This window comes from Vigna angularis, chromosome 3 (genome assembly GCF_016808095.1).
Source record: "Vigna angularis cultivar LongXiaoDou No.4 chromosome 3, ASM1680809v1, whole genome shotgun sequence".
Lineage (NCBI taxonomy): Eukaryota > Viridiplantae > Streptophyta > Magnoliopsida > Fabales > Fabaceae > Vigna > Vigna angularis.
The window spans coordinates 10,044,635-10,188,813 of NC_068972.1; the positions used below are offsets into that span (position 1 = coordinate 10,044,635).

At 31.8% G+C, this 144,179-nt stretch overlaps 11 protein-coding genes, 2 long non-coding RNA genes and 1 other non-coding gene across 26 annotated transcripts in view; 8 read left to right on the forward strand and 6 right to left on the reverse strand.

Moving 5' to 3' along the window:
- Positions 1–12,571: 12,571 nt before the first annotated feature.
- On the forward strand, positions 12,572–26,602 carry LOC108326038 (pleiotropic drug resistance protein 2). Of its 3 annotated transcripts, XM_017559275.2 has the most exons (20): positions 12,572–13,150; positions 13,341–13,461; positions 18,880–18,968; positions 19,329–19,413; positions 19,679–19,969; positions 20,061–20,151; positions 20,279–21,179; positions 21,519–21,679; positions 21,822–21,925; positions 22,005–22,170; positions 22,241–22,321; positions 22,789–22,916; positions 23,088–23,420; positions 23,683–23,973; positions 24,063–24,146; positions 24,216–24,349; positions 24,460–24,687; positions 25,105–25,276; positions 25,523–25,777; positions 26,084–26,602. In XM_017559275.2, exons 1-20 carry the CDS (start codon positions 12,747–12,749, stop codon positions 26,351–26,353), a joined length of 4,389 nt encoding a protein of 1,462 aa, XP_017414764.1. In that variant the 5' UTR covers positions 12,572–12,746; the 3' UTR covers positions 26,354–26,602. The 3 variants fall into 3 exon arrangements, with proteins under 3 accessions (XP_017414764.1, XP_017414765.1, XP_052730602.1); XM_017559276.2 differs by lacking the exons at positions 18,880–18,968; positions 19,329–19,413; XM_052874642.1 differs by lacking the exons at positions 12,572–13,150; positions 13,341–13,461; positions 19,329–19,413.
- Positions 26,603–28,626: 2,024 nt separating this feature from the next.
- Positions 28,627–34,079, reverse strand: LOC108326048 (uncharacterized). The gene is made up of 3 exons (XM_017559288.2): positions 31,347–34,079; positions 29,798–30,108; positions 28,627–29,247 (listed from the first exon to the last, which is right to left on the reverse strand). Exons 1-3 carry the CDS (start codon positions 33,602–33,604, stop codon positions 28,880–28,882), a joined length of 2,937 nt encoding a protein of 978 aa, XP_017414777.1. The 5' UTR covers positions 33,605–34,079; the 3' UTR covers positions 28,627–28,879.
- A 2,547-nt stretch (positions 34,080–36,626) lies between these two features.
- On the forward strand, positions 36,627–38,212 carry LOC108325556 (uncharacterized). The gene is made up of 4 exons (XM_017558644.2): positions 36,627–37,159; positions 37,261–37,371; positions 37,625–37,705; positions 37,992–38,212. The coding sequence occupies exons 1-4, from the start codon at positions 36,917–36,919 to the stop codon at positions 38,073–38,075; spliced, it is 519 nt and encodes a 172-aa protein (XP_017414133.1). The 5' UTR covers positions 36,627–36,916; the 3' UTR covers positions 38,076–38,212.
- A 331-nt stretch (positions 38,213–38,543) lies between these two features.
- LOC108326423 (protein GLUTELIN PRECURSOR ACCUMULATION 3) lies at positions 38,544–51,609 on the reverse strand. Of its 5 annotated transcripts, none has more exons than XM_017559927.2 (16): positions 51,418–51,607; positions 51,238–51,335; positions 50,879–51,017; positions 50,773–50,801; positions 50,557–50,653; positions 50,404–50,459; positions 50,203–50,310; positions 49,438–49,494; positions 44,499–44,590; positions 43,489–43,573; positions 42,436–42,588; positions 41,969–42,066; positions 39,947–40,096; positions 39,748–39,860; positions 39,195–39,276; positions 38,544–38,724 (listed from the first exon to the last, which is right to left on the reverse strand). In XM_017559927.2, the coding sequence occupies exons 1-16, from the start codon at positions 51,477–51,479 to the stop codon at positions 38,668–38,670; spliced, it is 1,476 nt and encodes a 491-aa protein (XP_017415416.1). In that variant the 5' UTR covers positions 51,480–51,607; the 3' UTR covers positions 38,544–38,667. The 5 variants fall into 5 exon arrangements, 3 of the variants coding, with proteins under 3 accessions (XP_017415416.1, XP_017415414.1, XP_052730955.1); XM_017559925.2 differs by having other exon boundaries at positions 39,947–40,105; positions 51,418–51,606; XR_008247850.1 differs by lacking the exon at positions 38,544–38,724 and having other exon boundaries at positions 39,973–40,105; positions 51,418–51,609.
- A 5,223-nt stretch (positions 51,610–56,832) lies between these two features.
- Positions 56,833–64,461, forward strand: LOC108326261 (uncharacterized). The gene is made up of 5 exons (XM_017559649.2): positions 56,833–57,139; positions 60,321–60,441; positions 60,674–61,107; positions 61,944–62,262; positions 63,236–64,461. The coding sequence occupies exons 1-5, from the start codon at positions 57,105–57,107 to the stop codon at positions 64,301–64,303; spliced, it is 1,977 nt and encodes a 658-aa protein (XP_017415138.2). The 5' UTR covers positions 56,833–57,104; the 3' UTR covers positions 64,304–64,461.
- A 2,894-nt stretch (positions 64,462–67,355) lies between these two features.
- On the forward strand, positions 67,356–70,325 carry LOC108324138 (RING-H2 finger protein ATL5). The gene is made up of 3 exons (XM_017556981.2): positions 67,356–67,968; positions 68,535–68,632; positions 69,551–70,325. The coding sequence occupies exons 1-3, from the start codon at positions 67,810–67,812 to the stop codon at positions 69,975–69,977; spliced, it is 684 nt and encodes a 227-aa protein (XP_017412470.1). The 5' UTR covers positions 67,356–67,809; the 3' UTR covers positions 69,978–70,325.
- A 5,380-nt stretch (positions 70,326–75,705) lies between these two features.
- LOC108324877 (cytochrome P450 77A3) lies at positions 75,706–77,628 on the reverse strand. Its single transcript, XM_017557812.2, has one exon. The coding sequence runs from the start codon at positions 77,498–77,500 to the stop codon at positions 75,908–75,910; it is 1,593 nt and encodes a 530-aa protein (XP_017413301.1). The 5' UTR covers positions 77,501–77,628; the 3' UTR covers positions 75,706–75,907.
- Positions 77,629–85,676: 8,048 nt separating this feature from the next.
- On the reverse strand, positions 85,677–88,471 carry LOC108325126 (trihelix transcription factor PTL). The gene is made up of 2 exons (XM_017558137.2): positions 87,889–88,471; positions 85,677–87,037 (listed from the first exon to the last, which is right to left on the reverse strand). Exons 1-2 carry the CDS (start codon positions 88,335–88,337, stop codon positions 85,936–85,938), a joined length of 1,551 nt encoding a protein of 516 aa, XP_017413626.1. The 5' UTR covers positions 88,338–88,471; the 3' UTR covers positions 85,677–85,935.
- A 10,277-nt stretch (positions 88,472–98,748) lies between these two features.
- TRNAR-UCG (transfer RNA arginine (anticodon UCG)) lies at positions 98,749–98,822 on the forward strand. The gene has a single exon. It is a non-coding gene; the product is annotated as a tRNA-Arg (tRNA).
- A 1,084-nt stretch (positions 98,823–99,906) lies between these two features.
- LOC128195961 (uncharacterized) lies at positions 99,907–110,483 on the forward strand. Of its 7 annotated transcripts, none has more exons than XR_008247924.1 (6): positions 99,907–100,400; positions 100,673–100,746; positions 105,825–106,030; positions 107,254–108,483; positions 109,459–109,649; positions 110,156–110,483. It is a non-coding gene; the product is annotated as an uncharacterized LOC128195961 (long non-coding RNA). The 7 variants fall into 7 exon arrangements; XR_008247927.1 differs by having other exon boundaries at positions 107,254–107,420; positions 108,135–108,483; positions 109,459–110,483; XR_008247922.1 differs by having other exon boundaries at positions 109,459–110,483.
- Positions 110,484–117,241: 6,758 nt separating this feature from the next.
- LOC108324995 (uncharacterized) lies at positions 117,242–119,589 on the reverse strand. The gene is made up of 5 exons (XM_017557967.2): positions 118,958–119,589; positions 118,334–118,455; positions 118,204–118,244; positions 118,019–118,117; positions 117,242–117,736 (listed from the first exon to the last, which is right to left on the reverse strand). Exons 1-5 carry the CDS (start codon positions 119,412–119,414, stop codon positions 117,583–117,585), a joined length of 873 nt encoding a protein of 290 aa, XP_017413456.1. The 5' UTR covers positions 119,415–119,589; the 3' UTR covers positions 117,242–117,582.
- A 6,505-nt stretch (positions 119,590–126,094) lies between these two features.
- Positions 126,095–128,305, forward strand: LOC128195714 (uncharacterized). Its single transcript, XR_008247509.1, has 3 exons — positions 126,095–126,218; positions 126,367–126,438; positions 128,169–128,305. It is a non-coding gene; the product is annotated as an uncharacterized LOC128195714 (long non-coding RNA).
- Positions 128,306–129,113: 808 nt separating this feature from the next.
- On the reverse strand, positions 129,114–138,057 carry LOC108325926 (conserved oligomeric Golgi complex subunit 1). Its single transcript, XM_017559072.2, has 7 exons — positions 137,239–138,057; positions 135,587–137,074; positions 134,681–134,875; positions 131,649–131,929; positions 131,003–131,182; positions 130,588–130,762; positions 129,114–129,887 (listed from the first exon to the last, which is right to left on the reverse strand). Exons 1-7 carry the CDS (start codon positions 137,923–137,925, stop codon positions 129,714–129,716), a joined length of 3,180 nt encoding a protein of 1,059 aa, XP_017414561.1. The 5' UTR covers positions 137,926–138,057; the 3' UTR covers positions 129,114–129,713.
- Positions 138,058–141,692: 3,635 nt separating this feature from the next.
- The window catches only part of LOC108326586 (uncharacterized), a 2,879-nt gene continuing 392 nt past the window's right edge, over positions 141,693–144,179 (forward strand). Inside the window, exons 1-3 of the mRNA XM_017560170.2 lie at positions 141,693–142,086; positions 142,507–142,632; positions 143,902–144,179. The exon at positions 143,902–144,179 is cut by the window's right edge and continues 392 nt beyond it. Of these exons, the coding sequence (XP_017415659.1) occupies positions 142,003–142,086; positions 142,507–142,632; positions 143,902–144,179 (488 nt within the window). The 5' untranslated portion in view covers positions 141,693–142,002. The remainder of the gene's footprint in view (positions 142,087–142,506; positions 142,633–143,901) is intronic.

Genomic DNA, 144,179 nt, shown 5'->3' on the forward strand with positions numbered 1-144,179 from the left:
TTTGTAGCTAATATTATGCTTAGAAGAACCTCCACCAATGTATAGAGCTTAACCAACCACAAAAGCAAGTAAAACAAAAAGAGAGAATTTTGGAATGCTGTGGCTGGGGTGCAGCTGGCGTGCTGCTGAGCGCCAACTGATCCGACTTGCTACCGCTGAGCGGCACAGTTTTTGTGCAGCTGAGCGCCAGCTCTCTGGAATGCTGCTGCTGGGGTGCAGCTGAGCGGTGACGCTGCTGATGTGTCAAAATTGCCTATTTATTCAAGTTGTCTCGAAGCATTTGGGGTCTTTGGTTCTTTGGAGGTGCATCTCACTCAGAGGAGAGCTTGGAGGGCTGCTAGGGCTCGTGGGAACACTCCCTTCTTCCTCTTGGGTTCTTCATCTTCTTCCATGGCCATTTTGTAAGCTTAAAGACTCTCCATGGAAATGGAGAGCCAAACCCATCTTGTTGGGGTTAGTTGTAGCCTTTGAATCTTGTGTAATTGTTGAATGATTTGAATATATATATGCCTTTTCTATCAATTGCTAGTATTCTTGTTTCCGATCTTAAAGCTTGCATGCAATGGGGACGTTCATGACTTGATTTTGGGGTTTCATGGGTTAGGGGGACGTAAGATGAAACCTTGAACTGAAACAAGAGTCCTTGTGGTCATTGATTCTAGGGATAGAAGATGATTCACATGTTGTCTTAAGATCCTAGCTCTTTAATGCGGGTTTGCTTGTTAGATTGTCCAAGGGATTGGAGTTTGATAAGGAAAACCTAGGCTCTTTCACCTAAGGGATTAGGGCTAGAGTGTTTTAGTGGATTGACTTTAGTAAATTGATAGAAAGGAGACGAAATTGGTTATACACAAGAGTGCATTGGTGAAAACTAACCTTAACAATGTCATTTCATACCATTTCTAGTCTTTTCCATTTCCAAGTGCCTTCAATACCAAAGTCCAACCTTGTAATTACTTGTGAATTTATCTTTTTGCACATATTCTTAAATGATGAGTTGTTCTTGAGTCTAGATGAGTTGTTAATTGCACAATTTTCTAGTATTACGAGTCTCTTGGGAAAACGATACCTGGTCTTACCACGGTTTATTACTTGAACGATTCGGTACGCTTGTCGAAATCGCCTAACAGTGCGCTGTACGCCTCTCCACCAAATCTCACGAGGTTTGTGTGCTTCTCCAGCAAATTTCACGAGGTTCATGCGTTTCTCTATCAAATTTCATGAGATTCGTGCGCCTCTCCAGCAAGTTTCACGAGGTTCGTGCGTCTCTCCAGCAAGTTTCACGAGGGTCGTGGTCTCTCCAGCAAATTTCACGAGGTTCGTGTGCCTCTCCAGCAAGTTTAACGAGGTTCGTGCGCCTCTTCATCAAATTTCATGAGGTTTGTACACCTCTTCAGCAAATTTCACGAGGTTTGTGCGTCTCTTCAGCAAATTTCACGAGGTTTGTGCGTCTCTCCATCAAATTTCATGAGGTTTATGCGCCTCTCTCGCAAATTTCAAGAGGTTCGTGCGCCTCTCCAGCAAATTTCACGAGGTTCATGCATCTCTTCCACAAATTTCACGAGGTTTGTGCGTCTTTCTAGCAAATTTCACGAGGTTCGTGCGCCTTTGCAATAAATTTCACAAGATTCGTGCGCTTCTTTAACAAATTTCACGAAGTTTATGCTTTTTTCTAACAAATTTCATGAAATTTGTGTGTTTTTCCAACAAGTTTCACGAGATTCGTGTGTTTCTCTAACAAATATTCTGTCGCAATCACGGTTGCGATAATAATTTTAATTGTATAGTTTACTTTTAAAACGAAGTTAATTTGACTATTGTTTAAGAGTACCTCAGTATTAAGTGTTGTCGGAATTAAACGTAGTTTGAACAATTTTAACGCTAGCCATTCAATCGTAGTCAGTCTATGACTTCTATACTCATTTTCATTCGCTGCATGAGCCTACAATAATAAATTTTGACATTATCTCCAGACCTGCACACCAAATCAATGAACACAGAGACATGATAATGTAAAATATAAAAATGAAATAAAGTTGTTAATATTAAGAATAATTATTAGTCAACATGTGTGAGTTAATTTTCTTGTTCAATGATAAAGATTTTTATCTATTTTGAATATTAAATTTGACCTACATAAATGAAAATGTTTTCTAGAATAATTTAGTTTCCTTTTAATAACTTTATTCATCTTAATTCAAACTATATTAGGAGTTTCTAAGCAAATTATTGCTTTTAGCTATATTTAATTCTTTTCATTTACGAGATTGTCGAGATAAGCGTGTAAAACTTAACAAAGTTGAGTCGCATCATTTTCAAGCTTCATTCGATAACATTTTTCCAACTCAACTTCATTACATATATGGTTTGAAAGCTAATCAAGATAAAGAAGTATTCAATGTTTCACATTTATTGACTTACGTGTGAATTTAGAACTTCATAGTATTTTATTGTTTTATATGTGTCTGGTTGAAAAACATTGTTGTTTACTTAAAAAAAAATCCTTATTTCTTATTCATCCTAAGAATTATTTTAAAAGTAAGTATAATTTATTTAATAGCTATTTTAAGTTATAAAAATGGAGAAAATAGGAAACTCAGTATTATTAATGAAGAGGAGAATGGTTGGTGAATGGTTATTAGTTAAAACAGAAAGTTAGAAGTGGCAGTCATAAACAGTTAATGCATTAATTGGACCAGAAATGAGGCATAGTTGGGTTCTTCTAGCTATGACAATTTTCTGTCTGACGTGTTCATTTCTCATTTAATTTGTTTTGAGGTGTCACCTTTTCTCTCTCTTTCTCAATTTTGTCCTTTTTCTACAATTTCTCTTTTCCATTTTTTTTCTTCCTTTTCATCAAACATCATATAAATTAAGATGTGTAACGTCCCACGTTATTTAATATAATTATGGATGTAATATAAATATATATATATATATACATTTATTTTTAATATAATACCTCGATCTACAGAATCATATATAATGATAATATAAAACCTCTTAAGCATGTCCATGAGTGTTATTAGGACTTACAATTTGCGGCACAACAATAAAGATCATGGTAAAAAATTCATAATATGAAACCATAATAAAAATAAGTTATAAATTTTTTTATCAACAAGTATAAGTTAACATCAAACAATTTAAAATAAAGATATTGATATTAGTTTATAACATAATTCGTTACTTTACAATCTCTTAATCATAAATTATCATATACACATGGTCTCAATAAAGATTTTTATGAATTTTATTCCATTTTATATTCATTATTTGATTAGAAAATTATAATTCAACGCCTTGTGGAACACCAATAATATATGTTTCACAAAATATTAACAATTGATTTGTGAATCAAAATCTATTAGCATATCAATATCACCTTGATGCAGTAAGTTTTGTACAGAAATTTCATAATTTAAATAATTTAAATTTATTATACAAATAAATAAAAGAAAATAACTAAATTCAATTGAAATTGCTACTTTTCTTAGGTGAACTAACATGACTTATGAATTTTTTTGAAATGAACCTATCTATCGATTAAATCTTTGACGATTATGCACGACATACCAACAATTTTAGTACTTTATGTCGAAAAGGTAAATTTCTCTCGCTAAGAAATTTAAAAGAGAACAAAAACTCACCAAATTATTGATATTAATAAGAACACTAAAAATCATCACTTCTTCATTCTTAAGACATGCCAGAAATGACGTGTATATATATATATATATATATATATATATATATATATATATATATATATATATATATATATATATATATATATATATATATTTTGATATTTTTGTTCTATATAAATAAATTAATAAAAAAATAAACTTAATACTATTATTATAAAATGATTTAAGAGATAAGAACTTATCTTTTCTACAAAGTATTAAAATGTTTAAAAAATAAGTCTGATGTATTATTTCTAAGAGTAGAGTAGTATCTATATACACACAAGGATCCTATAATTATTCATCTATTAAAGGAATGACAGGTTTACAAATTTGTACAAATTATAAAAATATCTAAATTATAACTAATATAATATTTGATTGCTAATATCCGTTAATAGAATATTGGACATATCTTAACACCCTCACTCAAGTTGGTGCATGAATATCACACATTCCCAACTTGAATAGAGAGACTCATTAAACAATCTTCTTGACTTAAATGTCTATCAATTTCCATATGCTTTGTTCTATCATGTTGCATAGGATTGTGAGCAATTACTATATCCGAATTATTGTCACAATACAAACTCATAGCTTCCTTTGGTTTAAAGCCCAAATCTGATAGCACATTATTTAATCCACAAAAGTTCACATACACCTAGTGTCATGTTTCTGAATTCTGCTTCAGCACTAGATCTTGTTAGTACAGGTGGTTTTTTACTCCTCCAAATTACAAGATTTTCTTCTAGAAAAGTAAAGTATCCAAAGGTAGATCTTCCATCATGTTTTGAACTTGTCCAATCTGCATCAGTGTACCCTTCTACCTTTAAGTTTTCATTATTTGAGAACAAAATTCCTTTTCCAGGAGCGAACTTCAAATCTCTCAAAACCTCTCAACAACACCCATATGAAGCTTTCGTGGGTCATTCATAATTTGACTAACAACATTCACTGCATGAGTGATATATGGACGTGTATGGCACAAATAAAATAATTTTCCTACTAGCCTTTGGTATCTTCCTCTGTCTATGCTTACTGAATTTGAGCATTGAAAGAGTTTATGATTTTGTTCAATTGGTGTATCAGCTCGTTTACTCCCAAGCAATCCAGTTTCCGTTAGTATTATTTTCTTTGACATAGAAAAATACCATGTTTTGATCTAGCTACTTCAATACCCAAAAAATATTTGAGGTTTCCAAGTCGTTTCATCTCAAATTCATCACTTCTTCATTCTTAAGACATGCCAGAAATGATGGACCCAATTATATATATATATATATATATATATATATATATATATATATATATATATATATATATATTGATATTTTTGTTCTATATAAATAAATTAATAAAAAAATAAACTTAATACTATTATTATAAAAAGATTTAAGAGATAAGAACTTATCCTTTCTACAAAGTATTAAAATGTTTAGAAAATAATTTTGATGTATTATTTCTAAGAGTAGAGTACCATATATATACACACAAGGATCCTATAATTCTTCATCTATTAAAGGAATGACAGGTGTACAAATTTGCACAAATTATAATAATATCTAAATTATAACTAACACAATATTTCATTGCCTAATATCCGTTAATAGAATAATTGACATATCTTAACACCCTCACTCAAATTGGTGCATGAATATCACACATTCCCAACTTGAATAGAGACTCATTCAATAATCTTCTTGACATTACTTTGGTGAGAACATCAGTCAACTGCAATTATGATCTTACAAAAGGAAATGAAATTATTCCAGCTTCAAGCTTCTCTTTGATGAAATGTCTATCAATCTCCACATGCTTTGTTCTATCATGTTGCATAGGATTGTGAGCAATTACTATATCCAAATTTTTTGTCATAATACAAACTCATAGCTTCATTTGGTTTAAAGCCCAAATCTGATAGCACATTTTTAATCCACAAAAGTTCACATACACCTAGTGTCATGCCTCTAAATTCTGCTTCAGCACTAGATCTTGTTACTACAAGTTGTTTTTTACTCCTCCAAGTTACAAGATTTCCTCCTACAAAAGTAAAGTATCCAAAGGTAGATCTTCTATCATGTTTTGAACCTGTCCAATCTGCATCACTGTACCCTTCTACCTTTAAGTTTTAATGATTTGAGAACAAAATTCTTTTTCCAGGAGCAAACTTCAAATCTCTCAAAACCTCTCAACAACACCCATATGAAGCTTTCGTGGGTCATGCATAATTTGACTAACAACATTCACTGCATAAGTGATATATGGACGTGTATGGCACAAATAAAATAATTTTCCTACTAGCCTTTGGTATCTTCCTCTGTCTATGCTTGCTGAATTTGAGCATTGAAAGAGTTTATGATTTTGTTCAATTGGTGTATCAGTTGGTTTACTTCCAAGCAGTTCAGTTTCCGTTAGTAAGTTAATAGTATATTTTCTTTGACATAGAAAAATACCATGTTTTGATCTAGCTACTTCAATACCCAAAAAATATTTGAGGTTTCCAAGTTGTTTCATCTCAAATTCAGATGCAAGGTATTGTTGTAAGCTAGAAATTTCATCTTGGTTATTTCCTGTAACAATCATGTCATCTACATATATATAATCAAAGTTGTAATTTTTCTTTTTTCTCTCTTCAAAAATAAGGTGTGATCAGAGTTACTTCTATAGCCAAAAGCCTTCATAGACTTGGTAAATCTTCCAAATCATGCTCTTGGGGATTGTTTTAATCCATATAGAGCTTTCTTTAATTTGCAAACCTTCATTCCAATTGAATTTGTCATTGCTGGTGGAGAATCCATATAAATTTCTTCTGAAATTTCTCCATGTAGGAAAGCATTTTTCACATCAAATTGTAAAAGAGGTCAATCTTGGTTTGTAGCTAGCGATAGAAATATTCTCACAGTGTTGAGTTTGGCTACTGGTGCGAACGTCTCTTGGTAATCTACACATGACTGAGTATAACCTTTAGTCACAAGTCGTGTTTTATACCTCTTAATAATTCAATCAACTTTATGCTTAATTGTAAAGACCCATTTGCAGCCCACAATAGTTCCATAAACTTAATACTATTATTATAAAAAGATTTAAGAGATAAGAACTTATCCTTTCTACAAAGTATTAAAATGTTTAAAGAATAATTCTGATGTATTATTTTGAAGAGTAAAGTATCATATATGTATACATAAGGATCCTATAATCCTTCATTTATTAAAGAAATGACAGGTGCACATATCTACACAAATTATAATAATATCTAAATTATAACTAACATAATCCGTTAATAGAATATTTGACATATCTTAACACAAAAAATAGGTGCATTATAAATATATACTTATAAATTTTTTTAATTTCAATAAAAAATCTTCTTTTTAAACTTATAACTTTTTAAAATATTAAAAATGTAGATGTAAAGTGATACATGTACTTTTTAAGTAAGTTAACATATATTTAAAGTATATTAAATAAAAATTTACAAGTTTTATTTTATATTTAAATTTTTAATATTTAAAAGTTATAAGTTTAAAATAGGTATTTTTTTTATATTTAAATTGACAAATAAAATTAATTTGAATATTTAGGTGGAGTAATTTAATGTAAAAATTAAAAAAAATATATTTCAATTTGTATATATAAGTTGTAACTCAACTGAATTACTAATTTGATCTAACTTAAGAAAAAACAACATTATTTAATTTATAAAAAAATAAAATAAAATTGAGTCAAAATTTTAAATATAAAAATTAAATTATATTCAAGAGACGGAAAAATATACAACATAAAAATTAAATTATATTCAAGAGACGGAAAAATATACAACTATTATCATATGGTACGGTCATGTAACATGACATTAGCTTACATGTGAAAAAAATAAATAAATAAAAATAAATATATAATTTTAAAATATTACAAACTGATATGAAACATACCAACACAACATTAGCATCAATCTAACATAAATAACCTTATTATATCATTTTTGAAAACTAAATTCTTACTAAATAAAAATTACATATCTAATTAAAATTTTCAAACAAATAAGACAAAAGGAATTTCAGCCTTAAAATCTTTATCTTGAGAGTGAAAAAAAAAATCAATGCCTTAAGTCTTCTCATTCTGTTGGTAAAATCTCGTATTCTCCCTTCATTAACAATTAATAAATAATTAATACTTCTAATTATAGTGGGTCAAGCTCACACTAATAGGGTTGGTGTCTAAGGATGACGCAAATTGAGTTTGCTTACAGCGGTAGAAGGTGGATCCTGTTATGGCAGACACAAAATGGATTATAATTTGTTGTTAGGGTTGACTTTTTATCCATACATGGAATTATGAGATGAGAATGATAATATCACTTTTTCCATTTTATTAATTAACAATTGAATTTAGTTTAAAGTTTGATTCAATCAAGTGCTTATTCCTGCACTCCAACCCTTTTTCCTATACCTCTAAATATTTTAAAATTTTTAATCTAATCCTTCTGACACAAAGATAAAATTTTTTCATTAAGTTAATTTCTTTTTAATTTTTTTTTCCTATTCAATTCACAAGACATAGTGCCTCCAAAACTCTAATTGCTACTTTCTTCATCTCTCTACACCCATTTGCACCCTTTTCTTCCAATCCTTAGGCTCTTAAGCTTCACCCTTTCCACCTTTTTGCTACCCTTTCCTCTATAATGGTAGACTGTATAGTAGCACCTGGAAACTTCTTTGGTAAGTAGAAGAAGATGAACGTTGTTAAGCAAAACTAGGTAAATTGTTTCTCTCAAATCTGTATTTGAAAGTCTTGTTGGTTCCAAATCCATTGTGTGTTGTGGTATTGGAAATAAGGTTAAGATGTAAAAGAAATTAATATAAAATTCAGCGAAAGCTTAACCGATTTTTAAAATTCGTTAAAGATTTTGTGGAATTTCAAAATCCGATTAAGACTTCAATACATTTTAAAATTCAGTAAAGTTTTTATTGAATTTTGAAATTCATCAAACTTTTAATTGACTTTGATGAAGACTTAAACAAATTTTGAAATTCGGTGAGATCTTTACCGAATTTCGAAAGTCGATTAAAGGTTTGACGAATTTCTAAATTCATTGAATCCTTAACCAACTTTCAAAATCTGGTTAATAGTTTACCGAATTTCGAAAGCCGGCTAAAAAGGCAGTTAAGGGTTCAACAAATTGAGTTATTTAATGACATTCAATGTCTTTTGAGTACTTAATGTGAAGAAAAAGATGAAGAAGGCACTCACCACTACATAACACGAACTCAAAACTCAAGCAAGACGCTAGACTACCAATGCCAGATATCACGTAGGACCACCAATGTCGGGGACCACACAAGACCATTATGCAGAAGTCATCCCAGTTGACTCAGTTAGAGTTGATAAAAGCTGACTTTCAATTAGGGTTATCTCAATGACCTTTGACTAGGATTGTCTTGGCCTGACCCTACTGAGGTCAACTCGTACCAACATTCGATTATGACCAATTAGGGTTGATCTTCAATTAAGACTGACTCTAATGGATCTTTGATCAAGGTAAACTATTGACCTTTAATCAAATATTAGAAAGTAGGTTTAAGCCTAACTCAACCTCACAAAACTGGCTTGCAATGTGAGGTTTGCATCCCACTTATATATTATAATTTGGTCTTATCTCTAGTTGATGTGAGACTTCCAACACATCCCCTTCACGCTGAGGTATAGACATCTCAAGTGTGATAGTAGAAATGGGTGGTCCGATAGTGGCCTGACAACGGGTAGAATAGAAATGCCAAGAAACAAGAAATATCGCTAGGATAGGCTTTAACCAGGGCTTTGATACCATATTAAGAAGTGGACTTTAAGTCTAACTCAACCCCACAAAATCGACTTGTAAGGTGAGGTTTGCACCCCACTTATATATTATAATTTGGCCTTATCTCTAGTCGATATGGGACTTCCACAACTTGTGAAATTCAACAGCTTCTGTATTTGCTCCATGATTTGAAACAACCTCTACCACAACCAGTTCCTCTGTTTTGTGACAATCAATCTGCTATACAAATTGCACAGAATCCAGCCATACATGAGAGGACAAAGCATATTGAAATTGATTGTCATCTCATAAGAGATAAAATTCGAGCTGGTGTAATTAAGCTCCTGCCCATTTCTACTTCAGACAACTTGCAAACATTCATACTAAAGCTGTACATCCAACACAATTTCAATCTTTGTTGTCCAAGTTGAGCATTAAGGATATATATGTTGCATCTTGAGGGGGATATTGGATTTAATTTATTTTCCATTCATATGTGTGCATTTATGTTCATATATTTATATTCTGTTTTTATATTTATATTTCATTTTTATATTGTTTTAAACAGTTATATATATCAATTGTACTCTCTCCTTATTATTGAATAAGATACACAATTTTCATCCTTTCTTTTCTCATAAGATGGTATCATAAGAAAATTAATTCTTGATCACGTTTTTCCGCAACCAATTCTGTTACTTCCAAGATTTTCATCTTTTACCTTTCGTCCTTAGCTTTCCTACAATTTCTTCTCCTTCTATGGTTACTCCCTCTGTTACTCTCGCATCGTTATGTTTTATGTTTTGAATTTGCTTTCTAGGGTTTTCAATGAGAAACAATTGGGTGCTTTAATCACTCGTAGCTCTGGATTGATTTTTGAGGAATCTGGAGGAGTTTTCGGAGATTCGCATTGTGAAATTTTTGTTCAATTTGAGGTTGTGAAATTCAATGGCTTCTACAATTGTTCCTTCTTCTAATAATTCTCAAGGAACAACTGCAAAAACCCATTGAATTTCACAACCTCAAATTGGACAAAAATTTCAAAACCTGAATATCCGAAAACTCCTCCAGATTCCTCAAAAATCAATCTAGGATTACGAGTGATTAAAACACCGAATTGTTTCTCATTGAAAATCCTAGAAAGCAAAGTCAAAACATAAAACATAACAATGCGAGAGTAACAGAGGAAGTAGCCATAGAAGGAGAAGAAATTGTAGGAAAGCCAAGAACGAAAGGTAGAAGATGAAGATCTTGACAGTACCGGAATTTGTCGCGGAAGAATGTGATCAACAATCTGATAGCATGTTATGAGAAAAGAAAGGATGAAAATTGTGTATTTTATTCAATAATAAAGAGAGAGTACAATTGATATATATATATATATATATATATATATATATATATATAACTGTTCAAAACAATACAAAAACATAATATAAATATAAGAAGATAAATACACGTATATAAATGAAAAATAAATTAAATCCAATATCAAAATTGACTCGATTGAATTTCGACTTCATCATTGTCTGTCTTTACTCGATTTAGACACACATTAATTTTAAATTTTCTAAATATAAAAATAAAAACGGCTAAAATATCTAAATATAAACAAGTGATTAACTTTATTCATTAAATATAAACGTTTTAACATTCAGATTCCAAATTTCTAAACATTTAAATTAAATAAAGCTAATCTTTCTTAGTTATGTGAAATTGTATACCGTAATCTTCTTCTTAGGATATGGACACAGTAATATTTTTTTAAAGAACAAAAAATACCGGTGTAATGTGTCTTAAGCAATAAAAAAAAAGTAAAATATAACACAAAAGTAGAGTATTTCTCGTGCTTAGTGTAATTTATTCTCTTACTTTTATTATAAAAGAAGCTAAACTTTAATTTTGGTGTCATGTGATGTCACATGAGTAGGACTTATTCATCTTGTTTACCTAACAGGATTAAATAGATTGTAAGTGGGACATGCATAGTAATAACAAGTCAGTAAGGATCACTTTCTCAGGATGTAGCTTTCAGAGCTCAACCCTTAACCTTAATTTCTTTATACTCATAAGTGAAAATATATATGTGGGTCTTCTTTTCTCTATTAATAATGATGAAAAGACAAAAACTAATTTTTTTTATTAAGTTTATAAAAAAAAATATGAAAATAGAAAATAAATATAAAATAGATAATTTTTATAATTTTATAGTGCTAATTATTGAAATTAAAAAATAATTTTAAAATAAAAAGTTAAAATAATAAATTTATTTATATTAATGAAGATAAAATTTAAGGTAAAATGCTTACAGTAAAATATCAGTTATAAAAATAAATTTCCTTTATTAACACATAATTAAAAATTGCAATTGTTTGATTACAACCGTAACCAAGGAAATGGTGGTTTCATGACATTTCACTGTATTTGTTTATTATGCTATCTTAAAATATAGAAACTAGTCACGTATAAGGTTACGGGACCACTTGTTTTAGCTTTGTATGGACAAACTGAAGAAGTTTCGTTGAAAAAAACTTCCTCTAGTTACTAATAGCATTTGTGATCTATCTGTGTATGGAACTGTGTGCAAAATTTATTTGATAGATATGAGGATTATTTTATATTCATATGATAATATATATTTTACTTTTTTATTTGAAAATGTTGATATGTGATTATTAGTTAATAAAATTCAAAGATTTAAAAACTACATTATTTAGCGCTATTTAATAATTACTCGTATAGAAAGAACAGGGTGTTGTTGTACCTTGAAAAGCATAATTTTTAATAATTAGCAAGGTCAAAGACATAATTTTGAAGTCAAAAAGATATTTTGGTTTTATTTTGAATAAAAAATATCATTTGATCCTCATCTATTTTTTTTCTTTTATATTTAAAATAGTTTATATAAGAAACATTTTCTTCCATCTTCTGGCTTTGAAAATATATATAAATTAAAAGCAAAAATGGAAAATATATTTTGTAAGGAAACTTCCCTTGACAAAATGAACTAAAAAAACATAAAGTGAAGGCCCCACACATACCTTCATTTTGAAAATAAGAACAGATAAAAAAAAAAAGAGTTGACAGCCATTCATAGCAACTGAGCAATCAGAACGGTTGGTTTGAAGCAATCCAGTGGAAGCTTTTAAAATTGAGTCACAAATAAATGATTTGGGGCTTGAGAAAATTTCCCATCATTTTGGCTTCCCACTCACAAGAACTATCACTTTCACTCTATCTATCGGTGAAAGCTCACAGAGATGGAGGAAGGGGTGGATGCAGATGAGGTGGTGCGGTCAGTGAGCAGCTTGAGGATGAGCATAGGATCTCTGAGCAGAAGAAGCTGGGTGTCAGCTGGTGTTTCTGAGGTGTGGGGTGCTGGACATGGTGGTGATGTCTTTGACAGAAGCACAAGAGTGGATCATCATGACGATGATGAAGAAGAGCTCAAGTGGGCAGCCATAGAGAGGCTTCCAACATTTGAAAGGCTAAGGAAAAGCCTCGTCAAAAGGGTCTTAGAAGAGACCGGAACCTTCGATTATGAAGAGGTCGATATATCCAACCTAGGTTTTCAGAACAAGAAGAAACTCCTCCATGCCATTCTAACCACCGTTGAACAAGACAACGAGAGGTTTCTCCGTCGCATGAGGGAGAGGATTGATAGGTCAGCTTCTATTATTTTCTTCATCATTTCACCGACATAAGAAGGTGTTTGTTTATTCACTTTTTTTTCCGCAGTTGCTGTCTGTCTGTCTGTCATGTTTGGACTAGAAATTCTTCGTATGTTAATTTGTTGTGTGGCTTGAAAGGATGTTGATTACGAAGTTTCATGTTAAATTTGTTGTGTTGATCAGGGTGGGTATAGAGATTCCAAAAGTTGAAGTCCGATTTGAAGATTTGTTTGTGGAAGGAGATGCATTTAATGGAAGCAGAGCACTGCCAACCTTGGTGAACTCCACCATGAATGCGATGGAGGTATATTGTTTCTTCCCTTTATAGTTTTGATACTAACTAAAAACCATCCACACTGATACATTCAAGAAAATTAATACATAACTTGTGTTTTATACTTGCTTCTCTCTATGCTCTTCATTTTCTAAAAATACATTATTTCATCAGTTAATGATAAACTTGCTTAAAGGGATGTGGATTCAGAAATCCACAGATAAATTCCTTAAAAATATTTTTTTTTCTTCACAAAACTAGGGTGGTAAAAGATTAATGGTACGGTTACCCAATGTTACATTCATTCATTTTATACATTATACAAAAATAAAATAGTCATAAAAAAATAAATTTTTTACATTTTTTTAAAAGAAAAGAATAAAAAATAAAATAAATAATATTAAATAAATATAATAAATTTATGTGTGTGAAAATATTTTTTTTATTAAAAATGAATTTCACATGATCAATCGAATATATACTTCAGTAAAATGACTTGTAATTTGAAAATTTTACTTAAACTGAATCCAACTAATTTAAACAAATTCAAGATATTAAATGTGCGTAACCAAACTAAAAAAATACTTCAAAGAATCCAATTGTTTTATACCACACTGTGATTTAATTTATTACTTTTAAATTTATTAAATATAAATTAAAAACAAATGAACTAGCATATGGAGCTAGTCGTTGAATCATAAAATATTACGAAAAAAATTCAAATTAGGTCAGGCTAACCCACTTTCCACCTTTAGCTAATCCATTTCACAACTCCATATGACATTAACTCAAATTGAAGAATTTAATTAAATGATTTAAAATATATTAATAACTTACTAAAAATTTAATCTTAATATATATTTTCTATTAATATCAAAGAATTAAGTTTATAAAATAAAGAAACAATATTCATAATAAAAATGGGTATCTTTTTATATTTTAAGAACACGTAAAACTAATAAAATAAATAGTCAAACCCTAAACCTAAATTCACCGGTTCCTTAACTATTACTTAATGTCTAGTTAATATTAACTATACAAATTAATAGTAATTTTTTAACTCGAATGTTTTATTAAAAGAGACAGAATATAGTTACAGATTAGTTAAATATTTATGAGTTTGACTGTTTAAATAAACAAACAGCAATGTCAATAAAATCAATTAATGTTTTTTGGCTTAGTTTTTGACATAATTCTTTTAAATACATTAAAATTCTTAAAGTGATAAACAATATAGGAACAAGCGAGTAATTATAACATTTAATAATGTGGACATAATGTTTCTCAATTAATAACAAATAGTGTTCCTATATTGTCGAAATATTGTTGTAAAGTTAAGATATTTTTTTAATGAGATACTTGAAAACTTATTCTTTGTAATTTCGGTTTAATTATACATTTTATTACTCAACAATTGTTATCAAATTGAATAATTTTCTATTCATGCTTTTCAAATTTATTATGAGTTTTTCAATACATTTTATTACGAAAATTTCAATGTTTAGACATTTTATCATCTATTTTTTTTTTGACACATTTTATCATAATACTAGTTTAATTTACACAACGACATCATTAAAAAAACTGATAAAGCAAAGTATTTTTTAGAAATATGTAAATACCTTATTATATTTTTAATATATAAGTAATATGTGTGCAATTTTTTAAAATATAATAATAATATGTACAAAGAAACAATTCAATTGTAAAATGGTTTTAAATATGATTTTTAAATACGCTTTTATATGATTTCTAATCCTTTAATTTAACCAATAGTTGTGACGTCGGATAATAGTTAATAAGATCTTAAGATAAAAGCATTAGATTAAAGAAATAATGAACAAAATTTACAAATAATTATGGATAATATTTTATTTAATTTTAATGTTTTTATTAATTATCTTCAATACGTTAGTAATCATAAAATACTGAAAAATGCTTTGATATACCTTGTTCTTAACACACTTTCTTTTTCTCTGAGAATGATTTTACTCACTGCAAATCTGACATCACATACAAAAAATAAACTAATTGACATGATTTTACTCTTTTCTGAAAGTTGTCTTACAATCAAATCACAGCATCAAATTTTTGTTTCCTTCTCTCAATAAATATCAAATAACTAGAATTTCAAAAAACTGAATACGGAAACATACGACTGAACTTATTGTAAATTATAAAAGTATATATAACATCAATTGATGAATTAAGTAAAAAAGGTTTCATTAAAAATATTTTAGATAGTAATTTTACGTCTATATATAAATACTTTTTACAATACAATCTTTCAATTTTATTTTCATAAGGTAAGTCATTAAGACTGATTAAGAAACCATTTAACATATTAATTTTTTTAATAAAACTATTTAAGGGAATATAATTCTAATTAGATTTAAAACCAATCATACGTTCAAGAATTCATAAAAAAGAACATATATTTTTTAGACAGTATAAAACTATTATGAGTGCATTCATTACCAACTACCAAGATAGGTTACTGATAGTAATAAATTCTGATTCAACAGGTATGATGTGATCATAATAATACCTTCTTCTAATGGTATTTACTTAAAGGAACAGAACTTTTTTTAGCACTCTTAATTATTATTTTTTATAGAAAAGAACAGAAGCAAAAGCAAGACTTGTTCTTGATAATATCTAGTGCAAGAATTTTGTCGTGAAAGACCATGTCGGCAAGCATTATATATTTGAATTATTGGTTCTGACAAGAAGCTGATAATGTTGTGTTTGGTTCTTCTTTTCTCTTAGCTAAATGATTTTCAACAAATTCCCTTGCTAGAGTCATGTCATTTTAGAAGATAATGTTCCAATTTTGTAGCCAAAAGATATTACATTTCTCATCAAGGGGACATGATGAGTTGATGTTGTTCACTTCTGAATCAGCTGAAGAAGTTTTTTCCATCTGACACATATAAATTTAGTATTTATTAACTAAAGTTAAAGTTTCATTTAATAATCTGTATAATATATTACCTCTGAAAAAAATTAGAATCATATATTTAGGTGTGTTTTTAATATTTTTTAAATTAAAACTGAAATTTCATAGGATAAGAGTTAGTATTAAGGGTCAAGATGTTATATTTAAATATATCAAAAGAGAGGTTCTTTTTTGTATTCACATGCATTTTTCTGGGTAATGAGAAATGAATAAATGGGTGAAAATAAAAATAAATAGGAATAGTTGATGGAGGTAGTTTGAAAAAATAAATTTAAAAGTGGTGTGGCTTATCAGTACTCTTTTATTCTATTTTTTATTTTTATTTTCTTATTTCTTCTTTTTTCTTTATTTTAAAGACGTTTTTTCACTTATTTTCATCAATACCTTTTATTTCTATTTCTATTTATTGATAAATTTCTATTCTCTCTGTCAAACAAAATGTTTAGTGTGATAACATTATAATCAACTGAAAATTTTAAATTGCTTTGGAAAATATATGTAATTCTTTGATATCGCATAACAAATATCTTTTCAGTAAAGACTTTCTTTTTAATTTTTTTATTAACTCAAAATTTTTACACAAATTTCATCAACTAACAAATAATGGTTTTAAGTTAGGAAAATTCCAATAAATTTTCTATTTAAAGACAATGAAGTAAAACATTAATCTTTCTATTTAAAAATATGATAATATAATGCTTAAAATTCATTAATTTTAACACATAATAATATCTAACATAAATTTAAAAATATTAAAAAAAATGTTTAAGACGAATCAACTAAAAAAATATAATCTTCAGTTTTTCAATTAAATTATTATATTTTTACAAGTTTAAGGAATTTGTTTCTTTTTCTTCATGTACTATTTTTTTAACTTGAAAATTATACAGAACAAATATCTTTTTATATAAATAAATTTGCGATAAACAAATTCTTTCAAGTACAAAATATTAAATATAAAAATCATGATGTCTAAATACTAAACACGTAAGCCTAAATAAAATGTGTGGACTGTTTTAGAAAATCAAGAAACAAAAGCGATAGTACTTAAATATATTTGAATGAGTGTCAATGTTTATGAAAAAAAAAAAACTTTAAATGAGACTTAAGAGTGTTGGGTGTTACCTGTTATTACCAATAATATAATAGTTTTCTAAAACAATATATATATATATATATATATATATATATATATATATATATATATATATATATATATATATATATATATATATATATATATAATGACTTTATATAGTTTAACACACAATCAACAAGTTGGATTCATAGATTTATCAATCCAAACTAATTAGATCATTTTAGATAAAAAAAGAAGAAGAAAAAAGTATACAGTAATTTATACTCTTTAACATCTATTAAATCATCACATGTTTCTCTATGGTTAAATAATAAAAGTTAAACTACGGTTAACAGTACATATGATATTTTGTTTTAATCTTTAACTAAAAAAGTTATTTTCCACAATTCTTTTTTTTCTTTTCCATATATATATATATATATATATTTGTTTTTTTTTTTGTGGAGAAAGAAAATAGGAAGCTAAGAAAAAGTAGTTGAGGAATAACCTTTTGTGTTGTTGGGTGTGAATAGTTTTAAATAGTTGAACATTACATGTTCCTAACTTTGATCTTGAACCCTCCTTTAATGGACCTACTCTCATGTAACACCTACCTGCATTCACGCTTAATTTAATACACACTAGACAAATATCATAACAAAATATGGGCGACAGAAAAAAAAATTCAAGAAAGAAACTTTAACTTTTGTCCAAAAAAAATTTTCGTTACATATTTGTTTATGTTATATCCAGAAGTAAATATTTTAACTGCTAATAGCAAAGTAAGATAAATTTAAGAATATATTTTCCTGCTTATGATTGCTACCAAATTACATTTTCTGTGTACTACAGTTTATATGGTTTTTTGTATTAACTTTCTTAAAGGTCACGGACAATAAAAAATTTATACGCATGTTTATTAAACTATAGATTTTAAGTCAATTTTATATTCATTATGTGAATATTTTTATATTTGAGCATTTTTTTTTCTGGAGAAAAATAGATTTATTTATATAAGTGATAAAATTACGTATTATGAGAGAAAAAATAATAAAAAATGTTTTCATTGCCAATGGTGTTACCTCTATATTATCACAAACAAATTTAAAAAAAAAATTGAGATAATGAAATAAAAGTGTGGGTCTCTTAAGAAAAAATAAAGATTTTTAAAGAAAACAAAATTATAAGAAAAAACTAAATTAACTTTAAAAAAATAAAATTAATGTGTATAAACTTGAAGAAATTTTTTAAAATGTTTATTTTCTAATTTTGTATAAGGTAATTTATTTATATCACCAGCCATCAACCTCAACATTTTTCTTTTAAGTCCAATAACCTTAGTTATTTGATTTGAAGTCTTTTAAAGCATTTGTCCAATGATATTTTCTTCTTCTTGGTTTGGGGCAAACAGAGAGTTCTTGGATCAGTTAATCTTCTTCCATCAAAGAAAACAGTTATCAAGATACTCCAAGGTGTTAGTGGAATTGTCAAGCCTGCAAGGTACTTCACACAAGTTAAATCGGTGTTGCAGAGTACATTTTCTCAAACTTAAAAAAGAGTATTAACATTGTTCTGTAGTAGCAGGATCTTAGTCTCAATTGAACCTCACCTTATGTCAAATGAGAAAAACAAAAGAAAAAAAAGGCTTTTGATAGAATTGCGATCACAGTTGAATAACAAAGATTTTGTTGTTGTTGATCCTGTTGAAGTCTGCACAAAATATTTTCTATAGGGAAATGTGTCCCGTTCTGTTTCAAATCAAAGAAATGCATTTAGAAAAATACACAAACTATGTTGCTAACTTCTTATCGTTATTTTTTATGCCTTTTCTCTGTATAAACTTTCTCAAACACTCTCCAGATTGACCTTGCTTTTGGGGCCCCCAAGATCAGGAAAAACTACACTGTTGCAAGCACTTGCTGGGAAACTGGACAGGGATTTAAGGGTTGGCTATCCTCTTGCTCCATCATTAATAAACTGGACAGTGCCTTGTCTTGTTTTTAAGGATTTTCATTGTTAAAATTGTGTGCTCATTCGTCTATATTTACATGTGCATTATTTCTTACACGATGAATATGATTGGTTTCCCAGAATTGTGATTATATATTGTACTTCTTCTCACCTATGGATCATAGATAAAGAAGTCAAGTAAATAAACAGTAAAAAATCCAAGTTTTGACAATGGCATCATCAAATTTGTTCATCAACAGGTTTCCGGAAGAGTCACTTACTGTGGTCATGAGTTATCAGAATTTGTTCCTCAAAGAACATGTGCTTATATTAGTCAGCATAATGTTCATCATGGAGAGATGACAGTAAGAGAAACGCTGGATTTTTCTGGACGCTGCTTGGGAGTTGGAACACGGCATGAGCTACTATTAGAATTGATAAAGCGAGAAAAACAGGCTGGACTTAAACCAGATCCAGAGATAGATGCCTTCATGAAAGCCACAGCAGTGGAAGGTCAAGAAACAAGTCTCATTACAGATTATGTTCTCAAGGTTTGGTTCCTCTATTTCTATTTGATCACTGTGTTTTCCGTCGCTATATCAGGTTTCTTGCCATCTGACATATCAAAGACAATGAACTCAGGTTCTTGGATTGGAAATATGTGCTGATACTTTGGTGGGAGATGAGATGAGGAGGGGAATATCTGGTGGAGAGAAAAAGAGGTTAACTACAGGTATGGGAAAAAATTATAAGAAAGTTTTATCTTACTAAGATGATAGTCTCCTTCAATTACTTCTTTCCATTTCAAAATCTCGTGTTTGTTCAATGCTCAAGCACTGGCTTTCATATCATGGATGCAGGTGAGATGTTGGTGGGACCTGCAAAAGTGTTCTTAATGGATGAGATTTCAACTGGTTTGGATAGTTCCACAACCTTCCAAATAGTCAAGTTCTTGAAGCAGCTAGTGCATGTGATGGATGTAACAATGATAATCTCTCTTTTACAGCCTGCACCAGAAGCATTTAACCTTTTTGATGACATAATCTTGCTTTCAGAAGGCCACATTGTCTATCAAGGTCCACGTGAGAGTGTTCTCAGCTTTTTCGAGAGTGTGGGCTTCAAATGCCCCGAAAGGAAAGGTGTTGCAGACTTCTTACAGGAGGTTACTTCCAGAAAGGACCAAGAGCAATACTGGTTCGCAAGGGACAAGCCTTACCATTATGTCAGCGTTCCTCAGTTTGTAGCTCACTTCAACGATTTTGGCATTGGCCAACAACTTTCCCAAGAACTTCAGGTTCCTTATGACCGTGCCAAAGCTCACCCTGCTGCTTTGGTTAAAGATAAATATGGGATCTCAAAACTAGAACTCTTGAAGGCATGCTTTGCAAGAGAGTGGCTACTGATGAAGCGCAGTGCTTTTCTATACATATTTAAAACTACTCAGATTACGATAATGTCATTGATTACTATGACAGTGTTTTTTAGGACACAAATGAGAAGTGGTCACCTTGAGGATGGGGTAAAATACTATGGTGCACTGTTCTTTAGCCTCACAAACATAATGTTCAATGGAATGGCTGAGCTTGCAATGACTATTTTTAGACTTCCGGTTTTCTTCAAGCAAAGAGATTCACTGTTTTATCCAGCATGGGCTTTTGCACTTCCCATATGGATCTTTCGAATTCCGCTCTCTATTGTAGAGTCCGGATTATGGGTTGTCCTCACTTACTACACCGTAGGGTATGCTCCAGCTGCAAGTAGGTATGAAAGTATGCTAATTCATTTAAAAGAATCAACCATTCCAGAAGTTTATACTGCTACATGTAGATCTACTATAACTTGTTTTCATTCCTTGGATGAAAATTGCTAATTGAATCATGGCGTGTTTATGATTTGTTATCTATGTGTGCGTGTGTTTTAGACTTTCATGGTACTATTTGGTGCATGCTGCAGAATGACTTTTATAAACAGTTTTGTACTCAGGGAGTATTCTTTTGAAAGTGTAATTAATTGCACACTTTCCATGTTCATTTGTTTTATTGACTTGCAAGTAGCCAGAAGTTAACTGCCTTCAGTAATAAATCTAAGCAATTATTGCAGATTTTTTGGTCAGTTCTTAGCATTTGTCTGCGTCCATCAAATGGGTATCTCACTGTTCCGATTCATTGCTGCTCTTGGAAGAACACAGGTTGTGGCAAACACGTTTGGTTTCTTTGTACTGCTACTCATTTATGTTCTTGGTGGGTTCATTATTGCCAAAGGTGAGCCTCATTATTCTTCTGCGTTCTCTACTCAACTAGTAAAATGAAAATGGAATTATGCATGACGGAAAGCACTACACATTCACTGAAGTAACTGTGCCAAGAAGAATGGTTCATGCAACTTGAATAATTTCCTTTACAGATAACCTTGAACCCTGGATGAAATGGGGCTATTATGTTTCTCCTATGATGTATGGTCAGAACGCCATTGCCATCAATGAATTCCTTGCCCCGAGATGGAGTGCTGTAAGATCTTTAAACATGCGGATAATTTTTCTCTTTTACAATTTCTTTTGAAAACTGAATTCTTTTATCTACTTTCCAGCCCAACGTGGACAGAAGAATTCCTGGGCGTACAGTTGGGGAGGCCCTTCTCAAGGTTAGAAGCATGTATACTGAAGAATATTGGTACTGGATATGTATCGGTGCTCTTCTAGGCTTTTCTCTGCTTTTCAACATTTGTTTCATAATTGCTTTGACGTTTCTGAATCGTAAGTTCTCTACTGCTGCTTGTTTCTCCTACTGCCATAAAACTGTCTCTGACAACATCTTGAATACCAGCATATGGAGATTCTAAATCTATTATTATAGAGGAGAAAATCGAGAAAAAAGGAGCTGAAGAAAGGAGTTCCATTTCAGCTGGTAAATCATTTGAAAGCAATCTTACCTTTTTCTTTCTTTGCATATATTGTAAAATTTGAGAGAATGTTTTCCAGTTTCAGTTTCTGCTTCGTTTCCTGTTATTCAGTGTTTGTACAGGAAATAATACCTTTTATTGTTTTCCTTTTATTTTCTGTTTTCAGTTTTTCCCGTATAAACTTCAAAAATCAGGAAACAAAGTGAAAAAATATTTGTTAAACCAAATGGTCCTTAAACTTTCTTGCTGCAACGTTCAACACCACCAAGTTTCTCGGTTTCATAACTTTCATCACAATGAGTACTTTGCCCTGCATGGTTTGAAATGAATTTTCTATCTGAGCTTTGCTAGAATTTTGTCATGTTTTCAACTTTAATTTCATACTCAATTGTTATTTACACCAAATGTATGTCTGCTATTATAATGTATTTCTTTTCAATACAAACTAAATGGTTAGATATTGATATGGCAGAAAAAAACAGCCGAGAGAATTCAACTCCTGAAGAAGACACTTTAACAACCAAGAGGGGAATGGTGTTACCCTTTAGGCCTCTGTCGATTGCCTTTGATCACGTGAATTACTACATCAATATGCCAACCGTAAATTCTACACACTCTAGTCCAAGTTTAATCTCCAACTGTCATTCGCTTCAGCATTGTTTCTCACTACTTTATTTTCCTACTTTTGACAAATATCTGTGTTCATCAGCTACTTTTACATTTGTGTTAATCTTCCAGTGTACAATATGTTAACACTGTTGTTCATATCAGGAAATGGAAAAACACGGAATTGAAGGGAGTCGACTTCAACTACTAAGAGATGTCAGTGGTGTTTTCAGGCCCGGAGTACTAACAGCATTAGTAGGTGTAACTGGTGCTGGAAAAACCACATTGATGGATGTTCTAGCTGGAAGAAAAACTGGTGGTTATATTGAAGGAAGCATCAACATATCTGGTTACCCAAAAAAGCAAGCAACTTTTGCTCGGATTAGTGGATATTGTGAGCAGAATGATATCCACTCTCCAAATATCACAGTGCACGAATCTGTTATGTTTTCTGCTTGGTTGCGTCTTGGCAAGGAGGTCAACAGTAAAACAAGGAAGGTGTGTCTCATGATTTCTCTCTCTATATAAAACGTTATATATTCCTAATCTCCATACTCAAACTTGAGAGTAACCTTTGTTTTTATGAACTCGTTCTCCTTTAGGATCATACTATAAAAACCATTGGCCCAAGTTTCCAACATTTTGCCATTGGTCATACCACTGATCTTTCAATTCTGGAGCAGTGCTTTACTTACTAAAATTATCTTCGTTGATGTAACTGTTACAAATAATTATTCTTAAACAGTCTTTCTTCTCGCAGATGTTTGTGGAAGAAGTTATGAACCTTGTTGAGCTACATCCAGTGAGAAATTTTCTAGTAGGTCTTCCTGGGATTAATGGTTTATCAACTGAACAAAGAAAGAGACTCACCATTGCTGTAGAATTAGTTGCCAATCCTTCCATCATCTTTATGGACGAGCCAACGTCTGGTCTTGATGCTAGAGCTGCAGCAATTGTCATGCGCACTGTCAGAAATACAGCGGATACAGGTAGAACTATCATCTGCACAATTCATCAACCAAGCATTGACTTATTCGAAGCTTTCGATGAGGTACAACTTCCAAATATTTAGAAGATGAAATTATTATTTCTATGTTAATAATAAGGCTCAATGCTATATTAACTTAACCTTCTCTTCAGCTGCTTTTGATGAAAAGAGGAGGACAACTCATATATAATGGTCCCTTAGGTCAACAATCTCATAAGCTTATAGAGTACTTTGAGGTGAGTATAACTTCTACACAGCAAAATGTATAGATTCTCAAAGTAAATAAACTTGTATACTATTTGCAGGCTATTCCTGGAGTTCCTAAAATCAAAGAAGGTTATAATCCTGCAACTTGGGCTTTGGAGATCAGTTCTCCAGCAGTTGAGAGTCAGCTCGGTGTAGACTATGCAGAACTGTACAAGAAGTCAGAATTGTATCAGTTAAGTATTAATTGAAGTTGTATTCCCAGAGTACTATCACTGTTTCACTTTTTTAATCTGAAATTATACATGGTCTTCTCTTTTCATTTCTGACATCAACTATTTGCAGGAGGAATCAAGAACTTATTAAAGAGCTAAGCACACCTTCAGAGGGAACAAAAGAGCTTGATTTCCCTAATAAATACTCCCAGTCCTTCATTACTCAATGTAGAGCTTGCTTCTGGAAACAGAACTTGTCCTACTGGAGGAATCCACAGTATAATGCAATCCGGCTCTTCATGTCAATAACTATAGGTGTTATTTTTGGACTCGTTTTCTGGAGAAAAGGAAAGAAAATGTAAGTCCATATGTTCTGCTATGTATTGTGCTTACAGAAAACATGGATTAACTTTTGATAGAATAACCCATGAATCAAGTGAGATCAAATGATCATACATTCCTAGTTGGAGACCAATAGAACAATTTAAAGCTTTGTTCATAGTGGATGATACTTCCTATCCTAATTTTAAAATCAGGAAGAAAATAGGTCGTGTTGAAATATTTGTAGGAATCGTCAATATCATGTCAGTTGTTACTTCATGCAACAGATGGGATAGAAGTGCACAACCATCTACAAGAACTCTTTCTTATCTCAATTTGTTTAAAAAAAAGTCATTGCAATGTATTTTATCAACATGGTCAAAGGGAAAAAACCATGTCTATTTTCACGATCATGAAATGTGACTAAAGTGAGGATAAAATACATTTTCTGCAGAGATACGGAGCAAGATCTAATGAATCTAATGGGAGCTGTCTTTACTGCTGTTTTCTTCCTTGGAGGGTCCAACACCACTAGCGTTCAACCCATAGTTGCAATAGAAAGAACAGTCTTATACCGTGAAAAGGCAGCTGGATTGTACTCATCTCTACCTTATGCAATTGGTCAGGTAAATGCAGCTATCATTTCGCAGAAAACAAGACAAAAATAATTGATAGTTTATGAGCGTGTTTTGATACCCAACCAAAAACTGGAACCAACTATTTCAATTCTTCTATAATTGATTTCAATTCAACGTTAAAAGTCACAGCAACTAATAGTTGCTTCCACTTTTCCAATTATGGTGGTTATCCAAACACGCACTGATTCTCAACGACTGAGCAGATTTATGATATCTATGAACATTGTGCTGCAGGTGGCAGTGGAATGTATTTATGTTGGAATACAGACATTTACATTTAGTGTTATCCTTTTCTCAATGATGGGGTTCCTTTGGCAAGTTGATAAGTTCTTGTGGTTCTACTTCTTTATGTTCATTTCGTTTGTCTACTTCACTCTTTATGGCATGATGACTGCAGCTCTAACACCAAACCCTCAAATTGCTGCAATTGTTATGGCCTTCTTTCTAGTGTTTTGGAACGTATTCTCAGGCTTTATTATCCCAAAATCGGTAAGTATACCAAACAATAATTAAATAAACTGTTCACTGGCCTGCGTTAAATGTAGTTAAAAAATGATACATTGAGTGCACTAGTTGAAATTCTCTTGCAATCTATTCTTAAAAGTCAGCTTGGATAAACTTTTCAATAATCACTTACCGGGAAAGAAGATAAAGAAAAAAAGCATTAACTTGTGCACCCAACTTATGGAGAAATTGAATGAGACTTGATTGATATTTTAGTTATACTGAATCACAAGAACTTCAATAACAGCTTACAGAAACTAAAAGTATCGGCTGCTTCACATGTTTTTGCAGAAAATTCCAATATGGTGGAGGTGGTATTACTGGGGATGTCCAACTGCATGGAGTTTATATGGCCTAGTGACTTCCCAGGTGGGAGACAAAACTAATAATATTCTGGTGCCTGGATCCAAATCTGTGTCAGTAAAAGCATACCTTCGAAAAGAGTTCGGCTATGACTATGACTTCCTTGGAGTTGTTGTTGCGGCTCTTATTGCTTTTGTCACATTGTTTCTTTTTGTTTTTGCATATGGTATCAAGGTTCTTAATTTCCAGAAGAGATAAGTAACACATACTATAGATGAACAGAATAAACACAAACAAAAAGTAGAAGAGTAAGGAAAGACATTTGAAGGTTTTTTTAAGAATAGATAAGTAGCATTATGCTTTTCCATACTGTCAGAAATTTTCAATTGTATGCAGTTATTGATCATTGTTCAATATATGAACCGACATACCCTTCCCAAGTGTACAAATAAAAATGACTGTTGTGTATATTAGCAGTGTGAGCTTATGGACTATTTTTATAGCGAACTCTTGTATTTGTTTTTTAACTTATAAGCACCAATCATGTTAACTTCTGACATATATTTTAAGAATCTACAAAATGACATTTATTTTAATCTATGCTAATGACAAACAATAGATAAAATGAATAACTTTTTTTGTTGAAAGTAAATACATTCTACCAGCAAGTATAATGTAGTACTTATATTTTTTCCGGTTTGTCAGAAGTACTTTTCTTCGGAGATAATTCTACTTACGAAACGGGTGGTCATTAAATGAGGGAAAAATTTTCAGCGTAGATTCAAATTTTGGTTCGTCATGCTGTGAGAGACCAACTCCTTATGTTAAACATGATCTTATTAGTTTAGTTGTTCGTATTGATTCTTAAATTGCAGCAACTTTCTTTTACTAAAAAGTTAAGTATCTTGAAAATACTGCTGGAATAATTAATGAGTAATTATAGTGTTTTTACATAAATTATCGACTCTGGTAAGTAATGCTTGAATATTTGAGTTGTTGTTTGAGTAAATTTTGAGTTTGGTTGTGATTCCTAAAACATCATAGGAACTTAGGGGTTTACAATAAAATATGGATGGACTTTATAATTTGGGTGTGTATGATAGAAAGGGAGGTGTGTTTGGTATTTAGTTGAGTATTTTGTATTTGGTTAACTTCCTGTGATGTTGAGATGCTACGAATATGGGAAGATAAATGGAATGAGTTATGATCTAATATATCTTTTAGGTAAAGTCCATAATATGTGGTTTTGACTTTTTGGTGATATGTCTATAAAGTGATGGATACGTATGCTTATGTATTTAATAAATCTTAGAGTTTTAGACTTTCGACCGTGCAATACAATAAAAAAATTCTTAGCCTTGTGTATGAAAAAAGTGATGTTCGTATGCTGTATTTTCTTTGTATAGAAAATAATAACAACAATAATAATAATATTTTTTATTGTTATTGAGAACCTTATCCTTGTTACCCTATGAAGAGGTGAATCTGGATGTTGTACTGATATTTGCTTGAATCATACCATACTAGTATATTTTTTTGTTCTTTTATCTCAATGTATTTTTTAATTAATTTTCAGGCTTTACAATGACAAATTAGATCTCTGTTTACATAACTTTGTACCAATGAATGCTTAGGTAATTAGTGTAGCAGAGCATGTTGTATAATGATGTTGTCTAACTGTTTCTTTCTTGAATTGTGAAATGATAATTTTTGTAATTCTATAACGGGGTAATTAGCTTGGAAGAGAAACTGGTGAATCTATGATGTGATACCATATCTGAAGCTTTTGGCATCTGTCTCCGGCTTCTTGAAAACACTTGATCTTCTTATAGTGTGCAGAAGCAAAACCTCCCTTAGTAAAACCTTCCTTTCTCTTCCTATATTTACATATGTATGTTTATAGATATAGATATGTAGAAGTTGTGATTCTGCTTTAAGTGGTCTGTTAATATTAACATAGTTTAAGGTATCTCACCAAGTTGTGATGTTTTAATTATACTCTTGAAACCTGTATTAGTTATTCATTATCTTTTGTAACCCTTGTTATAAATAAATCACTTGCTGTATGGTAAAAATACATTAACCAAATTTATTCTCGCATTTTCTCACAAATTCATTTAACTTCTTCCTGTGGTAACCTTTTCTCCATATTAATATTATATTCATCATCAGTTGCTAATGTTTTTATGCGTTGTATATATTAATCCTATTTATCTGGATGTGTTCTTAAATAGTTTTGGCTGAGCCTCTTCCTGATTGCAAATTTGGTTTTGAAGGTCACAATATAATCATTTTCATTAGGTCACAATATAATCATGTTTCACATTCAAAACACAACGTCACAATATAATCATTGAGATTTTACATTTCTAAACATTTTCAAAAATCATTAATTGTCTGAAACAAATTCAACTAATTATAAAATTATCCAAGTACTTTTAAAATAACTTGAAAATGACAACAGAAACTAATAAACCTCGTAAATATTTATCTTTACACATGTAATAATTAAATCAAAGTCGACAATGCTGTTAAAAAAAAACTCAGGGTGCTGCATAAGCTGTATCAAGTTCAGTGAAAACATTCAAAAACTGAAGACATCTTTCACAAAGGACTTTGAAATGAAATTCCAGTTCCTGGACTACATACATATCATAAACTGCTGAGAGAAACATATGGAAAAATAGATTATGTAATTAGATCAGTCCACACTCCAATTCAATTCATCAGAGTAACATGAAACGACCCTCAACTCAACGCCATGTAAGATTCAAAGCCATGTAATTATCGCCTCTCGTCAGTTTTAACAGGAGCTTTATCCAGGTCATCAATCTCCTTCCTACTCTTTACCATACTCCATTTCTTACTATTGAAATCTAGTTTGTCAAAGTCCTCAGCAATTCCAACATACCCATAAAGAATATTCTCCACTTTGGCTCCCTCGTCTGTCTCTCCCATGTTGCAGTTTTCAACACCTTCAGATTTTACTCTCTCATATTCAGCTCTACTGCGATAATTATCAGAAAGATATTTATGCAGCCTCTCTGCATCTCCCAGCCCACCAAACGTGCCCAGGAATTTCACCAATACAATACTTTGGTCCGCAGGCTTCCCTAAGCACAGTTTGATTCTTCCTCTCACAAAACCTTTGCCTGAAAGGTCAAAATAAATAAATAAACTTCCAAATGCACAGTTTAACAGGGTAACAATGAGTAAATTCCATGGAGGAATGCGAGTTTCATGCAATATAAATTTGAGATTAAATTTATCAGCAATTCCCTAAACTATATAAAAATAATAATTAAGTCCCTGACTAAAAATATGTGATTAGACCCTGATCCGGTAATTTATTATTTATTTGTATTTGCATGCCTGAAGGACGTTTGTATCAGGTTAAAATAACAATTCATGGCCATTTTAAAAATCCTAGGACTCAGTCACAATTTCTGATATAAAAGACCTAATTACAATTTATTTTTATGTTTAGAAACCTAATAAAAAATTCCCAAAAAGATTCAAGGACCTAGTTATTTTAACCTAAATTCAACATGCAGTATTTAGAAACATGCATATTCTAGTGGAAGATTGATGGATATAATATAAATAAAATATTTAACTAAGTAAGATTTGGTTCACTAAAAATTAGGTTTTAACTCAAATAATTAATACCGCATACTGTCATAATATCCAAACACAAATTACCTCTTAGAAACGCCTCAATTGTTTCCATGCTTACAACCTTCCAGTTTTGTGGATTTTGATCAGACATGGATATGTTATGGATGATAACAATAGGAGGCCAAAGGATCAAATCCTCCTTTTGAGCCAGAGCTTCTGCTGGGGGCAATACCTGGGGAACCCAAGTTACTGTATCTTGAGGAACAACGGTATCCCATCCCATCAGAACACAGATTGCTTTGTGAAGCCCCATATGCTTGGCTCTCAGCCCAGCCTTATGGGACATAAACGCATGAGTTACTAGACGTTGAGTGTCCATGAATTCTTTTGACGAGCTGTTACCATTAAAAGGGATAAATGGGACACATAAACATGTTAAGAACTGCAACAGAGATAATTACACTTAAAAAATAAAACTTACTGGCAACTTAAACATTATAAAAAAAAAATTCAAGCATATGAAACAGAACATAAGGAATTCAGTAAAATGAAAAAACACTATTTCCATTACAGCATAACAAACAAAAATCAAGTTTAAAGCCTGAGGAAATGACAAGGCATTAAAATAAAATAAAATTTGGTGGTATCTTCAAGATTAATAACTGAAGTCAGTAAAAGAAAAAGATAAATAGCACACTACTAGAAAATCATAATCTTAAACAGTTATCAGAAATACGATAGCATACAATCACTTACTTGCATGGTTGACTGAGTATACCTCAGATTACGATTTTATTTTTTCACTAAGAAATTCCTACGATATTAATAAAATCATAAATTCCCTCAAATAATTCCTACTAGAAAAATCATTAAAACCCCATTATATACAATTCCAAATTCTTAATCACTACACAAATGCAGCACAAGTCAATGAGCACCTGAAGCTTCCATCCTCGGCTACTAAAATCTAAACCCAAAATTCACAGCTTTAGTTGTTCCAGGATGATCAGTTTTAGCCAGAAGTCATCATTACTATGTCATGACATATCACTATCTCAGAACAATCCTTTTAGTGGCTGTAGATGTTAAGTCAATACTTCTACCGTTTACCCTTTGAAGATCAGAAGCCACATAAATAGCTTTTGTCCCTTCCATCCTAAATATAATTAATCAGCAATCTCTATGGCACCTAAAGCCTAAAATAAATACTCTTAAGAGATTGTGTCCATTTTCAAAATACAGTAAGATGCTAACAAAAATTCTAACCTAACTTAAAACCAAGCAACAAGGCAGTAAATTTAAATCTAACTTCACCATCATTAAAAAGCAAGGACACCGGTTCAGCTAGCTTTTCTGACTCATGTTCATCCCACAGGAGTTAACCAAATGTTTGATCCTATTGTCATGGATTCGTGCTATCAAACTCTCCAAATATCTGCCTTAGTAAAGTACAACAATTATACATACCAACATGTTTACTTCCAAAGTTTGGGAACCTAAAACGTGATCCCCGGAATAATAGCACATGTACTTGACTCCATCTTTGTGTTAAATGCTAGAGGATTCCTTATTCAATATGTGAGAGCAGAAGTGCTCCATTTAATAAAACAGCGTCACAGAAAAGAAAACAGACCTTCTGCCACAAGCAATGCAGTACAAACTACCCGCTTTTCCCTGGTCCTGGTACCTTCTTTGCACATATAAGTTCAGATTCAACTTCTTGGAGTACACTAAGAAATTATCATGTACCATTTGATTAAACTCCTCAGAGCCCTCGGTCAGCTCCGATTCTGCAGCACTTATCCAATCTTCAGATGATTCATCATTAGCTGCATGCTTATTATTCTCATCATATCCATGGTACTTTTTCCAAACTTTAGGTTGCTTTTGAATTGCATTTCTCTTAGAAAAATGCTGGGATTTAGACCAGTTTGAAGAACTAGACTTTGAATGATGCTTTATATTTTGATTGGAATACTTCCGAAATTGAAGGGAATTCCTCGGTATATGTCCCGTAGAACCTTGAGGTATAATCAGTTCATCAGATGGAAAATCTTCTTCGTTATCCAACTCATTATATTCGTTCTTATACTTCCTGTACATCTTGGGGTTAAATTCAACATTACTAGATGAATACAACATATCCATATCCTCCTCGTCTACCCATTCTTCATTTTCATATGCATCTTGAAATTCTTCAGTTGCACCCCATTTACTTGATTTTATGGTTCTCAAATCATGCATATCTATTTCATCATTGGCATTGTATTTTCTTTTCATAAGCCTCTCTGAATGCTCATGAATGCCAATATCCTGTCTCATTTCCGCCCTGACAGCTTGTCTGTAGGTTTCTGAATTATGTTTAGACATAGGTGAATTTTGAAACCTTCCTTGCTGGAGCCCTGGACCAACATCTCTTCGAGATTCATATTCTGTTCTTAAAATTGGTAACCGGTCAGCCTCGGGTTCACCCATATGTGAAACTTCATAGTCTGGTGGCATTCTTTTCCCATTTTCAAGATGATATCCAGATCGCAGATAAGCCTCATCTTGCATTGATGTAATTGATGTTCTTCTCACATCATGATAGTCATAATACTTTGGCTTCTGTATTGCAGGGTGATCATGTACAATAGCCCTTCTTTGATTGCTATAAGAATCTTCACTCTTACCATTTCTATCTAAATCTGGATGTGAAATATAAGGTCTGGAAAACTCCCTATTATCATATTCCGTTACAGCTTGTTCATAGTCCAATCGACCATGAGGCACTGTCCTTTTAGGTAAATCATCGTATTGATATAAACGCTCATCCTGTGCTGCCCTTGCCTGTGATTTATAATTAAGATAATCCACATGCTCAGTCCTGGTAGGACTGAACTCACATCGTTGGTGACATGTCATATTCCTTGATCCAATTTCAAGAGCTCTAGCAGGGTCTAAAACTGTCCTTTGCCCATGCCCACTAAACCCTGCAGGTTCAGCAAGTTTCCCGCTGCTCCTTGACAGATCATAAGATGCAGGTAAACAGATGCCATCACCGTGTGAACATAGAAATTCGCTCCTTGACATTTCAATGGTGGAACCTCCATAATCCCTCATGTGAGAAGTGCCTGCAAAATCCTTTGCATAGGAGGGAGATAAGGCAGAATAAGAAGCATCCCTAGCATAAAGAATAGTTTTATCTGCCCCACTGTGGGACTCTGTGAGGGGTATCTTATTCATAGGTAGTCCGTCTCTGTGTTGTAGTCTATCGTGATCAAATCTCCTACCTGTTGGCACACCCCTCGACGGTGGAGGAAAGTGTCTACCGGTTTCTTCGTACCTCATTGTTACACTTACACCCGTATCTTGAACAGACCTATATTTATAGGATCCTCCAACTTCATTTTCACGTACCACAAACTTCTGATCCACCATACCACCCTGCCCACCACCCAACCTGCCCTCAACCAAGTCCTTCTCTCTATCAAGGTAAATGCGCTTTGCATCTAAGTTTCCATTATCGACAGAGTAATCCATGGCTTTTGACAACTCGTACCTTGCTCTCAGGCCTGGTGGTGGTGGTGAACAACTTCTATCACGGCTAACCCCATCATCAAAGTGTGACCTTTTCCTTACTGTTTCAATTGGAGGTGACCTTGACCGAACCCTACCACTCCTTCTACCACCACCCACACGCTGCAAATCATAATCCCTCCCTTCAAACCCATCAGAACCCCCTTTGCTCCAACCACTACCCCTTCTCGCCCCATTCACCTTCAGAGGACTCATCTTTCTCTGCTGCACCGGATCCGACCCGTCTTTCCTGTTTCTCCTAAACGGGTTGGGACCCGATTCGAATCGGTGCGGTGCAGCGTGCTCTTCCTCGCGCCGTCTACTGTATTGCATGCTTAATTCAATAAACAAAACGCAAACCCTATATACCTTTTCGGTTGAATTAGGTAATTCCCAAAGGGATCTTAGGAAAAGCAAGAAACCCTACCGATGCACACAAACCCTAACCCTAGAAATATTTTGACCGGGGATTGCAGATAGAGATGAAGCAAAAATCAAAGTAGCGATTAATGAACGAGGTGAGATTTATTCGTGCTGGCAAACCTTTTTGGGGAAAGCGCGAAGTTCAATCAATGCAGATAGAAGTTGTAGAATCATGGCGAGTTTGAGTGGGTAATATATCCAGCTTGTAGTACTAACAAAAAAGGAAATTTAGGATTAGAATCCGAAAGAGAAGAGAAGAGAGTGTGATGGATGATTTTGTTCTTGGGTGAACCACTTCAACTGAAACTCAAAAGTTTTATATTTGAGATTCATGGCTTTTCGTTTCTGCTCGCACCAACTGGTAATGGTCAAATGCCAGATTCGATATTGTTTAATTGATAAATTGTAATGTTAGTCTTTTAATTTACTTTTATGTTTCACTTTTTTTTTTAAAAAAAAAACTATAAAGTCTTTTTTTTTTTTCTAAACACCTTTAAAAATATTAACAGTTGAAAATTATCACAAAATAATAATTCTTTTAAAATAATTTATTATCAGTGCTGCTATGAAATATGGTCATTCTGATATTTTAAATTTAAAATCATCTTTCCAAAATTATTATAATGATAATTTATAACTGGTACTTTCTCAATTGTTTATATAAGTATTTCAAGTAAGTGTATCGTACAAGTCAAGAAGATTTTTTTTTCATATAATGATGACGTTGAAATTTCTCAAACAACAACACAATAAGATAGTGATCATGTGATATTATTTAATATTTTTATATATATTATGTTAGATTAAAATTGAATTATATATATATATATATATATATATATATATATTAGTTTCATAGTACATAGTCGTGTGTATATATCTCAGTTTCATGTTATTTAATTACGTAGACAAAGTAAATTTAAATAAGAAATTGAAAGAGGCTTACACGAGAGACTATAAATTTAAGGATAATCTTTTTTAAATTGGTACATCTTTTCTCAAAGGAAAACATCTCAGCCATAAGTATATATATAGACAGTGATCTTTTATATTATCTTTTTATCACAACAAAAAGACATGCCTGTCTAAAGCGTCTATCAAGAAAACTTTAGATAGAAAATATTTTCACATTGAATTTTCAATGGAATCCAATATATGCATGATGACTGAAGTATGACAAATATAATTTGATTATAATAATAAATATATTATTAAGGTTAAATATATTTTTAATTATTGAAATTTTATTAAAATTATAAATAGTTTTTCTTTTCTTCTTTTGAACTTGATTTTGTTTGATTCATTTATTTTTAGAAACATTAGTTTTAGTTTTTCGTTTTCAATAAAGTTAAATTTTATTATAAGAAGCAAATGTAAACTTTTTTTTATGAATCTAAATGAAATATTTGTTCTTTTTCGTATCTGCTACAAACAAAATCATACATAGAATAGAATAAAATAAAAAATCATGAATTTATATATATATAAAATATTTCTTTTAATAAAATATCTCTTACTTCTTGTTAGGTTGTATTTATTTATTTTTTAATTAATTTGAAAGCGTGCTAAGCAGTGCAACAGTTTTAATTTTTTAAATAACTTAGGAATTAATATTAAATATTAAACATCATCTGAATTTAATATTTTTTATTTATAAAATATTAAAATAACATGGCACGTATCACGTCATCAGCTCTGATCTGGAGTGAAATGTTATTTCTTTATCACGAAAGATAAAATTTAAGGCAGTTGAAAATGATGTACTAAAATTAATATCTTTTACTTAAAAGGATAACGATCAAAGTTTTGAAAAGAGATATTTTTAATTTTTCGTTTAAGGAAAAAAAACATATTATAACTTTTATTATTATGTTGCTTTTATTAGCTTGGCATTTCATATTATTGTTCTATGTTATTCTTATAATCATATTTTACACAAGAACAAATTCTTCTACAAGTATATTTTTTTAGAATTCTTCGTCACATATAATTCAAAAACTATTTATTATAATTTTTTGTTGCTTTTCTTAATAAAAAGAAGAAAGTATCAAATTTTAAAAGGCTAATTGAGTTAGTAAAAAAAATATGAAGGTGAAAAACTAAAAGTCAGATATCATCTCGTAATAAACACAGAAGTGGGAAAAAAATACAAATAAAAAACACATATAAGCTTCGAGTAGAGTTATTCTAACTAATCCAGTCATTATCTTAAGTCATTCAATAAAAAAGATATTACTGAAAGTGTGTTAATTATGATTTGTGATTTCTAAGCTTAAATTTACTTGACCAATATGAGAAGTGTCACAAAAGTTACTTGCCAAAGGGGGCAAAACATCAAAATAGTGATTTTTTTTTTCAAAATTAACAAAATGGATAGTTTTAACATAAATGGCAAGCGAGACTTTAATGTTAGGGTGACTTGATTTTAATGCAGAATATTTAAGTTAAAGTTGTACAAAAATGTTATAATTTAATTCAAAACATTTTAAATTAAAAATTTGTGTGAATTTACCATGATTTTAGTTTAGTTTTAATAAAAATTATGTACAACTTACACCATCAACTAAAATGCTCTTAACTAAAATTTGTATTATCTTAACACGATTTAAATTTTAAAAATGTTATATATTAAAGTTGTGACATGAATTCTTCAAAATAAAATTATATTAATTTGGCATAATTTATTCATTTTCATAATTTTTTTGAATTTTTTTCATTTGAATAATTTTTTAAAAAATTTCACGAGAATGGTGGTTTTGCCGGGCAGGGTTTCCCAAATGTATCTTATGCATGAAGAAACGTAAGTTAGCACCCTAATACATTGCTTCCCTATTCAGTCTCCATTCTTTCTTGCCCATTATCTGACTTTGAATTCAAGATTGTAACTTTGCAAATACCTTGTGAGAAAAGCAAAAATTGTTCACAAACAATGCAAAACCACATCATAATCCATCATCACTGAGGTGTTCATTGTGGATGCAACATCATATTACTTTCAGTTTTACTACAAAATCTCCAGGAGATCAATTATATTTCTGGAATGCATCAAATACTTAATAAAGAAAGGCAAAGAGTTTCTGGGAGTCTCTTTACTGTATTTAGAAGCCAAGAGAGAAGAAGTTGTTGAAATGTGAAGAAAGAGTATTGAAGTGAAAGCAACAGAGGCCTCTTGTTGAAATAAACCAACACCAAAATCATTGGACCAAGTTTGTGGGGAAGCACATGGGCTTAGTTTGCAGCAGCAGAGAGGAAATGCAGAAAATGAAGAACCTTGGCAGCATTGGAAGCAGTGGGAGGCTATCAGCAGAAGAGTATGAGGATGAGGATATTTCAAAGCTCGCCATCTCCACGTTTCAGTCTAAGGAAGAAGAAATTGAGAGGAAAAAAATGGAGGTGAGAGAGAAAGTTGAACTCCAACTTGGTCGTGCTGAAGAAGAGACTAGGCGCTTGGCACACATTTGGGAAGTAAGTTTCATGACATGATGTTGACAGTAGTTTCAGTTCTTTAAGCTAAATCCAAATTATGCTAATATGTCACGAGTTGTTATTGTCACACTCTCTACTAGGAGCTTGAAGTGCTTGATGATCCCATGAGGAAGGAAGTTGCAATGTTACGCAAGAAGATTGACTTGGCTAACAGAGATTTGAAGCCACTGGGACTTAACTACCAGAAAAAGGTACTCATTAGTTGAAGGCTGAGTTTATACATGAACTTTTTATTCCTTCCTAAACACATTGAAATTTTGTTTACATTATTATCTAATCACAAACTGACAATAATAAATTTATGGACTAGTTAAATCATACTCACTACAATTTCTGATAATTAAACTCGTACTTTTGAAGTTTTAAAAATGGGATGGCTTTGTATTCTGGAACTACTTTCTTAATAATGTCGAGTGAAAACTAATCTGTAGTGTTGTCTGATAGGAGAAAGAGTGTAAAGAAGCCTTGGAAGCTTTCAACGAAAAAAACAAAGAGAAGACTCATCTGGTTGCTACACTAGTTGAGGTATATAGCATACAATATCTTTCAATAAGTTTTTCCAAACAGATTTTTAAATGAGAAAAAAAAAATTGAGTTTTTCATTTGTTAAAATTAACCCAAGTACAAACTAATTTATGCAAAGTTCTCACGTACATTTTCTCCAAATTCTTAATTTTCACTTGATAAATTAATTTTGACATTTTGAGAAGGTGAAACATACCCTTCTCAGTTAATTTTTTCTTCCTGTCTTCTTTTTTTAACTGTTCTGGTAACCATGTATCTGTTGCTGTATTTTATATTTCATAAATAGATGCTGACTGAGAGTGAAAGAATGAGGATGAAGAAACTGGACGAGCTATGCAAGACAATAGAGTCTCTGTCTTTGAAACCATAACGTATGCGTGTGTGTGTGTGTTGTGTTTACTAGCTTGGTCTATTTAATTTTTCAGTGGCTTGTGTTTAAATGTACTTGCATTCTTATTATTCAAGATTAAAAATGCCTTGTGGACGTCACATCGAGAGAAAAAAAAAGGGGGAAATTTGTCTATATTAACAAATGAAGTATTGTTTTATGATAAATATTTTAAAATATTTTGATTATATCGAGATAATAAATAGTATGCAAGAGTTTCAAAATTGTAACCTCAACCAAATTAAGTGAAAAATTAGAACAAATTTAACATAATCTGGATCACTTACACTCCTGGATCTTTATATATGTTCTTGTGTAGCAAAACAAATAATATAAACCACTACAGACATTACCATTACAAATTTAATATATTGTTTTTTTCTCAAAAAAGTGTTAAAATATACTATAATGTTCAGTTAGCTAACTTTAGAGGCTGAATGTGCCAAAGTATGGGAAAAAAATATTGAAATGTTGATAATTATTAAAAGGTTAATGTACATAAAATAACGTATTATTTGTGACCCATGCTTTGCGTTCAGTATAAATTAGAAACTGTTCATACAACAAGTATTCTTCATATAGGTAGCTGTTTGTACTCTGCCAAAAGTTTTGGAATATCGTCCATGCGCAACTGCAATGGAATAACAGGGGACAATGAGAAAATAAAAAAAGGAGTGTGGTTAAACATAAAAACAAAATGACAGAAGTTATACAATAGGGTTACAACTTACAAGGGTAACTTTAGTATTTAATGTAATCAATCACAGACTTCAACCAAATATAAAGTCTCTGCAACAATATATACCAAAAATGCAATACCAGACAACCTGATGTATTTTAGTTTCAATGTTCAAATCAGTGCCACTGGCATATCGTTTTGATAATATTTTTATGTCCTCAGAATATTACTACTGAAATATCACTTTTACCATATAGTGTTGATAAAGCATGTCCAAGAAGAATATCTATGATTTTGGTATCACTATATCCAAGGAGAATATCAAATATACATTTCCAGAATATTTTTTAAGTAAAAAGGAATATCCAAGGAGAAATAAAAGCACCGGTAAAGGAGAATATCCATTAACCACAAAAATATACCTGAGTAGCATTTTTGACGTGGTAAAATTGATACATCACGTGTTCACCAAATCCAGGTGTCTGGGCAGATGCACTCCTTTCTCTAAAGAGGTTAGACAAACAAGCAACATAAGCCAAACTATTCACCACTCATGTTCATAAAGAAAAGGGATCATCCATAAGCAGATACACACACGATTATGTGCACGGTATCAAGATTCTTTTTCTTTTTCGATCAAAACAATTGTTGACCTCAATTTCTTTCAAGATCCACTCTTCAAGGATTTGCTCAAGCAAGCTAACAAAGATTGCCAGCAGATCGATAAATTTTAGAAAATTCTACCTAGCAACTTCAATGCAAATATAGCAGGTAGCAGATTAAGCCAGTAGGAAGTTGAGAATAGATAGTGTGTGATCAATTGCATACGAGTACCCAAAGAAAAATAGTAATAAATAAGCATGCATGCCAAAAATCTGCCCCAAATTCTGCTGAGAATACGAGGCTCATCAAGTTTTGCAGATACCAAATGCAGAAACATCATAGAAAGAATTGGATAAAAAATATAGTTCTTACAGATAGTGCCTGTATATAAGACGTTGGTAATCCCGAAGCAATGGTCCAAGCTCTTTGAGTTTAACCATATTTGGTTCAGACTTTCTCCAGTGTTTACGAATTGTTTCGATCGCCTTGTTCAAAAATGAAATATTATTTCAATTAAAATTATGATGATATGAACATACAGAAAATTTCCATGCAAGTAAGGGAATATTACCAGTGAATTAGTAGAAACGTTTTCACCTGCTAATCTTGATGCTACTTCAAGCAGCTCTTTATCTTCGAACTCGTTTACAATCTCAAGGCTGGAACTGGAAACTGATATTTGCAACCGTCTTTGTAATTCAGAGAAAGGAAATTTCTCTGTCTGGCTTTCCTGACAAAGATGTCAGCAATAAATTAATCAAGAACTATAATGTGTTCAAATTTTACTTAGAATTAACAAATGAAATCTAAGATTGTCATGCCAGTGCCACTAAAAGGACATGACAAAAAAGAAGAATTGGCAAATAATAAAAACAAAAAAACTGTTTTGGGGGGAGGGGATACTGCCTTTGGAGTGTCCGAAAAAGCACCTCACCATAAAAAAGAAATGATAAACAGAAGAAAAAGTATTTGAGCATTTTAAATTAATTCTTCACTGTAAAGTTAGTTACACGTGCTCAACACAGTAAAAACATAAAAACATTAAAGTGATAAAGTGATGAACATTATAATAAGATATAAATTATAAGGTCACAGTAAAAAATATAAATATCCTAGCCCTAGAAAAAGCTCAACAAAAAGACCCAAGTTGCTAATACCATCACAACAGAAATCAATCAAAGAGTACATCCACGAACTCATCATTAGATTCAATTACTCAGATGTCAAAACTTCCATTTTATTGTAATTTGAGATAATATCTTTAAAATATTCCTAATTAGAACAAATAAATATATAATCTTTTATTTTATTTTAATAAAAAAAATTAAAAAAATTATTTTATTTATTAAAATAAAATAAAAGATTATATATCTATTTCCTTTAGTAAGATTTTAAAGATATTATCTCACATTACAACACATTTCATCTCCACTTGATTCCCAGTCATTTTCAACATATGCAGCTGGTGCCTTTTGATGATGACTCTGCATATTAGCCTTTGTGGTTTGGCTCCTAGCATTATTTTTACTTGTTTTACTAACTCCAACTGCAAGCTTCCCTTTCCAACATTATCAAAGAAAGATTTGTCTTTATCAACATCTGCTTTCGTATTCATCTTCGTTGGTCCCCACTATCTCCCCATTTTTTAAAATTTAATTTTTCACAAAAACCTTAACCACCAAGAGTCCAAGACCCAATCCAAGTATGTAATTAGTTTGTTATCAATTTGTCATAACTGTTTCCTTCCTTTTAGCATCACAATTACAAATTAGCTAGGCTGTTTTTTTGGTTTAGTACAGATATGAATACTTAAGACTGAACGTAGAATACATTTCAATAAAGAATTAGAGGCAGCCCAGCTAGAAAGAAGCACTTATACATTTTTCGCACAATGTGCTCTGTCAATGAAAGTGTGTTTTCAAACATAATAATGCTCTCCTCCATAACTTTTATTGGAAAATGGATAGGCTTGCCTCAGCCTCATTATGCGATCCTGGTCATGGATTTTTTTTAAGGATGTTTCTATTTCATATTTGTGAAGACTAGGTTGCTCTGTGAGTTGACTCATTTAAATTTTCCGGTGTCTTTCTTTCATCTATTTTTTCATTGTAGGAAAATTCCTGATTCTACTATTCTATTCTTTCCTAAGTGATTTGTTATTTAAACAAACAAAATAAGAAAAGATTGTGATTTGAAACACTATGTTAAATGAAAACCACTTTAAAGATTAAAAACAACAGATAAGAACTCAAAAGTCTTGATACTGAGATAGCACAGTAGCAAAATTAAGCATTTAGTAACCTAGAGAAGTGACTAGTGAGAATTGACTACAACAATGCTCCACTATATATCAACAGAAATGCTTAGTAAGCTAGTATTATCTACTAATTTTTTTCTTTAACTGAAATTATGAACAGTCTTTAAAATAAAAGAAATATTAAGAACAAACAAAAGCACCGAGAAGTTAAGAAGTTGTTTTCTATCTTAAACACATTTTTTTAAAAAACAAAAAAAAAAAAACTCACTAGTTAAGACAAATATGGGATGGATCGCAAAGTGAGATGTCTGCCAACAAAACAAGATTAACCAATACCTTTACTTGAGGTTGAAAATCATCGTTGAAAGCAAATTCCTTACTTTCAGGAATATTTCTGGGTGGAGATGCAGTTAATCTATTTGCAATTGGATCCTCTGTGAAACATGCAAAAGAAGTGAGTTTAGGATGCCACTTTTAGCCTCTGAACAGTTAGGTTCTTTTTACCCTTTTCATCTAAGGTTGAAAGGTTTCAGCTTTCTAATAAAACATCTCCATTTAAAAAAGAACATTTATAGAGAGGAATATTCTGGATTGAGTATTAAATCACAGTACAAGAAAATAGAAAGTTCAAATAATAGAATATTCCTTCCATTCAACTTAAAAACAGTACTCCAAGAAAGAACTCATTGGCAAACAAAAAAAAAATTAATTACCCTCTTTTCAGTGAAAATATCTACAATTGAAAAAGGAGTATTTGACAACAAAAGCAATAGAGTTGTAGATCATGCTAGAACAATGAATACCTTGAGGGACTAACCACCATGGATCACCATAAGTCGTTTTCCCATCAAAACCACCAATTAGCAAATACCGTGATCCAACAACTGACATAGAGTGGTACGCTCTAGCAGGAGGGGGTTCACTGCCTATGGAGAGCCGTTTCCACTGTGCTGAAACTGTTGCAACCGAACACACAAATAATTGAATTTAGTATATGCCACCAAACATTGATTTTGTGCAGGACTTTGTCATAGTTTAAATTAAAAATAAAAAAAAGTGCCATTTATGATTTGACTAAAAAATCATGCATTTGAATATCATAGTTTACAGACAAGCCACTTCAAAAAAAATTAAAGTAACATGTAAATACACTGAATTTGCATTCAAGGACATTATTGTGCATCATTAGCTTATTGCTTCTTTCTAAAAATAATGTACTCATCCAAAACCTAATAACGAAAACTAGTCTTTGAGCAAGAATGTAAAATGTTTCACGGAGTATCATTAATGTTCCAACAACAATAAATGATAGGTTTGTAACTCTCCAACACGAGAAGATTCACGAAGCTCACATCATAAAGATGAAATGTAAGTTGTGTGAGAATTTTTAATCTATTATAGAGCAAAAAACACAAGGGATGCTGGATTATTAATCAATATTGAGAAGAGAGCCAAATATTTATTTGATAAAATTTAGTTTTAATGCTTACAAAGTGATATTCAAAAAGAGAATAAATAAAAAAACAACATAACTGCATCGAATTTTCCTTGGATAAACAGGTTAACTTCATAAAATTAGACTTCTGAACAGGAACCAGAATCTTTGATTTCCACGAACACAAAATGAAAATAACAAAAACTCCCTCATGCAACTAACATACATAATCTGTTTTTCTCCCTCAACATTTAGCCAAATCCCCAACCGTATTTTGCATGTCAGAAATGTAAGTGCAAGGATGCCAGAGATCATTAACAAGTTAGCTTTAACAAAATAGATTGACAGACAACAGTTATAATGGTTAATGATACAAAAAGTGTGATAGAGATACACTGACAGGTATAGTGAAAGTTGTCACCTCTGTCTAATATAATGCAGTCATTGTAATAGATATCATAACGACTCAACCATCCACCAGTCCCATGTCCTCCAAACATCAACAACTGTAAAATCCTCTCCAAAAATAAAAGAAGTAAATAAATGACAGGATTTCAGGTTAAAACAGTAAATCTATGCAATTCTGACTAGGGATTAAGACGTATTAAAGAATTTAGAGAGGAAAGGGGAAACACAACAGTGTAAAAAATTATTTGATGACATCAACCATAATGTAATATTATTTGATCTTATAATTCAAGTTTATAAACATAAACTTCTTTCTGACTGGTTAAACTTCATTAAAAGCGAACATGTGATACTCTTGAACAAGCGAACACATATGAATCTAAGAGAAAGTCACAAGACAATTAAGGAAGACAATTAAGGCAGACAATTTATGACTAAGGAAAGTTGAAAAAGGAGAACAAAGATAACCAACTTCCTAGTATCATATAAAGGAAATCTTATATCCCTTGGAAATAACCAAGTTCATGCAGCTCTTTAAACTTAAGTAACCTAGACCAACAATCAAAGTGTTCGCTGGTCACCAGGGCTATTCAGCAACCAAAGCCCCTTCTAGTGAACATTCTACCTTAAACTAACAAGGTAAGGCAGAAAACACTGGGAGACGATCACATTCCCAGTATACCCATAACTAGAAGAAGTAGTTGAGAGAATTCTAAAATCCTACCACTAAAGAGTTAGTCCACAATCTCCATCATGTTCTTGAAATACCTCCCTTTAAATACCATTAATTTCAAAAGGAAGCTGCTAGCCTTCAACTCTCAAATACACAGAATTTCCAATCTTTTCAACATCTAACACACCATAAAAAAGAATAATGATAATGATATTTAAATGTAGATCATTCCACTACAGGATAAAGTGTGAACTGTACAGAAATCCACGTTTAGCAGTAAATAATAAAAACGAAAGCAAACTACAAAAGTAGCAGAACTAGAAAGAGAGGGATTTTGCAAATGAGATTACATAATGTCCTCCAGACGTAACTGTATGGCCACATCGAGGAGAAGGTGCTTGACCTGGAAGCTTTAATTGAGTCCATCCAGGTGCTTCATTCTCTTTCCTCCATAACAAATACACATTGTAAGTACATAACCCATCTTATTCAGAAGCTACCAAGAAATAAATATTTCTTAATATAAGAAATTGTATTAAAGACGAGAAAGAAAGTATATGTCCATTATAAGTACATAACCCATCTTATTAAGAAGCTACCTGATACAGAAGTTGTTAGGTATCTGGGTTTGGAACCTAACAAGAACACACTCAGAAGATAGAAAGAACAATGAAAGAATGAGTTTCTGTATTGATATTGAGAACAAAGTACACTGATAGCGCTAATGGAGGCCTAATCCCCCTCTTAGCCCTAACGGAGGCATAATCTCCCTCTTCTGGCCAAAGTCTAGATTTACAAAATAATACTCAAAAACTCCCCTCTAACACTGAAATAGAACTCTATTTATACAAGACCTTCATCCCGCCTTTCCTAACTGCTCTCACCTCCATCTCGCCTTTCCTAACTACTCTCTCATTTCCTCTTCCTTCTCTCCTCTTACCTTAGATCCTATCATTACACCCTGCTGCAAAACAACCTTGTCCTCAAGGTTGGAACAATGAAGTTTAAGCCCATGGCACTATGATATGGTCTTATCACAGGAAGGGAACCCGCTGGCTACTACCTGCAACTTCCGGTCTGGAGGCTTGGGTGGTGGTCGAATTGAGAGATAAAATTTATGGGACAATTTTCGTGTTTGCATTATTTCCTTGAAGGCGAGGAGCTTCTTATCCTTCCCTGTAAAATAACTTCTTCTACCGTACGGCTCTCTTCTCCCTATCGTTATACCGTTCGGCTCTCTTCTCCCTATCTTTATACCGTTCGGCTCCTCCCCCCTGCCTTCAACCGTTCGGCTCGCGTTAACAACCCTAAACAGAGCTACTGCAAGATCTTCCCAGTCTAGAGTTACTTCTCCTCTTCGTTTTGCTACCGTTCGTCCTTTAATTGACAATACCGTTCGGTCCCCTATCAGACTGTGCATCTTTCGTACTGACCCCACACTCTTGGCGGCTCCCGATAGGTCTGGGTGATTGGCCTCGGACCGCTCGGCAACACTCGATCGGCCTGGGTTATAGCGATTAGCCTCGGACCGTGTCACCTCACCGCTCGTTCGTCCCCCAGACGACTGGTCTTCTATGGCCTCAGACCACTCGGCCAATGACTGGGAGACCATTTTGACTATAAGACCGTTCGGCCATTGACTGTAACTATAAGACCGTTCGGTTCAAGCCGTCATCTCACGTTCGGATTCGGCGGTTCTCTCTCGTTCAGGTCTAGCAGTCTCTCCTGTTCGGAGCCGACCGTCCTCTCCTTTTCGCCTCCCTGGAATTCTTCAACATCCCTTGTGATTCGCATCGCCACCATCAAGTCCTGCGAGTCATGCGGTCGGACTTGATTCCGTATGTCTTCTTGCAATCCCGCTAGAAAATATCCTAACAGCTGCGCGTCCGACACCCTCTTCGTTCGTCCCGCAAATGTCTTGAAGTATTGTACATACTCTTCCACCGTCCCCGTCTGTTTCGATACTGCCAAACGCTCAACTATGGTTCCAAACCTTATCACCAGGGCTTCCTTCAAACCATCCCATGAACGATTCTTGGCTTTCTCCTTCCAGGCTCTGAACCAATAGCCAGCGCTCCCCTCCATCCTGATGTCGACTAGGCGCACCTTTTCCTCCTCCGATACCCCTTGTAACTTGAAAAATTTCTCTGTGCGATTGATCCAGTGCAGCGGATCGATCCCCTCTAAGACGGTTAGCTCCACCCGTTTCCACCAGCTGTTTTGCCCCTCGGTAGGTTCGCCTTCCCTTCCTTCTTCTTCGTCTTCCCACCTCACCCTCCGATGATCGTTGACGGACGCCTGGCTCCCTTCCGATAGCCTTTCCTGGTTGCGAGTCTGTCCTCCCAAGATTCCCATGACTTCTTGCAAGTCTTTCCTAATTGCCGCCGAATCTTGGCGCAATGCCGCTATCTCGACCTTCCTTCCATCCACCGCAAGTTCCACCGCTTCCATTTGACCCTCCATTACATTCAATCTTCCGTCGATTCTGCTCTCCATTTTTCCCCCAATTTGGATCCGGCAGGTCGGACCAATTTGTTAGGTACTGGGTTTGGAACCTAACAAGAACACACTCAGAAGATAGAAAGAATAATGAAAGAATGGGTTTCTGTATTGATATTGAGAACAAAGTACATTGATAGCGCTAATGGAGGCCTAATCCCCCTCTTAGCCCTAACGGAGGCATAATCTCCCTCTTCTGGCCAAAGTCCAGATTTACAAAATAATACTCAAAAACTCCCCTCTAACCTGAAATAGAACTCTATTTATACAAGACCCCCATCCCGCCTTTTCTAACTGGTCTCACCTTCATCCCGCCTTTCCTAACTACTCTCTCATTTCCCCTTCCTTCTCTCCTCTTACCTTAGATCCTATCAGAAGCAAATACAACATGTTGACAATAAGACAGGATTGCAGGTTTATTATAGGAGGTTTGAAAGCAATAACTAAGAATACCTTTCCATGTTCAAAACGTCAAGGGATCAAAAAAATTATGCCTAGTCAAATTCTAGCCATTGGTTCAAATTTTGGCAACAAAGTCAAAGAACTCTTCTTGGGAAGATCTTGCAACAGAACTGCTAAGGATATTTGGAGGCAAAGGGAGAAGCACAATATTTGAGAGATTGGCAGAAATAAGACAACGGGAGTGTGGAAGATTTGGGTCATTTGGGTCATGTTATTTCACAGCAGGGAATTTCCATGGACCCCCCAAAATGGATTGAAGCTATATTATAGTGGCCTATTCCCAAGACTAGTAGAGCCATGAAAGATTTTTCTGGGACTAACATGTTATTATCAATGCTTTATACAAAATTATGGCAAGACAGCCAGACCTTTGAAAGCTTTAACTAAAGAAAAGAAATTTTGAGTGGACTCAAGACTTTAGATTGATACAAAAAGTTGTTACTACTGCTCTAGTTTTAGTGATGTCTGGTTTCTCTAAGCATTTTTCCATAGATGTGATTCTTCAGGCAAGGGATTAGGGGCAGTTTTGTTCCAAGACAAAAGACCCATAGCTTATTTCGGCAAAGCCTCAGCAATCACAACTCTCACCAAATCTATATATAAAAAACAGCTATGGCTCTGGTCTTAGCTATTCAGCATTGGCATCCTTATTTGTTAGGACAGAAATTCACTGAGTATACAAATCAAAAAAGATTAAGCAACTTGTTAGAACAATGCATCACAGCTCAAAATCAACAAAACTGACTAGCCAAGTTATTAAGTATGAATTTGATATTGTTTATAAAGTGGGAGCAGCAAATCAGATAGTGGACAACGAAAGAAGAAGACAAGGCGATGCAGGTAATGTCTAAACCTTTTTGGTAGGATGGCGTCTATTGATGAGGAGGTTAATCTCAATGCAGTTTTGTCAAAATCAAGGATGATTTAACCAAGGATCCAAACCTGCACCCCTATTATACTTTGGAACATAACAGACTGTACTACAAAGGAAGATTAGTGTTGGAATCAACATTCCAGTGGATTCCTAAGTTACTACAAGAAATTCATTCTTCACCCACCGAGCAAAATTCAGGAATGTATCACTTCCTGCAGACTAGCAAAATCCCTTTATTGTATAGGTATTAAAGGGGCAGTAACAGAATATGCGCCAGCCTGTCATGTATGTCGATGCAATAAGTATTTGGCATCATCTCTGGAAGGGATACTGCAGCTCTTACCAATACCCAATGCCATATAGGACGATAGTAGTATGAATTTCATTGCAGGCCTACCTAAATCTGTGAGTTTTGATACTATCTAGATGGCAGTCAATAGGTTAAGTATGGCCCTTTCACCCTAGTAAAACACCCACAATTGGTCCGTTGCTGAAATATGGTTTGCACGGAGTGTCTAGTTCTATTGTGAGTGATACCCAAACTTTATGAGCTTGTTTTGGCAGTAGTTATTCAGGTTGCAGGATACCAAATTAAGGATGAGTACTTCCAATCACCGACAAACAATTCTGAGGTCCACGATAGGACCTTGGAAACTTATCTGTGATATATTTGTTCTGAGCAACAAAAAGTCTAGGCAGAATACTAGCTTCCAAAGTACCGCAAATTGCACTCCTTTTAAGATGGGTTATGGTAGTCCTTCTCCTTCAATAGCCAAGTTTATACCCAGAGAAAATCTAGTTGAAGTTGTGGTGCATGCCTATTATGAACAGAGATAAGGCTTTTGAAACAACTGAAGGTTCATTTGCATAGAGCACAGGCTCAAATGACAATTCATGCTAATGTTCATTATAAACCTTCCAAGATCAAACAACGTGAGTGGTGTATAAAACTTCTGCCACATAAACAGAGTTCTATGTCTGATAAGCCTCATCCCAAACTTTCAGCAGGTTACTATGGACCATATTTGGTTCTTAAGCAAATAGGAGAAGTGGCTTTCAAATTACAATTACCACAGCAAGCTCAGACTCATCCTGTCTTCCACATATCTTAAGCAAATAATGTGAAAAAGGTAATTGTATGTTTAAGATATTATGTAACCATAAAACTTGTATTTATAACACCTATCACATAGAATAGTCTTTGTTGTGTAATTGAGGCACACAGAATCCTCTCTTTCTTTCTATTAATAGACATGAAAGAAGGGAAATGTTGGTATGACAATTGCAAAATAAAAATATAGATCCAAACTAGAATAAAATGCACTAATCTCACAGGAAAGGAAGCTACAGCACCTGACCTGAAGCAAAGGAAATACGTGATAATAACAACTAGCAGCAAGCAATGAAAAAAAAAATCATCATACATAATTCAATTATAAAGATGATATGCATACCTTCTTCAATTAGACCCTTCAAAGCCCATAAATCACCCATAATTGGTCCGCCTCCTCCTGTTAAAGTCAGGATATAGCACTCATTTCAGATAATAAATCCAAATTGGCATTACAGCAATCAATATGTATGCCCTTTTCATCAATTCAGAGCAGTTATTTATTTACATGCAAGTTAGACAAGAAGAAGTTCCACATTCAAAAAACTAAGTCTAACATAATGTGTGTCAGTGAAAGAAATAGACTATGGAATGGGTTTCTGGATAAGTTTTATGCAGTTTAGCAATCCAACAGTGCATCTTTGAATATAGAAAAAAATAACTAACACTTGACCGAGTTCAATTTTATTAGTTTCATTAAAAAAATTGAGTATCTTCAATATTGCTTCATGACAATCATGCTAAATTTAAATTTCACCGATCTTGCCCCTAAATTTAAACCAAAAACGAAGAGCTAAACCTTTCTCCCAGACTATTATATTAAAACTACTTCCTAAAACTGAAATGATAGTGAAAGTGAGGAAATGCACCAAATGGCACAAATTGATCATTGTTTGAGAAATTAAGACACTCTTCTATTTAACCTTGAAACCCATAAATATATAAAAAGAAACAACAGATAGAGAAAAGAATAAATATTCTCCTGATAAAATACTTGACACACGGGAATTGCCTAGTAACACCGGAATGCGTTCTTTCTATTTAAATAAAAGGACTATAATCTCAATATCAGATCAACATCTGAACAAGTAGAACTGCGTCACTTCACCTCTTCCACCGTATACAAGCAATCGTTTTTCAACCATAGTGGCAGTATGCCCACATCTGGGCTGTGGCAATGTTCCAGAAACTGATAGCTCCATCCATTCAAGTGAAACTAAGAGAGGAAGAAAATGATGTTATACTTGGTTACAACTGAATAATGAGGTAATTACACAAGAAGTGATAAAAATTAGTATTAGAAAAATACTAGTGTCCAAGACATAAACATCAGATAGCCATTTCTTTCCGTCCCATCCACCATACCTGAATCAAAAAGAATCCACCTCATTACATGTTTTGATTTACTCCAACTCAATCTAATTTGCATAAAGAAAATGTCAAATTAAACACTATATCTCACATAACAATTTTTCGGTTTCCAACAGCTGAAGCTGCTGCAAAATCCCGAGGAGATGGCAAGTCTCCAAATCCAGTTAGTTCAGACCATTGCCATATGTCTGGAGTAGCATCATTCATTCCAAGTGTCAGCATGCCAAAACAGCATAAGTCCCAAAAATGTCAGAAAGTTCCCTCACAACATGAACTCAACAATGACCACACAAAATGTCATACATACCAGTATCCAAAACCCAAAAGTCCCCCAACCTGTAAAATTCAAAACCACCAATTATACCATACATTATAGTAATGAAAGAAACAAAACACCGAGATGCAACACAAACCTCTGACTTCCAAGACGACCACCAAAAATGAACATGTGACAATCAATGGAAACAGCGACATGAAAAGCCCGAGGGCTGGGACCTACATGCCCATCTGAACCACTCCCAGTGCACTCAGGCTGAAACCATTGCTTGGCCTCTAAAATATGTTAAATGAATGGAGAGTTCAATTTTGTGTCAATGTTCATCGAACCACAACTACAAATCACTATGATAAATTACAGTGAAAGTCAAAGTCAAGTCAGCTATAATTTCTGATTATGGAGAGTGTAAAACTTTTATACAAATAACTTTGCATAAAATTAAACTCTTCAATTTTAATGAAAAACAACTACAAATAAGAAAAGGGATTACATTACCAATATCATAGACAGCGATGTCGCTGAGAAACTTCTTGTCGACAAGGCCTCCGAACATGACAACCTTAGATTTCCCAATATTAACAGCGGAGTGACCACTAACAGAATGAAACAAACTGAGATTACCGAAAAGAAAGCAACAACAAAGAGAATAAGCGACATAATGAATCAGTTCATCACCTGCGACGTTGGGGAGGGGTTCCGGCGAAATCCGAAGGATTAGCACTAACCCAATAATACATTTTTCTCCTGTTTAGTTTGTAATACCTTCTGTTCAAATCAAAGGTTTGTGATGTAGCAATACAAATCAAGATCAACCCACTGCACTGTGCTTCTTTTACAAGTTTAATTGATGACAGGGCATGAGTGAAGTAATTAACAAAATGATAATATATTAGATAAATAAGTACAGGGGATTCAAAGTAATTCCTTATTTTACCTCCATGGAAGATAGAAGATAATGTACTAGAAAAAAGAAAATAAGAAGAAAAAAAACTAACAAAATAGTGAAAAAAAAGAGAGAAAGATAATGTAGATTGAAAATATTGATTGCTCAGGCTTTTAAAAATAATTATAAGCATTTTGAATGTCTGATTAATTCAACTTCTCATTACAACATATTTTCACTATTACCATATACATATACAATGAATTTCCACTAGTATAAAATAAAAAATTATATTTGTTTATAATATTTTAAAAATACCATAAAAAATACTTTTATGTTTCCACTAGTATAAAATAAAAAAGTTATATTTGTTTATAATATTTTAAAAATATCATAAAAAATACTTTTATGTTTCCATTAGTATAAAATAAAATAAAAATATATTTGTTTATAATATTTTAAAAATATCATAAAAAATACTTCACACGATTTTTGCCTGTTATAATATATAAACAAATATATACTATAAATAATATATAATATATAATAATATAAAAAGGAATATTTTCATATACACATATAACATCCCAAAATATATAGTATAGACTATGTTAAAGAGAAACTACATGCATGATGAAGTTATACAGTTATCCATCTAGAGTATAAAGTGTTACCTTTACAGTCATCCAAAAACAACTATAAATTTAAACTTTATATAAATACCAACCAAAGGAAACTCAAAACTATACACAAGATCACTATTAACTAAACCAACTACTCAGCAGCATCACCTCCATTCAATGCTTGCTCTAGAGAGACCTATTCTTCCACTGCTCACATCGAAAGGATGATCATTGCAGAAGAAGAACAACAGAACATACAAAATACAAGCACACAATAGGGTAAGCTAGTTTAAACAAAGATTAATCATACATCAATTTATTTAGCTTCATACAAAAATATTATTCATTCACATCACTTAAACCCTTCACACATAACACCACACTGACTTTGACTGTCCGGACTTAGAATGATTGCCGAGCTATGGCGGATCGTGCACTCCCGGTGGCTTCTACTGCTTTGCAAAGTCGTTGCCAATGGGTTTCACCCTACCACACTCACGAGGTTAGTCCGTTATCACTCACCTTGGGCCACACTGGAAGCACCCAAGACTAGGACCTCCTGGTACTCCTCACGACATGGATCAATCCTCCCTACTTGAGAATGAAAGACCATTAGAATTTCAGGATAACCCCCAAGACTAAGCTCTTGCATCCATTCTAAACTCACTTAAATCTCAACTAGAGATTTCACTTTGAATCACAACATAGGGCACCATCACGTCTCCTCTCCTTGAGGATCATGGAATTACGTCCATTAATCGTACTTGAACTTTGCACTTTTAAATACAACATACATCAATAATCACTGATATTACATGATACAACTTTAGCTTACTTCATACAACACTAAATGTTCATTTAAAACAACTTAATATCACAAGAAAAATTGAACTAGAACTGAACCTCTCGCATAGCGCACACCTTCACACAGTGAAACCATAAGCTTCTCGCATAGTGACTAAACTCGTTATGCGAATAAACTGTGAAATGTACCAGACCCCAATCCCTCGCATAGCGTCCCAACTCGCTATGCGAGAACCTCAAACAGAGACTCAGACTTCCTAAACACTCGCAAAGCGAAACCCACTCGTTGTTCGAATAAAAAGAATAACGGTTTCAGACCCCAACCAGTCGCATAGCGATTTGATTCGCTATGCGGATTGACAAACAAAGAGCAACCCTCTCAATCCACTCGCACAACGCACCCATCGGTATGTGAGTGCCTTGGCAGAGAACACCTCGCCAAGGTGACTCGCTATGCGAATCCATTCGCACAACGAGCCTGCATAATCTGCAAAACGAAATTCTGCAGAATTATGCAACTCAACCACTCCTTACCAATTCCACTCAACTTTCCTAACTCCTAACACTCTTAATTTGTTGTATATACTTAATTAGACTTGACTAAGTGGTTTTGTACCTTCCTAACCTCAATATAAAGTGTTTATGCATCAAATCCTATTTTAAAACCTCAATTTCATCAACTTAGAGACCCAGATCCTAATTTACCACTTTGAACCTGATTTTAATCAGTTTGTTGACTCAAACAAGTCACAAATGACATGTCTAAACTACCCATCAGCCTCTAACAGTACTTGACCTTTAATACTCAAATTCACTACCTCAATTCCTCTAAATTACACTAAACAAGCTCAATTCACTTCACATATTACTTAATCACCACTATAACAAATTTCTCACATGAATATATATACAATTACAACAGCACACAACATTCCATTCAGTTCATAATCATCATTCCACAGTTTTCACAATTTAGCATTTCAAGAACATACACTCACAACCTGAATTTTCAACCAAACAACACTATAACACAGAATTTATCACCTACAGCACAAACTGATAACTGAAACACAACCTAGCTTCCCTTACCTCAGAGATAAACAGCCCAACTCACAGAATCGCTCCAAGTGTACCTTGCATTGCAAGGGAACTCAACAGAAACCTACAACTCACCAATTGGTGATAAAGAACAGCTCTTAGAACCTAAATTGAGCTGAAAATTGAAGAATAAAACCGCGAGACACATGCAACAGCACTACTCTGCATGATCCAGAACCAAGAACAAGAGAAGAAAGGGAACAAACAGCTTACCAGCTGGAATCACAAAATTGATAGGTCAAGATCGAAGCTCTCAATGCCAGGATCGCCTAGGCACCTCCTGATCGTCGAACAGAAAACTCAGCAGAGAGAAATTGTAGAGAGAAGTCAGAGAACTCTGAGGAATAAAGTTCTAGAGAGATGAAGTGTTCTTAGAATAATGAAAAGTGTTTATAAAATTCTATTTATATTCTAAGATTATTTTAATTTAAAATAACTTGTCTCATTATTTTAACACACCTATCTCCTCTATAACACTCTATTTTCCAGGTCTTTACACATATATATTAACTTGTAAAATAGAAATTAACAATGTACAAAGGATATCATTATTATTTTATTTTAATTATATATTGAACATAGAAAAAAATTATAATCCATATCATTAATCATAATTATTTAAATTTCTACTCTTTTAGCTAATTTAAATAATTATTCATAATAAAAAAAATTTATATAGTAAACAAATTATACAAGTTATTTCATAGTTTATTAATATGTTTTATTTTAATAATTAAAAGATATTTTAAAAATTAATAAGAGTTTTGTTACATATTTATGTCTATATGGAATCCGTGTTAACGTTTGTTTTCTAAATGTTAAATTTTATTGTATATTTTTTAACGTCACAATTTATTCACATAAAGGAAAAATATGTCTAGTTGATCACATATATTTCCCATGTCGTATAAATGGAATAAATCTAATTTAACTTGTAAATATGTGAAAAATAGAATGTAATTTAGGATAAAATTACATATTTTATTTATTGTGTGTGATATATATGAACATAAAAATCTCAAAATCAATATACATATCACCAAAATTATTAAATCTATTGAATTATTTAGAAGTTAGCCCTGGTCCACTTCCGTAATACCATCATTTTAGCAAATTCATATATAATCACATACATGATGTCATGTCATAACTACATATGAGAATTATTCCAAAAGAGGTTAAATTGATGACCATTTTTAAAGATGTTAGAACATGACATGTACGAACACTCACCATATATTAGTTGACTTAATAACGTGATTTTTGTGCTTATCACAACCTAGGACATGATACCATCTTATGTATCCTTACATCACCCATTATGGTCACCTATTAAAGACCAAACATTATATACACATAAACCACTTCATATACATGTATATAAGTTTTCAACTTCATTCATGGTCTATGAAAGTCACCCAAAAAGGACATGACATACATCTTAACATCTATTACATATATATCCATAATATATATAATTAATCTCACATTTTATACATTAAACCATCCATTAATATGTATAAAAGCATTTAATGATACATCACATAATCATCATCTTAACATATTATTACTTGAGTGATTTTTTCTCACTTCCAAAGAGAAAAATAATTGTTTCATCACCTTTCTTACTCAAACTACAAACCAAAAGTTATGTTTCACATTACTTAACCAACATAAGAGGTATAATGCAATTAGCACACCATTTGCACATGCGTCAACAAATGATATTTAACCCAAAACCAACTCCAATAATCCAAAACAAACATTTTACGAGGTTTCTTTCCACTCCAACAAGTCTTAATCTCATAACTCAACAACAAAACCAAAATTATATATAAGAAAACAAATATAACAATATTCTATATAAAATCTCTTTCAAAATTTCATATAATTTACTCATCATTTAATTATATTCATTATAGTTTATCATTCTCATAATGTACTTCATTTAAATTATCCTTATATCTTATACAACACAAAAATAATAATTATCTCGTAAGGGTTATTAGCTAGTGTTATATAAATTAAAACAAGTTCTTATACAGCAAGGGAGAATCACTTGAAAATTCAACCAATGAAAGCAAGATTCTAACTTTTCATTCTACACCTCATATTGACTATCTATCCAAAAAGAAAATAACTCACCAAAATTTAAATCCAATAGTCTAAACTAATACACAGTACACTGGTTTTGGACTATCTAAATTTGATAGCAAAACTGTAATAACAAATTCCTTTTTGATTTTAGAAAACATACAGAGACTTTTCCCAAATCAAAGAGTTTAGGGATAAACTTTAGAAATATACATTTAACTTTTGTATGTAAACTTCATATCTATTTTATTTTAAAAATTATTATGAAAATATTATTAATTATGTTTACTAAATTAAAAACATTATTTAATATTAATAAGAAATAGTAATTGAAAAATCTTTCCTCTTAAAAATAATTATATAACCACTTTATTTTAAATTTTCATCATCTATTCTATTCTATAAGAAAATATATTTTTCTTTAAGGACATTTATTTGGTTGATTTTAAATTCAAAATATATTTTAAAATTATAATTATTTATTTTTATTATAAAATTGATTACATAAAAATAAACATAACATTCGTTCGAAGCTGTGAGTACTCAGGAAAACCACTTAAAAAAAATAAGATAAAAAATTATCATTATAGAAACAGAAATAACACCTAATTAGGAAGAATGAAAAGGAAAAGGAGAGAGAGGGGAAGGAGAAGGTGATCAAGAAAAGATCCGTCCTTCTATGCTTCCCACCATCTTTCTGTTATCTTCACTTCCTTAACTCACACCACAACTTCTTTCTCTCTCTCTTCACAACTACTTTCTCTTCTATCACTCTCAATTTCACCATATTAACAATCTTCTATAATTCATATTTCTGGGGTTTTTCTCCACCAGTTGGACTTCCTAGTTTGTCCAAGATCATGCAAAATTCCGTGTTCGATCCGCAAGATCAGAGGTATTTTCGAATTCCCTTGTCTTTCCCCTTTTTATTGTACTGCTTTTCCTTGGACTTTATTTTTTTGGTTTTCGGCTGTGAGTGGTGTTTGATGCTTTTGGAGTTTTTCTAGCTTTTGTTTTCTTGGTTACTTCATGGGAAGGAGTTCGATGGTGTTCCTATTTTCGTAGAGGTTTCGTGTTTTTAGTTCATCGGTTGTGGTTTGGTGCCTTTGTTGTATGATTTATTGTTTACCATAATTGTTATTTGACCCCGTCAGGATTTTTTTGTTTTGTTTTGTGTTTGGTTGGACCCGACAATACTTTTTAGTTTTTGGCTTGGTTCTCCGGACATGTTTTTACTATTCGAAGTAATCCAGAGAAAGTTTAAGATCTACTTGAGATTTGTGAATCTAAGTGTGAGGTTGCTCTATAGAGACGTATTTGGTCTGTTTTTGAGAATTATAATCTTCTAATTCTGGAACTAGGTCATAGTCGGAGTTCCATTCTTGTTGTTGGCTCGCGAGTAGTTAATTGTTACCTGCACATGGGTGAGAATGCCCTCTTCCCTGGAATTCATTCCTCAAGTTAGTTTTGGAACTCTAGGACTAATTGACTTCATCTATCCTCGGAATTCAAGTTTGAACCCAATTTTCTGGACACGTCTATTGTGGTTCAAATTTGTAAGGAAAGGCAATCTCAGAAGACTAGCCTGGGGGAGACTCACGGCTTAAAAACCATGTTATGTTCTCTCGTTTTGGACATAAAGTTACATATCCTTTCCAATTTTGGGATCCACAGTGGTCAACTTCAGCTACACACTCAGAATAGTCCTTTATAAGCCGCCTCTCCCACTTTGTCCAACTCTATGGTCTCGGCAAAGGTACTAGCTTTCATGGCTCATAAGCTGATGTAGTTCAAGGCTTCTAGATAGAGTTTCACCAAGGATTCAAGGATTAAGAGATGATAAATTAAACACAATCAATGAATGGGCTGTTTCTTATGTAAGAAACCGGGAAAATAAAGTTATTTATAATTATGGATTTATGATTCAAGGTAAAGGTCTGCCTTACAACTGTTGAGGTTTTTCTTTTATAGTGCAACCTAAGCCCTTCTAGGTTACATGTTTTCCAGTCTATCTCTTACTCATTACCAATTGCAAAATGTAATCCTTTTAGTCTTACGTTTAACCTAAACACATTAGGAATCCTTGGACGTACAAATAAGCCAGTGGAGTATAAAATAAAAATAAATATTATTTAAATTCTACCATTATCATTTACGTTAAGCTACCAATATTGGCGGGCTTGTTTGTTTAAGCTTAATAAAACTTGAAAAACTTCTGTACTTATAGATTCTTTAAATATGTCTTTTAACTTCAAAGCATCTTTTATTTTAAAAGCACACTAACAGGCCCTAAAATAGCTTGAGACCAGTTATTCAAAAACCTGTCTGGTTGATCCAACTCATCATAAACTGTGCAGGAAAGAAACAGAGAAAATGTAAGAAAGTGAAGTAGTCAAGGAGAGAGATCCAAATCTTGCAGTAGAAGCTCTGATTAGAAAGTTGAAACTAGTGTCTCCGAATGATGAGAGCTTAAAGTCTCTGTTAGAAATATAATGACATTGTCATAGAATATTTTAGAGCATCCTGGATAATCTCTTAGGATTTATTCTTCTTTAATACTTTGCTTTATTTCCATAGATAGTTAAGATCTTTATAATTATAGGAATATCTGATTGGAATCAGATTTATTGGAATGTGATTAATAGGTATGTCATATCATGTATATAGGAATAGAATATCATATAATTATTTGTATTTATCGTCATCAGGTCATATAAAATGGATTCTGTTGTGTAATCCATAGACACAGTTCTGATCATCTCTACCATCTATTCTTTTTCTCTTTCTGCAGTCTCAAACGTAACCCTACATAAGTCAGCTAGTTACAACTGTCAGAGACTGTTAGAATAGAAAGCTTAAAATTGATCACTAATCTAGTAGTTACCGTAGCCGATACATGCTTATATATATATATATATATATATATATATATATATATATATATATATATATATATATATATATATATATATATATGGAAGACCATCTGGGGGCATGTTTTGGGTGTGGGATGCTTGTTTAACCTCTGTGTTAATCTCCTTTCTGATTTGTCTTGGTGCACTGCATTTTCAAAGGCTTCCTGTGGACCAACCTTTATGCCAATAATAAGTGTTCAGTCAACTGGTGGAATACATTACATATACCTGGGAGCATTAGCTGATCTGGTACATCAGTACATGTTCCTGTGCCCATTCCGATCTTATGTAACTTTGCTCACTTACCCCTCTCAACCCATAGCTTATTTGTTCTGGAAACATGTCTTGCATCTTTTCCCAATCTCCTTTAAGGGATGAAATAGAAGTTCAAGGAGGAATAGCAAAACCTAGTTTACTTCCCAGCTGAAACTGGACGCAAACTTATGGTTGATGGCTTAGAGAGTATAAAGCCCATATGTGAAGTGGAAAAAGTATCTCTGTATATGTATATATCCATCTTCTGTCTGAATAACACACAAATGAGACAGTGTTCAACCATTGTTCAACAGCGTATACCATCCAACATGAACCAGATATTTTACTAATTCAATATCTAGTCCAGCTTTAAAAATTTTAAGATAACTCTGCTAATAATTATTTACTTTTAATATGCTCTTGCATTACAAGTCCATGAAGAGAGATCATCCCCCAAAATGCTAGTTTATTGGGTGGGAGAGTCTTATGACTTAAGTACCACATTCAGCTTTTTTATTTGCTAACTGCTGGGTATAACATATTTTAGGACATTTTCCTTAAGGAAAACAATCTTAAAATAAGTGGACATTTTCTTTGGCAGGGGAGAGGGGCTGCTTTTCTTCTATTTTCATTTTGTTATTGAACTTCATTGTTATTTTTCTTTGGCTGGAGAGAGAGAGATTGTGACAAGGCAAGGCACTGAGAGGAAAGTAAAGGAAGGAAGGATATAAGTTTATAACAAGTCACCTTGAAGGTCCTTCCTCCCTCCAAATTTAGTCATCATAAAATAAGGAATAGTTATTTAGGATTTTTCACTACCGACTTAGCATTACAATCAGATTTCTTTTATTTTTCTTCTCTATCAGATATTTTTTGACCTGTATTAATTAAATGTGTGTCACTTAGGATTGCTTCCTGTCCGGAGGATTCGACTGCAATGACTATTGAGTTCCTGCGCGCAAGATTGCTTTCTGAAAGGTCCATCTCAAAAAGTGCTAGACAGAGAGCTGATGAACTGGCAAAAAAGGCATGTTAAGTTTAAGTTTCCTATATTATGTAGTCAAATATGCCTGCCTGTCCTTTTTTAGGGCCTATTTGGATACAGGTTAGAAGGGTATTTTGAGAACTTCTCTACAAGAAATAGAGTTTTTTTTTTTTTTTCAGTACAGAAGCTCTGAAAAGCTCTTCTAGCTTTGTACCCAAACTGGCCTTTAATGCTCCCTTTTTGACGCTAAATTTTTCTCCACTATTTCAATCAGGTCATGGAATTGGAGGAACAACTAAGGATGGTGATTCTTCAGAGGAAGATGGCAGAGAAGGCCACTGCTGATGTTCTTGCCATTTTGGAGAATCAAGGGATAAATGGTGTATCTGATGAATTTGATTCAGGCTCAGAGCTTGAAAACCCTTTTGATTCTATGAGCAATGACTGTTCAAAAGAGAATGATGGGCCTATGAACTCAAAAGGAAGACAACACGGGTCAGATGAACTGTCTGGTTCCAGTGTAGATTCTTCACTAGTATCCAGTAAAAGTTTGTCATGGAAAGGACGCCATGATTTGTCCCATTCTCTTGAAAAGTACAGGATCAAGACTACTAATGTGAGGAGGCAAAACAGTTTTTCATCTTTTAGTTCTTCACCAAAGCACCATTTAGGAAAGTCATGTCGCAAGATAAGACATCGACAACCCAGGTAAGTCATAACCTTTCTTTCTGATCAAATTTGTTTTTATCCCCATTTATGTGACTATGTTCCACAGATAACAGTGCTATTTTCCTGCTTGTTCTTATTGTCTCTATGTGAGGTAACCGACAATTAACAAAAAATCTACTTGTTTCTAGTTTAGACTTGGTTCCAACTCATAGGCTTTGGGCCTTTCGAATTTCCAGGGTTATATAATACCTGTGGTTGCTCAATACTGTCATGCCATGTGTTAGGTTTCTGGGTATGAAACCAAACCAGACAACCACTCACACACTCACTACTCACACACGGATAACAAAAGAATGGGTTTCTTGTATTCAAAACTGGTAAGATACAATGTACAAGCAATCAATGGGAGCCTAACCTTCCCCACAGGACCAAAGGTGCCTGTCTATACAAACAAGGTTCAAAAACTCCCCTCTAACAAAAGAATAGAACTCTATTTATACAAGTCACTTCCCGCCCATCGTAACTGCTTTTAGCAGTTAGGATATTAACTCTTCCTTCTATCCTACACCCATTATATCCTATTACCTTATATCCTATCACCATGAGAACTGATTTTTAGAAAAACTGTGCCTATAAACTTGGTGTTCTTTTGATATTCTTGATCCCTGCTTTTTGTTTTAGATCTTTTGAGGAAGTGTCTCATATAAATTCTCTGCTTGACAGTGTTTTGTCATTTTACTTTTGATAGTCTTGTCCTGTCTGCTCCAAATTTTCATATATGAATACCTCCTGAATGTAATTTGCATATTTCTTCTATTGTAACACTTGTCTTCCTAAGTGCTTGTGAAGTTGATAAATATGTTGTGTTTTCCCAGGTCTGTTATGGAGGAATCTAGAGACAAGTTTGTCCAAGTTAACTGCCAAGTAAATGAACTTGTATCCTCTTCTGAAGGATTTCCAAATTTCCAAGATGGTGGACCTGACATCCTGAAAATAGAATCTAAAATTCAAGAAGAGAATGGATCAGAGGCCAACCTACTTAGCAAAAATCGTAGCATAGATGGATATGGAAGAGAGAAGGAAATGGAGAAGGCTCTTGAACACCAAGCCCAACTTATTGACCAATATGAAGCAATGGAGAAGGCTCAAAGAGAATGGGAGGACAAATTTAGAGAGAATAACAGCACAACACCAGTATGTATGATTCACCTATACTTACTATATTCTAAGTATTTTTTTCTTGAAAATTGGTGTTTGGTTGTTGCATTTATGACAATTGCAGGAAGGTAGAAATGATTTTAGGCATAGTTTGACATTAAAACAGAATTAGTGGCTATAGTTTGACATTAAATATTTGTTAAATTCAAATTTAATTAGAAGAGTGCAGTTTACTAGAATAAAGCTCTTGACCGAATATTCCTATGGATGTTTTAACGAAAGTTAATGCCGAGGGTTCAAGATTAGTCTTGTATCTCTTATTTTTACCAATGTATTTGTTGTCATTTATGGTCTGTTTCGTAGAGAAGGGAGAGATAGAGTAGGTGGTAATAAATTTGATGAGTAGAAGTAAGTGAGAAATAAAATAAAAAATTAAATGTGTTGTGGTTGAAGAGAAATAAAGAACAAATGAGGAGAGGGATAGAGACAAGCTTGAAAATGAGTGAAAAATGGAGTAGAAAAATGTTGCTTAGATCACTTTTTAATTTTCTCTTCCCTGTTTCTCTCACCAAACACACTAACTTAACCATCCTCTCAATTTCCTGTCCTCTCCGACCAAACATAACAAGTAGTGAAGTAACTCATTAATTAACAGATAGGAAAACTGTTTTTTATCAAAAAATTAAAGTAAGCTCACATGCAAAACTATGTAAGACATTTCTTTTCAAAAAGGATGTAGAGAACAAATTGAATGAAACACATGTATGAATCTCGGTTTCATCAAAATGTTTGAGGTAGAGTGTTTGTTGTCTATTATATGTCCCCTTTTTAATATGTATGCTTCCACTGTATTAAACAAGTAATAACAGTAGTTCATGTAATATTTTTTGTCCATTAACCTTGTGCATCTAATGATTTTATGATTCAAAATAGGTTATTTACTGCTTTCTCGTTCCATGTAAAATTCACCTGAAATCTCAAAATTAGTTTTGGACCCTAAATTATTCAGGATTCATGTGATCCGGGCAATCAGTCAGATATGACTGAGGATAAAGATGAAGGCAAGGTTCAGATTCCATATGCTGCTAAGGTGGTTACCTCAAAGGCTGAAGAGAGCAAAGGAGAACCCAGAGGCGTTTGCTTATCAGAAGAAAAATTCAAAGCTGGGGACACAGAAATTATGCCAGAAACACATGATGATACACATGGCTACAGAAACCAGAAAAGCGCAACTTTTAGCACTTCTGATTTGCTTGGTCAAGAAAACTCACACTCCCCACTGAAGGGAAATCAGAATGAGAGCTTGGTAAATGACCACTCTCCGTCTTCTGATATGAGCCATCTAGATCCAGGTAGGCATAGTTATTCTGATCCCAGGCCTACTCATTCCTTTCCAACTGATATTCATGGTGTCCACCACCAAAATGATGCTTCAGAAAACAAAACGGATCTCTATGCATTAGTTACTCGCAAACAATCTCACAAATTCGATGGTGTTCTTGAATCTCTTAAACAAGCTAGAATATCCCTACAACAGGAACTCAATAGATTGCCAGTAGTAGAGGGTGGGTACACTGCTAAACCGTTGCCTTCTGTTAGTAAAAATGAGGATAGATTTGAAATTCCTATTGGGTGTTCTGGTCTCTTCAGACTACCAACAGATTTTTCTGATGAAGCAACTGCTAGATTCAATGTCCGTGATCCAACTGCTGGATTTGGTTCAAACTATCATCTTAATGGAACCATGTCTAGAACTTCTGATGGCCAGTTTTTAACCTATCCTCCTTACTCTGGCACAACGTCGAGCCTGTCTGCTGATGATCAAGCTCTTTCCACCCGGTACTTGGAAAATGGGCCAAGATTTAGTTCTAATGAGTCCCCTTTTGATCCTTTCTCGAACGGAGGTCCACTCTCTTCCAGTAAATACTCGTATCCCACGTTTCCCATCAATCCATCCTATGAAAATGCAACACCACAGATGCCATTTGGTGATGAGGTTTCAAGACCCTATTCAAATAGCACAGTTGGGATTCCTCTTGCAAATCGTTTCTCTTTTAATGGCGATCATTTAAGATGAAGCATGTATATATAACTTCATTAGGTTAGAAGCTAAGCTTGGTGTAAAAGTAATGGTTTTTATTTGTTATGTACTTTAAGGTGATTCTCTGTATTCTCTTTAGTTGTCTTGGGAAGAGATTTTTTGGTGGCAAAATACACTCTAAATTCTTCCATTAATCTGGACTGTTCTTACTTTAAATGCCGAACTGACTATCCAACTGACTATCCATTGGTCATCAAGATTTTGTCTGTCGTAGATTAATCTCTAGATTTGATAATTTGAAACTGAGATTGAATTTGATAATGGGAAACATGTTTTAGTGTGTTAATCTTACAGTGATAGAAGAAAATGGAGGGGGGGAGGAGAGGGGATTTTTTGAAACCTTTTTGTTTAGTTCAATTTTTAGGAGAACAAAATTCTTTCTCGTCTATGGTGTGTTCCCTTGATCAGGAGAAAAGAGGTTAATTAAAATATTTTAAGTATATTGATAAAAGTAATTTTATTTATCTTTTAATCTACAATCATAAGAATGAGGAAAAAATATTATTTTTTTAACATCTTCCCTTTTCTTGGGAACCAAATGAGAAAAGGATTATTTTTCCTCATTTCCATGAAAATTTCTCTCCTTTCTACGGCACATAATTTTCTATTAAAAAACATCCCACCTCTCCTTTTCACTCCTGTTCCCACTTCTAAAATGTCATCCTTCTCCCCTTGTTGAATTAAACATGTTCTTGGGTAAGTTGAAAACAAAATATAAATTGGGTTTAAATTATTGAATGTAATTTGATATGTGAATAAATTAATGAGTGACAAAACCATGGGTTTGTTTGAATAAAAAGGTACAACTGGTTGAGAGTTTTTCTTCTAGAAACATAGATTCTTTCAAGCAGAGAATTTCTCCAAACTTTCATACTTTCATGTTCACATAGATTGAAAATGTATCAAGGTAAAAGGAAATCGTTTTTGATAGACTTGCACAAAGAAAACTTTCAGTACATCTGAAAAAAAAAAGTTAACTAATTGTTGCTTCTCCATTTGCTCTTTTGGAAGGTATGAAAGTCCATTTTGAAAGCTCCGAATTCAATCCAAACTCATTATGTGATTGCATTTATCTGGTTTTTATCTCATTATCAGTGCACAGTATTACAAAAACTTAACCTTGTTAACAAAAACCTGTTTCTGCAACAATCTTAAGCCCTTGTTCCACCTCTGTCTCCCTGAGATCTTCCTCCATATCATCATGGTACCCCATAGCAAGCTCATAATTGAAGATTTCGGATATACTGACAAAAGCAACCGACAACATGTGTTTTAACTCACTTCTCACTTTTTTCACTCCACACCCTAAAGTTATGACTGTGAAAGAAAAAGAAAAAGATTGATTTGAAAATGGTTTTAAAATTTTGATATAAATAAATAACAAATCTATTTGTGAATAACAATAAGTTATTTAGAACTTAATACTTTTTTAAACCAACAAGAAATCCATAGCAAACTATTTGGGGAGGTTAGATTGTTGATTGTCAATAGTCAAAGCAGATTAGTTATCAGGTCCAGACCTATCAGTTTCCATCAATCTCTATCTGATACATAGTCAATTTTTACTTGAATAACAAAAAACACTAAATTATATTGAGATTCATTGAGATTAGAGTACTGCCATTTTTATAACCTTTTGTCAAACTTACTAAAGACTTAACGAATGATCCTCAACCCAAATCGAAAAATATTGGAAGGTGTGACATCACACAAGTACAACTCAACTTCTATGAAAAAGACAGTTATCAAAACTTCAAGAGGACAGACATATAGACTAAAATTGTTACAGTTAAAAAAATAAATAAATAAATTATCAAACAAAATAGATGAGAGTGCAAGTTGGTGAAACTGAGAAAGGAGGCCATACAAGTAACTATAAGGCATAATTTGATAAAGAATCTTTCAAGTATTAAATTCTAACTTGATTCTCACCTTATAACCACTCTCTGATTTAATTAATGAAGCAATTATTCGCTTCTTGATCAATTAATTTATTATTCAATTGTTTAATCACTGTCCTCTTCCTTGATTGGATCAAGAGAAGAAAAAAAGAAAATAAAGGGAAAACCTTCTTATGTGATCCGAAAAGAAGGGAGAGAAAGAATTTCAATAATGTACTAAAAGTAGTAGTAATACTGCTAACTAACTTTTTTCTTAAAATTAAAAAGAAAAAAAGTAGAAGACATATTCCTTATTGGAAGTTATCATGTTTGACTCAACATCATAGTCATCAAACTTTTGTTTAGACTAAAAAAAATGATTTTATAGTTTTGTTTGAATTGACGAGAGTAGATAATGAAAAAAAGAAGAAGGTAGGATGAGAAAAGGTGGAATTTTTTAATTAAGAGAAAACAAAATGAGGGAAATAAAAATAAATTCAATATTTAGAAAATAAATCTTTATAAATATTTTAATGTGAGAAGTATTTCTGAAAAAGTAAGTTAAGGTTGAAATCAATTTAAAATAAAATAAAAATATATTATAAAGCTTTACAATAGAAATATATTAAAATAAATGATAAAAAGTTTAAATTAATTGATTTATTGTATTTATTTTTTAATTTTACTTCTTTTATAATATAAAAACATATATTAAAAAATAACAGATATATTTTATTGTTTTTGTTTTAATCATTCATTTTTATCATATATAATAAAATATATTAAGAAATATTAGTAATATGATTATTAAAATAATTACAATTGCAAAAACAATTAGTTATGTGAACATAAATGATAATTAAACATTTATAGACATAGGTAACTATACATATTGATTATAACATATTATATTTAAATTTTTTTTCATTTTTAATATATTTGTTTTTTTATCTTTACTTCCCTAAGCACAATACATCTATAAAACCAAATAAATTGTAAGAAAAAGAAAATTAAAGACCATAAATTAAATTACATTTGTATTAGTTGATTCAGATTCTCTTTGCTAAAGTACATATTAGATGATAATATAAAAATATTTATGTTAGCATAACACTCTTCTTAAATTGAAATAAAAACACAGCTAATGAAATAAAAAGTCTTCAACACCACTGAGTCATCTTCTTTGTTCCATAGCTAAAGAACAGTACTCAAAACTTGATTTAGATCTAAAAAATCTTGATCATAACCATCATTACTCTTAGATCTTTCTCCCCTTTCTCACTCTCACTCTCACCAACTCACCCACCATGCCTTCTAGGGTTTGCTTTCTCTCTGTCACTGGGACAATACAACAGTCCCAATTCTCACCCTCTCAAACCGCCATTATCTGATTCACCTTTCACCTCCATACCCACCGAGAAAAGCATGCATCTTTAGTGCCAGCGCGTGTAGCTCACTTCAGATTCTCCTCTGATACCCATGGAGGAAGTTGCTGGCGGTGTCTGTTAGTGTTCACTGTTCAACTGGGGCCTTTTCGGCTGTAATCTGAAATTGGAGGGTTCTTTATCAATTTGGGATTATTTTTTTTTTAATATTTGCAAAATGATTTCTTCTGGAATTAACTTGGTGATGACTGTGATTGGGTTTGCGGTGAGCACCATGTTCATTGTTTTCGTCTGCACCAGGCTCATATGTGCTCGAATTCACTTGAATGCTGCAAGGAGATCCTTTCCTATTGTCTCCAGATCCAATCTCAGCATGGTGCACATTTTTACAGTTTTCAAGTTAATTTTAAAATTTTTGTTATCAGTATCATTATTTTTTGGAGTTTAAGTTTTATCCACTATCCATTGTTAGTGTAAAATATTACTCAAATAATTTGAAGTTATGTTATGACTCTCAAGGTAATAATTCATGTGAAAATCAACAAATTTAGCATAATTTCTGTTAATTAGTTGACAGAGTAAAAGAAATTTCTCCACTTTTTGATTAAATGGTCTATGCACCTTATTTATATTATTTTTCCATTTTTTATCAAATAGACCATGGACCTGGCAGTGTAAAGGGTTTTACATTATCATCCAATTACAAAATATATTTGTTAACTTTATAATAATTATCTTAAAGGTGATACTAATCATGACTTTTATTTGGCATACAGATTTTTATACTTTACACTGATATAACATAGCAATTAAACTTTTTAGTTATTTATTTATGTAAATTGATGCAGCGCAAACTTTGTGTTGTTTTCCCAATAAGTATGATGTCATTTTATTTGAATTGGATTTCTTATCAATTAGACTCCAAAAACTTTCCGTGTTCAGATGGAGCGGGGTTCTCATGGTCTTGAACGCGTGACTGTAGCCAAATTTCCAACAAAGAAGTATAGTGACAAGTTTTTTGCTGCTGCAGAAAATTCTCAGTATGTTTGAATATCTGTTTCTGATTTATATATTCATTACTGTATGATACTCTTACGGCAAAATAGCATAAGGTAGTTTATGCCTATTTCAGTAGTTAAGTTAAAAGGAATTGGATGGACAGGAATTTGTAATGAAGGTGTCAATCCCATATATTGAAAGACATTTAAACTACTGAAGTTTTTGCCCCTTTTAAGGGGTTTATAGCCATTTTTTTCTGCGGTTTCTGATGCGAAGTCTTCTCCTATGTTCTTTAATTTGAAAATGTATGTATCTGTCATGAGAAAGTGATGTGGTGATAGTTTCCATTGGCTTAGGACTAACTCTTGTTAAAGTCTTTCTTAGATTGTCCTATCATCATCACTTTTGTTGTTTTCCTGCTAAAGAAGCTTGTGTGAGAGTGAATTTCTTTACTCTATACGTGTATGCCATGGGAATGGATCCTCTCATGTCTAATTTTATCATGGCATAGCCACATCAACAAATCTTAAAAAACTATTTATGATATTAATAACTTGCACTAAGCTCTCACAAGATTTGTCTACTAACTCCTCTTTATCGTAATGTTTGGAAGGTTATCATATACGAATGATCCTTTAATAACCTTCACACATTATGACAAAAAGGTAGTTATTTAGCCGAAACTTGTGGGATGACAGGGCCATCTAATCATGCCACAAATTTGGAAAGTTAAATACAGCTTTGTAAATGGTTGCCCCCAATGGTTTCCTTTCCTATAATTCTTACAAAGGATAGAAAATGGTATGAAGTTTTTGTGTGTGGTTTATGCTGTAAGGAACTTAACTGAGGAGAGTGCTTTAGGTTTTCTCATGAAGTTTCACATATGAGATTATTGATGACATTTCTCGTTCAGATAACATTTTCCTTGTTTTGAACGTTCAATTTCATTGTTTTTGTAGATGCACAGTTTGCCTCTCAGAATACCAAGGTGAGGATATGCTGCGTATTCTCCCTTTTTGTGGACACTCCTTCCATGTGACCTGCATAGACCTATGGCTGCAGCAGAATTCCACATGTCCTGTTTGTCGAATATCGTTGCGCGAATTTCCAGATAGAAAGTGGTTAATGCAACCCTTGTTCAGCTCTGCTCTGCAACCTGGTATAGAATCCTTTGACACGCATCATTATCACTGTATGATGGATGATAATGGATTATCATCAAGAACCCCTGACAACCATGGGGTGAATCCTGTGGAAGAAGATCATTTTCCATCTGAGGTTGGTGGAGCAGTTCCTATGGACAATATCACATGTTTAAGTGAGGTTGACTTCATTAAAGATGAAGGGAAGAAGCATGTAGAGAGTCCATCAAACTTCCAGAATTGATTGTTTTCATGGAAATCAAAGCTTCAATATGATACTTTCAGACCACACATTTAGTACAGAAGTTAATGTCCCGAAACTGGAGTGAAAATGTGAAAGGCTTTAGCAGGTTGAAAGGATGGTTAATATCTTTTACTGTATATATAGCAGAGAACACCCCCTCCCTCTCTCCCCCGGGCTGCCCTTTATTGTTTTCTCCTATGTTGTTTTGGAATTTGGATTCTCTATTGAGTTTTTGGTTTGCCCCTCTGCCTAATCTTCAAAATACATCGATGGTTACTGATTTTAATGTTTTAAAATATATTAAAAACTCAGCAGAGAATCTGGACTCGTTGTTTTGTTGATCCTCCATACTAAATAGTATTTCAATTCTCTCTTTTCCCTTTCTAATTGTAATTGCTGTAAGGCTAGAATTAGTTGAAGATCAGGTGGAGCTTTAGCTGTGTTCTTCCCCAGCAAACCTTTGTATCAATTCAAGCCATACTGTTCAATTAATGTATTTTGACTTTATGTCCAACAATTGGCTTTTTGTAACAGTAGTTTTTCTAATCAGGTTCAGTTGGTGATTTTTCTCCTTTATATTTGAAGGAAGATGCCATAACTATGATCCATAGTTTCTTGTGACTGGGGAAAGGATCAATCTAGAAGAACGGTTCTAAATGGAGGAATCACAAACCTTTTGGTGGTCCTCTCCACTTTCTTTTGTGATACCAGTGGAAAAGATTTTGTTTAAATAAGTTTGCCATATTTAAAGCCTAAGCTTAGTTTATTTGCTATATAGCCCTTTTTAAGCTTAACCACACATTAGATAAACATTATTTGAAAAACGTATTTTATATTGAAGTTTTTAAGTAGTTATGATACATTCTAAAATATTTTAATCCACTTATAGTTGGTTAGATGGTGTTAGGTTGAGTCTATTTTATTTGTAGGGTCTAAACTATCTACAAAAATTAAATCACATTTTAATAATGGAAAACACGTATTCTGATAAATATATGATTGAGACTATTTAAGTAAATATCTTAATTATATATTTAATTGATTTAAATTTATTTTTTAAATTAATTTTAGCAAGCTCTTAACAAGTAGGCATTGTATGACCTTTTGTAAGGCCATTTGAGTGAGAGAAAAAATCCATATCCAATTGACAACCTATAAAATTTGACATGTTTTGTGTAAAGTTTTAGCAGTATAACATTACTAATAGAGAGATGGTAATGATGAGTAAGGTATAGTTTTTATACTTATTTTAAAAACTACATATTAATGGCTTCATATTCACATTGGTAACAACTTTGAATGTGGTAATGTGAAGGAAAAAAAATGAGTGGAATTGTAATTCATTAATAAGGTAGGAACAAAGTAGGCTTCCAAGGGATTATGAGCCAATGAAGTGAATATAAGGTCATGTTTGGTGAATTATCAAGATGCGTGTTATTATTATTTTTATTATTTTTAAGCTAGCAATCACTCTATTATATTTTATGTCAGTTGTTTTAAATTATATTATTCTTTATAAAGTGACAGGGTAAATTTTTTAAAATGATTAACGAGGATTGTAAGTGAAATGTTGCATAAATAATTAAGAGAAGCTAATCTAAGATTAAAAAACGAAAAGAATTAGAAGATAATTAAGGAATTAATAAATAGATGTTTATGTTTATTAAAAATTAAGTGTTTATATAAATAAGAAAAACAAATAATATACGGAAAAAAATATTTAGAAAGTTATTGTTATAAGAATTTAAATGGGAAGTGGTGTTTTTTTTTTTTAAAAAAACTTTATTCATAATTCATTAGTAAAATTATTAATTTAAATGAAAGAAAAAATTAATCTTAACTAGTTTCTTATTAAGTTTTTCTTTACTATAATCTATTAAATGAGTAGATTCGGATTAGTTTATCTAAATCTTGTATATTTTTTATTTATTTGAGTGGATTTGGAGGTAAGTGAGAATGAATTTGTAACTAAATTTTTTTAATCTGTCACATCAATCAAATCATACACTAATTCTCACAAACTTTACTTCAAAATTCACTCTCATTTACCTTCAAATCCACTCAAATAAACAAAAGAAAATTAAGTTTCAAATTCTCTCAAATTCATTCAATCACTCTCTTCTAGATTCATTCAAGTCAACAAAGTTTTAGTTTTTTTTAAATTTTTTGTGAATATTGTTCATTGTGAGTGTAAACTATGCTATACATATCTTATCCGAACTAATCGGACATAATATAGGTTCTGTATTAATATCGATCTAGATTTAGATTAAAGAAATACTTTTCATGTATATAACAATTTTCTTAAATAAATATTTTCATTTTAAATAAAGGACTTTACTTTAAAAAATAATTGATTGATTGACTATGGTAGTGAGACTTTCTTTCTTGAATTTTGTCCAGGTAAACTTTGTTTTCATCCTAATCTCAGAGTGAAGTCGAGGAGATGTATTTATTAATAATGAATTTCTGTGAGGATCTCACCCTTAGAAGGTAACCAATAATATTAAAGATAAGTACTTAAAATTTATTTTGTTATCATGACTGGAATAGCTAATGGTAATAAAGTTAATATTTATTTCTTAAAATTAGAATTAATTGTTATATTTGGAAGTTTTTGATTAGATAGAAAAATGTGGTAGTGTGTTATAAAATGGTGAAGTTGTCTGTGTATATAAGGGAAAGAAGGTAGAATTAATGGCGGGAAAGTTAGGAGAATGTGGTCTAGAGTGAATAGGTTTCTTGAATCTCTGAGCAGTAATTAAAAGCCTCCATAGCTATACCTCACACACTCCAACCAACAAAACAGCTAAAATGGAACAAAACTTCATATCGCCCACAACTTACTTCCTTAGCCCACAGGTTTTTTCTTACTTCTGTTTCACTATTTTTAATGATGCAATTATGATACTGTTCCAACAATTTTTTAGCAGCTTTTATGCAACTCTCTCAACAATTCAAATTCAATTCTCTCTCCAACAACCTTCTTTCTATAAAAATCAATTCTTTTATGTAAGGACTTATTTCCCATTAAATTTAAACTTCCATTTCATTAATAACCCATTCAAAAATATAACTTTTTGCATTCCTTAAAATTGCCTTAATAAATATTTTAAATATATTAGTAATTACAAACCTCGGTAAATATTTTATAATGAAATCTAGTGTATATATAAACTGGTACGTATACTGTTGACAATATGGATATTTCATTTCATTTCATTATTATATTAATGAATATAAATTTTTATCCTATTTGTAAATATATTAGTATTTCTGTCCTTACTTATTTTTTTAATTATTTTAAATATTAATTAAATCATTATTTTACAAAAGATAAAAATCATAAAGGAAAAACATATATTATTAAATATTTCATGTCAAAAGACATATATATATATATATATATATATATATATATATATATATATATATATATATATATATTTCACTTAAAAAGTTTGATAATCAGTCAATGAAAAAATTATCAAAATCTTGGAATAATTTCAAACAATATTTACACGGATGGGTCATTTGTCATCTTACTATTCCTCTACTCAATATAGAAAAGGAAAAAACGTACAGAGAGAAAATATCCTCCTTACACTATATAATTTATTTTCAGCCAGATAATAAATATCTGTTTCCATTACATCTAATCCACACGACTACAAAATGCATATATGCTAGATTTGGGTTAAATATTTACCAAGTACATTCTTCCAAACTTAAATTCTCTTAAATTACACGTAATAACTGGTGGACCATTGTGTTAATGAGCGCTTAGAAAATAATTATTCTGAAATTTTAATATTTTTTAACAAGTGAAAAAACTATGAATAATAAGTAGGAATATATATATATATATATATATTTGTGTGTGTTCACTTATAGCATGTGATAGCATGAGGGTTATTTATGAGTTTCTAGACTTTATCAATACATTTCGTTGGACATGCAATAAATTAATTGATTTGAGTATTCACGTAAAATTAATTTAAAAATATTAATCGCTATCAGATGGAATAAGACACGACTTTCTCACCATTAATTGCATAGATTTATCCTAAATAATTTTTTATTTGATCAGATTTATCTTGATAATAATTTATTATACAGTTGCAAGAATTTTTTTTGATAAAAAGTCCATAGTATTTAATAAAAAAAATTGTCCACAATATTTAACAATAAGTAGTGACAAGAATAACAAAATTAAATATTACAAAAAATATTGGTTGGGAATTTTGTTGGAAGGTGAATCTTCGGTCCACTCTATGCACTGACCAACCCGTAAAAGTACAGTGTAACGCAGAGTCTGTGGACCATTCTAACCCCACACGGTCCAAGATTCATTATTCATTATTTCTTGGTATGTTTGTTCACTGGATCTAATTCTTTGCAGAAAAACATCTATTCTTTCGACTTCGTATATACACTCACTGCAAATCTAATCAAGATAATACACTAACAATGTAAAAGAAAGAAAAATTTATCCAAACTATATTGTGATAATAGAAGAACAGGTTCTAATAAATTAATTTAAAAATTAGACTTTAAACTTGATTAATGTTTCTACGATCCATATGAACGTAAATATTGTTATTGTTATAAGTATCACATCGAATAGTAATAAAGTTAATTTAAAATTTATAAATATGTGCAAATTTTATTTTATAAATTAATTTTTTGAAATTGAATTAGATTTAAACTTAATTTTTAATATAATATAAAATCATTATTAGAATCTATCTTAATAATATTTATTATTTATTCAACATATTATTTCATCCCTATCACACTGATCTCGAATCACTTTGCAAATCTAACTCTATAAACCCAGTTTTATAAAATTGTGTGCACTTCTAGCCTTCCCGGTATCACAGAATTCGTGGTTCTTAATGTTAAATCTTTGTTGTCTGTACGTCGGGTTAAAATATCCAAACCATGAGATATGCATTAACTATGTGTAGGTGTGACGTGTGTGTATTGATTGGCAGAGGTAGAGAGAGATAAGTACATATAACATCAAAGTTTAACATGGCAGTTATTTGTCTTCTTCAACCATTGCTATCCCTGTTACTTCCACATCACTTTCCAGACTCATACGAATTAAAAGCCAACAAAAGTGGATTCATTACCAACTTCCTTTTTCAAAAATTCCTTAACCACAAAATCTCTCCCCTTAACTTTACTATATTATGCCAATCAAGTTTAACAAACCTCACTCTCCTTTTCAACTACCATCCTCCAAAACCAAACACTGATTAAATAATTATATATTATAATCATTTTTCTTACATTATATACTCAGGTGATACAGGTTTGAAGGAATCTCTTGATAGCTCTTCCGACAACACTAATCACAAGGATTTGAAGTAATCTGTTCAGAACTCGTACATTAATTTTTAGTTAATATATTTCGTACCGATAGTAATGCTTTATTAAGTAACATTGCTTAATTTGAGGTGTCTTCAGTCGAAATATGCTGAAAAAAATGTGCAAAGCTTAAAGGGATAATATTTTGTGTTTATTAATTCGTAATCCAAAAAATTAAACTCAATAAATATCCATAGTTTGCCTTCCATTGCCAATTAGTTAATTGACAGAAGGAAAAAGAAGAAAACTAACAAAGCTTTCATTTCATTCGAAAGGGGATGGGTGAAGTCTACACTAGATCTGGATTTCTTCAAAAAGGATGTTCGCGTGATAAATAAGATAAGTGTAAATATCCACTAAAAGATCCATTTTTGTGACAACTCCAAAACAAATTTCTCTGAACAAACCAGACCAATTAAGACAATAGAGATGAGATTAAACTTGCAGTTGTATGCAAATTAACCACAAACACGATGATGTATACATATAATAGTAATCATATTAATGATGATAAAGGTTTTATGTTATCTGTAAAAACCAGAAGCAGCAAAATTTTACAACTGCAGCTTTTCTCTCGGTTTGATGGTTGCTCTTAGAGATTCTTTCATGACCACAGTGAACTCCCACTTGCCACTGAAATCCAACTTCTTCTCTGGAGGGTAAGCACCCCACTCAAACTCCTGCACCATCCTAGCCATCATGAGGTGAATATGAACTGTGGCCATTCCCAAGCCAGGGCATATCCTTCTCCCAACCCCAAATGGAATCATCTTCACGCCAGTTACCCCAGTTATGTCTGCTTCCTCTCCCCCAGAGATGAACCTGTCAGGGTCAAATTTCTCAGGGTTGGACCAATATTTGGGGTCCTCACCAATGGCTGGAGTGTACACCTCAACATTTGCATCAATGGGTATGTCATACCCTCCCAGAGTGGTAGGCTCAGTGACAGCATGTGTGAGCACGAAGTGTGTTGGAGGGTGCTTCCTTAGGAGTTCCTTCACCACAGCATGTAGGTAAGGCATTTTCTCAACGTCCTTTTCATCCACCTTCTTTTCTCCCACCGTCCTCTTAATTTCTTCATACAGCTTTGTCTGAACCTCAGGATTCGCTATGAGCTGTGCTATGCCCCACTCAACCGCTGTGGCTGTTGTGTCCGTGCCTCCATTCAGAAACTCTGAGCACAGTGACACTAATTCAGCATCCGAGGGTGCTGATTTCTTCCCATCAATTTTCAGATCAAAGAGTGTGTCCAGGTAGGAAAATGTTGTCGCAGTGTGATCTGACCCTGGGTTTTGGATTGCCCTCCTTCTCTGCTCAATGATGGGGGCTATAAACTCAACCTGTTCTTTACGCACCTCCAATGCTCTCTTCCTTTGCTTTGAGAAAAAGAGACTAAGGATTGGAAGATAGTCATCGATTCTGGGATCCAATGTGATTAGAACATTCTTCATAACCTGGTCTATTCTCTCCACTGTTTTCTCATCCATCTCTAGACCAAAACACATAGCCACAAGTATGCAAAACACAGCAAACCTGGCATCTTTGAGCACCCAAACCACCCCGCCGTTGCTCTCCCCTTCAGCCTTCAGCCTGTTGATGAGCTTGTCCATTGCGTTGTCCCTCACAGTGCGAAACTCCTTGAGCCTGGTGGAGCTCAGCATGTTCTGCACCATGTTCCTCCTGAGTGACTTCCAAACAGGGCCATACACTGCCGCATTCACGGTGAACTTGTTCTCACTAAAGATGGTTCTGGTGGGGTTCTCAGGAGGCCTCGTGGCATATGTTGCCCCCTTTTGAATCATGGCCTCGTGGACCAGCTTTGCATCGGTGAGGATGATCATGGTCCTCGTCCCCATCTTGAGGGTGAAGATTGAGCCATATTTGAGCCTCACGTCGTTCACATACTCAAAGAAGGGCTTCCCAGAACGAGCAACTTGAAAAAGGTTCCCCACAATAGGCCATCCGGGGGGTCCTGGGGGAAGGTTCAAGTTCTTGGATTTGGTTCTGCGAGTGAGGAAGAAAATCAGGCCTGCTATGAAGAGGGCCAAGGCAGTGAAGGTAAGGCGATCATAGAAAGAAAGTGTCACCATTTTTGGGAGAGAGAGAAAGGGTTGTTGGAGGAGATGATCAATAAGTGAAGAATGCATGGAGGGTATAAAAATGGGAGGCAGCGTGAAATTGTAGGTGAGGTTAATTAAAGCACTTTGAAGCGAAGGGATGAAGGTGGTTGTGGTGGTGTGAGTACTTTTTGGTTACTGCTACACTTGTGTTGAGACGGTTCTGATGGTGACAGCTACTTAATGGACTCAACAACTTCGATAAAACCACTTTGGACATGGCATGCTTTGAAGAAGTGATGCAAAATTTATGGCTAACCACAAGAAAACAAATGCTGCGGCTCACAGGTAAGGGGCTAAAAACATTAAATGCACCACGATAACTTCCCAATCCTGAGGTGGCACTGTTTCAAACACGTGGCAGATAGTAAAAAGTTCTTATGAAAGGGTTACGGAGAGAACAAGGAGACCTGCTTGACGGAGGCTGCATCCAATAGTAATTGCCGTTCACTGAACATGGAAATTGAAAACAAGGTCAACGACATATTTTGACGGTCTTCAACCCACACACTCAACCTACCAAACTTTCTTTTCTAACATTATATTTCTCACTTTAAACAATAAAGTCCATTTTTTTCTCTGATCAATTCCATGTTTGTTTTAGAAAAAGGAAATAAAAGAACCATCAAAATGGCAAAGAAATTATTACATGTAAAATAAATGATTTCGGAAAGGTATTTTGAATATTCTTAATTAGATAGAAAGTAAATTATTTAAATTGTATTATAGTTATTATTAGCCTCACTGTATAATAAAAATAAGAGTAAAAAAATAGTTAATTTTATAGTTTAAATTAGTATTATTATTTATATTCGAGGTTTTCTTCCTTTCTACCAACCTCATGATTTTGAATCTCTTTGCATCTTCATCTTTTATCTCTGACAAACACAAACTTGGCCATTGTTTGCTCTCATAAATGTTACTGTGTATGCATGTTGGAAGATGCGGATTTATAATCATTGTTGTTTATTTGTTTTTACATTTAAAAATAGTTGGTCAAAAAAATTTACGTGGAGTTGTTAAAAAACTTTACTAACTGACTCTATGTAAACTATTTCAACCAATTATTTTAGATTGGAAAAAATCAATTATCAAAATTAATTAATTATTTAATTAATTTAAATAACTCAGTAATCTAATTTAATAAAATTAAGTTGTAATTGGATCAATTTTTAACGTGTATTGGATTGATCTTAACTAGAAATTCATAAAAAAAACCTATAAATATATTCTATAGACATAGTTATTAATGATACATTTATTATAATATTAATTATTTAATCTATTAAATCTAAACTAACTTAAATATTGAAATATGTACAATCAGTTGAAGATTAGACTAATAAGCAAAAAGAAAACTAAAGAATGATAGAAGGATTGAACATCCTTCCTTCCTACCCATACACCCGAAATACTAATTAAATAAAAAATTAACAAAAATATAAAAATTAGTTTCCTTATATATATATATATATATATATATATATATATATATATATATATATATATATATATATATATATATATATATATATATATATATAAGTAATACCTGAGAAATTAAGTTTGAGTTTAAGCATGATTGCAGCCATTAACAGTGCAGTGGGTGGGGCAACCTTGGTCAACGAGAAATTAGTGCTTAATCACAGTTGTTAAGTACTGTTGAAAGGTTTTTTTTGAGAAAATAACTGTTATAACAACATTGTTCACATGACTTTATAATCACTTATATTGGTATGCTAAAAATGCAATAAAATTGTTTTCAAACAATTGAGATACATTGTGAAAATTTCAATTATAAACTTAATACAATTAATTTGAAAAACATGTATATTTATTATAGTCAAATTAAAAGAGTAACATCTGAATTGAAGGAAAATAATTAAAAACTGAAAACAGTTTTCTGCCATCGGTATTATATACGTACGTTAATTCAATGTTCACCATCATACGTAAAACCCAAAGAAAGTTCGTATACTTAATTAATAAAAGGCCTTTTCCTTTTTATTTTATTTTATGAAATAACTATAAACTAAGGATTTTATATTCAATGTGGTGCAGCCTTTATGGTCCTTATTAATTCGGCTTAATAGAGAATGTAAGAGGAAACAAAAGAAAGAGTGAAATCATATTTTCACACAAAAAAAGAAAATAGCAAAATCCTTTCTCTTAGAATTTATTTTCGTCCTATATAGGACCATGTGCGATATGTTTAATTAAATCACTTTAACTAAAATACAAGTCACAAGATAAGAAATAAAGATATAATTTTTTTATATTCATCTTTAGTCTAAAATTATGTTCAATGTTTGGAAGCTAATAGCTCCTCTTTATTTGCCAGTAATCAATACTAGTTTAAAACTATGTTCAATATTTAGAAGCTAAACACTGATATTTAATCAATGATCATGATTATTGCTTTTGTTGTTAATTTGTATTGGGATAAGATTATTTGATTGCTTATTTAAAAGCAACTTTGTTTAATCTCAGACAAATTTTAATTATAATAAAATCAATAATATATAATAAACACACTTTTTTGACATAACAATAAAGCAAAATATGTTGTTTAATTTGTTCTTCCAGCTTTAGAATATCTTCAACGAAATCAATAAAGAAGTAAATGCGTCTCTTTAATTCTCACCATATCTAGACAAATTAAAATATGCAATTAATTATAAACCGAAAACAGTTTGTTTTTTCTTTTTTTCTATACCAATAACCCTACGGCAATTAAATCGATCATGGGAATTTGTTGATAAGAATAGTGATTTATGACTTTTCATACAATTTGATTCTTTTTAAACCTAATAACATAAAAGTATGTTACAATTATGTTATTTTAATACATATAAATATATATATATAATGAAAGTATAGAGGAACAAGAATTTTGTTGATATAATACATTAAATTCATTAATGATTTTAAGATAAAATTTGTTTTGAAACTTGCAATTTTATTACAGTTTTATTTTTTTTTAAAGTATTAAGGTAATAAATACTAATGAAAGCATATGTGCTACGTGTGAATGTGCGTTCATTTTATGATAATAAAAATAAAAAATTAGTATTACTTCTATAATTATAAAAACAAAAAAAATTAATATTTTTATTTCAAGTGAAAAAAATAGTAAAAGGTAAAATAGTTAAATTAATTTTTTCAAAATAATTATATAAAGGGTAAAATAAAAATTAGTTATTTTAGTTTAATAAATAGTTAAATCTAAAATACATTGTCAAGAAAAAAAACAATTAAAAATATCATATAAAGGGTACAATAGTAAATCAAATAATTTAATTTAAAAAAATATTATATAAAAGACAAAATAGAAAATAAAATATGGAATTTCCTTGTAGTATAGTATAGATAAATAATTTGTATAATATTTTTTTGATGTAAATAGTTTTTAATTATAAATCATAGTTATTAGAAGGATAAAATTAGAAAATAATTTTTATTATGAGTAATTATTTAAATTTAAAAAAATGGTTATTGAAGGATAAAGTTAAAAAAAATAAAAATAGATAAACTCGTTTAATGAAAAAGTATAATAAAAGAATAAAATTAGAAAATAAAATTATTATAAGTAATTATTTAAATTTCAAAAGGCTGAAGGATAAAATTGCCCATTATATATTATTGACAACTTTTAAGAAATATAAAGCTATTGAATATTTAGTACTAATTGTTTAAACTGAGTATGAAGAACTCCAAAACTACAAATCATACTTTGTTATTTAGTCCTTCAACTAAAAATACATATAAATTCAGTAAAAGCTAAGCATCTTTCAACTTTAACCGATTACCTATGCTATACCCTCAATTCAACTAATTTATCTATTGATTTAAAGACAACATATTTAAGAAACATTTTGAGAATACTATATTAAGAAACATTTTGATAAAGCAGACAATAATTATCTACACTTTTCTAATAAACAAGGTCTCAAAATAAATATTGTGGTTTTACACCAATTACTGTCATTCACTTTTTTTTATTGTCATCGTCAAATTTCTCGGCGAAATTTAATTCATTTATTTAAAAGGTTAATTATTTATTTTAATACGAATTAATGTACCAAATTTGGTCTTAATATCAAATCCAGACACAACTTTGAAACTATAATGAATGATATCTTATGTTCCAGTATTTTTTTCTTCTTTCCAATTTTCATTTTGTCTTTTCAAACTTTATGCATAAATGTTATTTGTAAACAAAAGTACCAGTCAAATAATTGTGTAGACCCCCTTAGCAAAACGCTTTGCATTTCTTAAAAGAAAATACCATTTTAATACTAAAATGCTAAATTATTTTTATCTAAAGTACATTGTATTACCAGAATATAATGATATACTTATTTTATTCTATATATGTCCAAGTAATAATTAATGATTTTTTTAATAAATCATATCAGGTATTATTATAAAATTGTAGCATCCCAAGCGGTTGACACTCCAGAACTTTAATCATCATCTATCATTACATAAATATCCATATAAGGAATAAGGAAGAAAAAAAATACAAGGAGGCATAAAAGGCTAGACAAAACTCATGTCAAAGAAAGTAACACCTACCTAAAAAAACTAACTATATGACTGAATTCTAAATTCTCAACAAAAACTCAACTTTACATCTCTACTATAAAGAAATCTAAAGAAATTTAATTTATTAAAAACTCTTAGCAAATATACCAATATACCTACTTTCACAAAAATGTGAGTGACTCATTAAAACTATAAAAGTCAAAGTAAAATAAAAAAAATTATAAAAAGTACAATGACAATTTAGAACCAAATGGTTAATTGTTAATTAACTCTAATATTAAACAATTTTGTGATTATCAATCATTGAACCGTAATTAGATCATTATTAATTAAAAACTCATATCAAAATTTATAAATATAAATTTTTGACAAAAAAAATAAAATTATTTACTATATCATATCTAAACCGTAAAATATTAGACTAACTTTGACATTAAAATACCTTTTTCAAGTATCTCTGAAAATTTTTAATAGACAATTATAAGAAACTGGCAGAAAATAACTTTTAAAACTACTTTTTAAACGTTAAATATTAATCTCGATCTCACTCCAAAGAAAATTTAACTAAAAAAATCATATTCAACCATTTTTATTTATCCTAAAAATCTTAATAATAAGAATAACAACATTCAACTCAAAAACATATAATATTACGAATATTCAGATAAGAAAAAGAAAATATTAATATATTTTTCTCTAATAACTTGAAGATACCTCAATTGATAATATTGAATTGTCTTTAACAACTCTATTTCCATTAACCGTAATTCATCTCAAGATGACATAGCCCAATTTACCTGTTTAAGTTGAAGAATTTGTTTTCTTTTTCTATTCTAAATATTAAAAAAAACTTTAATACAGAGAAGTCGGCAATATTTTTGTCTATACTATTAGTAGAATTATTAAATGTTTCAAATATATATGTCATTTAATTAAATTTAAACAATAATAATAAAATAATAATTATTTAAATCTTTTACTATTCATTTACTCTCAAATAATATAAATAACAGTAAGTCTAATATATTTAAGAGTAGTATTATTATGAGCAGAATTTAATTTTACTTGTTCGGTGATACAATATTGTGTAATAATATGAAATTGACCATTTACAGTACAGTATAATTTTGTATAATATTGTTATAGAATTTTTTTTTTTATTTTCATCATCAATATGCTTCACAAATGTAATATAATTTTTATCTGTTTTTATTATTTATATTTTTATTGTAAATGCATCTTTTAACTTTTATTATTTTCAAAACCCAAACTGCAAAAAAATATCTTTCTTTCTGTAATAACCAATGTTGAAAATCCTTCTCTAGACATTAAATTTGGTATGAATGTTTAAGTCGTATGGTGTAAAATACACATTTAAAAAAGGTCAAATCACGAAACACGATCACCAAACCCTACAACATTCATTTAGTGCTAACATGAAAAAAAAGAAAATGAACTCTGTCAACAATTAGACAAACAAATCCTTGGCATCGATAACTAAATAATTTCTTATAAAATACTAATTATCAACAATTATGTGAAATCCGTCTAACTATTGTAAACATAAACTCCACCTGTTTTTCCAACTTCTTCATTGCCATTTATATCACAAGAAACAATGTTTCAGCAATTAACATATCATACTTTTACCTGTTCTCGAAATCTTGGTGCAGATAGTAATCATGGGGTGTAGAATGAAAAAGGCCATATACAATTGCCGGATTGAGACCATATTTCAAAAGTTTTGAATCACGTAATTACCAGTTTTTTTTCTGCACCTCCACAAATTCTTTTCTTGCACTTCCATAAATTTTTGTATTTATGTACACTTAAAAATATAAATTGTGTATTACGGAATATATAATTTAAAATATAATTTTTAGCACACTAAAATATACAATAAAATCTAAAATAATTTTATTTTATATTTCAAATAAACAAGTTAAAATTTAATTTTTTAGATAGAACTGAAACAATATTATGTATTGGGTTATGTTTCACAGGAAGGATAACCAATTAGGATTCACATACAAGGAGAGTTACATTTACGATTTTTTTTTTCCGTAATTTATTTATTTATTTAAATTATTGGCATACTTTTACGGGAAAATGCAGACAGCATAATAAAGTTGAGTGCCGTGGCTTAAATAAACATCCTTCCCCTCTAATCATTAATTTGTTTTAATTTTGAGGAGTTTGTCCATAAAAGCATGAAGAATTACTAAAATTATTTTCCATAAATAAAAAATAATTTATGTATAAGTTAATTTATAAATTTTTATATAATTTTTCAATTTGATTTTAAATATAAATTAAATTTAGTTTACAAAACATGTATATAGATATAATAATGCAATGAAAAACTATTATCGATTTATTTTAAACATATCAAAGTTTGTAAAGTTTGGAGATTTTATAAGCCTAGACTATCCTCTTTGGTTGGCTTTACATCCTTAACTCAGGGAGTGAAAAAAGAGAGTTGCAAATAAAAAAAAAAAATAATCTAACAGGTATGCTATAGCTGTAGACACTGGTAATGACGTCTTGTAGCGAAATGAGAAAGAATATCAGAAGGGTAATCTAGTAAATTGCAAAAGTTTTAGCCTTTAGTCGTATATTTGTCGTAAGAAGTTCAGGTTCAGAGAAAGACAACATGCGCATACCTTCATATTTTAACGGATATTATGTCTATACTTTCTCTTTTTTATAATTTCATTTAATAACCTTAAAAAAAATTATATTTATTTTTATTAGTTAAAAATAATATTTTACTTCTAATTAAAAGAACTTGGAAAGTGAAAGTAAGAAAAAAACGATGAGTGTGAAAATATAGTTTTCCTATTTAAATTGTAAATGTTTTTTCTTCCTTTTTTTTTTCTGTTTGAACGCGCATTCACTTGAACAAAACACATATTATTCATTTCTTTATGGAAAATATCCCTCGATGCATCTCCGCTTTTTATCTCTGATTATGCATTATCTCTTAACAAAAAAATAATATTTACAAGAGGATAAATTATTTGATAATTCAAAACTATCATACTTGTCATTAATCTCTTTATATGAGATGTACATGAATGTTCTTAATTTATTTAAAACTTGTAAAAAAAAAATCTGATTATAAACATACAGTGATCTCAGGTAAATCATTTCTACAAACAACAAAGATGTGAAGTAATCCTTAAAATAATACGAGAATCGTGTGTAATTTTATTAAGCTTGAAAGGTTGAATAAGTATAAATGCGAGCATAATGAATGCCTACTTCAAATCTAAAATACCCAGTTGTTGCATCCAGTAAAAAATATCTTTTCAAGGGTACATTTCCATATAAACTGGTATTTCATTTTTTAACATTATTTATCACGTTTTATTTATTTATTTCTTTTCTAGATAAAGAAATGAACAATATTTATGCAATGATAATCCAATGCAAAATGTTTTCCCAATTACCTTTTTTCTATTTTATTTTGTCCTTGTAATTGCAATTAGCTTTTCTCCTCTAGTTTTGTTATAAGTCTAAAATCCTTGTCCAAATACACAATGAGTCGTGTAACAACAACTTGAAACTGCAATTTAGAACCAATGACATGAACGCAGAAGATACTTATACTTATAGTGTTTTACATAGATGCATATATAATAGGTAAACTCTGGCATTGATGCATGCATGGATAAAACTCAAAATTAATGAAGAAAGTGAATGCTTACACTGAAGCATGAGTCCTCATACGTTACACTAATATAAAGTTAAAAACATGGTCTAGAATAGCTTGTGATCTGCGAATGATTAAAACTTGCTAATTAATCCTAATCAATGAGCCATTCAGAAAGTTTCCTTTAAAAGCTCAGAACTGAAAAGCAAGTGTGGTATATACTTAACCTTTCTGATGAAGCCTGCGTTATAACAAGAATATGTCAAAGATCATCATCATCCGTCACCTTAAGTCCCAAATACCAAGGCCTTCTTTTCCCACCATCACACTCATCCACTGTCCTTCTCAGAGAGATGCTGATCTCATCCCATATTTGCTTGCACTCACTTCCACTCCTATCAAATCCCAAACAACCCAGTTTTGCTGATATTTCATCCCAAAGCCCATTCTCCAAGTACCCATTTTCTCTGAATCGTTGCTCAAAACCACTCCTTAGCTGTATCAAATTTGAAATCTCCATTTCTGTCCACCTACTGCTACTTCTTTGATCCTCCGACGGAAATTCACTGCTCTCAATCTTTCCTTGGTCCTTGTTCTTATTTCCTGTTTCTTCAACCATAGCTTCATCCAGGGGCATTGCTTCCAGTTCTATCCCAACGTGTTTCCTCACAACCTCTATCAATGCAGCATCTCTTGCTTCAACCCATGCTTTCTCTTTAGCCCACAGTTCATGCACCTGTTGGTCAAACCACATTGACTCTTTCCTCTTCCTTTCTTCCTCCTTAGATGACATCTCTTGCTCTCTTTGTTCAACAACGCTCAGCATTCTCTCCATCCAAGCATCTTGAGTCTCTATGATCTTCCTCATGTGGGAATCCACATTCTCCTCCACTTTTGCTCTCCAGCTTTTTCTTAACCTCCTCTGATCACTTTGTCTTTCATCCAACAACGCTTTCTGCTTCTCCCTTGACTGCCTCATCATGAATGCAATGGCTGAAAGATCCTCCTCGTTGTTTTCAGACGAGGATGTCTCGAATTCAGATGAGTTTGAGATGCTGATGCTCTCTGAGCACTTGGGGTTATTACCAGAATCCCCATTGTGTTCTTGGTTAATTGTGAAGGTAGGTGTTTGAATGTTAGCATTGTTTGCACCAGCACGATGGGTTTTATCTGAAGTTGAGGCATGATTTGCGTTTGCTTGGTCTCCACATATTGCTTCAAGCTGCCTGAAGAACCTGTAGTGCTTCCCATCTTGTCTACTGGCTTTACCTTCCTTCGTCTTCTTGTAATATTTGTACAAATTCTCAAACTTCTCTTTGCATTTCTTTCCACTTCTTTGGTACCCAAATTCCTCAGCCATTATCCTATACACGCATGCACATTAAAAATGTAAGTGGAGATTCGTTAGCACATTAATAATTCCCTCTTTTATTTTTCCCATTCTTTTCCATCTTGGATAAAATCTGGGTGACAGTAATAGGAAAATCTTATTTGGTTCAAAAACCGTACTAATAACAAAACGTAACATCACATAAATCTTTCTTTTTTAGGAATGCATGCATGGAATTAACATTCGTGTAATTGTAAATCCATTTAAGATTTAAGATTTCTCCATTAATAAGCGTTCTTATGTTTATCATTCTATCTTCTTTGTATTGTATATTAACCGTGTGTGCTGAAGGATTTAAATAATAGAAACATTCTCTCTTCATTAAAGATGTCAGAAACATCAATACAATTATCCGAGTTCAATCAAGAAAATAAACTCCAATATATAGCCCTAAGTTAACTAGCCGAGCAAAGTAGCTAGCTAGGTCTAATAGTACTAAAAACAAAGACAGGCTTTCAGGGTGCTGAAAATCCTTGCACCCATAATTACTTACTCACAGAAAAACCAGTGCAAGTATACACATTGAGTCAGTGGATTTCTTGGACAAAACTAGATATAGATAACAAAGCCACATGGATCTCTCAGTTATCTGTAAGTAATGGCCTGTCATTTTCAAATGCAAAGAGGAAATTAGCCTCCCACCCCCCCAAAAATTGTAAACCAGCAAGATAAAAGGAAAAGACAGAAAGAACAACCATATTTCTTCACTCCTCACTCCTCAACCACACTATGCATTTCCCCAACTCGTTCTGAGTCTGAAAACAAACCAGAAAGCAAAAACAGTGGTTTTCTTCCTTTTTTTCAGAAGTTAGTATATACATATACCTAGAAATCTCATTCCACAATGGTGCTTTCTGATTATTCTCTCTGAACTTGCAATCAAGACGAGATCTGATCTCTAGAAGCGAAAGGGTCTCCTGTCTTGGCCACCTGTTGTTCCCGGAATCAAAACCGAACCACCCTTTCTCTGCACTCTCCATGCTGCAGAATGCATGATCCGAGACAGCAGCAGTGGCAGCATTGGTAGGGTTGACACCAGAAGAAGAGGAATAGTCATGATGATGGGCAAAGTGAGTGAAGGCGCGAGGGAAGAAAACGTCCCCAACCATGTTGTGGTCATAGGTGTTGGGTGGAATTGTAGTGGCAGCAGCAACCGGACTGAGACCATGGTGAAGACACAGTGGTTCAAGTAGGTGCGTGCTTGAAGGGTTCATATGGGTTCTGGGTGGTATAAAACGCCGGAGATCCTCCGGCAACCCATATGGGTCACCCATGTTCACAGAAGACAGTGAGAGAGAAAAGGAATAAAGGAAAAGCAAAACAAAGTGTACAGAAGACACAGAAGGGATGAGAGAAGGGTCTCGCTTGGTTTCTATCACACAACAAGCAACACTTTTTATCTATTTTTCATTTACCTTTTTCACCCTCTATTTCATCTTTCACAAATTTGACGGCAGCCAGCCACGTTACTCCCTCATTACCTAATACAAAAATAATAAACAGACCTTCAAAATATATATATTACTAAATTATACAAAAAGAAATAATGAATCAGTAAGCATTAAAACTCACTTTACTCTTGCAAAATATGTAAAAAATTGTTTATTCTTGAACTCTACGTGACTGTAATGAATTGGACATAGTTATGAGGTATTTTTACAATGAAGAAATGAGATAAAAAAGATGAAAAAAAAAGAGTGTGCAGTAATAAGAGATGAGTATTAATTGTGAAGGACGAAACGGACGTTGATTGTTTTAGTAACTTATTATTATTATTTGAGGAGAGGGGACAGGATCCGAGTCTACCGCAACTCTTAAAAGTTAGACTCATCTGGGTCAGAGCATGAGAGAAAGAGAAAGAGGAAGAAGAAGGTAATTAAAGAAGGTGATTTAAATAGTAAAGATTGAAGTACTTGGTAGGGAAAGTGTAAATTATAGGTTCCTCTTAGAGCCATCCTTTGTTCTTCATACCTAGGAGATATAAAAGTACCATCATCAAATGGTTTTCCTTATTCATCAGCTGAATCATCTTCTAGAGAGACAAACAATTGCTGTTAAATTCTCTTCTCTCATTCTAAACCAAAAATATTATTATTATTTCTATATACATGCAGTGAGTGAGAGAGAGACAAATGGCAGAGGATGAGACGATCAATGGTGACGGATGCACAGTATTTCAGACTTAACCTTTTCACTACTTTACTACTTTACTTGCTTTTAGCAGTAGCAGCAGCATCTTTGTGGAGGCTGCCATAACTTAGCTTAAAGCCAACACACCTTTCTTAATCATTCCAGTTTGGTGAACGTGAACGTGAACCTCCTCCATTTCCTTTCTATCTAACATCATCTTCATCTCTTTATTCATCAATCTCCTTGCTAAAGACTTTCAACACTCTGTGTTTTAGGTTCTTTTAACTTATTTTTCTTAGTTCATATGACTGCAATGACATCTACTAAGAATATATATCTTGGATATTTGCTTATTATATATTAAAAAAAAAAACATATGACTGTATAAATATAATGTAAATAATTAAACACCAGTGCTTGTAGAGTTTGCTTTGTGATTTTTAGAATTGTATGCTTGGAAATAATATCTAAATTATATGTTTATAAATAAGCAGTGTGTTATAATGAGACAAGTATTCATATTAATCAAATTTAGTTATCATCATAAATAAAGATGTTCTGAGAAGTCAACTTATAATTGAGCTAAATACTCAATTGCTGTAGAATTCCGAAATACACTGCACTTGGATAGCACTTTTTTTACTTTTAGGGAACAGAAAGGAATGACAAAAAAAAATATTCTCCCAATGTATGCAGCTAAAATCTGTAATCATCATCAGATAAATAATTTTAATCATATATGTGGATAACAATAATGGATTAAATAATTTGATAATAATAACAATAATATATAATTCAAATTATTTATATTTATTATAAGTTCTAATAATAATCATCATACTTGATGCATAATCTAAAATTGTAATTTTAGAATAGTTAAATCCTTCTTTCGAATATGCAGATATCATTATTAACACTCATTGCATGGTTTTAATAAATAAAAAACCCAGAAAGAAGAACAGGATAATAGAAATTTTAATTTTCTTAATTTTTATACCATTTTGTTTAGTTGTTAGATTTTCAATTGTCGACATTGTAGATATGTCATTTGTTAACCTTTTTAATAAAAAATAATAATTGAATCATAACGTGGGTTATATATATAAATTAGAGATATTTTCATTACCTAATTTTGGGAAGATTTCATCTTGTAGAAATTATTTAATAAAAGTCTTCATTAAAATTAAACAAAATCTAACAACTAAAAGCCTCCAAAAATATTAATGATAAAATATTACATTATTAAATCAAAACATTATTTTAGTCTTTCTTGTTTATATAGTAAAGTCGTTTTCACGGGTCTATGTGAGAATCTTCTTTTTCTGATCCCTTATCATCTTCCATCTATTTTACTTTGCCGCACCATGCAATCATGAGAAAATTCAATGTCCATTTATATATATATATATATATATATATACATATATATATATATATATATATTAATTTCTTGAATTTCACCTAACCCTTTTGATCCTCTTTCCTAAAAACAGACTAACAATTTCTATCAACTTTCATGATTTTATATTCATTATAGCCTTACTTGTATATGAATTTAGCATAAATTATTCATGTAAGGATAGTTTGGTTAAAAAATATTATAATATTCAAAAATATGAATTATTTTTTATTTATTTATTTATTTTATTATGTTGGTATATTAGTTTAGTGTTTATGTATTTTTCTAAGAAATATATAAAGATATAAAACCTTTTAAAATTATTTATTCTTTGAAATTTGTCTACCATGATAGTCCTAGAAATATTTTAGAATTGAGGTTTTATCTCATGTAAAAGGCAGTTGGTTTCTTGATTAAAATAATCAATATATAAAAATAAAATAATAATTAGATTAATGAGAAATAGTATCTACTAATGTCTTATTTGATGAGATTTAATATATTCGTGTTGAGAATAATTTAAGAGTTTAAGTTTTATATTGGATAAAAGTTATAAAATTAAATACCGTATAAAAAGAATACTCATAAGTTTAATAAATTATATTTTTGGATTGAAAGTTGTAAATATGATTGAACTCAAATATGTATATATATTTTTTACATAATGACTCTTGAAAGAAAAACACTATACAAATTACAATTGAAAGAGAAGTCCTCCTATGTATTTTTATGTCCTAAGTAAGAAATTTCTCTGATCAAATTTCTCAAGTAATAAATTACAGAATATTTAACAAAAAGAGTAAAAGTATAAGTTGTTTATGTTAATGAATTATTAAAGTGATAATTTTAAGATCATATTTTGGGTTTTTATATTATAAGTTATTCAAAAAGAGTAAATTTATGATTTAGTTTATTAATAACATTTCAAACGTAACCAATAAATTTAAAGAATTTTCATTTAATTTATAATTTGAGAATTTTAAAAGACAACCTTAAGTATGTATATTGTACTATAGGTCTGGACGGTCCTGAAGGATAAGAACGATTAAATGATCTAAAGACCAAAAATATCAGGACCCTAACAGGCAAGACCAGACGGACATCAGCAGTACCAGATGGTCAAACTCGAAAATTAATCCTTTTAGCAAAGATTAAGGTAAGTATTGATTAAGTGTAATAGGTCGAGATTAAGGTTTCGCTCAAGCTCATCTCAAAAACTATAAATAAAGGTAAAAGGTAAGTGATCGCCTGTGCATTTATGACTATTGCTCTGATCTATACGGATCGTTTGCTAACTTAAGTATCAGAGAACCTTTCGCAAGTACCCTCCGAACGGCTGGAGTGAAGACGAAGGCGAACCCTACACCCGAAACACACACACACACTATATATATATATATATATATATATATATATATATATATATATATATATATATATATATATATATATATATATATATATATATATATATATATATATATATTAAATTAACATCTAAGTGAGTATTAAACATATTCACTTGTAGCATACTTCACAACGAGTCAAGTTACATGCACCCAATTAACCATGTGAAAGTGAAACTTCTAAGGCTTTTCAAAACTAAAATAATCATTTAAATAAGTTTAAAGTTAATAAAAATCAATTATGTAATTGCTATTTATCTAATTTCAAATATTCAAGAGAACTAAAATTTGGGAAGGGAAATTTGATAACAAGCAAAACTTTTTAAAAGTATACACCAACCTAACAAATATTATAATAATATAAAAATATCATTACAAAAATATGTGTAAGTATCAAAAGAAAAAATCTTCAATAAACTCAAATTTATTGAAGGATTTTATAATTTAATTCACCAATAGATATTTTTATTAGTAACAAATATTTATTGGTAAAATCCGTTTACAGTATTTGTTTATAAATTACAATTTATATTATTGATAACATTTTTGTCAGTAATTTATAATTACAATTATTAATAATTAAATATGTTACCAATATTCATTGATAAGTTATAATTTGTATCTTTTCGTCAATAATTATAATTACATTTGTCAATGGTATTTTTTTGTCCCTAAATCCATCGCCATTTTGGACAACAATTCTTTTGTTAGGTATGATGAAATAGGAGTTTAAAATAAGAGAAAAAGAAAAGAAAAATGATAGAGGAGGAGTAGGGGAGTAGATGCTCTATAGTGAGTTACTGGTGGTTTGATGATGATGTGCGATGAGTTGACAATGATGCAAAGATGCAAAAATTGTAGATGTCATAGTTAGAGAAGAAAATAGAGAAAGAGAAAAATGAAGACGAAGAGAAATAAGAAGAGGAGAAGGGAAGAAATGAAAACTCTACAACGAGTTACCAATGACTCAACGGTCATATACGGTGAGGTAGTGTTAACATAGAAATGCGACGACAATAGATGTTATAATTAAGAAATAAAGTTAAAAATGAGAAATTGAAAAAAGAGAAATAGAAAGAAGAAGAGATGAGTAATAGGTGACAATGATGCACAAATTACAAGGATTAACATGCAAAAATAAGAACAAGAGGAAAAGGAGAAAAAAAAAACAAACTCTATCACAAATTTTACCAATTATGAAAATATATCGATAATTAATTTGTATGCTCGAATTACTAATAAAATATTATTATTATATTATATGAATTAAACCGGTCCATAATATATTTTTTCTTATAATGTATAGTAATATATAAAATTAAATATCAAATTTTTTAAGCTGTGAAGTAAATAGTTTTAACCTTCATGGATGTGAGATCATTATTCCTCTGTTTTTAATGTTAATAAGAAAGTAAATAATTAAAATTTTGGTGTAATTAAATAATGTGTAGGTATAGTTTATTTATTTTGATGTAAATAATATTGGTGTATGTTTGATGGTAGTTTTTGTGATTTGTCTTATCTGTGTGATAGGGGGAGAATAATAAGTATGAGAAATGGTAGAGGGTTTGGGGTTGGGGGGGCCAGAATCGGGAATCGTGGCTGCTGAAGGCATTTACATGGAATAGACTACGTACCTAATATTTGACTTCTCTCTTCACCACTCTTCCCTCATCCCATGGCTCAAACTTCGAAGCATTCCTAATCTCCTCCTTCACTTATTGCTCTCACTCACCACCACCATCATCCACTTTTCAACCTTTCTTCTTCTACATCTCAAAAATAAAACAATGTGTAATATTTTTTTTCTCTTCTTTTTCTTATCCACGTGTTAACTGAATAATTTATATTGATAATGATACTTTAACAACATTTTTTTTATAACATTTTAACATCATCTACGTGTCATTTTATGATTGGTTCATGTTAATGTTTATGATTATTATTATTGATTGTGGTGTAATTTTGGATCAATCACAGAATGACACGTAGATGATGTTAAAATATTGTCAAAAAAATATTATCAAAGTATCATTATCCTAATTTGTTAGAAATGTTTCATTTTAGAACGCTGCCTTTTTAATTATCTTTATCAAAATATAAGAAAATAGACAAGAGTGTTAGTTGGACTCCACAATCGATTTTAGATTTCGTTTGTCTTCAGGAGAGATAACTACGTATGTGCATATTCCACCACAAATAATAAACAAACTGTAACTCATCGTCCTTCCAATTCTAGATTCGACCTATCCAAACATACTATATACTTCTACATCTACCTCAAGGGACAAATCCTAAACAAACTCATCTTTTAACATTAAATTATAAGAACGTGAAGAAAGTGATTAATAAAATAGTTAACTTTTTTTTTTTATATCATGGAAAGAGATTCTTCTAGAAAGCTTAATAGTCTCATTATATATTAATTTAATAGTTGTATGAGAAAATACATATACGATCAACTTAAACTCATGTTATATCAATTTACTTAGATCGGAATAATTTTATATATTACTATTAACAATAATTTAAATATATTTTTATCTCTTAGTTCTCTAGTATGTATTTTACAATCAAAATTGTAACGAAATTATTAGATCTAAAATGAATAATACATTATACATATACATTGATTTGAGTTAAAACATTTACGTCTCGTTTGTTGAGATAATGAAATTTTAAAGACATATTATTTTCGACTAAAATTTTATTTTAGTATGTCTAACAATCTTACGTTACTTAGGATTCAAAACTCATAACAACCTAAATACATACATTAAAAACAAAAGTGTAGCAAAATTTCAAGAACTAAAAGGAATCATTCCACAAATGCAATTACATATTTGTAATATTGGTTAAAAATTTGATTTATATTTAAAAAATTGATCTTATTTATAGTAGATGTGAGTATATACATATTTAAATAGGACTAGATATTATTGGAAGATCTAAAAATAAATAAACAATATATCTAACAAATAACAAACTTTGTTATGATAAATTTTAATGTCATGTTAAAGTATAGACTTAAAACTCAACTTAATCCTATAAAATTGATTTTTTAAAAATTTACACTTCTTTAAATTAAAAATTTTAATGTTAATTTTAGATTTTCAATAATATTTTATGTATTACAGTAATAGAACCCACATAAAAGTATAAAGGAAAAATTGATTTAATAGTTACTTATGTTTATAAAATAACTGATAGAATAAATCACGCTTCCCTATAAGCTAAATAAGGTAATTTCGTAACGGATATAATGACCTCTTAAACATTCGGCAGTAACTGCCTTCACTGGGTTCTTCAGTTCACCATAATATATCAAAGTTATAAAAAAAGAAAAGAGAGAGAGAGAGAGAGAGAGAGAGAGAGAGAGAGAGAGAGAGAGAGAGAGAGAGAGAGAGAGAATATTTGAATAGAAATATTAATAAATTTTGTTATAGATGCAATAATGAAATAGAAGGAATATAGTCTAATCGAAAGAAAGTCTTACATAATCAGTGAGAAGATGATTCAGTGATTCTGGATTGGAAAAATAAAAGGAAAAGAAGTGAAAAAGTTGTAGTGACTGAATCGCTGTGAGAACTGATTGCTTGGTTCAGACGTTGGTGAGAGCAGATGTTGCAGCGTATGTGAGTGTAGGCCACGTTCTCTTTCTCCCTGCTGCCATGCACATTGACGTAGCCGCGATATATAACAAAAGCGCAGAAGAATCAACCAAGCCAAACTTGTGCAAATTCACAAAAACCAATATCTCCCTCATAATCTCTGTCACGTGACTGCAACTGCTCATGTCACATCATCACAATTTTAAATTCTAAATTTTCTTTTCTTTCATTTCTCTCCTGCTTCAAAATAAAAAAATATATTTTAACATTTTTTTATAACATTTTAACAAAATACATGTGTTAATTTGAAATCGGTTTATTTTGAATATTTTTTTAAAATAAATTCAAACGGAACAAGATAATGACATGTAATCATTATTAAAAAAATTATTAATATGTTTATATGATACTTCAAATTCATATATATATATATATATATATATATATATATATAATTTATAATAGTGTGAGATCTCTATAAACAGTTAAATTTATCAAATTAGGACAAAGTTTATTGAATTCCTTTTTATTTAAACAACAAAATAATTTTCTAAGTGTTTTATGACATTGCGGATGTTGCTTTTACTTATGTTTGTTTCTAAGACAAATTTAACACACTGAAATATTTGAGTAAATTTTAGATAAATTGAAGTCAGAGTGAAGTTATTTAAATTAAAAAAATATAGTAAAAAATTAAAGAATTTGAAATAAAAGTTTATTAAAATTTATGATTTATGTGATAGCTTGATAGATAAAAACACATTTTGATTTTTAAAATTAAAAGATTATTATTTTACTTTTCATCATAAAAATAAGTTAAAATAAAATATGATAAATGTAAATTATGTTTGTTAATATTTAAAATAAAAAATTCAAAATGATAAAATTATATTGAAATAAAATGCAATTGGTATAAATTAAGTTTAAATCAATTGTGGTTGAGTAATTAGTTTACATAAAAGTATTATTATTATTATGAAATGTGAGTTACTATTTAAAATGAAAGAATTAAAATTGACAAAATTATATTAAGTATAAAGTTGTATATATACATGGTTTTGGATAATGAAAAAATAAAAACTTAAAAGATTATTTTTGTAATTAAACATAAGACCTGACTTTCTTTTCTAATATCTTCATTTATGGAAGGATCCAAAGAAGTTCATCATCTCAAATCTGTTTGCGCATAAATCTCAAAATCAATTCATTCAAACAAATTCCACACATCATCCTTTTATTTCTTCTTCTATAATACATCAATTTAAACACAACCTAAGAGTTGTAACTATGAAGAACTTAAGTTATTTTTTCAAATCTAAATCAAAACAAGAAAGTTTCTTGGAGAAATAATTATGATGAAAAAACAATTATAATATAAAATATGATATCCAACTATTCAAATATATATAATATCAGCGATAAAGAGTCGGAGTACAAGGATGATTATCCTTCTCCGCTTAAGTGATTTGTTGAGATAGTATTGTATTTGTTAATCATTACATTTAAAGTATTGCTTAAAGAATTTCAGAACTTTATCACAATTTTGTTTCTATGAAATATCTTAGAATGTTAGAAGAGAATATATATTAGAATATTAAAAGAGAATAATTTTTTTTAAAAAAAAGGTTGATTATATCGCTAAAATAAGAGAAAAAAAAAACTTGGTGCACTGCTTTGATAAATCCACTTCAACACTTCCTAATACTTAATTGTAGTTAGCTAGAGTTTGAAATATAGGAGAAAGAGAGCTAATAGATAAAGCATTGTTCTTGATGGTTTAAAGCTCATTTATAGATTTGAGGTGCATTGCATGTTAACTTAATTAGCTATTCTATGGTAACCTTTCGATGTTTTATCGTCTCTTTATATTCACTCGGTCGGTCCAGTGGAGGATTAGGCACCTAGCTTTGAATTTTACTTTAGAACTTTATTTTTTTCATCACACAGCAATCTCAGTATAGTTTCATAAAAGCATTTGTTTAAAATAAAATACAAAAAACTATATTCATTTTATAATACAGGGAACTAGAAAGCTGAATACACATAATCTTAATTTTTTTTTTAAAGTTTGATGTTGAAGTTATCTCGATTTATAATAGTAATAGTAAAGGCAGTGTAAATATTTTGATAGTTTTGTCGAAAATTTCTACAGAAGAAGGCTGATTATTGTGTTAAAGTTTATGCCATGCATGATTAAAAGGTGGAGAATTTGAGAAAGAGAAAGTGAAAAATGTGGCTTTGTGTTTGATGATGAGAAAGAAGTGCTTGTCCCTGCCTAAATAGGAAAGGTGATTAGAGTAGGACAGCTAGACAACATGGTTTGATCATAACAATTGTACGGACAATTGGAGAAGTGTGGGACCATGATCGGAGAATGGACGGCTATGATGCCATTGCATCATCATTCATTCACTCCGTAAAGTAAACAAACAACATCAAAGTTTTGTTCCCTCTTTCCATCTTCATCATTGGAGAATCTTGCATTCACAATCTCCCCAAACCATCTTTTCTTCTTCTCGGTTCTTCAATTCATAAAAATACGTTTAATTTTATTTTAAATTTATCCAAAAATTTCAATTAATTGTTATTAGATAATTTATGATATTCAACTTTTATGCGGATGGGTGGGGAAACCATGCTCCAATATATATAATTTAAGAGAATATACTTTAATTACATCAGGTAATAGTTATAATGTCCCACGACTACAGAAGCAAGGGACTAAAATTAGGTAAGCATATGAAGCTGATATTGATGTAAACCAAAAAGTTCAAACACATCAAAGAGAGAGAATACGAAGATATTGTTATAATGAAACATGATGAAGGGGAAAAAAGTTCATGAAATACTGTGTGCTAACATTGGGATGGGGGAGAGAAAAACATGTTAAACAAAATAATTTTTATCATTTTCTTTTGAAAGTTTATCACTTTTGTAGTTTTTTATAAGTATTTACTGAATACTGGCGCTATTGAGCATTTAATTTTCAACTCCTTCCCCTTTAATTTTATAGTATTTTTTTTACGAACTCTTTCTTGTACAAAACAAAGTATAATTATAACTTTTTATTAAAAAATTTAATTAAATTTATTTAAATATTAGTTAAATAATAAGTTTGTGTGATGAATTGACATGTAAGGACCGCATAGCGCAGTGGATTAGCGCGTTTGACTTCGGATCAAAAGGTCGTGGGTTCGACTCCCACTGTGGTCGCTAGTTATTTTTTTATGTTTTTTCCTATGGGCTATTTTCTTCCAGTCCACCTAAGTAAAAAATGGTCCATTACGACTTTGTGTTGATATTTTTGGGCCTTTGTTTTTGTAACCTCGTTCTTTTTCTTTTTCTTCACTCTACTTTGGTGTATTTGTAATTTTCCCCATCTATTTGAATTATTTTGGCGGAATATTCCTTTTAATAATTTATGTATTCAATTCAGAAATAAAAAATAAAATTGGAAGTCTTTAGAAATTAATCGTTTTAGGAGTTTGGTTTGTGAAGGTGTTGAAATTTCAATTAGAGTATTGTTACAACACCAAACTTTTAGTAAAGTGAGGATTAAAATAGAACAAGTCCTTAAGCCCTTAAGGTACCCACAATTGTAAAATTAAACCTAGCTTTATTTTATTTATTTTTTCCATATAAGAGGGTCAATACAAAAATTTTAATGTTACATGTTTCACACAAACTAACATGATTATTGAATACAGAGATAAAACAATATTTATTGAATTTAATAATTATGAAGTGTGAATATAATGTCGATCTTTTGATGAATTAAAAATATTATTAGCACAATTTTAAGAATAAGTATAATAAAAACACACCTTTGCTCATAAATGACATATTGTGATTTAAAAACACAAACAATATAAGAAGAAATTTGAGGATTAAAAAATCAAATAGATTTTTTTTTATTTTCTGTTTTAAAATCTTATTTTTAATGAATTTTAATATACAATAAGTAATTTAAAAAATAATGAATATTAAATTTTAATATAAATAATTTAATTATAATAGGTTAGAGAAATTGTTTATATAATTTTTTTTTAAATATTTATCAGGATGATATTAAAAATACAGGTGTCTATTTAAAAGAATAATGCAATTTAAAATTAATTAAAATAAATAATATTTTAAGATATCTATTTTTGAATGAGTTAAACTCGATAAAAATAAAATTTTGGAGGTGCATTTACTAAAAAGAAGTTTATGGAAAATATTGTGTTTTGAAAAGTTAAGGAGGGAAGTAAAAAGTGGCGGCAAAAGAACAATGGAAATAACCGTTACATTTGTCCTTCTGTTATATCTCTCCACACCCACTATATCTTCCCCATCCCTAACCTCTATTCATCGCTTTCCAATTCCAAACCCTAATTCTTCCATTTCTCTCTATTTTTCGTTTCTTTTTTCTAGCTACCATGTTCGGGTGTTAGGAAAATCTCCGCCAAATTCAAGCCGAAAGAAAATCTCTTGCTGCGGGTACAGTTATACTCGCGCTTCTTTCGCTCATTTTCTTTCTCATTTATCCGTCATCGTTTGTGTGACGAGAGGCACGAATTGCGTGATGTGGTTGTTGTTTAGTTTGGATCTGTTTATCGAGATAAGCGATTTGTTCTATTTCGTTTGGTTTGTGGATTTTACTCTGTAATTCTCTAATCGCTCAGCGTTCTGATCGAAAGATCGTCGGGGTTTTTCGGGTGTAATGGCACTTTATGACAGCACTGAATCTGTATCAATTGGAAACCGTTTCGATGGAAATGCACGGAAGTAAAGCGGAGAACGATCTCGCGAGTATCTACCTCTTACTGAATTATCTTCTGGTTTCAATTTAATTGTATCGTACAGGGGTTTGTCTTTTGCATTTGTGGTGAATATAATTTAGCTTCGATATGCCTAATAGAGATGTGTCTTGTTACCTTTCTTGAACATATAATTAAGTGCTACTAGCCTGATTAATTTATGCCATTTTTGTGCATGGTCTTTCTGATTCATTTATTATACGTTTGATCTATTGTTTTCCTTATCAGCTAATTTTTTATGCGAATGTTTCTTTATCTCTGAAGGATTATTGGGGGATGGTGGTGGTGTTGAACACTAAATCGAATGACATAACTTTTGCACTTAACTGAATAATAAGGTAAGGTCTATCTTTTTATTTCTTTGCAGATATCCTAGGTATCCTCCATAGGACAATCATGCTTGAACTTGGTAGGACTTTGGCAACAACGCTCTTCCTTCGAGTATTTCATAAAATATATACTCAAGGTTTGAATTCAATATACAATATTTAAAATTCTAACTGTTGGCTTAGGTGCAAAATTTGAATGGGAAAAAGTGCGGAACTAAATCTGTCAATTATGATAATCTTAAACTCCTCTTACCCTTTAAACAATCTTGTAGAGGATCCAGTTTTTGACGTTTAGATGGCTTTATTTTGGATGAATGGGTCACTAACAGCCAGCCACTCAAAACTATGTAGTTGGGCTTTGGTTATGTTTTGACAGATTGTCTTTCTTAATATTTATATACATTCCTATTGGATGAGTTTTTTGGCATTTAAAAATAAAAAAAGTATAATAGATACTGGCAGACCATAGACATACATTCTTGTTTACGAGTTCCTTCACAACGATTAGTATAGTTTGATTGTATTTCTTTATCCAAGCCCATATTTAGCATTTTGAAGCTGACTTAACCAGCCCGTGCACACCCATCAAATATGAAGCTTTTAAAATATTGTTGTAGTTAATCGTTGTAGCTTGTCAAATAAGATGAGAACAGAAGACAAGTAAACATCATAAGACACTATGGAATTTGATGAACGTGCCATAAAATGTATGCATAATGTAGTGAAAAAATGATAATTTTGTGCTTCTTGTTTTTGTTTTTTGGGTTTTCAAATGCTTTTTCTTGGAAATAATTCTCCAAACTTAATAGAATTTAAGTTACAAATTGATTTAGGAAACAACTTTCAAAATAAAAAAAAGTGAAATGGGAATTAAAAACTCTTATTCTTATTACTTTGCCGTAACTTTTACTGGTTCTTCACACCAAACCATGACAATGCCGTCGTCACTTCAAGCACATTTAATTTGTGAAATTGTAGGTTCTACTTAGGGTGAATTTTTATAGCAGTGAGATGGGTTGTAAAAAATATGAAATAGGATTCTATAATTCTACTCCTTAAAGAATCTGACTCCTTTCTTAATTACAACTGCCATAATCAGTATAATGAATGATTTAGAAACGTCGATTGTTCTGATATATACACTCCAGTCATTTCAGCTTAGCATTACACCACATTTGAGGAATTCTAGGGCTCACATAAGCCATTTTAGGGCCATTGTACTTGTAAGTTTTTTTGTGACATAAAGGCTTTCGGTTCAACCGGTAAGTATACTTTTGTTTCTTTGATAATGGTAGGCTAACAATGGATACTGCTTTATTTTTGTGATGTGGGCTAACAATTTGTGTCTGTTGACAAATCTGGTGGGGTTTTAACAAAAACTAGTCATAAATGCACTTTTCCATTGTCTATAAATTTGTTCATTCATAATAAAAAGTTCATTATGTTTTTGTCCTTGCATTCTCTCTCTCTCTCTCTCTCTCTCTCTCTCTCTATATATATATATATATATATATATATATATATATATATATATATATATATATATATATATATATATATATATATATGCACATTGTTTCTTTTTCTTTTGATATTTGTCCTCTTCCTGTCAAGTCTCTTTGGACAATTGTTTTCTGCATATATTTGTATATATGGATTAATCACAAATCTGAGTTTTTTAGCTAAGGAAAATTACATCAGTTGAAAATTTCTATTCTGCAATGATGTTTCTATGAACTGGGAGGTATTGAATCCTAAGTTACCTGGATTTAGTCGTAGGTGCTGGTTGTATTCTTGTATCTGACACATGTATGCACAATTTTTCCCTTGGATAATCATAACCATGAATACTTATGTTTAGTGTCATGACATCTTAAGGAATAGGGAAAAGATTGTTTAAAGGTTCAATTAATCTGATCAGTTTCCAACTGCTTGCGGGGAACCTTTCCTTAAAGTAGCAAGCTGAGCATGATATTTCTGGGATAATTCAGGGGACCAACCACCACCCTTGGAGCCACTTGACTTGTGTTTGTCCATGGGAGCCAGTGGGTCTTTAACTGTGATGGAGCTGGGTTTCATACATATACTGGCCAAGCTCCCACCACAAGAGCTGCTAGACTTTGGGGCTCATAGGGTTCCCAATATTAAGCCAACTGTTAAGGGGGGATAACCGCGCTAATTAAGTGTTTCACTTAGCATTTCATACTATTCTATGCAAAAGTTAGGCTACTTTCGGTTCCACAGAAGGAAAATAAAATAAAGTGAGAAAAAAAAAATGAAATAGAGTGAAAATTGTACTAGTTAGTTTAAGGAGAAAGTGACATGAAAATGAAGGAAGATGTAATTTCAAACAATTTAAATAATTAACATTAATTAATGGTATAATTATATAATCACCTGAACACTATTAATTATCTTTTTATGAATGTAATAATTATTTAAATTGACACCTTCAAATTAAAATTTCATTTTTGTCCAATCTGTTTACACTTTGATATATAATTGTAATGTACTTAAATTAATAAAATAATATCTCTTAAAAAATGGTCTAATTATATGTTTTAAAGAGACGAGATACAAATAATTTTGGAAAATACTAGTTTCTTTTATTCGTTTGTCGTGATATTCAAGTGGAAAGTAAAATATGTAAGACCCAATGGAAGTGTTATCTTTCTTTGTCATTTTTTTTTGTTACGGAACAAAGGAAATGCTTTCTTTCTACTTCCCTGTAATAGTCATTTTTTACTCTACACTTTCTCTTCAAACGAAGGGAACCTTGGCATAATGTAATATCCAAGTCTCTAGCATGTCATGTTGTTAAGAGCTGATGCGAATGACAGGTGCTCTATGATTCTTTAGTCTTTTTTGGTTAGCTCCATTGCAAGCAGCCCTTGTTGACACATGACAACCATCTTGGATTGGATATCAAGCAATAAGCATATCTAAACACTCAAGGAACCCTCTTTCATAAGCTAGTTATCGAGGAGGAGAAAACCAAACAATTTATGTACTCGAGTGAACATCCCGTGTTATTTGATGGACATAGTATCTACTAATACCCAAGTTTCTAGCACAATCATTTTCTCAATATGTATATTAACAAGTCCTAACAATGCCAGGTTAGTTCCTTCGAGATAAGATTTTATCTTTTTAAATTATGTAATGTTTAAGTAAAAAAAGAGTTTGTAAAATACTTGATAGATTAGAGAAAACAGAAGGCACTGTTTAACTCTGCTGAAAATTTTTATTCTTTGTTATCAATATTATGTTGTAGAAAATTTTCTTCTCTGAATTTTAGGAGGCATAAAATTTGACTGTAGCATATATTGGATTTAGAATTGGGGAGATGGCAAAATTTTGGAACTATCATCTGTCACCCATGTGATATGATATATAGCATTGTGGTCAATATTAAATTGGTTTCATTCATAGCAGAAGGAGTCCAGAACAAATTTTCACTATAAATGGATGAAACAATTGTGAACTTGCAATTAGTTTCTAAACTGAGTGCACCAATATTCAAAACGTAATACTGGAATCATGAACAGCGGTTTAGGGTTCTGGATCCTAGACTTAAATAGGAAACTGAAAACAGCACTGGGAAGTAAAGGTTGATAGAAGTACTCTGAAATGAATATATGTATAGAACTAGAGGAAGGGGTGTAATGGATGCACTGATGCAAGCCTTGACAAGGAAGGATGTGGATGCTGGAAATTTAAGAAGGTTTTGAATAAGTTTGTTAGAATAGAACAGTTAAATGTCCAGGGTTTGATTTACATGGAAATTGAAATAAGAATTAATATATTAACTTATCTTTTCGCTAATCTTGCTTTTAGTTCCACAATTGGATCTGCCGACTTCTTAAATTTTCAGATGCTATTTGTCCTTGCTCTGGTTTCTTTGATTTTTACTTATTTTATTTTAGTTTTTACATGTTTGGTTGTGTTTCTTTGAATTGGCTATGGAATTAAAGTCTCAGGATATATTTGATTCTTGTGTTTTACTAATCTAAATGATTTACATATGGCTTCAAATGCATCTTGCATGGAAAAGTATAATGCATTTTAACTGACCTATGGAATAACTAACCTTGCAAAAGCACTTGCAAAGTGCTTGCACTCTGCTCGCACTGGGCATGCATTGCAATTTGGTTTTCTCTTTGTGCAGAAAACCTGCATATGTAAAGCATGAATTACTTTTAGCCTCCTATCTCATGCCCGTTAAACAAAACTAATTCTAAAAGAAATGTGATGCCCTTTTCGAATGTTGTACTAAATGTAGGAGGAAATTATGCATGCCTTCCCAAATGTAATCATCTAATAGTGCAGCTCATAACCTGCATTTTTTTGATATATCTGTTAGAGATATCAATCATATTAAACCAGTTATACTAATGCATGTTTTTGGGGTTATGATCATACAAGGTTCTTTGATCAAGTTTACACAATCTGGGGCAAAGATACTTCTGAACTGTCTCTAACACTGGATACCTACATGACATCGTAGTTAGCACTTTTTATTTTTATAAATACATATTTTACATCTATATATGTGTGTGTGTGTGAGAGAGAGAGAGAGTGAGTGTGTGTCTACAACTTTGCTTAACATGTTCTGCCGGATGCAGCTGTCCTTTATCTCTCTCCTCAAACAATGATACTCCATTTAAACTGTTATAAAATTCCTGGAACACAGTGGCTCTTCCTACGTGTAAAGAATTTGTCAAAGTTAAATTTGTTTTTCTTCACATCTGCAGTCAAGTCCTTCTGATTCTAAATTGGATCCAAGGGATCTAGTTATGGCGTCCTGAGTAATGGAAGAATCGAGAGAATCTTGTGATGAAAAAATTTCTTCTTCTGATCTCTGATTATTGGCTTTATTATGCTCCCTTTTGGCCTTGAGGTTTCACTGTGTCTTCGAAGCTCTCTTGTATGGTGGGGTGTCTCAAAGGCAAGAGGATAGTTTTGTTGATTTAATGTCCCAAATCCACGTGATGTTATTGTATCAGCTGGATTTACTATGCATAGTTCTTCTTCAAGCAATATGTTTCTGTCAACATATGATTTCTTGCTGCTTTTTGACTGAACAGGAAACCTTGATGCCAGAGACATAAAAGCAGAGCTACAAATAAAGTAACGATTTTGGTGAAGCATCCTGAGCGGCAAGCACCTATCACTAATATTTAGCTTACCTTGAAAGGTGCTCTAAAACATTCTGAGTGAGGAAAACACCTATCACCGAGTCAACAACAGACCCTTTCCACTTTGAAAAGCTTCTATCTCCTACAATATAGAGGTATACTTGATTTGTAAATATATGTTGACTATTAATTAATTTAGCAATGAAATCAATATTTGAATAAGTCATAGTTTTCTGCTTTTTCTGTTGATAAATATGCTAAAGGGATGTTACTGAAAATATATAGGATTTTTTATAGTTTATTCATACCTGGGTGCCTTTAGATGTTTGTCCTATACTTTTGTTAAGCTTTTCTTTAGAAATCATGCTGTTGGAATATTATAGTTATTGATCATAATATAACTAGGCTTGTGCTTATGCTTGTGCATGCAGTACTAGTATTCAACTAATCATTATTATGATGGGAGTATATATTAGGGTATTGAATCACATTAATAATTTCTCTTTCTTCCCCTCCTAAGCCATTAATTCTAACACATCGAAGAATTCTATAATTAGAAGTTCAATGGTAATTACTTTTACTAGGGGACAAATTGAGGTGTTATAGGTATTACATAAGGTAATACAATGTCTGTTAAAGTAATTATTCTTACTCGAAAAGAGTCCTGTTTTGGGCCTTTGGTACTTGATGTTTGTGTATGATGTATCTTACCTTGAATAAGATGCATCCGTGCTACGAAGCAATCAACTCGTCCACGAAAAATGTTTCTTTCTTCTTCCCACCACATATCTTTTTCCTTATCAATTCCTTCGAGGCCTTTACTTCCTCCTTTGCCCGTAAATAGTTTCCAGGTTCTCTCTGTTTCCGGGTCAAGTTCCACTTTAGGCTTTGGTTTGTGTGTTTTAACTAATTCAAATTACTGGTAGGGTACAACGGAATGATATTCATTATAAGGAACAAGTGCCTTTTATCCTTCCATCTTCGATATGCTGCTCTCCCCAAGTTTGAGATCATCCAGTTGAGAAGTTATCTGCTCTATCAGAGTGGAAATTGTCTGGTGTGATTCCTCTGAAAATTAAGAACAGACAGTTATAATTATATGTTTGCTGAAAATTCCATTTCTTTGAAACAACACATTACCTGAGGTAGCAAAGCATCCACCAATGCTGGCTCTACTGTTTTGCTTCTCTACAAATCTAATATTTTTAATGCAGATATCTGGCATTTCGACATTTGACTGTGATAGAAATATTTTTTTGTCTTTTTTTCTTGCATTCTGAGGATTATCCTCAGACTTTTTTTTTTCTTGAAGACCTTCCACTTACTATTTTATTGAGTCTATTATCTATTTTTTGCTTTCTAATTACATCTTTGGCAGGAGTTGCACCTTTGAAATTTCAATCAGCTTGTAAAGTCTTTTGGCAACAGGAAGTATCAAAAGAATTTGTGGCTGAGTCGTGTTTGTTCTCAGTGCTTTTGCAATATTTTCTCATGGAACCCTTTGCTTCAATGGAATTGGAGAGGATGTTAGGCACCAACTGCAGGGTATTTTGACAAATCTGTTCTCCAGTCTTCTGAGAGTTTTCAAACCATTTTTCTGATTGATAGAGGATATTACCAATTTTTTTTGCATGATGATTATACTGCTGCATAAATCCATTATCCTTCCTGGCTCAGATCAGAATTTCCCTGAGCTGGAACTTCCTCAGTGACTGGAAATTTTGCTATCTGTGGTTCTTCTGTAATTGCTGACAAGGCTGTGACTGATTTCCTTTCTGACTGGAAATTATCAGTTTGCTTTTTATGTAGAAGTTGATTATCAACAGTGTTTTTTGGTAGGTTTTCTGTTTTAAGCTCATTGCACAAGCTGATCAGCAAAGTTGAGTTTGTATCATAGATTATAGTTGCCCCACCCAGCATCTCTGTGGCCTTGTGGTCTGAATTGTTATTGAGAGCTTTCTTATTTGTATGGGGGATCTCCTGATGGGATCCTATTTTGCTCTGGCTTTCATATTTAGTATGTTCTAAGTCAAAATTTAGAGCTCTCCAGCAGGACTTTTTAGTTGAAACAGCAGAATCAACAATTTCATCTATAACATCAGTCTGTGGTGTCACGGCAGATTTCCGGACATATTTCCTCTTTGCGTGGATTCTCTTTGAACTGTGTCTTTTGAGTTGCAGATTTTGTACTTCTTTTTGGCTTGGCCTCTACAATTACCTTTGGCCTATGTTTTCTTTTTTGGGGTGCTTTCTGCTCAGGTGTCTTGTTCAGGTCAAAACCCAGGACAATTCGCTTGCCGCAAATGTTGTCAGAACGCTTTTGATCCCCATATGTTGTAGAAATTGTTGCAGATGATGAATCAACAATTTGCTGTAGAAGTCCATCACAATATTCCTGAACTTCATTTTCTGTGGAAGCAACCAATTCTTTTCGTTGGTCTTTCTCCTGACTCGTGCTTCCAGTTATTGTATACTCTGATATTGTACAAAACTGGTTGTTCACAAATTTGAGTTGACCCATCACATTTGGTACTGATGGGAGAAAATTGGTAAAAGTAGGAGTTGCATCAACTTCAGCTATTGACACGTAGTTCAGATTATAATTATGGTAAGAATCACCTGTAAATGCCGTTTTAGTGACTCACCAATCAATTGCTGAAATCATAACGAATGCAAGGTATTGCTTCAACAGCTAAAAGAAATGGAGTTTGTTTTGTGTTTTAACATCACAAATCTTTATCATGTCTCTTTGCTGCTTACTTGATGTGTGAGGGATATCTGTTCTAGGTATTCACAATGTAGAAAAATAATAAAATAATTATTAAAGAAAATTATGGTCTATATTCATCATCAGTGTTTATATATTCATGTTTTTTTATAAAAGAACAATCACTGTTATATCACTTTATGTGCACCAAATATCTATTGGGTTTCTGTGAGGGTCAAATAGTACCGATACTTTTCTCTCCCCATCCCTCTTTCATTGCATTGTTGTGGAAGTTTCAATCATTGGAGTACAATTGAATTTGTCTTGAATCGCTGATATAATTTTTGGATTATGGGAGTATATACATTACACGGTTGTATTTCTTTTTCTTTGTAGGATTACAACAAACCGAAGGTTTGTTTGGTTTACTGAACTCTGTTAGTTACAGTTTGATATCCTTACTTCAGTTAGCTTCTCTACTGTAGTTAGTTTTCAGCTTAGTTAGCTCATCATTTTAGAGTTTACAAATAACTGAAGCTTATTATAGTAAAATGGGTTTTATAATTCTAATTCATGATGAAATCAATTTCGCTTCTACTCTGTTATTCTAATATGGCATCTAAAGCACCAAACAACTTCTCTAACCTGGTCTTGTTCTTTTCTCCTCCTCCATCAATGCCTTCGCTCACTCTTTGAAAAACTTGTGTGTAAATAGTGGATAGGACACAACACAAATATTCTCAATTGATTAAGATTTTTTTTTTAGAATCTTTATGTTCGTTTCAGCATATTTTTATTTCTTTATTTCAGAAAGTTTGATAGTTACAAAGAGGTGATGAGAGTATAAATAAAATAATTCTTTACTTCTCTGTGCAGTTAAATTTGGTATCAGAGCTTCTGAAATTGGGAGCTCTGGTTTTGCTGCCATGTCCGCAGCTGCCACTGCCACTGCCACTGTTTGCTGCCATTGAAGTCAATGGTGGGCCAGAAAGGTATGCCCTAAAGTGACAATCACAACGCAGCCCATACTTACTGGGAGCTCCAGTGAAGCCCTGTTAGGTTCCTGGGTACGAAACCTAATTGTCTCACAACCCACACTCACAATTGCACACAAAGGGGAAATAAACGAAAGAATTGTATGTATTCACACGAACGAATGTCGTATACAATGATGACACGGGAGCCTAACACCCTCACAAGGTCCAAGACCTGTCTATACAAAAGAATATGACTAACTGCCTTCTAACAATGAATAGAACCCTCCCTTCCCTCCTTTCCTAACTACTAAAACAGTTAGAATATTAACTTTGTATTAACTCTTCCTTCTCTCTTAAACCCATTATCTCCTATTATTTATATCCTATTAAGCCCCCTCACTATTGTGGCCACTACTTTTAATATAACTCAATTTCACAAAATTGGATTATTCTGAGATTTAAATTTGTTCATATAATATATTTTAGTCATGTTTCTCATTGGTATGGGATATCTAACCAGAAAGAAACTTCTTTTTTCGCCAAAAAGTTCCAGATTGTCGATGTTCTCACTAAAGCCTTTTGCCTCCTCAATTCAGGGCTCTTTGGCTCGAGCTTAGAGTTGTGGATTCGCATGCTCATCACCATTCTTGAGCTTGCAGGGGTGTATTGGAGTATATACATCTCTCAGTTGTATTTTTTTTTTCTTTTCTGGGATCTCTGTAAAAAATCAATTTGTAAAGTTAACTAAACTGTCAGTTACCATTTGATATCTTTACTACAGTTAGCTCATCTCTGTAAAGTTATAAATAGCTCAAACTTACTATAGTAAAATACGTTTTGTAATGTCTTATTCATATTGTATCAGACTCTCTACTGTTATTCTAATATGGATGTTAATCTACTTTATGCAAATTAATCGATTCAGTTCACTATCAATTTATATGTTTAAGCTTGAGTGGCAGAATGTGACATGCAATTTGAATTCTTTAATATTCATTCGTCTAAAGTTTGTTGTGCTTGAATAAGCATATCGCTGAGATTCTCTCCGCAGTGCAATTTGAATTCTCCGCAGCCATTCACCGTCGGGACTGGACGGTGAATGTCTTCTTTGGGTAAGCTGCCGGAGTTACTGTAACCAAATTCAAAATTCCTATATGGAAACAGAAGTCTATCTGCTTCTTTGAAAACAATGTCTGAAGCTGAATGGATATTGCATCTCTGAACATCTGCATAGGGATCACTCACAGCACCGCTAGCCTCAGGATAAAACTCTGGCAGCACTGTACTCGATACTATGTTATTATGGGTTTTGATTACTATATGGTTTCTCTCCTTCAATGTGGAACTTGAACTTGTCCATATATTTGTTGCTATCTATATTCTCGATGTACCTTCAACTAACAATATGTAGATATTTAAGGGAAAGGACCAATGATCACCCAAACAGGCAATTTTTCAGCTCTTTAGAATCAACTACTGATTGATCTCAGCAAGAAGACAGAAATAGAAGGCCAATAAAGAGCTCACCAGATAATCTCACCTGCTATGCTGTTGCTCATCCATCTGAAGAAATTTCAAAGCTTTATCATCTGAATGGAGTAAACTAAAGGTACAAGTTCTACAGCTTCTTGAGCAGTATTTGAAAATGTATTTTACCACCTCTACATTAGCCCTGAATTCTTTAAATCTTGATGTATTCTTTCAACTTTTTGTTTTAAACGTATAATTCCAACCACTCAAATTTCCCTCCAACACATTCTTCACCATAGCTAGCTACTGCAGCATTACGATATAACATTAAAGAATAAAATTATAATATTTTTTTGCAGCTGAGCTCACCGATGTATGTGAGCTCCTCACGAAACTTAGGAATGGAAAGAGAGTGAATCTTTAAGAGAGATAGGAGGGTGACGGGGACAAGAGAAAACGATAGATTATAGTAACTTAAAATAAGAATAATAAAAAGAATGTTAAGAATAAAACATGTTTGTTTGAAATACCTTTCGGAAAAAGAATCTTAATTGAGCATTAATGTTTTTAGAGTGTTACTTCCTCCACTACACAGTCAAATGCTCCCAACACCGTTCCATCACCAATTTACTCTTGATATAAAACGAATGTCAACATCTATTTCATTACTTCATACTCAATATTTTAATTAATTATATTCAACGGATTTGGTCACATCCATTTAAATATTTTTTTTTAGTTTTTTAAATAATATATTTTAATTAATTTATAAATCATTTTTATTTTTTTATAATATATTACGAAAATTAATTTTATTTTACTTAATTAAATAATAATTATTAATTTAATTAAATAATATTTATATATTAATTTAAAATAAATAAATTAATAAACTAATGAAAAAAAACCTACGATGTGGCTCCACGTCCGTTTAATTTATAATATTTATATATTATAATAATTAATTAAATAATGATATATAAATTAAATTAATAATAATTATTTTATTAAATAAAATAAAAATTAATTTATATATAATTACGTAATAAATATAAAAGAAAATTCAATAATATTTATATATTAATTTAAAATATAATAAATTAATAAACTAAAAACTAAAAAAAAAAAAATCTTAGCGAATGTGGCGCATCCGTTTAACTAATTATATAAAAAATATTAAATTAATAAACGAAAAACTAAAAAAAAAACTTGAATGGATATGTGATATTCGTTAAAGTATTTTGTTTTCAACTGATGTTGATATCCGTTGAAGAAAAAATGTAAGGTGTAAGATATTTTAAAATATAAAGGATACTTTTTGAATTTTTAGAAAATACGGTGGTGCAGAAGGAATGTGAGGTGGTGTAGGGAGTAACCCTCTGTTTTTATCTTTTGCTTCTGTTTTTATTCTCTTACCATTTATGGGTTTAAGAAAAACAGAGAATCGGGTTGTCTCACTCTACCCTCAGACCTTACTTTTTTTTTTATCATGTTTTGTGAATCAAGAGTTATTATAGGATTAAGGTTTAATGTCTTCATAAGTCCCTATTTTTATCCAGAATTTCAAATAGGACCCTTTCTTGTTTGGTGTCTCAATTGGATCTTTATTTTTGTAAAATTTGAGCAATTAAAGGTCTGCCGTTAAATTAAGCAAACGACCGTTTAAGTGTTGATTACATGGCATGATCAAACTTCAAGTTAATGAGACGTGGCATTATAAATTAATTTTGTATTAAAAGTTATGAATGCAGGATGGTGTAATAAGCTTTTTGAAAGGGCAAAGTGGGAAAAATAAAGACTTTCTGTTTCTTCTTCTACCTCCACATTCTCGCTCCTGCGTCCCAAATTTCCATGGCTGTGTTTTGGTTCTTTTGAATTGGGAATGCACGAACCTTGAAGGTGGTTTCCCTTGCAGGTTGCGATTGGGATTCTGGCTTAGAGGAGTTGGATAGAGATTCACAGTGGTGCTCTGGATGCATTTTGAGGGTTTCTGTTGTGGCCAGATTTGGGGGTTTTTGGGTTTTTCTAGTTTGGCTTTGCTAGTCCGGTGATGGTGGGGAGCGATAGTTTTAGTGCTTGCAGTTGGAGCGTGGAGGAGATTGAATCTTGCGAGCAGAGAGGAACACGCTACTGGTTATGCGATAGTGGAGAAGACAAAGATGTTGCGGCGCACTCGCGATCATGGAAGGACATGGTCTGAAGGTTCTCGGTGTCCATGGTAGCGCGAGGTAAGATCGGACGAACTCTGTCTGTGTCGCGGTGGTCATAGAGGTTGGCGATTTGGGTGGTGCGACTGGGTTGTCTGCTTTGCGCGGATTGGGGTTCATGGCGTTGGTGGCGGCGACTTTCGCTCCGACGAGGATGATGATGGTAGAGGTGCGCGATGATGATTTTGTGAATTGGTTTTCTCTGTTTAGGTTTCTGCGATTTTGTGCTTTGATTGACAAAGAAGATGATGGGGGTGTGTCGCGATTCTGATGGTGGTGGCTGTAGAGGCTCGCGACTCTGCAGCGACACTAACGGTGTAGATGAACAGCGGTGGTGGGCCACGGCGAGATGAGCAAGGTGGTCGTGCTTCAACTTGTTTCAAACCGATGTTCTTCCCCCACCAACACTTGCATCTACTTCAACAACAACGATTTTGTGGATGAATGATGAGCCTGTGACTCAAATTTCCCCAATTTCATTTCGACATAGCAATTGCAGAGAGAATGAATAATACCAATTTTCAACTTTGTCCTTTCTTTAATTGAATTTCCATTCTGTTTACTTAATTTTTTTAATTCAAAATTTAAAATAATAGAATTGAGTCACGTTTTTAATGACACATATGTTAAAACAACACTGTTAGCATGCTAGGTGACACAATCTTTAATGCCGTTTAATCAATTTGACGGAAAGTTTCTATTTGATTCAATTTTATAAAAATAAGAACTCAATTGAGACGCCAAAAAAGAAAAGATCCTATTTAAAATTCTAAATATAAATAGAAACTTGTGGAAACATTAAATCCAGGATTAATTGTTACAAATATCTGCTTTGAATCATACCAGAGCCTCTTATTGATATGATATATTTCTGACATGATACCACAGTCTTGCTGATAAGAAAAATAATCATACTAAGTATTTTAAATATTTTAATTATATTAATTTAATATTTTAATATATAATAATCGAATTTTAGAATCCGGTTAACAAATTTCTTTTAAATTTTGTTTTAAGGAAAAATTTATTAGATATTTTAATTAGTATAATTTTTTAAAAAATATTCATAAAGATAAATGTAATTTTATTTGAATCAATTTGAATTTAAATAAAATTTACTAAATATTTTAATTAGTTTAATATAATATTTTAATATAATTTTATGTTAGTATTTTAATATCTTAACATATAATTTATTAAAACAAATGTAAAAAATATATAAAGAAAAAATAAAAAATAAAAATAAAATAAATACTCGATTTTAAAATATGTTAAGTTCTTAAATTGATTTCAAAATTTGATAAATTTTTAAAATTTTGAAATTTAGTCTGTTTTCTAAAGTGAATTTTAAAATTTGATAGTAAACACTAATTACTACTTATCTAATTTATTTTATATTTTATATCTATATACATATACATATTTTATATCTATATATATTGAAGGAGTTGTCTTTTGACAATGAAATTTGGAAGTGCAAAAGTAAAGCCCCTTTTTGGGATCGGATATGTCAATTTTTTTGTCCTCATTCATAAATTTTTGAACGAGTTAAACAAATTCAAAGGTAGGCCCAGCTTTTTTTTCTTATATGGGCTTCGTGGCGTGCCTTTCAAGTAAAAAAAAAATTATTTTTCTGCAGAAAATGAAATGTCCAAGATCTGGGATGCATTTTTAGTTGTTAAAATTAAATTTAATTAAATGTATTTCTTATGAATAATTACGTAATTTTTAAATAGGGATAACTGTTTTGAAAGAAAAGTGCAACATTGTTATCAGTTATAACACATAATAATGACTAAGAAAATGTATAGTTATTTATTTCTTGAAATTTGTAAATCAAAAAGAATTTATTTATAAAATCAAGAATTAAGTTTAAAGTTCTTAATAAAATTAAATATTTTTAATTAAGTATTTAAAAAATTTATATTTTTCAATTAAATATTTGTTATTATTTTTTTTTATTTTAATTGAAAACGTATTGGATAAGAAGGTTATATTATCACGTCTAATCATTGTAGTTAAAATTGATATTTAAATAATAAAACTTTACAATTTTACATAGTATTCACCATTCAAATCCATCGTATAATCGTATATATAATAAAATAATTCAGATTCTCAAACAAAATAAGATTGTACTAATTGTTTTTATTTTCTACTACACTACCAGTTCATCCTCTTAGTTGAGTGTATTTCATTTTAATAAAACTTAAACCTAATTAAATTTCATGTTATATGTATTATGAGACACAACTCAATTAAAAATTAATACAATTAATATTATTTTTTTCATCTAACCAAATTAAAATTTAATACAACTAAAAATTTATCTTATTATTAACTCGTAACATCATCCAATTAAAAATTTTCCTTATTATTGATATTGAATTCACACCTTCTTTAAGACCCACCACACTTATTTTCTTTAAGTTTTAATTAAAACAAAATCCAAACCTAGTTAAAATTTTAAGGAGTTTTATGTTGCATCTTTCACATTCTTGAATGAATTTCAATTAAAATAAAACTCAATTAAGATTGATAAATTAAGATTTTAATTAAAATAAAATTTAAATTCAATTAAAAATAAACGTTAGTTCTTTTTCACCCATGACCTTCTGGACTAAAGTTGAATTAAAATAAAACATTGTTTTCTACTACACTTCAGACATATCTTCTCCTCACCTCTTCTCTTAAAAATAATCCAAATAAACACAATACGTAGTTAAATTTGATGAACAATTTACAAAATGAATAATTTTGTAACCTTAAGTTTGATGAAATATTATCAGAGCAATTAATTTTATTTTAATAATTTGTCATTTTCTTTAGAGAAAGTAAAATGTATTGGTGTTATGAATTTTATAATCTCCATTAGAATTACTTGCTTATGAACCAATAAAAGCTTATGTATGTTGTTTTACTAACTATAGTATCTTTATTATAAATAACATTCCTCAATTAAAAAATATAATTTTTTGAATCTTAAAAATAAAACTTAATTAAAAATACGTAAATTTATTTATTATAGATTTTAAACTTAATTTTGTCTTCTAAGAACATCAATTAGAGATGCTCTTTGGGAATTGAAACCTTTTTGAGTCCTTTATTACTACAGTCCTTTTTCTCCACAACTGAAGGATGCTTTTAGGTTCTGTTTTTACAGTTGTGCATCATTTATACAGCAATCTAAAAGCTTAAATTTAAAAATTGGATTCACTCATCTAATTTTTTTTTAAATAAGCCACCATATTATCAATGCATATTAATAGGCCCAAATGTATCACTACACCACCATCACATGACAAAAGACAAATAAATATTAAACATAGATACTCTTGCCAATTTTAACAATAACAACAAAAATAAATAAATAATAGTTCTCCTATAACAGTCAATTGATAAGTTACATTTTTAACCATTCCTTGTCCCAGAAAATGTAATTCCTTCTTTACCAGACCTTGACCCAACTGCAACAAGTATGATTTTTTGTTCTATAATTTCACCTAATATCATTGGTCTCACGTCTGCCTCATGATTTTCATTGTTGTATTTGCATTTCGTGTACCAACTTTTCCCTCTCTTTTTTTTCAAGGAAAAGAGATTTATTGCATTTCATTAAAGATAAGGTTAGTAATGGGACTAATTTGAAAATCTACACAATGGATCAAAGTAAGTTAATGATTGTAGTTTAAATTGAATTAGGTCATATTTTATTAATCTATTTAACTTTCACCTAATAATTTATGGATGAATAAACCATATATATCAAGAAAAAAAAAACACTAATTAATTTCATTCAATTTTGTTTGAATATTATGGTGGTAAATCCCATGTATCAATACATCTAATACTAATAGTCTAATGTCATCTAATGTCAATTAATACATCAGGATTAACTAAATCTTAGACTAGATACAAACGAACACCTTCAAAGTCAGAATAATGTTAAATTATTCATAAAAACAACATAATAATTCCTAATAACTCCACACGTTAAAATTAAAATGACTAAAAGACTATTTCTTTTTTCTTTTTCTTTATTTATATACAGTCTAATAAAGTGTTTACTACAAATGCTAATCACAATACCAAATTATTAGTGCAGCAATTTATTACTGTCTTTCATCTATATTGAATTCTTGATATCTGATGTAAACAAAAAAACTACAAAAAATCTACCAGTATGGTTCTGCTTGAATTAAATAAAGTTCCTGCTGCTGCACTACACTAATAAAAGAGTAACTAAATTGAACATACTAAATAAACCAAAAAGCTCTCAATGTACTGAACGACCAAGTCGAGTGAGTTTGTTATCATGTGTCTTTATTTTAAGGCAGCATGTTCTGTCACACAGATTCTAGTATGTCATAGTGACCATATCCATGAAATAGCACGTTTATGGAATTCTCCTCTTTATCATTCCTGTAGTCTTCACCATATTTTGCTATGTTTACCAAATCAACCGAGCCCGTGTCTCTCATGAAAACTGATATTGGTGTCCTGAAAAAGTATACAGCCGAGTGAGATAAATAACCATTAAATAAATGAGAAAGCAATTCAGGCTATATATTAGACTAGGATTCAAATTGTAAATAGTAATTGGAGTTTGTCTAGCCAACATTATATACACTATGTGCAATTAATAGACTTTCTTATAACAGTGAGCTAAAAGTAGGAGTTAATATATATGGATGGACAAACATCTTATGCCTCTCAATTCTCATTTCATTAGATGTAAGTAACAACTAAAAGCAGTACAAAATTTCAAATTCTAGAACTTACTTCAAAACATGAGAAGCCATCAACAGCTCTGGTTCTCCGCCCCACACATAAGGCTGTTGAATTCTCTTCACATATGTATCGAAATCCCCTTCTATAAACCTACAGATACATCAAACATAACAGATAACCAAGCCCAGAAAAACGCAATCCAAAAGAATCATACATCCTCAAATTACAAAACTTACCATTCTGTTTCCTCCCGCCTTTTCAACAACTCATCTACTACCTAAATTGGGACACAAAGATGGTTAATAAGCAAATGGAAATGAAAAAAAGAAATATTTTTTTTTAAGTTATGTAACTCAATGATCATACTTTAGCTCTCAATTCATCAGCCAATTCCCTTTGACGATTCTCATCAGGTGCTTTTTCCCCATTTCTCAAGCAAGCCCCATGAGCTATTGCTCTAAACAGACAACGACCATCAGCAGGTACCCCTGCACCATTCAGTGAGATAACTCACAAATGAGTCCACATTTTAAAATCATACACAATTTCTTTACCTCCATGATCAACAACACAAAAACTGCTAAAAAAGAATTTAACTCAACAGTACCAATTTAAAAACCTCTCAGTATTAGCTTCTTTAGAAAATTCCCACAAGCATAAAACGCTTCATCTGTTCAATCGTCTACCGACAGACCATCAATAAAGAACAATGTTTAATCCCAAAAGCAAAAAGGATTATGCTATCAAAACGAAATTAGTGATCAAACTTCAAACCAAACAAAACAGACCAATTTCATTTCTCATAAAGGAGTTAAAAGGTGTCTCTCCACATTACGCAAAAGCATCTTTCACTTTACATAAGTCACATCCAACACAAATGCTTTTTATAAACCCAAAAATGTGAACTATATTTCATTTCATCCGATCAAACAAACCTAATGTAAACCTTTTAAATTAATAAAACAATAAAAAATATTAAAAAGAACAAACCAGTGACTCTGTAATCAGCAGAAACATCGACTTTCAGTTCCTTATCGAGAACTCCGCAACTCTCGTCCGCAGCGACGGCGTCGGAATCGGTAACGGCGTCCACGCAACCCGGCGGCGCGAGGCAAGCACAGACTCCGAAGAGGAGCCACGCGGAATCAGAACGATGGAGCCACCGCGCTGGCCGCGTGTCCCATGCAACATTCCACGATCCCTCTCCCTTCAGGTCATGCACGGCCACAACGCCACGGCGGAACCCGTCACCGCTGCGGGGCATTATAGCGTGCCATATGGAGCCAGCGCCGCCAGCCGAACCGAAGAGTTTGCAGGCGCTGGAATGGTGGCGGCGAGGCGGCGAGGCTAAGAGGGAGACGGAAGCGTGTGGCAGGCGAGGCGGCGAGGCATGGACGAGGGAAAAGAGCCAGGGCTTTGGACGAGTGGCGCAGAGAACTCCAAGCATGGGTGTAGGCTATCGTGCGCTGGGTTTGTTGTTATCCTACGCACCACCCGCACACGTAGTTTCCATGTGTGACGGCATGGGGTTGTTTTTGGAAGACAACTACAACGACTCACAGCACAGCACTATTGGAATCATCAAATTTAAACAACACAATCTTCAATCTTTCTTTCGCTTCGCTTTTCTACAATCTCGCACGCACGCGTGGCTCTCACTCTTACCCTTCTTTCCAACTAATTTTATTCTTTTTCATTTTTCTTTTTTTAATTCTTCTCTAATTTTTATCCTTCTTTACAATCAGAATATTCTCTCCTTTGCACCAAATTCTCTAGGTTAACTTCAAATCTCATTCATTCATACATTTTATCAATTATCTTTTATGTAAAAATATGATTCTTAGAGATCAATAAAACTGATCAAAATTGTAATATGATATAATTACAATTTTAACTCCTTAAAATTTTATCAAAATTAATGATTATTTTAAAATTCCAAGTATTAATTTATTTTCCTAATATATTTCCTAACTATGATTAATAAATATCTATATACTATATTTCTATTTATGTTGAGAATAATATGTATTGATGTATGCTTCAAAATAGAAAGTATTTATACGCCAACATTTCTGGTGCAATGAGTTATTGTGATGATGATTGAATTTTTTTCTAATTTTTTTTATCTCTTTTATTATTATTGTATTTATTATTGATTTTTTTTACTAATATTGTTCATATATAATTAATTATTATGAATACCTAATTAAGATTTTTTTAAAATATTTTTACTTTTAATAAACATATTCAAATAGAATTCAATATATTGATCAGAATATATATATATATATATATATATATATATATATATATATATATATATATATATATATATATATATTTGTTTCGGTTGAATTTATTCGAGGGTCGGTCGTCCTTCTTTGTTCTGCTCTTTTTTGATTGTCCAATGCTCTCCGAAAACTAATTCACTTCGATGGATGGTTGACCTGCACAAGACACTCCGACACTCAAGTCAGATATATTTCATAGAGAGGTCTATATTTTATTATAATAGATTAAGATGATGGTATGTGACATCAGTTTAAATAATTAATACCGTATATTTGTAAAGTGTAAGGTAATCTGACCTATTAATACCTGATAATTGCCCATGAATGACCATTAACTCCAATTGGTATATTTCATATAGTAGATAAGCCCCAGAAGCCCAAGCAAGCTCTTTTATTCGAAAGAGGTGCTTAGGGATTATTATGAGTTTTAAAAGAGGTCGCTAGCGGCGAACTCTAGGAATTCTCTTTGGATCTCTTCCGTGTAGACTGACCAGAAAATGCTAAGAGTTATCTTTGACACTTTTTCCTGTGCAAGAGATTCACTCCAAAAAATATGTTTTTAAATAAAATAAAGTAAACTCTTCAATATTTTATAATTTATTTTTATAATGAAAAGGCATTGGAACCTGACAAAGTTGAACCTATTGAGTAAAAGGCATTGGAACTTGACAAAGTTGAACCTGTTGAGTAGTTGACTGATAAAAGTTCTTTTTTGAACTTCCTGCGTTGAGCGGGGATTTCTGAAGTCATTTTTCTAACTCCCCCGAGCGACCATTATAACCTGACACAGTTGAAGGTAGGTCTGAACCTTTCTGCACATGATATTTTATAATTTATAATTTAAAATTAAGAGTTGGTAGAACCTGATCCAGTGGAGGTCTGAACCTTCCTGCACATAATATTTTATAATTTATAATTTAAAACTAAGAGTAGGTAGAACCTGACAAGGTTGAACACAACTCTGAACCATCCTGTGCATAATATTTTATAATTTAAAATTAAGAGTTGGTAGAACCTGACCCAGTGGAGGTCTGAACCTTCCTGCACATAATATTTTATAATTTATAATTTTAAAACTAAGAGTCGGTAGAACTTGACAATGTTGAACGCATTTCTTAACCATCCTGTGCAGAATATTTTTACTCACAAAAATATGAGTTAAACAAATATATTATAATTTATAAATTATGATGAAAAGTGGAACCAGTCAAGGTTGAACTTAGGACTGAACCTTCATGTGCAGGATATTTTTACTCTGCAGGATATTTTTACTCACAGAAATATGAGTTAAACAAATATATTATAATTTATAAATTATAATGAAAAGTGGAACATGTCATGAAAATAGAACTGAACCTTCCTCAAAGTTCTCAAAACAAACAAAAGACATGCCTTTAGGAGTTATTATGAAATTTTTACTCTTGTTGCAAAATCTGGTGTTGATTCGAAGTAACGATGTCGAGACTGAGCGCGTGTCTGGTTCTTCGTGGCTTCATGGGGATGTTGCTCGACCCCACGGTGGGCGCCAAAATGTTTCGGTTGAATTTGTCCGAGGGTCGGTCATCCTTCTTTGCTATGCTCTTTTTTTATTGGTCAGTGCTCTCTGAAAAAGTAATCCACTCCGATGGGTGGTTGACCTGCAGAAGACACTCCGACCCTTAAGTCAGATATGTTTTAGAGAGGTCTATATTTTATTATAATAGATAGATTAAGATATTGTACCTGACATCAGTTGTATAGAGTTTGTGGCAGTCAAGTCCATTGATTAGTTATCAGTATATTTTTAAGAAATCAAACCCAATAATCAATAATTAATACCGTATATATATATATATATATATATATATATATATATATATATATATATATATATATATATATATATATATATATAATGAAGTTGGTTTAAGAAAGAAAAATAGATGTGATGTCAATAAAAAATTATATATTTGATTAAATCATTATTTTGTATATAAATTTTTCATTTACCTTATTCATAAAATATGAAGTTATTGTGTAAATGGAGCTTGGAGTTTTAAAAGACTCCATGTTGGCTAAGGCCTCATGGCTAAGGCCAAGATTATCAGGAAGACTTGCATGAGAATGGTGAACGTCAAGAATGTGAAGGTAAAATGCAGAAGGATGACTCCCAAGATACCCGCCAACAACAGCTATTTTTGTAACTATGATTGTTCTGTAATTATTTTTGAATTATTTTTGAAGTGTACTATAGAACTTGACTTGTAATCTTCTTTAATAAAATTAATCATGATAAAAACTGATGAATAATACTTTCCTACCATTGTCATCAAGTACGAAATTTTACTTATATGAAATATTAGAGCTGATGAGTGACATAATATTGAAAAAATACAAAAAAACAATGCATTTAAAATCACAGTTTTTAAATTTTATCCCTTTTTATTTTTAGAATTTTGAAAAAAAAAATAGAGTAGATAAAAAAAAGAGAGAAAATTATTATATTATTTATAATATATTTATATATTATTTTATGAAAATAAAAAATCCTAAGACTCTTTAAGCTTAGCTGTGGTATAAGTTGTTGGATTGTTTATATATAATTTCTCCATGGTATGTTTTGGATTTATGATCTTTCACAAAAGAAACATGCATACAAAAATGAAATAAGTATGCACTTATACTCACCTTCACTTCAAAACGAAAACATGATTCTCTCCTTTCTCCTTTCAAATCTTTTCTTCCATAATACTCATATTTTTCATGTGAAAATAGTATTATTCTTCTATAATAATTGTTTTTATTTTTCTTCTAATTGTCTAAACAATAAATCATATTTGTAAATTAAAATCATTAAAACAGTTTTTAACTTAATCAAATTAGAAGTGATGTATTATTACTACACAAATAAGATAAAATTGTCAACAAGTTGTCCAACATTTAACTTATATCATAATAACCATTGAGAAACAACCATGGAAACAAAATTATTAGTCAAAATTCATTTATAAGAAAATTTTAATCAATAACTTTTACGTGAACTCATTCTTTTTTTGTCCAATTTAAATATTTACTTAATAAGTTATTCTTTGAAGTAGCGTGTTTAGGAAAGAAATGAGTTTTTTCAAAAAGTGGTATATTTAATATGGGATAAAACTTAATAGTAGAATTGAAGAAGTATGTACTAACATGGTTAAAAAGTAATACTTTAGTTGTGTTTAAATATCGTTTATATATATATATATATATATTTTTTTTTTTTTTTTGAATGCTTATGTTGCAATAATTCTATATTATAAACCTTCAATTAGTTTAGAGAGTATTTTTCCCGTATTATAGTTTTGTTCAAAACCAGTTATCTTGTCTTTACAAAATAGATAATGTAATATATAAAAAATTATGTTAATAATAAAAATAAAATGAAGGTAGTCAAGAAAATTACAAAAAGAATATGTTAGTTAATAAACTCTGTTTTAATGAGAATTTTAGAAGTAATATATTACAAAGAGTTTGTCACGAAAAAGTTTTTTTTCTTCTTAAAAGATATAAACAATGTAAAAAAGATAACCGAGTCAAACGCACCTAAAAGATTAATTTTCCAAAAATAGTATTATAAAATTAACCAATTTATAATTAAATGATTTTATAACTACTTCTCACACGGTTAATGTTGTATTTAAATTAAATGTTTATATTAGAAATTCATATTCTTAATTATGTGTCTCAAAGTTTACAAAGTTATCACAAAACTTACTTTCATTTTTTTTAATATATATATTAGATTTATTATATATGGGTGCATGTGGAAGCATTTAAATGGAATTTGTAATTGATGCTTCTTGTACGACTCTGATATCTAGGATTAGGTACTTGATGCTAGTGGTACAAGTAACATGTTAAATGTTGAAAAAAATTTGTGTTTTACCATTATAATTACAACAAAAGATGTACTATAACATCCAATTTTGTTTTTTAAGAGAATAGAGAAACATAATGAATACTGAAAAATAAACTTATAAAGTTAAACTCATAATTTCGCGCATTTATATTTGATGGCAGATAATATATCAACTTTAGTGTATTAGTTTAGATGAGATGGAAAATTTATAATAATATTTAATACAAACTTATTTAAGAAAAATAAATCTCAAATATGAATTTATTCGAGAAAAATAAGCTTCAAAAGCGAAGTAGTTATGTTTAACACCCAATTTTTTAAAATACACTCGTTATGAAATTTATAAGTTAGCTTTAAATTCAAATTTTGAGAATGTTCACTTGAAAGTTATATAATTTTTTTTTACTTAAATATTAATTTAATTTTTATTTTTATTGAGTTTGTTCAATTCACATAATAATAATAATATCATCTATCAATGTTTTATATTTAATTTTAATATAAATATTATACTGATATTTTTATTAAATATTTATAATTTAAGATTAAAGTTGATTTAAATTAGAATAACAATTTTAAAAATAAAAACTAACTTTAACATTTTAAGAGATTAAAAATAAATTATTAAATATAAATATCATACAATATTATATTAATTGATTATAAAATAAAATTATCAAATTTAATTTTTTTTAGTAAATATAACTATGTTTAGATATATTTTTTTTGTTTTTTTATCACAATAATAATTACAATGATTTTTTAATGTTATAAAATGTGTTATTTTTAATTTTAATTTTTATTTAATACTTTATGTGATTTTAATCTCTTAAAGTTTTAGACCAGTAGTGTTAGTTCTTTTAAAACTTTTCTTTTAATTTTAAACCATTTGTAACCCTAAACCAAAAATATTTAATAAAAATATGAATTTTAATAAATATAACATTTATATAAATATTAAATTTAGGAAAGGGACACAATTGATTCATTTTAAAAAGAAAATAAAAGCAAACTGAACAAAAATAATGAATTAAGTAGAGATCAATTGAATAAAAGAACTGACAAATGACACTATATTGACATGTAATATCATAAGTGTCATATAACACATACTAGATTAATACATGGACATTTTTTTAAAATTAAAATAATAAATAAAAATTAAAAAAATTTAGGTGAAATACATGGTTTAACGTAGATTAATTATCTAAATTGCGTTAAAAAAAATTAAATTAAATAAAATTAACAAAAACTAAGACTAAACTAAAAAGAAGTATATTAAAACTGAGTTAAATAAACTCTACGAAATTAAAAAACAAATTAGTATTTAAAGCTAATTTGTATTCTACCTCAAGTGGGAAAAAATCTACTTTTTCAATTTGGAAATCCAAGTTGAAACGTATATCTCTTATTAAAGAAATTTGCTACTTTTTCGCTGAGAAAATTTTGACCAAACAAATGGCATGGTATTAATGCTTTTATAATTTTGTAACTTATCCACTTCATATAAAAAGTCATGGTCTTCACGATTCTTGTGAAAGGTGTAATATTTGTTTCATCTATATTTTGGACTCTGTTTTTTCTTCCTTTTTGGCAATTATTCACCAAAAAATTCTTTTTCACAGGCACTTTCATTCTAATTCTAATTTATTTTATGGATGTTCTTATCTCTGTTACTATCATCCTCCTCCATACCTCGTCATCTACCAATAAAAACAACAAATACAAAATATTGTAAAAATTTAAATGTTAGGGAAAAAGTGGAGACAGAGAATCCCATCGAGAATATAAGATAGTGCAAGAACCTGAAAAATAATGAGAAAGTTAATGGGGTAATTAAGTCGGTCAAACTATAAACTTTGCATTTTAAAAGTCTCTTTTTCATACATCCTGGTTCATTAACCCAACTTCATTCTCTCTCTAAAAGCTCAGCTCTTCTTTTCTCTGCCTTCTCTCTCTACAACCTCTCCTTCTCTCTTCAATCTCTTTTCACTGAGCCAGTAGATTTCTATTTAGGTGGTGCTCAAACGTCCGCGACGTAAAAGGCTTCAAAACCATTCGATCAGTTTTGGGTTCTAAGCTGGTAAGTCCCTCCATGCAACCTCCTCTTTACTGTTCTTGAATGGAGACGTATATTCTTGTTGGTTGCATGTGCCTTTTTTTTTCCTTCTTCCATTTCTACTCAGTCCTAGCTCTAAGAGCTGTTTCCATCACCATTTCGGTGGTTGTAGGGCATTGTTCGGGTCCTTGTCGTGAGAGGTACCGTTAGGGCATTTTAGTGAGCTGTGCGGTATTATTCTAAGGTAAGGGGAGCTAGAATACTTTCTTATAAGTTGTTATATGTTAGGTGTATGGACTGATTTATGCATCATTGTGCTATTTGAGTTACGTTTTTAAGTTTTAAGTGTATGGAATGATATGTGCTGACATGTTCATCTCTGAATCTGTGAATTAATGCTTGTGAGCTGATTTAAACATGTTGTGTGACTGCAACTGAGGATGTGAGATGAGAAAAATCTGAGGTAGCAGCTGTATGTTGAAAGTTAAGAGGATTTGTAGTGTTTTGGGTCACTTGAGAGGAAGTGAGGTAGTGATTTTGGGAAGTAGGAGTTCTGTGCACATTTAGGATGTTGGGACATCTTAGGCAAGTCAATTGTGACTTGTTAGGTTCTAAAATTGGTTTAGAACAGGCTAAAAATGGTAGAATTAGAATTGAGCCCCTAAGTTGAGGAAACTAGTGTTTTAAGAAGGAATTTGGGTCTTAATCACTTAATAATCACTGTAGGAATGAGTAAAATCAATTAGATAAGTTTAATTAGGTTTATATCAACCATTAGAGGCTTTAGAAGTAGGCCAAGAGGCCTAGAAATGGTAAGGGCTGATGTGAGTGTGTGATTCTGCAGAATTTGCGTTCTGCAGATGATGCAGAGTCGTTATGCGAGCTGTCTCGCATAGCGAGACCCTGTAGAGAGTGCTCATTGTCTGAGTCATTCGTTGTGTGAGTTGGTGAGCTGTGCGAATGACCAGAGGGTGTTGTTCTCTGCTTGTGGATTCGCCTGGCGAATCTTTTCGCTATGCGACTGGTGGTGGTCTGGAACCATTGCCCATTTAATTCGAAAGGTGAGTGGAGCGCAAAGCGAGAGTTTTAGGGGGTGTACTCTCTATCTAAGTTCTCGCATGACGACCTGGGTTCGCTATGCGAGAAGAACTGAGGCTTGTAGCTTCAGCGAGTTAATTCGCATAGCGAATTAAATGAGTGCGTTATGCGAGGGACATGAGGTACAACACCTTAGCGAGTTAATTCGCCTTGCGAGTGAGGGTGCGCTGTGTGAGACCATCGTATCTCGCCTTGCGAATAGGGTGCGCTGTGCGAATCCTTTGAGTCCAGTCTTCTCTTTTACTCTTGCCGTGGGCGAACCAAGTATGGGGAATGATTGAAATGCATAGCATGATGCTAGTAATGTTATTGAACTGATAGTATGTGATGGTATGAAACATGTTTGGTGGTTGAATATAACAAGTATGGTTGATGGACGTAATTCCATGATCTTTAAGGAGAAGATTCATGGTGGTGCCCTTAGTGTTTAGAATGATTTGCATGGTAGCTCAGTCTTGGGGGTTATCCTGGAACTACAATGGTCGATCATTCTCAAGTAGAGAGGATTGAACCATGTCGTGAGTAGTAGCAGGAGGTCTTAATCTTGAGTGCTTCCAGTATGGCCTAAGGTGAGTGATAACGGACTAAGCTCGTGAGTGTGGTAGGGTGAAACGCATTGACAATGGCTTTGCAAAGCAGTAGAGGCCACCACGAGTGCACGACCCGCCATAGCTCGACAATCATTCTAAGTCCGGACGAGTCAAGTTTAAGTGCAACAAGTCATGTTTGTGTAGTGTAGTGTATCTGTCTTTACTTGCATGTTGCATGTGACTGCTATAACATGATTTTATATCTAGCTCACCCTTGCTTTTGTGTTTGTGTTTTGCTTGGGTATGCTTTTTCTTTTGCAATAATCATCCACTTGGATGTGAGCAGAGATGGATGAGGTGCCTCTGGAGCAGACTTTGGAGGAAGACAATGCTGCAGCCTAGTCTCCTTAGGATTCTCGTAGTTATTTCTTGTATTTTGAATTACTCTTTAGTACTTAAAGTTTTAAATTATGACTCAATTTGGGATGATTGTAAGCTTAACAACTTTATTTACAGTCTACTTTAACTGTTATCTTTTATTAAAAATGTGGACTTACTATGTTATATGCTTCTATGTAATCTGGGATGTTACAGATAGCACAAGTTTAAAGAAAAACTATTTAAATTAAATTATCTACTGCAACTGTAAATATAGTTGATTTTTTCTTTTACAGTTCCATTGAATTTGTTAAATAAACAGATACAATGAAACAGTAAAAAAGTTAGGAACATACCAACAATAAATAGAAATAAATAGAAACAGGAAACAAAATTTCATTGGATGTTTCGAATAAATAGAAACAGAACTACATGAAACTAGTAGATTAAACCTATCAAACTCTTATGAAAGATTTAAAAAAGGAAGAAAAACTTTATATTGTAAAACTACTTGTCATGTAGCTATTTTTTATATAATACAAACACAAATTTGTGTGACGTACAAGCTAAAAGATAGTTATATTATGAAAAGTGTCTAACAATGTATCATAACATTCCAGAAATAGTTCTGAAAATTAGTTTTGGACAATATCTTCTTTGTAGGAATAAGAAAAAGGCACCAGCAAAAAGTGGACGGCAATTAGATTCCAAATTTAAAATTGAAAAATTCCATTCCAGTTAAAAAAGGAAGTGCCAGATTCTCAAAAAATATAAAAAGAATTGATCACGTTCGCATGTGGTATGTCTCTACTAAATTGCTATTTTATTTTGTTTTACTCAACAACTATAAAAGTTCAATTATATTGGTTGATGCTGAGCTGTATTTCGAGTTAGATACACTTACCATAATGAATAATACAAAATAAATAAAGTACTGCTTGTTTATAGAATTCAATTCATTGAATATGCGTCTTGAAATACAGTGTTACATTGTAATCAGAACATTAAAATAAATCTAACAAGATAATTTGATTGAATTTATGCAACTATAGACATACACCAAAAATGTAGAACCACGCAATACAGTAGCCATGAATTACAGGAGCTCTCAACTCTGACAATATCAAGAATTTCAGTTTCCTTGGGCTATATGACACGCGAACTTGAATCTGCCATCTACTCTAATTTTGCTTGCCAAGTTTCGCCATGCTTAAAATTTGGGTATCTATATTCACAACCGTTTCCAAGACAAAATGATAAAATGAAGTTAACCGCGGCAATCAACATTAAGAATCTTCATCCCATAGTTTATTGATCCATTTGCTCCACAGATGTTTAGGATGTTTGGAGATGAAGCTTCCAAAAATGATTCTAGAGTTGCTCTAAAAGAGTGGTGTCACGAATGAAGGTGGAGGGCTGGGACGGTTTCATGATTATATCATATATCACACTTTATGGAAACGAGACCTTGAAAGGAGCAAGTAGGGTGCATTACAATCATTGGCTTGGGGCATCATGAGTCTGATCTGGGTGCAGTAAAAGATGAAAGAAGACCGGCTGCATGAGCAGGTAAAATATCTCCAAACGAGGACATGGCAGCTGCAGATCTATCCTTAAAAATGCCAACTTGTCCATCAGTTAGTATGGATCCCAGTTTAAAAGTACTCTCGCCGAACCTGCTTCCAACCTAGAAAAATAAAAAAAACTGGTATCAAGTACCTACACAACTAAGCAATCAAATAACGTATTCTAGATCACAATTAAGACATAAGAATGGAGGTTATCGTATATAAATACAGATTTAATATGATAATGTTACCACCGAGATGTTACCACAAAAGTTTGCATATATGCAGCTAATATTGTAAACAACGCAATAGGAATGTACTTGGTTAAGCAATACCATATTATATGCTCAAACATAGCAAGAAAATATTTTGCTACAATTATAAAGAATTTGCACCACAAATAAAAGAAGCAATCATAACTGAGCGGATAACCTTTTCCCGGCTAAAGTAATACATAGTAGTACTAGTAGTGGATAAAGTTTAATCCGGTCTAAGAATTTGAAATGACTCGGTATTAATTATGTCAAATACTGCGGGAGAGCTGACCAAATATCATGACGTTTAGCTTATGTATTGTAATTTCGTTTAACAGTTCTCTACAGTGAATAAAAATAACTTGTTTTAAAAATACATTTGTGTGGCTGCATAAATGGATGGAGTTCACTGCAGCAGCAGTGTCATAGATGTGTATGGATATGATGTGCAGATGAATGGAGTTATGGAGTATCAACATCTCATAATATCTTAATTAAAGAATAACTGTACAAAATTAAACTGCAATAAGGCAAGAAATAGTACCGATATTTGAAAAGGGCTTACCTGCATAAAAGACTTCAGTAATGGTGCTGCCACCCCCAGACTTGAACTGTCATCCAAATTTATCTTCTGAGAAAGTTCTCCATTTGTAATTGAATTCCATGAGCTCCTTGAAGAGATTTCATTTGACGAAGGAGTAAATGTCTTCTTTGTCCCTCTAGAGGACAATGCTGGTGCACTGAATTTACCAAGAAGTTTGTAAATACGATATGACATTTAGAGCATTAATGACTTGCTTCGTAGTGTACATCAGTAGGTTTGTTCGCAAAAAACTACTCACAAAAGTAGTTAGTGAATAAACCATTACATTTTAAGCAAATTTAAATTAAATAAATAAAATAATGGTATTGGAGACCAGTTCGTAACTATGCATTATGAAATGACAGACAAAGCAGAAATGAAACAAGATCAGACTAACCTGATGGGGAGGTATTTAAACCGGGGAACTGTAGAACACCTCAGAATATTAGATTCTGAATTAGTAGGCAATTTCTGAACAGTATCTGTGTACATGCGGTTAAGTTGCACAAAGAAACCAAAGAGGACAGCATGTCGTAGGTATGATTGTCTCTCATTCTCCCAGAGATATGGTTCATACCTTTATGATAAAGAAAGAAGATTTGAGATGACATTGCAGAAATTAATATAAGTTCTTCAAATCATTAAACAACCAATTTAACCCTGTGCAAGAAATGCAAGTACAAATTTTCTCTAACCATGGGTTTACAGCAAAGAAAAGAAAGAAAAAATGTTTCAAATTTCAGATTGAAAAAATGGACCATGCTTGTGCAATGGATGTACTCTCGATTCCACGCTGTTGCTTGAAATGAATTACGGCCTCATTGAAATCCCAGATTTCTTTTAGAAATCTATTTCACTCGCACCCCTTGGAAATTTTTCTGCTCTATTATTCTATTTTCTAATTATAAACTTACCAAACTTTGCAACTTCCTTGCATATGTAATCGTTATATAAGGCATCTGTTCATGGATTGCACATCTCATGTCCCTTCAACATACCAAAACAAAGAAAGGAAAACTTTATCAGAAGAATAAGATACTTACGTAAGCCAGTCTATGGGATCCAGCTTCTGAGAAAGACGAGTTAACAATTGATCTGAACGTTCTTTAATGGCAGAGGTTGCAGAACTTTGTTCTTGTTTCCTTCTGACAGGCATCTTTGCTTTTGGTTGACTAGATGGTACCCCAACCGCATTTAAATCACCCCCGGAGAGAATATCAGTAGCAAATTTGACATCTAACAAAACCTGTAAAACTCCTTTTTCTGAAACTTGGTGAACACCACTCTCTTCGGTGGAGAGGAATTCCTCAAAGATTCCAATTACCTGTATAATAAGATATAAACATTGTAGATGTACATGCCGTCAAGAAAATAGCAGAACAGTCACTGGAACAATAACGCATGATAACTTGATAACCTAGAAAATTACAAGCAAATGTTAAACAATTGAATATAAAAAACTATTAAAATGGAACTGGAATTCAGTCTAAATCTGTGGAGTAAGGATCTCAAAATAAATAGGGTTCCTTTTACACTTTAATTAAGCTGGATTACAGAAAGAGTGCGTCAACAATGACACTTTGCACAATAAATTGATAACTCACTGCCTAGAAAATTAAATGCAAAAATTAAACAGTTGAGTAGAAAAAAATTATTAAAATGGAACTGGAATTCAGTCTCAATCTGTTGCTTAGGGGATCTCAAAATAAAATAGGGTTCCTTTAGCACTTTCATATGAGCAATATTTGCTATGTACCTGTGTTCACGGTAAAATATAAACAACAAAGCACTATAAGCAGTTGTAAAACTTAACTCGAGTGATCACTAGAATTGGAAACTGGTAATATGGCCAGTCTGGGTACCTCTATGGATAGGTTATGCACTCAACTTGATACGGACGGTATGACTTGGCTGGCTTAGACTGGAGCTCACATCTAACTGGTTGAGTCGTATACCTTTATAAAATGATTTTAGAAAGAAATAGGCGGAACTTGCTCAGTTTGCAGAAAGGGAGCTTGCTGAAGCTTGAAGAAGGTTGTTGCAGTACACATATAGAAGTAGAGAAAAGGAGACAGAACGAAACTATGTAAAGAAGGGATCGATGGTTCCTTAATTCATTTGCCCAGAAAAATAATCCAATGAATTCGAGAAATACATTGGAGCCCGGTGCTCCTTCACCCCCAAAAATGAGATGGTTGAGCTTTGTGAAAGGAAGAAAATATTGAATTCAAGAAATGAATGAGAACTTTCAAAAACGGAGGAAAATTGGTTAGACCTGTAGTAAGCTTATCGGGCAGGGTTAAGATGTTGATGGAATCAGTTTTACAATATAAATGGGAAAAACCCTGGCATTTTAAATCAAACACTCACAACCTTGGGCTAGTAAAGCATACTTTAACCACTATGCTACAAGTCATTTTAAATATAATATTAAAAATTTAATATTTTAATATTTACGTACAATACTAGTTCCTGCAGTTATCATTGACACACTATTTCTATCACTAATCCAGTACCCTGACTAAATAGATGATCAGTCTTATTTAGATAATGTTGAAAGGATTAGTGACAAAACAGGTTATGGATGATGGTACCGTAACTAAATCAATAATCGGTCTCATTTAGTTAATGCTGAAAGAATTAGTGACAAAACAGGTTATGGATGACGGTAGTGCTACGGTACCATGTCAAGAAGAGAGAAACCGAGAAGGAATATAAAGAATTTTGTGTTGTGCACACACATTAGTCTTCTTACTAATAATGAAGAAGTGATACAACAATAATTAGTTTTTGGCTACATGCTGCAGAAGAAATTAATGATTTAATGGTAAGTTTACATTTTTCATTGTTTTCATCAAAAATGCGTTTTCAAAAGGATTAACCCATGCATTGCGAAGGCCAAACTATTTTTTTTTCTTTACGGATGCTACATTGCAAAAAGCATGTAATGCTAGCTGTCAATATTATGCCAATGTAAAAAATAAGAGCATAATTGAAAGCCCACGTGCACTCTCTCATTTAGTATACGGAGGAAAATTTAACCTTCTAGATTTCAGAAACTTCTATAGCCCTTTTGAATACCAAGACACACCAGCTCATTCACTCAAGATATACTCATAGGAACTTCTCAATTTTTTGTCAGGACACATTTTCAAATTTGGTTTACAACAAGAATAAGAACCCATGTGAAAAAGACACACTAGTGTTTAGTTATACGTAGCTCCCTCGTAAAAACATATAATGCCAGCAGACAACATTATGTTAATACGAAAAAAAGGTGGGTCTACTTGCATGCCCGTGTTTCTATTCACTCTCATTTAAATCCACTCTCGTCAATTCTATGCAGATAAAATTTTGGCCTTCTAGATTTCAGGAATTTTCGTATCCCATTTAGCACCAAAACTAGTAAAAAGTGCCCCAGTTCAACTATACTCATAGACCAATAGACATACCAAGATAAATGACGAGATCAAAAGTATTTAGCACGTCAAATTGTGCTTTAAAGGACCTGATTGAAACGGAATCTCCCTTTTTTGAGTTCTCGTTTGGCACTAACCAATAATCATTCAGGTTCTCAATAACTTGATTGCAATTACTTTTTACAAGGGTGTGGGGGTGGGGTTTGCAGATAACATGCTTATTTTTTCCATTACTATAAGATTCTAGTGACATGAGAACAACTCCAGTATAACTCTATAAATAATTTTTTTTTATAATGACTTAGTTCAGCAGCATGAATCCGAGAATAAGAACTGCTCCAAATCTCTGACACAGAAAGTGGAACGCAGCCACAGTTAATACAACTAATTTAAACTTCAGTTTATGCTTAACATGGTATTGAAATACTGCAGAGAGATTCCTTCATGCATTCTTAGTTCACTTCTTATTGTCTAATGTCTTCTGTTCTATATTATTTTGAGGATACATTATCCATACCATCATTATTCTTTTATTTTAAATGAAATTTCATTTTCTATAAATAACAAAGAGGAAAGACAGGAAACAAATTAGTGAGAAAGTCACGATGGTAAAAATTATGATCAAGCAGACTAAAAAGATCCACAGGAAAACCTACCTTTTCCAGTAGCCTTGATGCAAGTTTATGCAAAATCTTCTTGTCAAGTACATGACCTCCAACTCTATGAACTTCATCACAAGCTCTAAAGAGAAATGAGATGATGTGCAGAGAAGGCATAGATGGAAGAGAAATTTTCATCTCCGACTGGTTCTCATCAGATTGATCTTGCTTGATAATGATATCCTCCCATCCCTGTCCAAATAAGCAAAAATAAAAAACTCGAAGATGAAAAGCTATAACTTGGCCAACATATCGCCAACACAAAGTCCCACTACGAAATAACAACATTAGAACAAGACGATGTGAGTTTGATGACACCCATTACCCTTTCAAGAAGGCAAACAGACGTTAATCTGATTTTATATTTAAGGGCCACAACTTTTTATTAGGTATATCACCAATACCCACAAGATTCGTTAATACAACAGTTGCAGAGTAAAAGTTCATAATGCTGTGTTTTGTTAGACAATTTATCATGTCAGACTATAATCACTTGATAAGCTATGCTACAAATGCTCAGAAAAGAATCAAGGTTTTGTCCAATATCAATTTGATAAGTGGTTTTCCCTGCTGGTGATATACATACAAATGGAATGAGGAGCTTAAACTTGCTGACTTCCTGTATTCTCTGTTTTCATTTTACTCTATATCCGTAAAGAATTTCTTATCCTCATTGTCATGTTTTTCTTCTCCATTTCTTCACACCTAACAAACTTTTTAAAAACAGGGGTCTACAAAAGGAATAAATAACTATTATAGTTTGACATAAGGGTTCATAAAAAACTAAACGTTCACAAATGAAATATTGACAAATCATAATCTTACGAAAAAGAAAAACAAGATTAAGCCATCACGTACAAACAAAATGAAAAACACATCAAGGGAGAAATGACTATCACTTACCCTCCAGGGTGTACTCAAAGATAAAGCATCATCCTGATTAAGATCCCGAGATACAGTGGCACAAAGTTCATCCGAGAGCCATAATATCCACAAATTGTAAGCTCTAATGCTAAGGTCTCCTATAGTCTTATTCAATTCTTCCAATTCAGGGCTTGCACCTTCTCTCACCCCAAGCAAAGCAGCTATGGAAAATGAATTTTGTCTTTTAGAGCCAAGACTTGCTTGTTTCCCTGGACTATCACAGATAGTAGAATCAGATCCAAATCGAGATTGTTTCACCAGAGACGGTAATTTTGCAACTGCAGATGCACTTCCACCAGCCCAATATCTGGGAGAACCAAGTATCAGGGGTATATGTTTAGAATGATTTTGGAATGAAAACAATATTCGTCCAATGAAAAGAGACTTTTCAACAGTAACAGCGCTTGGCGATTCACTATTTTCTGCTGGGGCATATAAACTATCAAGCTCTTTTTTCAGTGTCATCAATACTGAAGATACACATTCATAACATTTACTTTGCAGGTATGGTGCCAGATCCTTCAGTCTTTGAGATGCCTTTGGAGATTCTATGAAACTTAAAAGATCCTCAAGGATGCTCTGACAAGAAACATCAACTGCATCCCTGATTCGACTGACTTCAGGACCAAAGTAAGCATTAAGACAAGAGTGAAATTCACTCTCTTCAGGATGAACTTTAAACCCAGAAGCAACTCCAGTTTTTCTGGCATTCGATTCTAGAAACCAAACACCACCAGCCGTAGAAGGTCTGCTCAAGTACACCTGAACATCATCCAGCTTGGTAAACAACTCACCTACAGCAGAAATTGAGTTTACCACGTCAACAGCACCTGTTAGTTCCCTAAATCTCACGTCAATAATTGCTTTCATCCTGCCAAGAAAAGCAGACTCAAATATCTCATCCCAAAGATCTGAATCATCTTCCAAAACAAGTTCCCGAATCCTACTCCAAGGCAACTCAATCTCCGAGCCAAAAACACTCTTCAGCCATTCTAGACTCCCCTGAAGAACTTGCTTGCTTTCCATCGTCTGCCTTATTGATTTCTCAGCAGAAGCCAAATCCTGGCCACTTCCAATGGCATCAATCAAATTTCTTCCACTTATCTTGCTCACGCACTCTCTCAACCAAGCAAAACAGGTATCAGCAATGTAACGCTTATCAAGCATCACCATGATCGATTCCAGTCTATCTCTGAATGACTTCCAGAGCCTAACTTCCTCGTCAGGATTGGGAATCCCACCAAACAACTGAGATGCCGGAGGAGATCCCAGTATGACTTTGTAAAAAAGGGGCATATCATTCAAAACCTGCAAAAACAACTCACCCACCTGACCCACAGTAACCTGAATTATACCCAACACATCGCACAATACCGAAACCACCAAGGAGGAAGCATCATTAGGACCAGCATTCCCCAAAACTTGCAATATCCACGACTTTCTCGATTCCAAAAACAATCCTAATACCTGTTTTACAAAAAAAAAATCAGTTTAAATCGAATCCAGCAACCGTCCAAATCTTAAACTAATTAAGTCCATACAAATCTTTTTTTTAGTCGACTAATCACTCCACAGTTCACACCCACAAATCTAGGCACAAACCCAGAATTCAATGCGAAGAAACTAAATACCTGCTTAGGCTCGAGCTCGTCGATGACGGCGACGGCGGCAAGCGCGTCGGAGTAAGCAGCAATGGCGAGGCCGCGATCGAGCAACCGATCGCGGCTGCGCTGGGAGATCTGCGCCCTGAAGCTCTCAACGATCTGCCACTGGTGCTGGAGCATGGCGAAATTGGAGAGAAACTTCTTCTTCTGGTCATCAGAATCGACGAACAAGTGATGGTGCACGTTTTTGGCACGCACATAGCGCGACGCGGCCTCCAGAAACATCCCTTCGTCGAGGCAGCCCCAGATGTTCTCGGGCGTGTCCGCGAGGTACTTAACGCGGCACGCGGCGCCGTAGGTCCAGGCTCGGGACTGGGAATGGAGCTTGGCTTGGGACTGGGATTGGGAGAGGGAGAGGGAGCGGATGCGACCGTGCACGGTGGTGATGTTGCTGGAGATGCCGTTGCAGGAGGCCTTCATGCGGACGATGGAGTCGGCGGAGTCGATCAGGTCGCGGTACCTATTGCCGACCAGTTGCCTGAGCTCCTCCTTCTTGTCCTCGATCTGCCTCCGCGTCGCCGCCTCAGTCTTCCGGATCTCAGCAATAGGCTTGGTGCGGAACAGGGACTCGGCGTCGCGGCTGCCGAGGTTGGAGATGCGGTGGTCGTCGCCATGGGGCGACGGCGCTGCCGCGGAGGGGGTCGAGACTCGCATTGCGGTGATGGGTTTGGGGGTTTAGTGGATTGGCATTGATCTCTCCGGCGGACGGAGGAGCAAGGAGAGTTGAAAATTTGGAAAACGGGAAAAAATAGAAATTCAGGGCGAGTTTCGTAAAGGATAATTTTGCGTGAGACAAAGGTGAACGACGTCGTTTATCATTGAAGAGGAACAGTAAGTAATAGTGTTTTTGCTTGAATTGATTTTCTTAATACTAAACTTTAAATTTAGAACTTACTAAAACAAATTACAGGTTCATTTTCAAGCTTATAGTTCATGATACACTTATTGAATTCATTTTTATTCATGCTCGTTTCAAGATCATTATAAATATTAATTTTTTTATACGTATTTAATATAGCTGTACTACTGTCGATATTAAAAATGATAAAATAAATTTAACTAAATTAATTATCACAAAATGTATGCTTAATAATTATTAAATTAATTTTAAAGGGATGATATCTATATTTAGATGATTTTTGTTTCTAAAATCACCGATAAAAGTTAATGTGATTTTTTTATCTAATACCAAGTTCATTTATCTAAAATCATTTTAACTCAAAATCAACTTTAGATTCAAGTTTAATTCATTATGAAAAATTACTTAATTTTACATAATTGGTGTTTTAAATTCGAGGAATGCAATTTTTTTTATTATGTGATCGGAAACAGGAAATATTTTTAAGAACTTATAAATTTAAGTAACTTTGGAATATACTTCTTGTAAAACTAAACAATATAGAAATCAGACACTATTTAGGAGACAATCAATTTTCAGAGAAAAAAAAAATGATGAGAAAGATAAAAATAAAAGACAGAGATGAAGGAAGATTGCCAAATTTTCTTTTTTTATAAAATTAAAACGATACCATTTTAATTAAGATAGATGTTTTCATTAATTATAGAATTTTTAAATTTCTTCATAAATATTTCATACAAAAAACATATTTCACTACTAAAAAATATCAGTCTTTTAAATTTTTCATCCAAATAAAAGTATTAAGATAATTATTACAAAAATCAACAACTTATTACGTACTATTTTGATTATAGTTAGTTTTAAATCAATTTATATGGTCAATTTATATTTTTTCTCTCTCTCTCTCTTCTATGTCAGTAAATAAACAGACAACAATGATAAATACGTAGATACAAGCTTGGAATATACTTTGTGCGGATTTATATGAATAGTTTTTCTTAAAATGTCTTTTACATTAACAATTTATATGGATAATTCGTAGGTAATTTTACAATTAAAAAATATTATGAATAATAATTTCATAACTTAATTTCAAACACTTACAAATATTTGTAAAAAAATTACTCATACTTACCATTATTAGTGGCGTTCTGTTTTTAACTGAAGTGGTGTCTTTTTTAGAATCTTCCGAGAGAAAATAAAAACAAAGAACCTCTCTAGGACATATGCTCGGAAAAAAACTTCATTCAAAATATTTTTGGATGAAAAAATAAATATTTTTAATAAAGCAACTTATATATTAAAAACTCACAGAATTTTTATTATGTAAAAATAATTATGCTTGAAACATGGATCGTAGACATGTTATTTAACTACATTATTGAAAGATAAATGAAATTGTTTTTTTAGTATGCTCTATTAAAATTTTCATCTATTTTCTTACAATGTTTAGATATCAAATTTGTAAAAATTAAATATTAGTTTTGTCTATGTTTTTATTCATTTTGTTCAATTCAGTTTTAATATTTATTTATCTTTTAATTTAGTATTTTTTATCAATTTTGTTTAATTTAATTTTTTTAATAATTTCGTTTAAATAATAAATAAATAATGAATAATATATCACATATTTATTTACTGCTTTTAATTTTTTTTAATTTAATAAAATAATTAAAAAATATATTTACATGTTAATCTAATCTTGTATTAAATGATAATGAAAATATCTTAATAAACTAACGTATTTTATATTCAATTTAATTTTTAATAAAACAACTTTATTTTTAATCAAAATTAATTTTTAAATAAATATTATATTGATATTTTTATTAAAATTAATTTTTTTATTAAATAATTTTAATTTAGAATTAAAAATAATTTAAAATTAAAATGAAAAATTTTAAAGTAGAGACTAAGTTTAAAATTTTAAAAGATTAAAACTCACGTAAAATATTAAAATCACATCAATTTTTAAATAAAAATGTCATACAATATTATATTAATCAATTATCAAATAAAATTATCAAATTTAAATACATATATATTTTAAAAAATAACTATTTTTAGATTTTATTTTCTTTGTTTTTTTATCACAAGAATAATTACAATGTTTTTTTTAGTATGTATTGACATCTCGGTGTCAGAACTATTTATTTTATTTTATTTAAGTTTGAATTTTTTTTCAGAATATGGATGTCATGACGATGATGATAAACCAAATGGCTGAAGAACATGTTATAATTGAAGAAGGGCAAAGGAAAAAGACGAAGAGGAAAACGAAGTTTTGATTCCTCGTCCTGCATGTTCCTGGGTGTATTTTAGGTGATTTCTTTTAACTTCTTAAATCTGAAATTACATTGACTGACTGTGTGAACTGACCGTGCGTAGAAATTAAATCACAACTGCTACTATGGTTATTATCATTATTATTTTGTGTGTGTTTTGATTAATTGTTTACTAAGTCTTAAAATCAACTGTTGCAGTAAGGAATTTATCAAAGAGTGCATTGCTTCCCCTCCTAGGTCACCAGGCCTTAAAGCTGTGAGTACCTTTTTTACTTTTTGAATTGCTAGGTTTGATGCTGTTCGTCATTTGTAGCTGAACTGAATATGGCGTTAATTTTAGTATATTTTTTTTTCTTTTGGTAGGCGACAAAGGCTGCCTCAAATGCATGGAAGTCAATGTTGAAGAGAAGGAAAAGTATGCTAGGCATGCACTTGAAGTGTGGGATGGCTACTTGAGTTCGGGTGCTTCTGCCCCTGAACCCAAGCCAAGGAAACAGGTAATTCTAAGCACATGGGTTGGTTTGTTAATTCATGTCAATAGTTGATGAATCTTGTTAAAGATTAAATACTGCAGACTAAACTGGTAACAAGATGCTATCCAGGTCGCTTATTCAATGTGTTACAGCGCCTCACACCTGAACAGAAGGAGTCAGTAAAGAGCATGGGCTTTACTGACTCCTTGGACTTAGATGTCGAACTCTTCGACGCAGTTTGTGTCTTTGGTTATTTGAGAGGTTTGACGCTACTAATTGCAGCTTAGGGATCAGCAGTGTGCATGGCCAGTAACTCCAGAAGATGTGGAGACAGTATTGGGATTATCAGCCAGTGGCAAAGAAGTGGTGAACTCTGATACAGAAGACTTGATTTCAGATTTGCAGAGCAGTTACAATGCGATGAATCATGGAATTTCAGTGCGATGAATCATGGAATTTCAGTGCGACTTTTAGAGGACAGGTTGGCAACTGCCGAGGCTGGAGATGACTTTAAGAGGTTGTTTGTTCTCTATGTGCTGGGAACTCTTCTGTCCCCAACAGCTAAGCTGGATGTTAGCCCATCATTCCTCCACATTTTGACAAATATGGATCTTGTACATCAGTATAACCGGAGTAAATTTGTGTTTGATAGGCTGGTTGGAGAAGTATCGCTCTTCCATAAAGGCAAGCAAAGAGCTGTTGGTGGTTGTCTGTTATTTTTGCAAATAAAAATTTATTTGCTGCATCAATTTCTATTTAACTTATTAATTATTCATATTTTTTTAACTTTTTTCTTTTCAGCTTTTCTACTATGAGAGCATATCTATTGAAGGGTCTTCCGCTCCAGTTTCAACAATAGTTTCATATCTGTTTTCTTGGGGAGAGGAGGAGATTTCTGAGAGAGAAAAACGAGAAAAGGAACTTGGTGGCTATGGTTCTGGGGAGGTAGATAATGGCATTCAAGTTATTTACTATACTGCTACATTTGTATTGGGGAAAATGTGGTATTTATTTTCCTATTTTTAGGTCAAAATAGTTTATTTAGTTGTAGAAATCCGAAAACCCCTAAAGGAGATCAAGGACTTGTACCAGGCTTCTGCCAACCATTTGTTTCATGAGAAGCACTAATGGTGAAAAAAAATTCAATGTTAAACAGTGTGTTGAAAGCGTTTTTCAATTGAATGCAAGTCATTCCAAGGTATGATATTTCTAATTTGATTGCATTTTCTCTGAAAATGATCTTTCATCTTCCAATTTTATAGTGGTGGATTTATTTCAGTAAACACCCTTTGGCATCTTCTTTAAGAGTTGCTTTCTATTATTTTGCAAAATATTTTCATATGCTTCAACGCTGCATTTAAATAATACACATTTTGTTGCTATGAGAGGAAATTGTGAAAGAGCTCACTCCCCACACAACAAGTTATATTTTGTGGAACAATTGGAGCCATACATGATATCATGTCCTATAACCAATCAAAACTGTATTAGGAGAATGTATCATTTAGATTGTTAAAAGTAATTCAACTGGTGGGAGTGCTTTATGTGAAATAATACACATTTTGATATTTTCTTTTAATCTAGTGGATTTAGGTGTGTACTGAGTTGTGCTTTGCAGCTAGCAAGCAAGAAGAAGCACCACCATATGGAGTTCCCAGAGTGTAGAGATCATTCAGATGGGCCACCAATCATCACAGAAAGCACCGGGATTGGGCATGGTCCTCTTAGAGCAGTATCAAAAGAGGTGATGATGCCATTAGCATTCATTACTAGCTTCTTAACATGTCCACAAAATAATGTCAAAAGGCACTGTTTAATGCCGATATCTTTTGTAGTCATGAACCCAAGTTTTTTTTTTTCTGTTTTTTTTTTTTGTGAAGAAAGGCCAATGCATAGTTGAGTGAACTTCTGACCTAACAGTGAAGAAACAAGCTAGTAAGACAACTTAAAAGTTTGAAAAAAAGAATGAGTGACCATGAGATATGTTTTCTTTTATATGGGATAGCTGTAGATTTTGGTGAAACATTTTTAAGAAGATGGTGCATTAGATGAAAGAACTTATTAACATGACCGCTACTTCGACACAATATCAAGCCCAATGGTCTTTAGTCTCTTTGGTGATGTTGGGTTATAAACTAGTTATTTTGGTGTTTTGTGTGTCCCACAAGTTGCTGTCTAGTTAATTACTGGATCATTGGCAGGCGGTCATCAGCATTTGACTGATGCAACTAATTTACCTATTTTGGTCTGCACTTTCAGCATGCTTTATTTCTTGAAACTTTTAAAATAAAGGATACTATCCTGGAACCAAGGAAGAAGTGTAACAACGAATAAATGGATTTTTTTTTATCTTTTCATTGGAAGCTGCTTATACAAAAACTTGTCTTATATTTCCTTTCTGGACTTCCTTCAAGGGCACTGTTGTAACTTAAATTCATGATAATAGCATGTTCATGCTTTTATACTGGGTTCACATAAATATATTAGAGTGACAGTGTCTTGATATGACTTTAAAGAAAAACGGTTTTCCCTTGCCATTAATTAAGTTTGAGATATTCGTTTTGTTCTGTATTTTTCGATGGTGGTTTTTAGGTTAAGTTTTTCCTCAGGTTTATGTTTAAGAAATTTATTTCTTTTAGTAGCGTGTAGCTGCATATTTTGTTTCTGTTGCTGATTATTAACTGGTCAATTTTAAAGCAGCACTCGTGTTACTAATCTGATTCCAGGGAGAAGTAATCAGTGAGAATGCATTGGGGTTTGAATTTTATAGTAAAATTATCCGTTCATAACTGTAATAGCTACTTTAGTTTATTCATAAATGAATGCTGTAGTTTTCAACCAGCTATCTATGGAAGCTATATTTATATACTCTTCCAAGACGAGTGTTTGTGTTGGTGCATATGCATTCCGGTGTGCAGGCATCCAGGCATGGGTTCGGTTAAATGTGTGCACATGATATTTTTTATTTTGAAATCTGCAGATTGAGCTATGAAAAACTATTTTTTTTCTACAGGAAGTTATCCTTGATTTTCCCAAGAGAAGAACTATGTTGAGTGGAGATGTGGACTTTATAGTTGAATCAATCAAAGCCCCTTGTCGAAACAGAGAATATGGTTGCAATGAAACTGTGGATTGCATGACCAGTAATAACCATGAAGTGACTTGCATGTATTCTCCATGTCCCTGTCCACTTCAGGAATGTAACTATGTTGGGTCATTTGAACAGTTGGCATTGCATTTCAGCAGTAACCACTGGGATTCTGGAAGACGATTCAAATATAATTATCCATT

Excerpts from the sequence above, each read along its gene's own strand:
- LOC108326038 (XM_017559275.2), top strand. The coding sequence starts at position 12,747 with ATGGAGGAAGGGGTGGATGCAGATGAGGTGGTGCGGTCAGTGAGCAGC. Across the intron at positions 21,926-22,004 it reads TTGCCCCGAGATGGAGTGCT|CCCAACGTGGACAGAAGAAT; the intron begins GTAAGATCTTTA and ends TCTACTTTCCAG. Across the intron at positions 23,421-23,682 it reads TCAACAGTAAAACAAGGAAG|ATGTTTGTGGAAGAAGTTAT; the intron begins GTGTGTCTCATG and ends TTCTTCTCGCAG.
- LOC108326048 (XM_017559288.2), bottom strand. The coding sequence starts at position 33,604 with ATGCAATACAGTAGACGGCGCGAGGAAGAGCACGCTGCACCGCACCGA. Across the intron at positions 30,109-31,346 it reads TGCATTGCTTGTGGCAGAAG|CTCGTCAAAAGAATTCATGG; the intron begins GTCTGTTTTCTT and ends TAATGGTAACAG. Across the intron at positions 29,248-29,797 it reads AATTGAGGCGTTTCTAAGAG|GCAAAGGTTTTGTGAGAGGA; the intron begins GTAATTTGTGTT and ends TTGACCTTTCAG.
- LOC108325556 (XM_017558644.2), top strand. The coding sequence starts at position 36,917 with ATGGGCTTAGTTTGCAGCAGCAGAGAGGAAATGCAGAAAATGAAGAAC. Across the intron at positions 37,372-37,624 it reads GACTTAACTACCAGAAAAAG|GAGAAAGAGTGTAAAGAAGC; the intron begins GTACTCATTAGT and ends GTTGTCTGATAG. Across the intron at positions 37,706-37,991 it reads TGGTTGCTACACTAGTTGAG|ATGCTGACTGAGAGTGAAAG; the intron begins GTATATAGCATA and ends TTTCATAAATAG.
- LOC108326423 (XM_017559925.2), bottom strand. The coding sequence starts at position 51,479 with ATGTATTATTGGGTTAGTGCTAATCCTTCGGATTTCGCCGGAACCCCT. Across the intron at positions 42,589-43,488 it reads CTGCATTATATTAGACAGAG|TTTCAGCACAGTGGAAACGG; the intron begins GTGACAACTTTC and ends CGGTTGCAACAG. Across the intron at positions 40,106-41,968 it reads ATTTTCAACCTCAAGTAAAG|GAAAGCCAGACAGAGAAATT; the intron begins GTATTGGTTAAT and ends CATCTTTGTCAG.
- LOC108326261 (XM_017559649.2), top strand. The coding sequence starts at position 57,105 with ATGCAAAATTCCGTGTTCGATCCGCAAGATCAGAG. Across the intron at positions 57,140-60,320 it reads TTCGATCCGCAAGATCAGAG|GATTGCTTCCTGTCCGGAGG; the intron begins GTATTTTCGAAT and ends TGTGTCACTTAG. Across the intron at positions 60,442-60,673 it reads CTGATGAACTGGCAAAAAAG|GTCATGGAATTGGAGGAACA; the intron begins GCATGTTAAGTT and ends TATTTCAATCAG.
- LOC108324138 (XM_017556981.2), top strand. The coding sequence starts at position 67,810 with ATGATTTCTTCTGGAATTAACTTGGTGATGACTGTGATTGGGTTTGCG. Across the intron at positions 67,969-68,534 it reads CCAGATCCAATCTCAGCATG|ATGGAGCGGGGTTCTCATGG; the intron begins GTGCACATTTTT and ends TTCCGTGTTCAG. Across the intron at positions 68,633-69,550 it reads GCTGCTGCAGAAAATTCTCA|ATGCACAGTTTGCCTCTCAG; the intron begins GTATGTTTGAAT and ends TTGTTTTTGTAG.
- LOC108324877 (XM_017557812.2), bottom strand. The coding sequence starts at position 77,500 with ATGCATTCTTCACTTATTGATCATCTCCTCCAACAACCCTTTCTCTCT.
- LOC108325126 (XM_017558137.2), bottom strand. The coding sequence starts at position 88,337 with ATGGGTGACCCATATGGGTTGCCGGAGGATCTCCGGCGTTTTATACCA. Across the intron at positions 87,038-87,888 it reads TTGTGGAATGAGATTTCTAG|GATAATGGCTGAGGAATTTG; the intron begins GTATATGTATAT and ends ATGCGTGTATAG.
- LOC108324995 (XM_017557967.2), bottom strand. The coding sequence starts at position 119,414 with ATGCTTGGAGTTCTCTGCGCCACTCGTCCAAAGCCCTGGCTCTTTTCC. Across the intron at positions 118,118-118,203 it reads AGGCGGGAGGAAACAGAATG|GTTTATAGAAGGGGATTTCG; the intron begins GTAAGTTTTGTA and ends ATGTATCTGTAG. Across the intron at positions 117,737-118,018 it reads ATGGCTTCTCATGTTTTGAA|GACACCAATATCAGTTTTCA; the intron begins GTAAGTTCTAGA and ends ATACTTTTTCAG.
- LOC108325926 (XM_017559072.2), bottom strand. The coding sequence starts at position 137,925 with ATGCGAGTCTCGACCCCCTCCGCGGCAGCGCCGTCGCCCCATGGCGAC. Across the intron at positions 131,930-134,680 it reads CATCAAGGCTACTGGAAAAG|GTAATTGGAATCTTTGAGGA; the intron begins GTAGGTTTTCCT and ends CTTATTATACAG. Across the intron at positions 130,763-131,002 it reads TTTAAATACCTCCCCATCAG|TGCACCAGCATTGTCCTCTA; the intron begins GTTAGTCTGATC and ends TGGTAAATTCAG.